We start from the raw sequence: 126,886 nt of genomic DNA on the forward strand, positions 1-126,886 counted from the left end.
AAGCTCATAGCTTAATAAAAATTTTTTGGGTCAACTTTATAACTGCTTCCGCTATGAGTGTTTTTAACCTTTTTGTACATACAAGTAGTGCATTGAATTAAGTGCGAAGGAATAACAGTTGTATTATTGATATTTGATAAATATTACGAGTTTTACGTAAAACAACTAGAATATTACATAAAGATAAATATTTATGGCAGTTTCAATATAATCAATACGCTTCGATATTTATTGAAATTATCGTAACAGTAAGTGCAGCATGTAGTATCTTTTAAAGTAGGTATAGACACTATTTCGAGATATGTGGAGTGGAGTGTAGGAAAGTTAACCTGTAGGTACATTAATTTTTGATATAACAATACTCACCTAGGGGGTGGGACACAGCTAATGTTTAAGATAAGTTTAACTTTTGGTAATAACGACGTATCTTTAAGAGTAAATTCTACACTAGGGAATGCAAATCGGTTATTTTCGGTTATTTTTTGTATGGAAATAATCGGTTATTAACCGAAACCGCGGTTATTTCCATACAAAAAATAACCGATTTGCATTCCCTATTCTACACCAATGAAAAGCTACAAGTATTGAGAAACGATATGAAAATTATATAATATCTGTATATCGTGGTAAACTATGTTGTGTCAATTTGAAAAAATGTAATTAATTTAAATAGACTGTGTGGCCAACAAATTGTCAATGATTGTGTTATTGGATATATGTATGCCGCAGTTTCCGCTATTTATAAAATTAAGGGATCTAGTAAACTTAAGTTTTCAGAAAGGTAACAAAATATAAAAAAGGATTTAATAGAATCTCTGGTTTGTCAAACCTGTATCATAGAATTCATAGACCACAATCACATCACTTACCTATAACATATATACTTTAGTCTTAGACCGGTTGAAGTAAGTATATAATCTGGCCTGCAATCTATATCATTAGTACTTACAGTTAAAACATACACAGCTTTTTTACCAAATGGCCGAAATGAATGTTTAGCATACGCTTAGAGTATCTTCTTCCGAGAGATAGTATGATTATCTCAGCAATTGTTGGTTGGCCAGAATATTGTATGGTTTTTGTAAAAAATATCAGAAGCTGATTATCAGTCGTAAGTTCTATTGGTTGTACATGTTTACGTACCTATATGATAAGAATTTTAGAATCGACACACTGCCTACACGGAGGGAATAATATATAAAATTTAAATATTGGCACGCTTAAAAATGTTGGCTAAAGTAGTCCAGAAAAGCGAAACGAAATCAAAAGTATTTTTTATTCTCCCTTACTTTTATAAAAGTTACACATTTATGTTGTATAACTGTATTGTGATTTGTGTATATAGTTGTACCAGATTTGTGAGATGTTTTAGTCCATTATTATTTATTTTTTGTACCTTTAATTTACCTTTCTAGTCTTTTATTTGTCTCAAAAAAGTATTCGGATGTCTATAAGCTCAAATGATTATAATTTATAAAAGTTATTTATTTACCAGAAAACATCTTGTCGTTGCTTCGCACAAGGGTCTAACATTACACTTTATCACTTTAAGCTACCAAAATAACACTTTTATTTAAGAAAAAAAGAGATAGAAAGGTATTAAAAATAAGTAATTGTTAAAAATAAGTGATAAAATTGCGAAAAAAAATTGATCGAATATGACCCTTAAGACCACACTTTCTTTTCTATACTTAAATATTTTTTTAAAGCATTAGGTAACCACTAACCATTATATCTGAGTATTTCTATTTATGAACTTGTGTATGTTTATAACAATGTTTTTGTTATTTGCAATCTTGATGAACGGGATCAGTAAACACACAACGCGAGAGACGTATGAAATTATGTAAAAGTACCTACATGGTTACTGTTACCTATATAATCTTTATATTTGCCATTTATTAAGTTTGTTTTGAATTGCCCGCGTCGGTAGCTGTGTATAAAGTTAGGCAGCTTATCTATTGATTACTGTACGTGCTACCATGGTCTCATGAGCCATCGGCATCTTTTGTCTAGAGTCACCCAAATGTAGCCGCCGCCATACAATTAGTTTGTAGATCTTTGCTAACTTTTAATCTATCAACTGCGAATATAAAAAATGTGTCGATTGCAGCATTTTAAATGTATAACATCCTAGAGCTATAGCTATTTACTGTAATTTAGTACCTAGTCAATAAGGCCTACCATTTAGCTCCGAAGAAGCCGGTAATGTACGAAAGGCGGTATATGTATATGTACCATTAAATTTGTGATAGGTATGTATTGTTAACTTTCGCCTTATACCTATACCACGGACGAATTTTTCGGTTAATACAGATACACAATACAATTCTGTACTAAAGAAGCTGTTCTAGAAGTAGTATGTGACCTAGACATTAAAATCCAAATCCACTGTCACATCACATTAATACTATGTTTTTCTTAAATTCTTAAAATCAACATTATCAACTAGTGTGACTAAGTTCGATAAATTAATTACTTAGTCCCAATATTCGGTATAACTTTAAGTATTAATAAACGTTAGATTATTACTAAAGGTAAAACCCGCATATCATAAGCTCAACATAATATACTCAGATTCTAATCCAAAATGGTATAAGTAGATAGTCAGATTCAATAGTACAGTCTTTAAAAAAGAGACAGTTATAAATTCTCGCCAAAATATCCAACCTGTAATAGTTTTACAAATTGAGATATATCTCTACAGTTCGCGTTTAAGAGTCACACGTAACTCGCCGCCGCCATACAATCGAAGTTATGCTCCCATTTTAAAACGACTTTCTGAAATTACACGAAATTTAACATATTGAACATTCATCTGGGCACTTACAGTTTTTATATTATTTTATTTATTTTTATTTTATATATTTGGGGCATCAACAGCAATACATAAAGTACATGACACATGCACAGTGAGCAAAAAATAAAGCCAATAACAGATGTCCACAATAATACAGTTAATATACAAACAGTTGATAAACTATACTTTTGAGTTATTTCTACTCAGAATCATGAGGCCTATGGATTCAAAAAGGCAATGAAAGAGCCCGAAAAAAATTGTCATAGGTAATTACTAATTACGCATTCTCACATATGTACATTTTGTATGGTCCGTCACAAAATTGACCCCCAAATTTTCTATGAATAACTGGGGATGCTTTTTTCTTTATTTTAATCAATAGTTCTCGTGATTCGGAGTCGAAATAACCTAAAGGTATCCGAAAAAATAACCTTCTGGTTTGGTACTAGATTTCGTTGCTAGAAATTGTATAACAAAGAAGTTAGAGCGAATATTAAGTTTTACATATGAAACTTCAACTCGCTCTATTTTCTTTGTATAACAATTTTTAGCAACGAAAACTAAGGTTCGTGCGACTCTTAAAAGTAACGAACATACTCTAATTTTATACATACATATGTAGTCTTATCTCTTTTTATGAAGTTATTTGATAGGTAGGTATTTTTGTCGCGTAGTCACATTTACAAGATTTACATTCGCTGACTCATCAGCACATCACGATACGGGTTAATGTACTTTCAAATGTTTATTTGTTGGTAATAATTATGTTTCCAAATATAAGGTCTATAGCTTTGGGTATGATTAATATCAGTACGGGTTTATAGTTTAAAATGAATGCTTATGGAACGGGAAAACAGATGATAATGTCTAAATCAGCCATAAAGGGGCCCACTGATTAACAGTCCGCCGGACGGTATCGGCCTGTCAGTTAGAACAAAATTTTGACAGTTCCGAACAACTGACAGGATACCGTCCGGCGGACTGTTAATCAGTGGGCCCCTTAAGAAAATTGAAATGAAATCATACCATACTTACGTGATTGAGATTTGAGATTCACATTATGTACCAAGCAAAATGTATTGGATGTTTTTTAATTGGTGCCTATATCTAACGTATTATTTAAAATGTATTGCATGTCTACTAATACATATGTATACTTATACCTATACATAATGCTATGTGCTTTAAAGATATCATAACAAGGATCATTATTAATTGTAAGTACCTACCAAATTCTTAAATAAGGTGACTGATATTTTATACATTTGTAGCGTCACTCAATAAAACAAATATTAAAATCCTTTACTATAACCTGTTGTTTTAATTTCTACCTTCTTTTATATGGATATTATTAACAACATAACAACTACATAATATATTAATCGTTTTAACACAGTGGCAATGCTGTAACGTTATCATTAGACCACGACCATGCTGTATACATGTGAGGCGACATGAGTATACTCAAGATATACATACCTACATCACAAGAGTAGAAAAATACGTCAACATATAGGTACACATGCCTCGGCCGAAACAGGAGTTGCTGGTCTTGTGTTTCTAAACGCCCTCTCTTCGCTCGCCCGAATATTACACTCGGCAGGCAATACCATATTTCCCGGCCTTTGTATTAACTAAACACAGCATTAACTTATGTTTCAAAACTAAAGTAAGTACTTCAACTATCTCATCATCTTACGTAGGTAAGTAATAAGTGAAGTTACTGCCTACCTACATAACTATTAGGGGGTCATCCATTAATTACGTCACACGTTTAGGGGGTGGGAGGGGGTCAAGAAAATGTGACATGTTATGACATGGGGGAGGGGGGAGTCACAAACATTGTGACGTCACTTTAACTTCACTACGAACATCATTCACTAGTAACCGTAAATTAATTTATATTTTTTTATTCGCTGTACATTTAAATAATGAGGTTTTGGAAGTAGGTAATTTTCGTTCCTAATTGGTTTTGTGTTATAAAATTACTAATATTTCTTTTACCAAAATATTTTTTTATTAAAAAAATAATGCTGAGTTAGTATTGCCGATTTCGTTGAAAACAAAATTGTCTAAAATGTGACGTCACACCAGGTGGGGAGGGATTTGCAAAATGTGACCAAGTGTGACAAGGAGGAGGGGAGGGGTCAAAAAACCTAGAAATTCGTGTGACGTAATTAATGGATGATCCCTATTAGGTTGTATGTAGGTATGTACACCTACACTAATAACCCTTATAATTATGTTGTAGACAGACATGCGAAAGTACTTATGTACATTGAAACTAGTTACAAAGGGTGCATTAAGGGTTTTTATTGACTCGCTGTCCTGACACGCAAAGGTACCCTCAAATCACCTAATTGATTCGTGGGGCCCGTCCGCGGCCCACGGGAGCTGTTCGCGATCTAGTCGCTGCCGAGCTTGTTAATTCCGTGAGGAAATGTTCCACAGCACGCGACCAAGGTACCACTTACTCAATTAAACTATGATTGTTTACGTACCTACCAAAGTGGAAATTATCTTTGAGTGACTTTAAAAGGTACAGTTACCTGTTAGGTAAAGGTAAGTGCTATTGGTAAGTATAAATCGTGGGTTCAAACCTCAGTGTTGTGTGTGCCGTATATATATAGAGTAAAAAAAAAACGGTCAGTATTACCTTTATCATACGTAGGTACACAGACGAGAGGTTGAACCTTATAACTTTATCATTACCTACTTGACGGTTTCTTTCGGGTTACTTTCGCGGACACATTTGTAGTAAAAGTACCTACTCTGTGGTAGGTTATCTACCGAATATCAATACATACTTATATGTAATAATAACCTCTGGTCACCCTCTGGTATTAGTCAAAAAATGCACGAATATAAGCTTGCTAAAACGCTGAAGTACTGATGACCCACATATGTCTAAGGGGAAAGCATTTAGAGAGGAAAGTAATAGAGTAATGAAAAGCTTTACCGACAATACGATAAGTTTCCTAGTTAAACGGTACAACTATATGAGAGGTCGGCTTTACTATCGAGATTAGATCACGATCTGTTTACGTAAGGAAATAAAGAATGGAAAGAGTAGTTCTTAAGAAGCAAGTTGGTTTTAAGCGCGCCCTGTAACCGCTATAAATCGGCCGTCCAAAATTTACGAGGGCCCTCCGCAAATCGGTTTATATTTTCGATAAATAAAATTGGCGCGGGTTTTGCGAGGTAAGCAGAGACCGTTAGGAGCGCGTCGCCGCCGCCAGCTGCCGCGCTCACATAAACCCGACTACCCTCGCGTTTTCTTGCTGACAATTTTTTCCTGCCCCGGTCATTACACAGCTGGGCCCCGAGACAAAACGGCGAATCGTTTAAGCCCTCTCCGGAACCGTCCAATTTTATTGTGTGTACCTAGTGGAAATTGATATGCCGCGTGAGTGCCTGTCGTCGTGCCGCGCCTGTGATGGACACACCGGCTCGCCGGTTCATTTGCCGCCTCGCAACTTTGTCTTAATAATTAATAAAACAAATATAAGCTTTCTACTATATAGGTACTGAGAATGTTTCACTCTTTGGTCAGCTTATTTCGGCCTATGACAACCATAGATATACCATTTAATGCCTACACAATGAAACCTCTTTCAGGCGCAGAGAGAAACTTAGGCAAATTTTCTTCTAAAGACAGTTGTTGTTACACAAATGTCAGGCGTTTGCAAACGTGTCATGCGTTACCAAAATTTCCAATAAAATTATACTTTTATTTCACAAGCATCTAGCTTAATTTGGCCAACACTTATGCCTGCGAACAACAGAGAATGGGACTGGGCTGCTATAGCGGGTGCGCTTCTGGCGTTCTCGCTGCCGCTGAGCCTGCTGGTGCCCAACTTCTCGTTGTGGACGGTGGTTCCTAAAGTGCAAGTGACTCGTTTCCACATATTAGCCCAGCACCTCACTTGGCTGCAGTTAAATACTGCCATTCTTACCCTAGTATTGCTGCTGTTTTTTATTCATCTTGAGATAAGAAAGCGAAAGTGAGTAGTATTGAAAAATATCTATTGGTAGGTTCTACTTGAATTTGTATGGGTGCTACGCCGTTCTATAGGCCAGATATTTACTCGTCTAAGTTTGTAAAGCATCAGATATTCTCACAAAACAAAGAAGTAATAGAAGTGAAACGTACGTCTATAGCGTGTGGCATGATTAAGGTTAGCTGCATTCACTTTCAGCACAGACTATTGTCAGTCGTGTGACAGTTCAGTATGGCGCTTTTGACATGTCAGATGTGAAAACGATTCCAGTAAAAATAAGAAATAATTACGAATATGCCGTGCTGCTCCACTTTGGAGTGTAAAAATTATAGCCGAATAAAAATATTAGATATGAAGGCATTTCATATAATCGGTAAGTATTATTTCAAGTAATATATCAATATTTTTTTGCATTTTCGGTTTCTGCAAGGATTTTTGGATTGTTTAGTACAAAAATCAAATTTATGTAAATGAGATAAGGTTCACATCTACTTAGCGTAAAAGTCATGTACGGGTGCGCTATTCGGGCACAGTGCAAGGGCCATAATATCAAAAATGTTATCGATGTCGATGTCCGTATAAATACACAGTTCGGTTTGTTTATGTTCATATTATGTTCTTAATAATTTATTTTTGTTTTGAAAAGGTCGTCGCTTATGCACATTTTATATTATGTACAAAATATGTTCTTACTTATTTATTGCTATGCAATGCATTATTTGATTTAAAGTTTTTCTTGTAGTATTGCATCTATGGATACATATTTGTCAATTTTCTATATTAAATACGAGTAGGTAAGGTGTCACTTTTAAGCTGTCACATAATTTTACTGCCGGGTATTTGCTGGCCGGTCTAAAGCCCGCTCCACACACTTACACAAATCTTAAAGCGGTCTTCACACTGGATGCGGGTACGCACCATGCTCCGGTAAAAACGTGCATAGTGCTATCTCGCTCGTACCTACATCAACATTCTTGTGTTAAGTTTCCAAGCAGACCCCAGGCTCCGTGCCTGACGCAGGCCGGCTCCGTGGCAAATAGCCGGAACAACGCTAGGAACAAGGAAGATGATGGTTGCGCGACATGTAGCACATAACTGAGGACGCGGACATCACGTGGGGTGTGCTAAGGAGTAACAGTTTTTATTATATCCTCGCTTACAGTTACGAGTATATGCGTGGTTGGTGGCTTGATTACTTTCAATACGAGCATTTTTTTATTGAAAAGTAAGTAAGTACCTAATCATCGCCAGAAAATATAGTAATATATACATATGTATGTAATCATTAATAAGCGTTTATCGATATCACACCGAATCATGCACATCCCTATCGCATGTGTCAACCTCATAGTTGAATATTTTATCCCATCGCATTCATTCTTGGAAAAGGCATGCAAGTGTAAAAGCGATAGAGCATAAATGTCAATTTACAAAAATAAAAATCGTAGTGTAATTTCGACATAATTTTCTTTACTGTAAAGTTCAAATTATTGTGATGGGCGAGTGCTCATAATCCCTTTCGAAATAAGAAAATATTGACAATTTTTGTGACAGCGTTTTGGCGACATAGGTTTCCATACTAATCCAGGCACATGCCGTTTCCCGTCAGAGCGCGGCGCGCTCATTCTTTCTTCCGTGGATATTCTTAAGTACCGTAAGGTAACCACTTAAATATTATTTTAGGTTGGATGAAATGGTAGAGCGGGTGATGCTGGTAAGCGAAGCAGCGGACAAGACAGTAGAAGAGGAGAGCGGTAAGCAGGCAGGGGCCATGCGCGCGTGCGTCGAGCTCCTAGACACAGCTGCCGAACAGTACGAGCACCTGGTGCTGCTGCGTCAAGAGCTAGCCCAGCGACAGCGCAAGCAGGGCCCGCCGGGCATTGACAGCTCGCAAGATATTAACGAATAGGTAAGTGACAGTGGCGTAGCTAGGAGGGGGGCGGTCCGTCCCGGGTGTCACCCATTTAGGGGTGACACCCGACCGTGAACATCAGTAGGGCCACCTATAAAAAATCGTAAAATGAAAGCGATGGAGTAAATCCTGAGCTATTTAACAAAAATTACAATTAGTCTTTTTAAATATATTTTACAATTTTGATTGAATTTTGGGGTGACACCCACAATTTCCGCACCGGGTGCCACCCATGCTAGCTACGCCACTGGTAAGTGAACCGCTGTATGCCGAAAACGTCGCCAAGAGGTTAATTGCCATCGAGAGCGCAAGCAAGGCCCGATGAGCATCGACAGCTCACAGGTTCTGGGGGGCGATTTCTGAATTTCGATCGCTCGATCTTTTCACACGAAAATCAGTGGAAAAGCGGCGAAATACTAATTTTAGAAATACGAACGATAGAAATTGGGTATCTAGTGGTGTTGACCACTCGTTTTCAATTCTATTAGTAGAATAAGTAAGTGAAAAGCTGCGATGAACGATGGTTACGAAAGGCAAGGTGAAAGTTTTCTTTATTTAGGGGTAGATAATTATAACGATGGTACCCAGTCAGCCATCAAAGTAAAAAAAATAAACAGCACACCGACTGTACATGTACCCACGTTTTACGTCGTTAAGGGTACCGCTGCGAAGAAATTCGATTTTTATTCAACGCTCTCAGCGCTAGAAGTGTTCATTAGAGTGTACTGGGCCCCGCGGGACGTTGTCGACGCGAAAAAACCAATCTGGAGCCGGCAATTATGGCAAATGACCTAATTAGACTCGGGACGGTCGCAACCACAAGATTTTTCACCGCGTCTTTGCGGTGTTTCACGCGAATTGCCTTTTAATAAGCGGTGAACGATAGCTGTTTGGTGGGTTTGGTTTAAATTAAGTCGCAAGGATAAGGTATAATGTTGTGACAAAGTAAAGGAATATGCATGTAATACTGCTCTGTCTAACCGCATAAAAAACAACGGTAAAAATAATTTGCTTTAGGTATTTTTACTTTAGAAAAAGTAGTAAATAAAAAATAATCCTATTGATAGATTGACGTATCGATACTTAAAACGTTATACATGTATGTAGTAGTGGTAGTACATATTTGAGTACCTACGCCGAAAACATTAGGTACATCTCATTAATTGTTTGTCGTATAAAAACAAAGATCACCGGGAGTTAAAATCAGTACTGAAGATGATTATAAATACACATCGGTAACTCGTGGCATTTAGGTAGCACTTAAAAAATTAGTTTTCTCAAACATGCAATGAAATATTGATGTTATGTTCCTTATAATAGGCTGCGAAGTATGACGTTTCAGGTGCGGCTAGGACAAAAGGTCGTTAATGGAATTTCATACACATCTTGCAGGCCTAGGCCGGCAAAGTCCTTTTTTTTAATTTTCATTTCACAGATATTTGTGACACAGCATCGTGGCATTCATCCATTAAAAAAAAACTAGAGGCAGTATTTGCTTTATGGTTCGTAATGACACTCTGCCACTACGCCTATAAAAAAAAAAAACAAAAAACAATGTTTGCTATAATTTGCAGTTTTATTTGTATAAAATCAACATGAACTTAATAAATAACACATTCTATAATTTTAAATTATAAATTTAACTACACAAATAAAAATTTAAAATATTTCATCTAAACGTTAGCGGTAAAAAGGTCTACTCAAACACGCGTAGTTATATTTTTTAAATTGTTATGGAGGTAAAGTTGAAAAATATTCATTCTGTTAATCTGTTTTATTGGATTTATGGTGCGTTGTTGATTTTTTGACTTTAATATGAGTTCCGACGAAATAATGAGATTAATATTAATTGTAATCGTAGGTGTTGGAATTGGCAGCGTAAGCAGAATTGATTTTAAATAACTTGCTGCCTCTGCCGCAAGGCCTGTTCACTTCCTAAGAAAGTTATGTCCCCAAACAATTGCGCATATGTGCGCCTGAAGCTTCTATGTCTGCGTTGGCCTCCAAGAAAAAGTTGCGAGCAATAAAAATAAAAACATTTTTCTACAGCAACATTGCTCCCAACTCTGATTTAAATTATCACGAATTTTATACATTATTAATCATAAAACGGGACTTAAAACGCGTAAAACTTAATTATACGCGATTCAGTTTTAAAATTCAATATTTGCTTCCAACTGTCTTTATCAACGCCCATAAAATATATGGAGGGTAGGTACGTCTACCCACCATAATAAAAAATATATTTGTTGTCAATGACTCTGTCCAACTGTTGTGGTTAAAGTTCATAACGAAAATTTTATTTATTAAATCTTTAAATAATAAATACAACGTAGCAGTACTACCACTTAAGACTGTAAGTCTGTATCTACATGGATTACAACAATGCACATAGAAAATGTGCTAAATGTGGAGCAACGGCTGTTGAAGCAGCCAGAGTGAAATTCACAGTTTTAGTGGGTTCAGAAGGAACCGAGTCATAATGCATCTGGAAAGCGTATTAATTAACCGTGAAGAAATGTATGAATACAAGTTGGATTCCTGTGTAAAATGCCGTGTGTAAAGTGTAGTGTATCTGTGTGTAAAGTGTAATAGGTAGGCATGCCTAATGTTATTTGTATTACACTGGAAACTTTGTGAATGCGCTTTATTAATGTCAATTTTTTTATTAAGTTGTCAGGGTTTAATTTTCAGTGTATATTTCTATACGTAAAACATATTTTTAATAAATAAAATTATACAATGTTATAAACATAAATATGCCTTTTATTTAAATCAATTGATAATACCACAAACAAGGGGTAATATTTGCATCTTTCATATATTTCGTGATATGAAGATAAAAAATATGTTTATCAACAGAATTACTACCTACCAATACCCGCCAGGCTAAACCGGTTGTCAACTTTAGTTCTTGGTACACAACGCGGCGCTACTAGTATAAACGTATAAACGTTTGGGGACATTTTTTTGTATGGAGTTATCGTTCTTCTCCTAGTGAGTATTATATTCTTTGGCCTGAAGCTTCTATGTGTGCGTTGGCCTCCGAGAAAAAGTTGCGAGTAATAAAAATAAAAACATTTTTCTACAGCAACATTGCTCCCAACTCTGATTTAAATTATCACGAATTTTATACATTATTAATCATAAAACGGGACTTAAAACGCTTAAAACTTAATTATACGCGATTCAGTTTTAAAATTGAATATTTGCTTCCAACTGTCTTTATCAATATCCATAAAATATATGGAGGGTAAGTACGTCTACCCACCATAATAAAAAATATATTTGTCAATGACTCTGTCCAACTGCTGTGGTTAAAGTTCATAACGAAAATTTTTTTTATTAAATCGTTAAATAATAAATACAACGTAGCGGTACTACCACTTTAGACTGTAAGTCTGTACCTACATGGATTACAGCAATGCACATAGAACATGTGCTAAATGCGGAGCAACGGCTGTTGAAGCAGCCAGAGTGAAATTCACAGTTTTAGTGGGTTCAGAAGGAACCGAGTCATAATGCATCTAGAAAGCGTATTAATTAACCGTGAAGAAATGTATGAATACAAGTTGGAAATCTGTGTAAAATGGGTGCGCCAAAGTTCATATAAAATTGCAAATTCGATTATTGAAACTCCGAAAATGTATCTCATATAATTTTACATCCTAATGATCATTGTACATTTTCATTTTAAACAATACTCATTGGAACTTCGAATTTATTATATTCATAATGTCATTCTACATAAATATCTCTATTACTAAAATTTATGCATATATTATTACTCGACATGTCGATTTTGACATATTTGATTTTATTTATAACAGAATGCACCTGTAGGTCAAGTCAGGTTAAAATCCTGCCAGAAAGGTGGGTTAGGTTAGAACTGCGACCCTCACAGAACCGAAATGCTCCCAGAAAGGTGGGTTAGGTTAGGTTAGAACTGCGACCCTCACAGAACCGAAATGCTGCCAGAAGGGTGGGTTAGGTTAGGTTAGAACTGTAACCCTCACAGAACCGAAATGCTGCCAGACAGGTGGGTTAGGTTAGGTTAGAACTGCGACCCTCACAGAACCGAAATGCTGCCAGAAAGGTGGGTTAGGTTAGGTTAGAACTGTGACCCCCACAGAACCGAAATGCTGCCAGACAGGTGGGTTAGGTTAGAACTGCGACCCTCACAGAACCGAAATGCTGCCAGAATGGTGGGTTAGGTTAGGTTAGAACTGCGACCCCCACAGAACCGAAATGCTGCCAGAAAGGTGGGTTAGGTTAGGTTAGAACTGCGACCCTCACAGAACCGAAATGCTGCCAGAATGGTGGGTTAGGTTAGGTTAGAACTGCGACCCTCACAGAACCGAAATGGTGCCGGAAAGGTGGGTTAGGTTAGGTTAGAACTGCGACCCTCACAGAACCGAAATGCCGTCAGAATGGTGGGTTAGGTTAGGTAAGAACCTCACAGAACCGAAATCCTGTGACCCTCACAGTGAGCGAGCGTAGCGAGAGCAAATGCTCGCCTTAGTCTTCGAGAAATTCTTACAAATAACATTATGGGCACAGATACATTCTCAGTGACAATATTATGAGTAAAAAAAAACGGATTATGTATCGTTATGAATAATGTAGGTAATAGCACAAAAAACTATTAAAAAAATATATGAGTAACAAGTTTCGGAGAAACGATGATTATGACTACAAAGCGGTATTATTAGAAATATTCGAATAATGAATTGTATATGAGCCAATATGGACCCGTGTAAAATGCCGTGTGTAAAGTGTAATAGGTAGGCATGCCTAATGTTATTTGTATTACACCGGAAACTTTGTGAATGCGCTTTATTAATGTCAATTTTTTTTTATTAAGTTGTCAGGGTTTAATTTTCAGTGTATATTTCTATATGTAAAACATATTTTTAATAAATAAAATTATACAATGTTATAAACATAAATATGCCTTTTATTTAAATCAATTGATAATACCACAAACAAGGGGTAATATTTGCATCTTTCATATATTTCGTGATATGAAGATAACAAATATGTTTATTAACAGAATTACTACCTATACCAATACCCGCCAGGCTAAACCGGTTGTCAACTTTAGTTCTTGGTACACAACGCGGCGCTACTAGTATAAACGTATAAACGTTTGGGGACATTTTTAGTGTTCCGTACAAAACTTTGTTTACGGAACACTTATGGGATCACTTCGGTCTTGCAAATCAGTTAAATACGTTTTTCTCAGAGACCGTTTGACATAGATACCTAAAATTTGGAACAGTTATAGCAATTACCACCACTCATATTGTAAATAAGTCAAAACTGCTTATTTCTTATTAAAGGGGGAAATTTAGGGGGTTGAGAGGGGTAGGCTGAAACTTTTTTCATTTGTAAGAATCGTGTGGGGTACCATTAGAAAGCTTGCAAAAAATTGAGTCGATGGACTGATTTTGACTTCATTTTAGACTGCAATAGTTTCTTCAAAAAATGCATTTAAAGTTGCAAGTTTTCATACAAAAATTTTCACCTCTGTCCTGGCGATTTTCGCGAAAACTATAGCTAACAGGCAGCTGACCAGTCAATACCCAACTTAAAGAAGCATGGAGACGGCGGGAAAATTATCAGCTTAACTTTATCTTTATTAGTTTTTCAACTGCAGCTTGACCTTTGGTTGCTTAGGGCTAGCTAACTGATGCTTACACTGGTCAATTCATATTAGGCGAGAAACATCCTTAGTTAAAACTTTGGCATTGAAATTTATGACTTATGTCTTTGACACAAAGTTTAATTCTGCTTGCTTATTTTTGTGGGATATTTAATTTTATCTCAATAGCCTACTATAAGTATGAGAGAGATCTACAAAATACGACCTTATTATATTGCAAATAAGTTTCAATTTCGACCGGCTTTCCAACCAATGGACTAGGCATCTCAAAAATCTGAAAAATTCAAATTAAGAATTCCGTTCTTGACTGTCGTTGTGTTTTTTTTTCCACAATAGGACACATAGAGTTAGTAAGGCGTATAGAGATAATAAAGTCATTTAATATTTATGAACAGCTTTGGCCTCATGTACCTATAGATTTTATTGAGAGTATCTGATTCGTCGAAACAATATACACAATATTCCTTTTCATTAAATACCATTACATTTCTGTATTAATTGTATAATTATAATATCTATTAATTATATTCAGTACTTATGTATATTTTTGAACGGGTCGGTGAGCAACAAGATTCAGGGCTATAACCGCGAAAATAGAAGTTCGCAAATTGCGAGCATTTTTCTCTGTCACTCTAATTACGCCTTCATTGGAGTAAAAGAGAAAGATCCCCGCAAATTGCGAATTTCGGTTTTCGCGATAGCCCCTCAGTCCTGCTACGAGAAAATAATTTTGGAAGACATTAATAGTATATGACAGTTAAATATCACAGTTTTTAGAAACAAAGGTAAAATTGACGAAATATTTAAAGTAAGCCGATCTTGTTTTTTAGTAGGGATGTACCGACTAGTCGCCGACTAGTCGGGAAAGCCGACTATCCGGCCACATTTGTAGTCGGCGATTAGTCGGCGACTAGTCGGCAAAAATGGTCGATTAGTCGGCACTTTATTAGTGAAAGAAAAACAGAAAAAAAAGAAACCAACAGTCAATATTTACCATATGTTTTATGTCTATTTTACTAAAATACCTATTCAGGGTGTGAAAACTTTTGTTCATATAATTGACCGTTTGATCGTTATCGTGTGGTAGTGGGCTGGTGTTTTCCTCAGGTCGATCTCAACTGATTCTCGTGTAATTTCATGGCCAAGTTCTATACTTAAAGGATTTTATTATAATTCAGTTCTTGTTTTTTTTAATGGTGGAGCCATGGGGAATTATTAATGTTATTGCAGAATTTAGAGACTTATAAACAGGGCACGTTGCTCGTAAAGACGCTGACCACAGGGGATAGGTTCTTAACTGGCAACTACGTACGAGAAATAGAGCCTTGGAAATACCTCCTACAAGTTGTACCTACTGACGGTGTGCTCAGGATTGCAAAATAAAAGAAAGACAGAAATTGAACGAGGATTCTTGTGATAGGTTTTTGAACCTATAGATAACACCTTTTTGCCAAGCTAATTTATGAATAGCGCAACCAAAAGAGCAAAACTATTGTTTTTCACCTGATCTTATACGAAACTAATGATCTGGCCGACTAGCCGACTAGTCGGCCGACTAATCGGCCATTCGAGCGCCGATTAGTCGGCTAGTCGGCTAGTCGGCCAAATCAATAGTCGGTACATCACTATTTTTTAGCAGTTCTAAATAATATTAAAGTCTATATATATGGCATAGAACTAGAAATAAAATCAAATAAAAAATAATAATGAGTTCTAAATTCAAATTGAAGGAGTATACATTTAAGGTATTATAGTCCAAGCGCGCACCACGATTTTAATTTTTGCGACACGATTTTAGAATCGCGCTGTAATATATCGCAGAAAATTCACTGGGCGCACTGCGATGAAAAAGTCGACGATTTGTTCATTCTCAACATGGATTTCGTACCAGTCGCTTGTCATGAAACGTGTCTTTAATATGCGATTGCTGTATGACTTTGAGCATTTATAACACAAAGGTAATCCCCGTCTATTTCCTTAATTAAATGGTCAACATTTGGTTTGTTGGAGAGCGAAATGCCGACTGAGGTCCGGCCGGGGTGCGATTTTATTATCATAGTGCGCGCGGGGCCATACAACTCCGCATGCTGCAATTCACTTTGCGACAATCGCGTCGCGAACAATCGCGGAAAAATGTGACAAATCACAATTTTAAAATCGCAGCGATTTTTTTGTCGCATATGCGCGCACTAACATATAAACACATACGTTGCATTTCTGCGACAAAATTATCGCAGGACAAAAAATCGTGGTGCGCGCTTGGCCTTACTCTAAATTATTATAATACATCAAATGACATCAAGCATTCGCGAGATGCTCGATTTCGGTATTCAAACACAAAGCAATAGTACAAGAATCTAACTAAATGCAAAGGCCGAAGGAGCGATTCGAAGATCCGAAGCGTCCGACAGACGCGCGCCTCCCGTAACTTTTCCAAGTATTTTTAAGTACAAGTGTCTAAGTCGCAAGATCCAAAGGCTGAAGTCGCATTGGGCCGAAAGCCCGAAGCATACAGGAGGTCAGTTCTAAACACAGGTAATTAATACAAGTGTCTAAATGCGAAGGCCGGAGGCCGAGCTCCGCGTAGGGCCGAAGGCCCGAAGCCTGCAAGATGTCAGTGGTTAAACACAGAACTGACAGCCTGGACGCTTCGGGCCTTCGGCCCTACGCGGAGCTCGGCCTTCGGCCTTCGCATTTAGATACTTATACTATTGTTCTGTGTTTAAGTACTAACATCCTGGACGCTTCGGGCCTTCGGCCCTACGCGGAGCTCGGCCTTCGGCTTTCGCATTTAGACACTTGTACTATTGTTCTGTGTTAAAGCACTGACATCCTGGACGCTTCGGGCCTTCGGGCTACGCGGAGGTCGGCCTTTGGCCTTCACATTTAGAAACTTGTACTATTGCGATGACATTTTGCTAAAGCTCGGCCTTCGGCCTTCGCACTTAGACACTTTGTACTATTGTTCTGTGTGTGTAGTTGAATACGGTATCCTAAAAACAGGCAAACGACCTCTGTAAAATGTAACGATGCGAGCGGTACGGCTACCATCAGTTTGGAATTGACATAAACGCTACCGTGGGCGTGAACGTAATTTACTTTCTATGCATCTCGCTCGTACTGACATATTAGTGCGAAAGAGATATACCTACTTATAGGAAGTAAATTACGTTCACGCCCATACAACCATTTCCAGTCGCCGTTACGACGCGGTGTAGACACATCTTGTGTCGACACCGTTTGTTTCGGTCACAATTCCAGTCGCAGAGTCGTCGCCGTGTCGACACAGTTACCAGAAATGGGGAAGGGTCGACACATGACACAAAGTGACATAAAGTGTGGTCGCCGTGTGCACACATTGTTACTAGTTTGCGACTACTTTATGCCAAAATCATTCGTTCATTCGTTCATTTTGTTCCTGTCAAATGGAAACTGTCAGATGGAAAAATAGTTAAATAAAAATAAGTGACATTAATACGCCATCTCTAAAACGGATTACAAGACGTAATTATATATTGTTTGCATTTATATTACAATAGGACTTAAATTATTATGGGGAATTAAACTGCTCGAGTGATTTGATAAACTAAGTGTAATATAATCAACGCGCCACCACATTGTTTTAGTTTAGCCGGAAATGAAATTGTTTACTTCTCAGTGCTTGTGTTCATAAATATATTATTTGATGCATTTTTAGTACTTCGATGCGTATACTTAGATAACAGAAATAACGCTTTACATACTACGAAACTTGTTAATTATGATGTATAAATATGGTTTAAGGCTGAGAAATATTGCAGTCACAAAGTAGTCGCAAATGTTTCGACTTTGTGTCGACTCTGTGTAGACACATGACACGCGCTGTCAAAAGTAATAACAAAGTTACTCGATTTGCAAAATGGCTCCTTGTGTTCATTTGTTTTCAGATATTCTCAAAGTGTAAAAATGACGTAGTCAGAGATGGGACTTAATAGATTAACTGTTTATTCGACTAAGGCCCACTTGCACCGTCCCACTAACCCTGGGTTAAGCGGTTAAACCGTTAACCCAGTATCAAATTGTACTGGTAACCATGGTAACTCCAGGTTTAACCAGTTAACCCCGGGTTAGTGGAATGGTGCAAGTGGCGCTAATTAATGGAATAAAAAAAGTTAATCCTCAAATTTTAATCACGATTAGGTTAGTCGACCTAACATAGATTGAATTTGAATGAATCTGAACATTAATCGAATAAATTATCGATTAAATCTCGGTTGGAAGTTGACAGGGGGCCATTTTTGTACGTAAAAATAATAGAAATGTCTTGCATGCAGATGGTAGCCAAACACTTTGTCATAAAAGTCGAGATGGGTGTCGATTTATAGGTTTTAGGGAGTGCCGATTTCGAAAATGATGACCATTTTGGATTCCAAAATGGTGGCCATGCACTATGTCATAAAAGTCGTCATGGGTGTCGTTTTATAGGTTTTAGGGGGCGCAGATTTCGAAAACGATGACCATTTTGGATTCCAAGATGGCGGCCATGCACTATGTCATAAAAGTCGTCATGGGTGTCGTTTTATAGGTTTTAGGGGGCGCAGATTTCGAAAACGATGACCATTTTGGATTCCAAGATGGCGGCCATGCACTATGTCATAAAAATCGTCATGGATGTCGTTTTATAGGTTTTAGGGGGCCCCGCTTTCGAAAATGATGACCATTTTGGAATCCAGAATGGCGGCCATGCACTATATCATGAAAGTCATCATGGGTGTCGTTTTATAGGTTTTGGGGGGCGCAGATTTCGAAAACGATAACCATTTTCGATTCCAAAATGGCGGCCATGCACTATGTCATAAAAGTCGTCATGGATATCGTTTTATAGGTTTTAGGGGGCCCCGATTTAGAAAATGATGACCATTTTGAAATCTGAAATGGCGGCCATGCACTGTCATAAAAGTTGTCATGGCTATCGTTTTATAGGTTTTGGGGGGCGCAGATTTAGTAAATGATGACCATTTTGGATTCCAAAATGGTGGCCATGCACTATGTCATAAAAGTCGTCATGGGTGTCGTTTTATAGGTTTTTGAGGGGGCGCAGATTTAGAAAACAATGACCATTTTGGATTCCAAGATGGCGGCCATGCACTATGTCATAAAAGTCGTCATGGATGTCGTTTTATAGGTTTTAGGGGACGCAGATTTCGAAAATGATGACCATTTTGGAATCCAAAATGGCGGCCATGCACTATGTTAAAAGTCGACATGGATGTCGTTTTGTTGGTCATGGTCATCATTTTCGAAATCTGCTCTTCCTAACACCTATAAATCAACATCTATGACGGCTTATATGACAAAGTGCACGGCAGACATCTTGGAATCCAAAATGGTCATCATTTTCGAATTCTGCACTCCCTAAAACCTATAAAACGATATCCATGACGACGCAAGTTATCTTTATTTTCAGATCTAACAAATTGCTACAGAATACAAAGGACAAAAAAAGAAGCGAGGAGGTAATGAAACAAGCAAAAATACAGATGATTCCTCGACGCAATGGGATGCTTCTTAAATTGTGTCCAGATTTTTTGTCATAAAAGTTTTTATTTTTCACATATTACTCTCACAAGTTCCGTGACATTTCGACCTTGTAATTTTTTAAGTAAATGTTTTTGTTTATCTGTGAGGATCTCACTAGAATAATATAATCAAGGTATGTTTATATTTGATGATTGAAATAGTAACGCAAAAAAAAATATATCTGTGTCTTATATTCCTGCCGAAGACTTTTATTTTTCCTTTTCCTTCTACACAAGTTTGGTCAAGTAATAAGAATTTAGGGCTCTCAATTTTATTTTGACTTCTACAACATTAAAGCTACGAGGCCATGTTTGGTATCGTTTTCGTATAAATTCGCAGTACCAAATTTAGTTATGGTATCACATTGACACCATTCCAAAGTAAAAACATATACTTTCTTAAAAGAAACATATTCTTTCTTTAAAAACTCCTCTTCACGCTTAAACTGCTGAACAGTTTTAATTTAAATTTAGTACACATATATATTGAGTCCCGAGACAGGACATAATAAGTTATCTCAAAAATCATCCTTTAAAGGTGTGAAATGAGGTGTAGGGGGGAATTCAGAATTGACTTCTTGAAGTTAATACTGTTTAAGTTTAGGTTTGAAGTCATGTTTTTTTTATCATTTTTAACTAAATCAAAGATGTAGACCATCCCAAATTTAATATAAATCAGTTCAGCGGTTATTGATTTCCCGTACAAATTTCCACGCCACTTTTCACACCTTCAAAAGATGATTTTGGTTATAAGATCTATCCTATGTCCTGTTCCGGGACGCAAACTATTTCTATACCAAATTTCTACGAAATCGATTCAGCGGTTAAGCGTCAAGAGGAGTTTAAAATAAACCGGCCAAGTGCGAGTCGGACTCGCGTATTAAGGGTTCCGTACATTAAGTCCGACTCGCGCTTGACTGCACATTTCTAATAGGTTTTCCTGTCATCTATAGGTAAAGAACTATTTTGTGTATTCAGACAGACAGACATACAGACGCACGAGTGATCCTATAAGGATTCCGTTTTTTGCTTTTGAGGTACGGAACCCTAAAAAGATATTTTTTTATTTTGTGGAATGGTGTCAATGTGATACCTTAAATGGATTCAGCAACCCAGATTTATACGAAAACGATACCATACACGGCCTTGCACCTTCACTGATGTAGATATATCAAGATAAAATTGAGAGCCCTAAATAAACTTTCAAGAGCGGATATCTCAAAAACTATTCAACATATCGAAAAAATTGACGGAATAAACTTGTAACAAATTAAATTAACTTGCATTTTGTATAAGTGGCCATGTCGCTAAGATGCATAGTTTCCGAGATATAATCGAAAAACCGGAAAATGGGACCTTCAAAGCCCCCTCTCTTCCCCCGCTCAAGGGCTACGGCCGGGGACTTTTGATATGTTCACCTCCTAACTTGTCCAAACCAAGTTACAGAGTCAAAAATTGTGTTCCGAGCATTTCCCTCTACAACTTTTTGGAGCATTCGTTGGCTGACCTAAGTAGCTTATTGCATTTCTTTAAAAACTTTTCTGTAAAAGGTTGACGGGTGTTGGGTGTTTATATGGTTTTGGTCGATTATTATCATTTGCATCGCCCATGATGACTTACTAGAATTACTTACGAGCACACGAGACACTAATAGTAGTTTGACAAACCTTGGTTTTCAAGAGGTATTTTATATTGACATTTGCTGTCACAAATTTGCTGTCAGATTTAGTCGCAAACCGCACGCAAAGTGCACACAAATGTGTCGACACCTTGTTACGGAAAAGTGTACACACGGCGACGACACTTTGTTTCGAAACAATTCTAGACACATTGTGTGGACTCTGTTACGACACATCTGACATTTAGTTACCACTTTGATGATTCTGCGACTGGAATGGTTATATGGGCGATATCGTTTATGTCAATGCCAAACTGATGGTAGCCGTACGGAACACTAAATGCCTCGAGCTATCTCGGACTTGGCCAAATTATTTTGTATGGAGTTATCGTTCTTCTCCTAGTGAGTATTATATTCTTTGCTCTGCCGCCAAGTCAAAGACGAAGTATGTATATGGTTGCTTTTGGCAATTTTATTATTTGAGAAACTAAGAAAAATGGCTTACAGTTTATTAGAAACAGTTTTGTGGCATATTTTAAATGAATGTAACTACAAATTCGTCAACTCTGTGGAAATTATACTTATTTACTCCATGCATAAAGCAACGATGTATGTGAAACATGATATCAACATGAAAGACTATGTAAACTTATGTGACGAAAATGACAGTCAGACGGATACAAGGCGAAAAATCAAAGATACATGAAAATATACGGGTAGTAAAAATACACGACTCGTGTAAAACATACGCGTGATAATGATATAGATACGTGTTGGTTATATTTTGGGTGTAGTTTACTTTTAGTTTTTTCTCTAAATAAAACTTGGGTTTCGTGGATTTTTTATTTTATTTATTTCATTGCATGTTTGAGAAAAGCACTATACATACCTCGGCGGGAAATGGAGTTGCCCGCGCTCAGACCTATCCGTCTATATGTCTTCGGCCGGCAACCCCTTTCGTCCCGGCCTCTGTAGTAATGTACTATTAATTAATTCCTTTTTTTAGTGGTTTCTTTTTCTCGACTCGTATAGGAATTATTAGTGTTGTTTATTAATTTTTAACTTTGTGTAATATTATTAACTAATTAACCCAAATAATAATTAAGAATAAATCTTCTAAGTGCTACCTAAATGCCACGAGTTACCGATGTGTAATTTAATTATAAATTATAATTATACATTATATGAAGGTTAAAACTGAGCATATGTTATGCGATTTCGGCGGTCTCTCCAGTTTCGCTGCCATGGTTACGTTGCTGGTCTGCTCCGACTTCAAGTACCTCGGTTCGCTGGTACAGTGCGATGGCGATATTGACCGTGATGTGAAAAACCGGATTAGCACAGGATGGATGAAATGGCGACAGGTCACGGGAACCATTTGCGACGCCCGAATGACTCTTCGATTGAAGGGTAAAATTTATAAAACCATCATAAGACCTGTCGTCATGTATGGATCAGAGTGTTGGGCCCTAAAGGTGACGGATGAAAGAGGTTGCATGTAGCGGAGATGAGAATGTTAAGATGGATGTGTGGTGTGACAAGAATGGATAGGATAAGGAATGAGTAGGTATATAAGAGGAAGCCTAAAAGTTGCACCCATAGTAGAAAAAGTAAGAGCGAATCGCCTAGCGTGGTACGGGCATGTGATGCGGAGGGATGAAAGTCATGTGACGAAAAAGGTATTAAGTACGAATGAATGTGGAGGGAAGTAATGGGAGAGGAAGACCGAGAAAAGGGTGGATGGACTGTGTGAGAGATGATATGAAGCGAACGCAAGTGAATGATGAGATGACGGGCGAGAGAGAGGTATGGAAGAAAAAGACATGCTGCGCCGACCCCAAATGAATGGGATAAGGGCAAGCGAATGATGATGACATTATATGAAAGTATAAGACTTCAGATTTCTAATACATACTAATACATACATACTAAAAGTATTAATAGTTGATCTGCATTTCGCTTGGAGCTTGTGACGGTGTTCGGTTTACGACACTCTGGTTTACGAGAGGGCATTAATTCGCGACCGAATAACCGGCGGCCCGTGCAAGTTTGTTACAAAGAGCATACTCCGCCAGTGTTAACAATTAATTTGATTTAATGCAGCAATGTGTTCCGCACTTTAATTGAAGACGTAACAAACGAAATAAGCGAGCTCTCACCCCGAATTCATTTCCGTTTTAAAGTCAGTTAAAAGTTATTTGTGTTATACGGGATTGATTGAAGCATTTTCTTACTTTGTAAATTAGGTACTTATTAAATTGGTGTATGAATAGGTGAAATCAACTAAATCATATATATATACATCGATGCTACTTAAACGCATTCAAAAATATAATGACTTCATGACTCCTACTTTTGTAATTGCTACTAGTGGAGATTGGCTATTATTAAGCTTTTAAGTAATATACTTATATCTCGTTTTTGACTAAAATAATGTGCGTAAATACTTTTCGTTCAAAAAAAGCTTTGTTCGGTGTACAGTAAACAATCTTAATTTAGCCAGATTAGTAGCGTAGAATTTTTTTCAGGTGATTCTACGTAGGTATTTATGCAACACAAGCACTCTATATTTCGAAATGAAAACTATCAATTCCTCCTAACCGAAAAACGCTCGCACGCCCACGCTCCAAACGTTCACATTGTAAGTCACAAAAAACTCAATAATATTTCATGCATTTGCAAATACCGGGTCGTTCCCATCGGAACAAGCAGTTTGTCATTTGCAATTCGCGTGCGACGCGAGGCTCGAGGCAGACGACTCGTCTGAGGAAGCCGAGCGGAACATCTTCCTCTATTTTCATTAGACGCATCCGCGGGGAGGATCAGAGTCTGGCAAAAATAAATAAAACTGTTATTGAGATAAGCATCTGCGCGGCGCGGCTTTCCGCTAAGTCCCGCTGTGTCGCGTTGAGAAATGTACCAAGATATGTCGGGATTACGCGCCCGCCTTCCGCGAGACGCTTTTCCGCTGGAGTAGTTATTGAAATATTTGTATTATAAATAAATTAAAATTGATTAGGTAAAAATGAAAATTTTATTTTAACTCATTGGTCAGAACCTGTTCTATAGATAGTGAGCCATTTAACCCCCCTTGTTCAGCCTGCGTTTTCACAGTCTGGCTGTTACTAAAGTGCAATTTTACAAGAGCTCACGCGAGTGTTGAACTAACAAAATTCTAATAAACAATCCGCTCATATAAAATCAATTGATTGGCGAAAGCTGTTCTTAAATTAATTTACAATACACAGTCAGTGAAAATAGATATAATTATTGGTATTAATTTATATGTAGAGCAATTTAATTATGCCCTGCGCTGTTAATGTAGGTAAAAAAAGGAGCGGGAACCTTTTTCTGAAAAATTGTTGATTAAAATTTTATAGATGCTGAGTTCTAGTCGGATTAATGTACTTACGCGTAGGTATAAACACGTGTTGTCATACAAATATTCTTAAAAACCTCACCGGCATAGGAAATAATGAAAACCGTAAAGCGACCCTGAAGCCCCGGGAACCCGGCGATAAAAAATCTTAAGGCGCCGTGCTGGTATTAGTCGAAGACGTATCTGGTTGGATTATACCGCGCACATAGGCTTGGGCAACACTGGTTGTCGCAAATTGGCCCACACAGCACCTGCGGCGACGGCCGGCCACCTGCCCACCCCCGGATTAATTTCTCATCATGCCGCCCGCCTTCTCGAGAAATAATGAACACGACATCCTTGGAGAAAAATGCCACTAAGCCCAGTTCTACTTGATTAATAAACTCCTTGAAGCTTTACTTCAGTCTTTACGGCTGTGTCTGGTGAAATTGAACAATAAGTTGGCATAATCAGGCTCCTGCTAGGAAAATATTGTTAGGTTCTCCTTTGATTTATAAAGTACTATAGCGACCCCCACCATGCTTTAAATTTAATACACGGATATAAAACATACCTAGAATCACAGAATAAATAACAGTACAGAAGACTCACTCTCTAACAAAACGCGTCTGTCACGATCAGCACAGATATCGCCGCTAGGTGGCGACAGCGCCACGCGCGGCTTATGGCAAACCCCAAAATTGGGGTCGAACGGATGGACTTTTAGCTACCTGTAGCAAAGCGACGAAATCGCGGAGTGAGCCACGCCTGCTATTAGAATACAAACATACATTTTATAAAGAAAAGTGCTTGCTACACTGTTAAAAATATTCAGGGAATTTTACATAAATTTAGGGCAACTTTCGTTGCCCTAACTTTTCTGTATTTTTACATAATTATGTAATTTTACAAGGCGTATGTAATTTTACATATCGACCTGATTTCATTATTATGTAATTTTACATTTATGTAATTTTACATAATCAAACAAATTGACGGTTATGTAAAATTACATTTATGTAATTTTACATAATCATACTGTCAGATATGTAAAAATCTCACTTATGTAATTTTACATAATCTGTAAAATCTCATTTATGTAATTTTACATATCCGTAAAATTTCACTTTCGTACTTTTACATTTTTTTCGGTAATATTACAGGGTAATTGTATGTTTTGTTACAAATTTCGTATGTATAAATACATAAAGTTTGTGTATTAGTAATGATTTTTATGTATGATTACATTTTATTCAGTAATATTACCGAATTATTATGTATTTTGTTACAGATTTCATGTGTAAAATTACACCAACTTAATGTATTATTAATGTTTTTTTGAGTATTTTTACTTTTTATTCGGTAACATTACACAATTATTATGTGTTTTGTTACAGATTTCGTATGTAAAAATACATTAAGTTTTTGTATTATTAATGATACTTTATGTATATTTACATTGTATTTGGTAATATCACAGAAGTAATATGTGTTTTATTACAGATTTCGTATGTGAATTTACACAAAGTACATGTATTATTAATGATTTTTTTAAGTATTTTTCCTTTTTATTCGGGAATATTACCGAATTATTATGTATTTTGTTACAGATTTCGTCTGTAAAATTACACAAACTTTATTTATTATTAATGTTTTTTTAAGTATATTTACTTTTTATTCAGTAATATTACAAAATTATTGTGTTTTATTACAGTTTGCGTATGTGATTTTACCACAAACTTTATGTATTTTTAATGATTTTTAAGTATTTTTCCATTTTATTCGGTAATATTACTGATACAATTTATGTATTTTTACATAAGAAAACTGTGATTTTAAATATGGGCAAGGTAAAATTACTTGTTGTTTGTGTATTATTACCTGTAAAATTAGGTAATATATCATGTTATTAGGGGATATTTTTCTGTAAAATTCAATACAAATTCTGTACATTTACGGTAATTCTCCGGATTTAGTTATTAACCATTCGTTAGTTTTTTTTCTTATGTATTTTAATTAATGCAGCCTGTCTGCAGACTGCATTTATTAAAATACATAAGAAAACAAATACCAACTTGCTAATAGCAAAGTCCTGAGAATTATCGATAGCATGTAAATGTACAAAATTTGTATTGAATTCTTTAGGAAATATCGCCTAATAACATGTAAAACGAACTAATTTTATCAGTCATAATATACAAACAACAAGCAATTTACAGTTTGGAGGTTATTTAATAAAAAACAAAATTACAAAGAAATAAATTTATTGATTTTCACACACTAAAATTATAGAGCACACGCGTATATACACGTCTACGTGCATATTATTATTATTTATTCTGTGACAGAGTACAAAAAGTAGAAGACATATACGACACTATAAATTATATCTTATGTACATAAGTACTTCTTATGAATTAGTCTTATAAAAGTTTCGGTTAATAAGGCCTATGTGAATCTAATGCGTGAAACCTATACCATTTCAAGTAACGAATTGTCTGAAAATGTTTGTTACTGACATTAATTATAGTTAGTTTTTTTAGCATTAGAAAGAACTTGCAAGAAGTTAAGCGATCTTGACATGTCTTTTAATAGAAAAACGCTTCTTAAAAATCAAAAACTATTACTTATGACTTCCTTCTTTAGGATTTATTTTAAAAATATACCTTTGTATAAATTCTAATGTGTTTTGACAGTCCACTGGATATTCCATATTCAAGTTGCAGTAAGCCGCCATCAATAGTTGTAACGACGTAGGCAGAATCTCAGTTTCGCTAACAATCGTTTTTTCTACCAGCAAGTAATATAATTATATTTTCATTATCTGTGGACAAAAAACATAATGGTTAAAACAGGTAATATAATAGGCCCCCAAATTTAATACTTCCTCCTCAAATAAGATAATTTATCGTATTACGTTAAGTGGCACTACTAGTGAGTAAGGGTACAAGTCTCGGGCAGCGCAGTTTTAAAAGGGTGTAAGTTCCATGCCCCTTTTACAACTAAGCTGCGCGACACTTGTACCCTTTTTCACTAGGGCCACAGGTTTATTCAATACATTTACGTTTTAACACTGTATGTTTCATTTCATATAGATTATATTATGATTAATTATAAATTATATGAAACATACAGTGTTATGCTTCGCAGGTAAGGCATTTTATCATTGTAATAATAATTAAGTCTCACCTAAAAATACAATGTTAGGCGCAGCTATTTCGGATAGCTCTGCAACTTGAACCCTGGTTAATGTTTCCTGGAAAAGAAAAAGTTAATAAGATTAGTAAATGGAACTACTATATTTAGGATGGTACCTCATCTGGAAGAAAATGGATTATGAATTCTATCTTGGGTATTGCTCTCCCTCTATGTGACGGATGATCAAAATAGCGTGGGCCTATGTTGCACCAAACCTGAGTTCCACTAGGTACAGCCAGGGTTCAGCATCAGCTCTATCTTGTCAACTTCAAGCGTCAAATTATTAAATTGACATCATACTGCAAAATAAATGTGGTTTGAGTCAGCACATTAATGCTTAACAGTAGGTATCCAATTATAGTCTATTCTACAATACACTACATTCTACAATTACACAAAAAATATTTCATTACGAAAAGTCAAATTAATTTAGATTTACTCACCTTTTTCAATGATATTTTTTAAAGTTGGGTCCATTATTGGAACAGCTTTCTTGATTGTTTGGTCTACTGACCAAATTTTAATAACGGGCATGTTTTACTGTGAAAAAATAACACAATTTATTAGTGTTGGTGACTATTTAATTAACCTACACAATCAAGCATGTACTAATATCGTTTTAAATTTAGATGTACTTAGCTAATAAATACTTACATTTTTTTAATGACATACGACGAAAGCGGCTGCTCCAAGATTTGTAGATCAGGTCTGATCCACCCTGGACGTGGACAGGACATGATATCAACTGGACTTTGTAAAGGACGCCGAGGAAACCGTTGGAAAAAAGTTGAACCGCGAACCCTTTCTGGAAGTACATAACGTTTTGAGGTCTAATGCAGATTTCACTAGATATTCGATGCAAGAAAGTAAAGGTATATCTAATACTTATATTTACCTGTTTTCTTGTATGCTATCTCCAATTTATTTACACGTTTACACAAGTACTACGTTCTACGCACAGCGAGTGAGCGAGCGCCATTTTGATGTGAACTCATGAACTGCGCAGCGGACAGCGCAGCTACAGGTTCGTGGCGGGGGGGGGGGGTGCGCCTGACTAGCGATCGCGTGATCCATGTAGCTCGCGCGCCATTGGCGCGCGTTATAATATTGATCCGTGATTGGGTGTGTGCCAGTGCCGCACAAAATTCGTCCAATCCGCGAGTGCTAACGGATATGAATTCATATTTGAAGATTTATAGTTTATTTTTCGAAATTAATAATTAGGTACACAATTTTACCAATAATTGCTGACATTGGTACATATAAATAACATCGTAAGTTTTGTCGTAAACTTTGATGCTGTAATTCACATTAAGGGGTTCCCTGGAGCCAATGAATGACCTATCTGAATCCCTTAGTTTTCTAATTTTTTTTTGTAGCTTATCATACGGTAAAGTTGAAAAGAATTTATGTACGAAATAGGTATCATTTGATATTTACCAATCGCTTTTCGGTGAAGAGGAAAACATGGTGAGGAAACCGGACTAATTCCAACAAGTTTCCTAGTTTCCCCTCTGGGTTAGAAGGTCAGATGGCAGTCGCTTCTGTAAAAACTAGTGCCTACGCCAATTCCCGGGATTAGTTGCCAAGCAGTTCCCAGGCTCCCATGAGCTGTGGCAAAAAGCTGGGATAGCGCGAGGAAGATTTATTATCATAGGGTAAAGTGCCCTATTACCAGCCACCTGCATTAATCGTTGAATAACTTTTATAATATGTCCAAAACTACACGGAATGTTTGTAAGTATACACGGTGTAACATGAGGAAACCGAATAGCTTTAACCACGCATTTCTGAGGTCAAAAGAAAGAAAAAATGTAATATGAGTTTAGGTATACTTCGCAAAAAAAAAATTTTTTGTTGTTGTTTTGTTTTTTCAATTTCTTGAATGTACATGTACATAAAAATAAATGTTATTTGATGTTTATTGGTAAACTTTTCACTTAAAATTGATTTTTACATTTTTTTTTCGTAAAACCTACTTTTTGCAAAGCGTTACTTGTCACTTTTTGACATCTATCAAGAAGGATACTTTAGACTACGTCCCATAGCAGCAACATCAAAAAGGTCTTTTACACTGTGTAACAATAAAAACTTGTTTTTTTTTTAATTAATATTATCTCTGAAACTAGGCGAATTTCAAAAAAGTTTATAGGACATTTTTGTCTCTAAATATGATCAGGAATACGCAGTTAAAATTATTCGGTTTAAAATATTTCGGTTTCCTCATGTTACACGGTGTATTTGTCCGCGATTATCTCGCGTTTAGCTGAACCGATTTTGATGTGGTTTTCAGAAAAGTGTTTGTTACATTCGGGAGAAGGTATTAGTATACATAGAGCTGAGCTGATGCTGAACCCTGGCCGTACCTAGTGGAACCAGAAAAGACAAAACTGTGGAAAAATACAATTGGACAGCGCGGCAATGCCGCCAGCCTTCTTGGCACCCTGCCCAAAGGCACAGAGCTGGAGCCAGGTTTTTATTTATAATTTTAGTTTATATTGTAGTTAGTTGTAGCTTTATGTAGTTTTTAATTACATGTAGTTAATAATTTTTTGTAACATATTTGCTGTGACTTATTTTTTTAATAAAAAGAGACGTCATGATCGATTACCTTTTTTCTCATTGGGGCATTTTACCCTATCCCATATTTACTTAAAAATTAATTGGGAGGAAAACTAACTTTTTATCCCGCCAGGTGGTGGTGGCGAAATAGCGACTTTACCTCGCTTTGACATAAAAACTGTCAAACCACATACATTTTTTGTAAGTTATTCTATTCTTGTAAAATTTTCTCAAAAACGCCTATGTCTGATATGAATATTTGACATATTTATTTTTAGAGACGTCAAAGACGAACCCAAATAAATAGGTACCTACCTAGATATGTATGTAGATTTCGTATTAAGTAACGAAGTATTTCTATCTTTACATAATATTAATGAATCTATTTATCTTTAAGTAGGTATTAGTAGTAACGGTGTGGTGTGAGCACAAACCGATTTTGCCTAAAATTAATTAGGTAAGTACAGTCACCTGCAATAATATGTTACTCTTCGAAGGCCGCAATAATATGTGACACGCTCTTATGGCTCTACAGATAAGGTCGTGTCAGATATTTTTGCGGCCTTTGAAGAGTAACATATTATTGCAGGTGACTGTACCTACTTACTAAGTAAGTACCTAAGTACCTTCTTAATTTCGAGCGCACGGGCGGCATTCTCAGCAGGTTAAAACTTGTTCACGGAATTGTAGGGTATTCCACCTGTCCAGTTTCTGTTTCTTTGTCCAATGTGTGTTTTGTCTCACATTTTGCTTGAGAGAGAGAGTGAGATGCCATGACATTGGACAAACATATCATTGGACACATTACCGCACCGCACCAAGGTCATTGCGACGCACCCATAAGTAAGACCTTGACAACAACCTTGACAATGCCCTTGGTGCGGTGTGGTAATGTGTTAGCACTGTTAGCAGCTTTATGGTAACATTCCATTTCTAACCGCAGCTGCACTACCGGTACTGAACGCGTCGCTGTCATTGTCAATTTCCATAGTAAAATTGACAGTAATGCAGCTGCGGTTAGAAATGGAATGTTACCATTAGGCATTAAGTAGTTTGTGTTCTATTCTATGTATGTAGGTAAAGGATAACTCACGCTCACGTTAGACCGGGCCGCATCCGGGCCGGAGCTTCCGGCGCTTAGGTACGTTTCTATGACATGACAGGCGAACACGTGATGCATTCCATAGAAAACGATGCGCCGGAAGCTCCGGCCCGGGCACGGCCCGGTCTAACGTGAGTCACCCTTAATGGGTACTCGTATGTTACCGGACGAACTCGCGGGCAAGAGCTAGGAATTCATAAATGTGAAAAAAACCGGACAAGTGCGAGTGGGACTCGCCCACCGAGGGTTCCGTACTTTTTAGTACTTATTCTCTTTATTTATTTTTCTTCTTAAGTTAGGTTAATTATAATATGAATATAAAAGTAAAATATAAAAACACTTACAAAATAATAAAAAAAAGTTATAAACACACAGTACTTATTAATTGTTATCACTCACACTTAATAATGAGAGAGTGAGATGCACTGACATTGGACAAAGAAATTGAATGCAAATTTGACAGGTGGAATACCACCCTAAGGGCCCCTTGCACCATTCCACTAACCCGGGGTTAACCGGTTAAATCTGGAGTTACCTTGGTTACCAGTACAATTTGACACTGGATTAACGGTTTAACCGGTTAACCTCGGATTAGTGGGACGGTGCAAGTGGCGCTAAGTTAGTTAAGTAGTAGTTTGGTATTTTTACTTTTATGCTGTTTAACTTGTTTGAAATAAAATAAATAAAAATGTAATGTTAAGACACACATTGAAATAGTAAATTTGCAGAAAATTAAGGAAATATTGGTAAATATCATAATATTGTTTGTAATATTACTGACATGTTTCGGAATATTACATAAGACTTAAGCAAATTTACATAAAAATTTATTATTCATAAAAAAAAAATTTGCTAGATTTTTATGTAAAGTACCCGTTCCAATTGTTAAAAATCAATTGTAGTATTACAGATATTTATGTAAACGGGCATTTCTTAGTGACTATTACATATTTATCGTGTAAAAAGTCACATTAGAACAGGAAGTTTACAGAAAATTTGTAAAATTAAAAAAATGTTAGGAAATTTCATAATGTTTTATGTAATTTTTATGATATTTTTCGGAATATTACATAAGAAGTAAGTAAATTGTAATAAAAATGTGTTTCTCAATAAAAAATGGTAAAACTACGAGATTTTTATGTCAAATTCCCGATTTAATTGTTAAAAACACATTAAAAAAGTATTTGTCCCAAAAATTCCATGTAATTTTACAGATTTTATGTAAACTTTTAACTCTTAGTAATTATTACATATTTATTATGTAAAAATACCATTTAAACAGTAATTTCTACAGAATATATGTAAAATTGAAGAAATGTTGGGAAACTTCATAATGTTTTTTGTGATTTTAATGACATTTTTTGGAATTTTACATAAGACGTGAGTAACTTTACACAAAAATGTAATTTTCACAAAATTAGGTAAAATTATGAGATTTTTATGTAAAATACCCATTTTAATTGATATAAACACATAAAAAAATGTATTTGTCCCAAACATTCCATGTAATTTTACAAATTTTATGTAAACTTCTATCTCTTAGTGATTATTATATATTTATTATGTAAAGCGACATATTTAAACAGTAAATTTACAGAAAATATGTAAAATTAAAGAAATTTTTGGAAATTTTATATTATTGTTTGTAATTTTCCTGACATTATTCCGAATATTACATTACACGTAAGTAAATTTACACAAATATGTAATTTAAAAAAAAAATGGTAAAATTACGAGATGTTTATGTAAAATTCTCTTTTTAATTGTTAAAAACACATAAAAAAAAGTATTTGTCCCAAACATTCCATGTAATTTTACAGATTTTATGTAAACTTACATCTCTTAGTGATTATTACATATATGTTATGTAAAAAGACCATTTAAACAGTAAATTGAACAGAATATATGTAAAATTAAAGAAATGTTGGGAAATTTCATAATGTTTTTCGTAATTTTACTGATATCTTACGGAATATTACATAAGACGTAAGTCAATTTACATAAAAATGTATTTTTCACGAAAATAGGTAAAATTGCGAGATTTCTAAGTAAAATTCCCTCTTCAATCGTAAAAAATACATGCCAAAATGTATTTATCCCGAACATTCCATGTAATTTTACAGATTTTACGTAAATAGTCATGGCTTAGTGATTATTACATAAATTTTATGTAAAACTACATAAAAAATATTGATATTACCGAAAAAATGTAAAATTTACGAGAATTACGTAAAATGTAATATTTTTCCGTAAATTTCCCAGATTTTTCGGGAATTTTACAGGATTATGTAATTTTTTTGCATGTAAAATTACATAATTTTTAACAGTGTACTGCGCGGTATGCGGATTGAGCGAAATTTGCTAAACTTTCGCAAAAGGTGGTCTGATGATGCAACCACATCGAGTTTGGCCTCGTTCGTTTTAAAGGTTCAAGTAGCAATAGTTGTGTAAAAGATATGGGGTACGGTCAGCAATAAAAGAGTAAATAAAGAAGTGTTTGTTTATAATTGTGGTTTTCTAGAGTATCTAAGTAAGTACCTCTGAGTACCTACTTTCGCAGTTAAGAGTCGGCTTAAAAAACAAAACTTCTTTGTGCTTTATCCCTGCTTTTAGTCCGATTGATAGAATAATATTTTTGTAATTACAAGGATATTGTGACGTCCTACAATGTTTTAGCTGGAACCCTAATGAGGGCGGGAATCGGTGGTAACGTGCGTACCTACTTACGCGTGCATTTACCAGTGTTCGCGACGCAGATGGCAATTTCACGGTTCACAGATCTTGTCTCGTATGCGCATGTATTGTTTTTATCATCGCAGTTAAGTGTTTTGGTATATCTGTGCTGAGCGTAAATTAGGGGAAAGTACATGTTTTTTTTATTATTTTAAGGTATTTTTCGTTAAATGACACTGACGCTACTAAGAAGGTGTAAGTACCTAGTAAACACCTCTAAAATGGTCGTGATAAAAATAATGAAATAAAATAATATCAGTTCTTAAACACTGGGGCAATATTTTACCCTAAACAAGGGTTATAGAGCTGCATAAGGGTCAATTTCTGAACACGATTTTTTTTCTGTCCGTGATGAAAATCGCGGGTTAGCATCAAATAATACTTACCATTTTTTTTTTACATATAGAAGCCACACTTTCACACCGGGTTCCATATGAATTCACTGATTAATTGGTTTTTATAGTACACTTAAAAATACCTAAAGGCTCAAATTACTACTCCCGTGCCCTGTCCGGAATCTACTTTTGAGCATAATGAAAAATCCTACGAAAAATTCTACATTAGTATCACTAATTTAGTGTCAAATACTTAAACTAGATGATATTTACTATCACTGAGCACATACACTATTAACTTCATTGTGGTAAATAACTCGTGATCGAAGTTTAAATTTTGTCCGAGCGCGCGAGTAAAATTTCGTCGGCAAAACTCAAAGGGCTCTCACAGCCGACGTCTGTATCTGAACCGCCTCGTGTCCCGCCTCACCTGTACTGGCAATATTCGGCTGATTCTCAAAGCAAGCGGATGTACGTCAAGCCGCGGCGTGTTCGAGCAAATCGCATAAGTATTTCGGAATCCGGGTGGGCGACAATTTTTTTCTAATTTCGATGCCCCTTATAAATTTTATTTCCCACATAGCTTTTCAAAAACAATTGTCATATTTAGGAGCCCTTTATGTATCTTTATGTAAGCGATAACATAACAGTTTGGTTAAACACGATTTAAATTTTTGGCGAATTTTTTTATTACGAATTCTAATTTCCGTGCCCTAATTCCCATAGAATATTTACCTAAAACAGCTGATTAAGTGGCACGGGAATTAGAAAGTATTACATTTATTGTCAACAAATTTTTAATTGGGGGCACTGTAAGTTAATTGGCAATGTTTACGTCATATTATTATTACATATATATATATTGGCATTGAATATATACTATATGTAATAATAATATGACGTATATCTTTCTATTTTACATTTAAGGAAATCTCAGAGAATGCACAAAAATCTATGAACGGTTTTTTAGTATAAGTACTATAGTACATACTTACAGGGTGGACCCGAATAACCCGGGCAATTTTAATACGTAAGGTAAGGTGGGGTAAGACGACACTAGGGTAAGACTATCACTTGTATGGAATCCTCGTACTGTTAGTCTTGCGCCACCTTACCTTATTCATTTATCATATTATAATATTAAAATATTATATAAACATAAAACTATTTTTGGAATTATTACATATTATAATACCCGTACCTAAGGTTACATGAAACAAAATGAATCAAATTTACAATGGTTTTATTTTGTAAATTTGACAGCTGACAGCGTAAGCCGTATAAAATTTAAATATCTGGGAGACCGAGCTTTGCTCGGAAAACATATACGTACCTAAAAACTCAAAAATGCGCGTTTTCTCAGAGACACCTAGCTAGATCGATTTTTCATCCCAGAAAACGCCCATATATGATCAAATTTCATCGAAATCGTTAGAGCTGTTTCCGAGATCCCCGAAATATATACAAGAATTGCTCGTTTAATAGATTAGTTGTTATAAATTAGCTTTTCTAATAGGTACAAGAAAAAATAAATATATCCTATTCTTACTATATTATAAATGCGAAAGTATCTCTGTCTGTCTGTCTGTTATCTCATCACGCTTAAGCCGCTGAAACAATATCATCTTGATAATACATATTTGGCATGGAGATAGTTTGAGGCCTGAAGAAGGACAAAGGATCTGGGGGCACGGCAGTGCCGCCGCAAAGTCGAGCAAAACAAAGTGGCACGGCCGTACCATCAAATCTCAATAACATTCTATCTAAATAACATTTAATTTGAGCATGTAGTCTAAGAATTAATACACTTTACAATCCCTTAGCTTTGTCACTGGCACAATCACTCTCAATCAATATTATTTTAAGGTACTTCTAGCATACCCACAAGTTCCAAATTTGAAACGTAATTAGGTTTTAGCTTTTTAAGCTAATAAAAATCTAATAATACTGCAATATTAGTCACGTTCTAAAGATAACTGCATAATTAAGTTTGTAATCCTATAGAAATATATGCGATAACAACGTTACCTTTTAGTTCTTACAATTAGTAGGGAAAATAAAGGTACACTACGATGGACGATGTGAGTATGAATAAAGATGTATTATGATATGTATATACATAGTATCAGTATGGTATGGGTATGTTTACCCGAAAAGAAGGACAGCCTACAAAAAGAGATGGGATCATTTCAATTCATGTAAAAAGATGCAAATCTCGCAACGCAGTTCTTCTACTCTACTACAAAAAAGTTTTGGGATGTAATGTGAAACCAAGTCGGTTATTTTAGTCAGTGCCAGGGGGTATTTTGTAAGTAAGTTTTTTTTAGGAAGATTATGATATTTTTGAGAAATTACTTAACCAACCTACGCTTTGAAGATTTTCCCGCAGGGCAGGGACACCCCGTATACCTATGTGTAAAGTAAGGCGGGGTAAGACTAACTTAGTTTATTTTGATCGGGGCAAGACTAACAGTATGAGGATTCTATACAAGTGATAGTCTTACCCCGGTGATAGTCTTACCCCACCTTACCTCATATGTGTTCAAACAATTTTTTGGGTTATTAATTTATGAAGGCAGCATATTCGATTTCTTCAGATTAACTTACACAATAACTTCTTCTCACTGTGCCCCTATTTATTTCTTAGTATCATTTCCTATAAGACCATACACCTTGTACCTATCTACATGCAGATACATAATGACACTTTTTAATGAATAGTTTTGTATGTAAAGGCGGACAAGTTTACGAAACTACTCAAAGTATTGTTTTGAAATATGTACATTTTACTAAGAAAGAGAGATTAGTTGCCATTAAAATAAAGGAAAGGATTAGTCATATACGTAGTTTTTAGTGTAACATACTTTCGTAGATTTGTCGTTCGAAACTAAAATTAAAGAAGGTAAATATGTCCGATGCCACTTCAGTATGGTTGCAGTATATTATTGTAGATTAAAATATACATAAATAATAGTTTTAAGTACCAAAATAAGTTAAGAAAACAATTCCCGTGCCGTGTTCTAATTTCCGTCCTAGTAAAATCTAATTTCCATGGGCACACTAATTCCCGTGCCCTGACCAAAATTTTAAATTTAAATAACTTTTATAGTTTTATTAATATTTTTATCCCATAAGAAAATTAATATTTATTATATTTTTTAACAAATTCTCAGCATATTTTTTTTTGTGTCATGTTGGTATTTCAAAATTCCATGGAAATTAGACAAAAATGCTCGTTTGGTGAAATTGACCCATAAGTTTGACTGTTCATCAATTTCTGTTTGATACCATTCATGCCGCCATACGTTACGGTGAAATATCAAAAATAAGAACTCAGAAAATAAAATATGAAAGAGAAGAAAATTAAGTATGGTGGACGAAAATAATTCAAATATGCGAAATTATATACATATGTACTTACATGGGAAACAAGTTCTATACAGGAAGTTCTTCAACAAGTTATGTATAGGAATGATACTTTTCATTTTCAAAATGAAATTTTTCAACTCCTTGGCAATTTGCACATCTGAAAATTGCAAGTGGCGAAAACTGCTACGAAATCAGGTAGGAATAGAAAGTACTTTTAGAGTAAAGATCTACCTATTCAGTTCCCAAAGGTTACTTTCCGCTTTGACTACGGAATCCTTTGTAGAGCTGCATAAGTTTGACTGTTCATCAATTTCTGTTTGATACAATTCATGCCGCCATACGTTACGGTAAAATATCAAAAATAAGAACTCAGAAAATAAAATATGAAAGAGAAGAAAATTAAGTATGGTGGACGAAAATAATTCAAATATGCGAAATTATATACATATGTACTTACATGGGAAACAAGTTCTATACAGGAAGTTCTTCAACAAGTTATGTATAGGAATGATACTTTTCATTTTCAAAATGAAATTTTTCAACTCCTTGGCAATTTGCACATCTGAAAATTGCAAGTGGCGAAAACTGCTACGAAATCAGGTAGGAATAGAAAGTACTTTTAGAGTAAAGATCTACCTATTCAGTTCCCAAAGGTTACTTTCCGCTTTGACTACGGAATCCTTTGTAGACGTGGCTCCGTAGTAGTTACGAAACCCTAATAAAATAAATATGACAACGCGTCTAAGTAGGTATGCAATACATGCTTTCAGACCATATTTAAACGCAAGTAGTTATTCGTAGCAGACCGCAACGAACGTCTACAAATTACGCCGTTGCTCATATGTAAGACGCTTGCACCTTTTGGTTGGTATTTCTGGTAATTTTGGAAATACTAAAATTTGATTTTAAATGGAGACATTGTGACCACAAAGTCACGAAGCCGACAGACAATGCCACGTCGGCCGCAAGATGGCCGCGAGCATCTGTCGGTTTGTCGCTCTTTCTTTTTAATGACAGTACTTCAAAACAATTATTTGCTATGAAGTATTATTGCGGTTCAAGTTCGTTCGCGTGAACACTTGTGTTGTAACCGAACGCCTGGAGATATGTAAATTGAAATAACAATCGAGAAATGTTTTTTTTTCTCCTGTAGGCATTAAAGGTAATGAACGCGTCTTGGCAATCTGTATCTTAACATTCTCCCTTTACTTTTCCTTTTGGAACAAAAAGTGATTTTAATAACAAAACTTCCGTGAGACACAGACATATTATAGTTATTTGTACAACAAGAGATCAAAGTTTGATATTTCTTCGAGTGCTTATTTTGAGTCCCGTGCAAGCGAAAGATTCTATAATAGATTCACGAGCGTAGCGAGTGAATCTAATTTAGAATCTTGAGCGTAGTAAGGGATTCAAAAGCGCACGAGATGTAAATAACTTTGATCTCGTGTAGTACACAAAATTTTTCACCCTAAGCAGTGAGAACATACCTAGAGGGACAGAGATAATAGAACCCAACTATATCGAACTTGTATTAGACCCCGCATGTTGAAATGACATTTGACTATAAAGGTCACTTGAATGACATTTTGTCTCTCTCAGTGAGCAAAATGCGATTTTGCTCACTCATTTAATATCACTCAGTGAGCAAAATGCGATTTTGGTCACTGAGTGAGTCAAAATGACTCAGTGAGCAAAATCGCATTTTGCTCACTTTAAGAAGCAAAGTACCCTTGTTCGAACTGCTGAGGTGAAAAATATATTAAAAACGGCTTCGGGAAAAACGGGAGCGTTTTTCGACTTAAAATACGTGAGTGACCCGTTTTCAAAAAGTGATTTAAGTATAAGAAAGATAAAAATTGTTAGAATTACTCTTTTATTTATATTAAGATTTATCATTAATTTGGTAATGGTAATCTATTGATGTTCGTAATAATTTAATTAGTATTTGAATTGTTATTGAGGTTCTCAGTCTCCGCCAACGCATACGTCACAGTGGCGCCATAGTTTGAGGCACCGTCCGCTGACAACGGCCGGCGGGAATTTAGAGTTTTAGAGAGAGACAGTAGACGTTGGCAGAGACAGACGCCACGCTTGTTGGTTACTAAATTATAACTCAATTTTATGTGCTGATAGCATAAATAGTCTTAAAGTAATTGTAAGTTATTACAGTAAATAAAAGATATTAAAGTTCCTGAGTTTTTTTTCCTTCTTGAAGCTCGCCGTCTTTACAAAATGGAGTAGTTTTTTTTTTGTTTCTTTCTTATTGACTTTAGGATACTTTAGTTCACTGAAAGTCCTTCATATGAGTACCCGTTAGGTACTTACCTTAGCAAGTAGGCAGCCTTTGGGTATGGTTCTTCACACAAATCATTCAATTTGAGTTTGTTGCCGGTACTTGAGACAGTAAGTTCTTTTCAAACATAAATTTGAATTGTCTTCTAGACTTTCGGTCAGAGTTATTTATGTCAGTATTTATTGTATTAACATAAATTGGACATGAGTTATTTTATTGCCCCGAATGCGCCGTGAATGCGCTGGATAAAGGTTATGATTGTAATTCGGATTTGTCATAGCTCGTAAAGGCATGATTGTTTATTTGTATTTATAACCATGAATTGGATGTTTTCCGTTGTATACCGTGTAATGGATACCAATGACATGGTATCCATGATACTACGATGATTTTGTAAATCCGTTTTCTTCTAACACTTTCCTATCTTTGGTGGTCTTGTCAACTTCTAGTCAATCATTACACCTTATGGAACAAAATCTCCGCCGCGTCCGTATGTCTGTATGTTCGCGATAAACTTAAAAACCACTGAACGAATTTTTCATGCGGTCTTCACTTATCATTTATCAAAATAGTGATTCTTGAGGAAGGTGTATAAATAATTTGTGGACCCGTACGAAGCCGGCCAGGTAGCTAGTTACTAAAGAAGAAGTGGAGGTTACTAAAGAGGAACTGGATATACACATAAGTAATTATACTTAGGTATACATATATCCAGTCTGCAAAATGCTTTACTACCTAACTGTCAACTTCTTTGGAGAACTTCTTTCTTGAAGCAACCGTTGTTTTATGGTGTAGGTGCAAGTCATCTATCACGCGTACCTATTCTGTTATTGTATACTTAAATGTGCCATCCATTACTTGGTCTATCTTGTTAGTTTGTGCATAATGGTAATTAATTCCTTGCCTTCGTTTTTTATGACAAATATGACAATACAACTTACATGACAAATAGGTACGACGTATGATTACGCTGTGCTGTTCTGTGTGTGTGCGCTGTGAGTTAAGCCCAAAATGTACCTACATTGTGTTTTAATAGACCAATATTAAATTCAAATTATGATAGCGAAGCGTCATCTATTTTCAGAAATGTCCCTAAACGCCACTTCACCCTCATTGACATTTGTTGTCGCTAACCGTTCCATCATTCGTGTCCAAACACAAACACGACGTATCACATTGATATTATCCCGGCACAAATCTGTGTAGTGGTCGAATGGAGCATATTTGTGGGTGAAGAGAATGGCCCTCGAGCGGCGGGGGTCCGGCGTTCAACGGTCCTTGTGCTTTAATTTAATAATCGCATTTTGAACATGACGCTAAACCCACATAGCTGAACGGCGCGAGTTACTGTGACAGTTTCCATGAACTTTATCCGTGTATAATAAAGTTCAAAGTCATTGATTTGCTGTGCCTTGTTTGCTTGTAGTATAGCATAGGACATCGATGCGACAGTCTATTACTGCTTTGCTTGATTGTTTATCTCGGAGTACAGAGAAGGTGTGGGATTCAGAGTGATCAAAGGTTAGGGAACTATTACAAATTTATTAGAAATCCTACATAAACTTTAATACATTCTAAATCTTGGAGACCGAGCTTTGCTCGGAAAACGCATAAAAACTCAAAAATGTGCGTTTTCACAGAGATAACACCTATATTCATTGATTTTCACCCCGAAAACCCCCATGTAGCAAATTGCATCGAAATCGTTAGAGCCTGTTCCGAGATCCCCGAAATATATGTATAAATAAATAAATATAAATATACAAGTATTACTCGTTTAATGGTATAAGATTCATAGAAATTTGGTAACTAGTAAAAAAATTAGAAAAAGATGCATTGAATGCTATTAGAATTTTATTTTATTTTTGGCTGTAAGTATATCTGTATCGATATTTTGACTGTACCTACCTACTTACAAGAGATCAAAATGATGATATATTCCAGGATGAATCCCTGATGGTAAGATCCATTACCTAGCTCTACCTGGACATGTAGTATTCTATAACTGGCCGGACTGTCCACAGCCAGGGTTGCTCTGCGCGTAATGGCGCATTGTTCGTGTTGGCGCCACGTGGATGCCATAAGTGTTTTGTAATATATCTCAGCATCATCAATGCCACAATGTTGCTTGTTACGGCAGTGCGCCCACGCTGTCATTTCTATTAGTAGGTATACGTACACTCTTTAGCACAAATCCGATCTTTACAACGTGGTTAAAAAATAGTTTTAGTGCTAACGCACCCTGGCTCCATTATGATGCGACGTGATGCGATATGACTTATTCTGTTGCGACGGGGAGAGCGCTAGTGATGAGAACATTTTAACAATGTTGAATTGGACCCATAAACATTCCATGATTATGTTACCCTGGTTCTATAAAAGTGGACGCCTAAATATGGAAAATTTATTTTACGACCTCATTTCAGAACAGTCTTTTGTTAAATTTCAAATGTTCGCATATAAAAAATCTTTGAAATGCCTTGTACTCGCCACCACACCATAAACAAAGTAAGTGGACGTTAATCATCACTAAATGTCTTTATAGTGAAGTACCCCCATTTTATTTCAAATGTTAACGATTCAGCCCCGACAGTCTCCGCATCATAAGCCTTTTCATCTGTCAAGTCTTAACAGCCATGGAATTGGGCTATAATTTACGATTTTATCTCATACGGCACCCCGCATAGGGGTACTGGTCAGTGTTGTGAAAAAAAGTTGCAGCGGGTGATACAGGGATAATGGTGCGCGGTGACCGCCCGCAATGACCACCACGCCCGCTGTTGTGACTTGCCAAAATAGAGTCGTAATAATGAGAGATGGCCCGCGTATATTGCGCGTAATTTAGAGTGATCGCCTAACGAGTAGGCTGCGGCCCGCGGCTGTTTGTCCGGCCGTGCTCCTGTTGAATTACTGCTCTGAGGGTGACTCAGTTTCACTTTTGTTGGCCACTTTATGTCCATTTTGAATTTATGACCCAGGTAGATAATAGATTAAGTTACGTTACGTCACGCCCTTTAGCGGTCAGTAGTTATGATTCTGCCCGTAACAACAAATGTCGATAGTGCTGAGACGGATGGGCAGCTGTGCGGGCCGTGAAGCGTCGTCGAGATCGCTAAGCCAACATCCCAGATTGATGCTGTGCGAGTCGCAAGTGCCTGACAAATAGTTGGTCCGGCGGAGGCGTCGCAAGGCGTCTTGCCATAAATAAGGATTACTCTCGTGACCACGCAGTCTTGCGGAGTGGACGCAGCACGAATCCTCTGACGTCTTCTGAGCCCGCTCAAGTCGTTTTGTTCTCGTGTCAAATGTCTGTGCTGTCCGCATCGTTTATAACTATCTACTTGAGCCTACCCCGTCCTATGCAAGATTAGTTGTATGTATACCATCATATAAGTACTCACGTTTGGGTGTGTTTAACGACACAACGCTTCAGCTTCAAGATTTCTTCCTTAAGTCGTGAATCTGCGTTATTTCGGCGCCTAAGCCCCGAATTACAAGTTAGGAGACGGGTATCGAGTGGAGTGCGGGATGCGTTAAGCCAGGGCCGTTTGAAATTCGGCGGCGATGTTTCAATTGCAAGTGTGGCTTAAACTCACCCCGCGAGGGAGGCGTCGAAACGTGCGTCAAACCCCATCTTACCTACGTTCTACGCTAGCTTTATCCTTTAACCTTTGACTAATATAACACTGTAATGCTGAAACACGCTGATTATTTAACAGTTTTATAATGAAGTTATTTTTCTAATGTGTTGCATTTGCATGCCACCTTTTGTTCTTTTTTATTGGCAGCTAAATAGAACAAAGTGAGGGGGAGGTGGTAACTATTCAGGCTGCTTAGTTGTTGATTGTTGCCATGTACATTTGTTAAACTGGCTGTAAATTGACACGCTCGATAGATCCGCACCAATTGGCTGAGTTTGAGAGTTTAAGTCGTCAAGATAATCTTCCTTAGACTAATTTGGGTTAGTATCAAAGTTTAATTCGTAAGGTTTACGAGTAGTTATATCTTCCCTTTCGAAGTCTTGAATTGTTTTAATGAAAAGTCGATATTTGTCGTAAGTTTGTTACTCTGTGAGTTTGTCTTGAGACGAAGATTGTATCGTATGTATCATAATTACTTAGGGGTATGGTGTTATCTTGTCAAAGTTCCAATTACGTGTAGTATATATGGGTGTGGGCAGCGGGCAGCGGGCCGGGACCGGCCGATGGCTAGTCTTCTCACGTCGTAGCGCGGACCCAATTACAACCCGCCATCATCCCAATGGCAATATAGCTTTATTAAATATACCCTAGTACGAATATATAACTATATTTTAATCCTCTTGTGGTAGTATGTACCCTGTACACCAGACTAATTCGTCAACATTCATTGCTACGACTCTGTACGTAAATAACGTTGTATCAAACGCGAACCCTTCCCTTTTTATTATACAACATGTCAGAAATTAAAGGGTTACGTTAATGTTACACCTACATATTGTGAATTCGTTACTTTTTTAAATGCCCTAATCACGGATCTACATAATAATGTGAAACGGGACTTCCCGTCCATCTGACAAGTTGATTGATGGCCGCTCCTAGATTTATTTGCTCAAAAAAGTAGCACGCTACACGTCCGCGGAGCTTTTACAGAAACAGCCGCTGTAATACCTTTGTTTCATTTTTAAATACGGGTCTTTCATAATTAGCGTAATAAATTACAAAATGATAATAATGCGAGGGCCATCTTGTGAACGCTTACTGCCGCGCGTCGGGGGGCGCCGCCGGCGACCGCGTGTCAATCACTCTCCCGAATGTGGAACAATTCTTATTTTGAAAAAGAATAAAAAAATACGTATCACATTTATTTTCCATCTTGCTCAGTCCAGTTTGCATTGCGTTTGTGCGAGGGGAACGGGGTAATAAATCGGTCTTGTGGTAACATCTGTGCTTTATAATAGACGCTTACGTAGGCTTCTTTTCGGGGATTCGATGCGAGCCCGGTGGGATCACTTTAACATGATTGATCTGTTTATTTTACATTTTAAAGGAACATTTTTACGGTTGCTTGTCAACTTAATAACAAAGTGTTTTATTTCGGGACACGTTAAGTTGAGTTTTATTGATAGGTTTCTTTTAACGTTATTATTTTATTCGTTGCGTCGGGTCGAAATCAGAATGTTCAAATATGCGCAGTATTAAAAACTTTACGTTATGGATTTGAAAGAAATGTGTGACTGTAATCATTTGGTAAGTGGCTAATGCAGATTTAATTACTCGTTGCGTATTATCATGAATGACAAAGCTGCGCTTCAAATTGCTGTAGGTAATCCGGTTTTTGACACGTTAAAATTAAGTAGACTGAATTAATCTTCCAGAAGGTAATTGGTTATTTTGTATAAACATAAATAATATAAATAAATACTAAATCAACACCTTATTTGCAATTAAATATGTATGTATACCCGTACTTATTGACCGAGCGTTAGCGCGCTGCGTTTAAGCAAAAATGCTTTCGTACGTATGTCCGGACCCGAATGTTCTCTTCTACAGGTCGCAATTCTGAATCGTGTCTCATGAAATTTTGTTAGTAGGTTTGATGATTATTATTTTTGTCGATTATGTTTTGTAAATAATTCTCAAAATGGCGGAGCTATACATTAATTCAGTTTAACGCAAGGTCTACAGCTCACAGAACCACTAGTCAAAATATTAACACTCTTTATGCGTTATAACTATAAATTCAGAATGATTAATATACCCTCAGTAAAAATATACTTCATTTCTCTCATTTTAGAATGTTTTACAGAGGTCTCATAAAAGAGACTATACAATCCTGTTCATTTCTTGCAGCCACTACTCAAGCAGAAAGCAATTAGTTAAGAGGCCGCCGAACATAAAAGCGCTACTGTCTGCCGGTCGGTGTAAACTTTGAACCGCGTGCGCACGGCGATAACGCTATCCTAAAGCTCGCCAGACTGACAGGTGCTCGAATTACTGCTGCGTACTATCTTAATTGGCCGATTGTTAAATTGTATGAGATAAGGATATGGTTTTAACTTTAACCTGATTTAGGAATAGACGTTTGATTGCTCTGTTTTTAGTTTTTATGTAGCTTTTTTGCCTATATGAATTGCACAAGCTTAAACATATAATAACAGTTACAGCCTACGTACATGAACGTAAATAGTACACATATATATAAAGTAAAATATTTACTATAGTCCATACAAAGTAAAAGTACGTAAATACTTTGTTTTCACGCCGGCATAATATCGTTCCATAACAATTTATGAATCTTCTATAAATACCGACATATTTAGTACATACCTTTGTGTATATTTATTTTTTTATTTTAAGCTTAATATCGTATAGTAAGTTAATTTCATCCACATTACTAATAAACAAGCGACTTATCTTTCTTTGCTTGTGTAATTTATAAAGAATGAGCGCAAGCGTTTAATACAGTTAGTGTTGCTCGTTAAGCGCCTGCGCCGATGCGCTGGCGCAGAAGCTATCGGAAGCAATTACACGTCGTTCACTTTATTAATTTTCATAACTACCCTCGCGACATCAAAGCGCGCCGCTGGCCCGCGCCCTCGCCCGAGGCTGTGCCGCAAGTGAACTCGACAAGCGGATTTTGTTTGTTATATTGAAAAAGTTCAATTAAGTAGCTAATAGCTCCATTTAAGAATCTTCAGTCGACTAAAAATTATACTTGAGCGTTTTTGTGAAACAAATTCAGATTCTTGAATACGATCGTACCTGCATAAGTGTAGGTAGTAAAAGTTTTTGGCAATGTTTACATTTAAGTTTGTAAGTTTTTATGGTAGAAAAAATAAATTCAAAGCTTTTTGGTTGAATTCTTATTTTCATTTGCTACAACGGAGAAAGTATCCAAAAACTGGAAAATTTCACTAGATCAAAAGAATTATCCATTTTCGAAAAGGTAAATTTCATTTCCCATACAGAAAAGTGGGAAGTTTCCATAAATTTTCTGCCTAGTAAATTTTCCGTCCATCGACACAAGATCATGGCCCCGACGGAAGACCAGCGCTAGTTCAGCCAGGATCATTCCGTAGCTTATATGTTTTTAAGTTATGTTACGTGTTGTTTCTTCTTTTATTTTGCCTCGAATAAACGCTCTTTATTCTCTATTCTATTCTAATACTTTCCGTCGGCGTACCAGTAACAGGTTTCACGTAACTTGCGCCACATGGTACTTTGTATCGGCGCTTCTGTTTGCCTCGCCGAAACCCTTGAAGACCAGCACTCGCCTGGCACCATCCCGTCCTTTGATCTCCACGCGACACTTAAATGCTTCTTCGGCTACATTTAAACACGACCGTCTATGACGAATTAAACAGACCTAATGATAGGCATAGGCTACATTTTGAGAAATTTAGTTACGGGTCAATAAAGCACGAAAAAGGAACCAACTAAGCCTTTCAGCTCATTTAATAAAATTCTGTTATAAATATTTTTAAGTACCTATTAATTACGAGTATGTATCATCAATAAAAATACATATTTTTATTCAACTTTTTACACAAAAAACACAAATGATTTCTTAATAAGACCTAAGCAAATATTGTAAATAGGCAATGGCCTAGTACTATTTACTTTTACATCATAACTACCAGTCAACCGTAGGGTCAAACACGTAAGCATTACTCTCATATGCATAATAAATGTATATCTATGTACTTTTTTAAAATAAACAAAGGTAGAACCAACGGATAACATTAATCAATAGGTATTCCCAAACAAACAAAATTTACATGCATCACGAGAGGTGAACACTGGAACACAAGAGACTTATCTCGCTAAAACGATTCCCACATAAATAAAGCTCATCGGATATGAAACCGTATTTACATAAGAAAAATATAAAGAGGCCTAAACGATAGGTCCATAAGGGCGCCGTATCGGGCGGGGCACTTGAGACCCGGCGCACGTCCGCGGGGAGCGGCTTTAATAACAATACGAAATATCAGTTCGTTCCTCCGATCGCAAATCTACGTCAATAACATATCCAATAGTAGCGCTCAATTCATTTCGACATAATCTAATATACCGGGGCACGTTTCCCGCCTAAATCTACCGCCACATGTCGCCAAGATGGCCGTCCGGGAACTCCGACTGAAGAAAAAGGAGACCACGAATCGGTAATATCTTTCGAGTCCATAAACTTAAACGTTTATTTGTAGCGATATTTTGTCCTTTTGCAGATATTGGTTACCTACGTAAGCAGCGGGCAGCGGGTAGGGCCGGGCATGCGGATAATAAGCACCTATCAAATATTTACGATTAGATAGCAGGAAGTAGGTAGGACCGGTGAATGTTTGCTGAACTGACCCCGCGATTCACTATTGATTGGTGTAATTACTTAATTTGGATTTGTACTATATACTTATTACACAGGTTTCTGATGTTGCACTATTATTATGCATAGTTTATAGTTTCAAGATCCAAACATAATTGACATTAATAATAAGTATAATTTAATTGATGAATACTTAAGTTACAATGAATAACAATGTTCTTTTCGATTTTATCTAACTGCGTTTTAGTAAAAGTCATTCAGTATATATATATGTATATTTAAGACCATGTCTTGGAGCTTTTGGGCTAGTTTGGTTGAAGAGTCTAACGGTACCTGTAAAAGGTACTTCATCGCATAAGGAACCTTATTTTAGTTTGAAAATATTATTAGAAATAATTACATGTTAATTCACATGTAATAACCTATGTTTATTATATGAAACAGATTCCAGGAGTAGGTACCCGATCTACCGATGTCTTGATACAAAAATAGTTGGGACACAAAATCAATTCCAACAAAATAATACCTTACACAAAGCTATTTCTTTACGTAATTACCTCAGTAGGTACACTTGAGGTAGCCACGTAGCTTCCTCAGCAACGATAGCTGCACTTACAATGGAAGGCAATTTGGGCCCACCGTCGCGTTCGTCAGTACAAATAAACGCACGAAATTGCCTCAATTAAGCCATCCTTTCTAATGTACTGATTGATCAATCATCGGGCACAATCGAAGTGCTGCTTTGTCTTGGGCCGCATTGTCCGCGGACGTGATGCCCCGCTCCTTCTGAAATGTTGCGAAGACTAATGAAAACGGTAGAGGAGAGATGTACGAGTATTATCTTAATTATCTATACGAATATGTACATTTTCTATATGTAGTCTTTGTTCGGGCTATCTCGGGCCTATTTTAGAGCGTTTAAAACATGACAGAACAAAAAATATGACTCATTGGCAAAATTTTCAGTAGGTAGATATATAAATAGATATATGTAGGTAAAACTTTACCTACAGTACAGCGTAGCATTTATTATCAATATTGACCTATTATTTGCAGAAGTATACCCTTTATTGGCGCCATTGCTCGTTACTATTGGGTAGGTAAAGTTTTTTGAAGATAGGCAAAGTATATTTTTTCCCGATAGTATTCATTATAGCGATCACGGAAATGCAGCTCTTTTATTTTTATATCATTTTATTGATTAAATATAATTTTTTAAATGATCGATATGACGTTTGTGAGGTGAAATGGCAGACTCGAGTAATTAATTCCTTTGCGCGCAGTAAATGGGACGAGATAGAAAAAAAATCGATGTCAACTGTCAGTGTCATTCTTGGAAAATAACTTGCAAATAATTGGAAAATAATGGTCGGACGAAACATTTGTGTTTTCTTGTAATTGGATGTCGGTGTGATTTCTAGAATAAGTATTTTTAACGTCCCTAGCACGATCAACACGGATATTTTGATAATGATAACGATTGCTTTCGACTACTTGGCACTGCTTCTTGGAGAACATTTTCATTAACGCCTTCACCACGACTCTTGGACTGCTACACGAGTCATTTTGGATCTCAGTATCAACACAATAGATGGAGACGATCCCGGAAACGTTCGAATGGAAATATAATATTACAGAGATGAACTCAAAAGTGCGTCGTACCGTCTTGTAGGAAGTACAGACGTTACTTTCCAAATTCAGCGTATTTGAGCACACCAAAGTCTTTAACAGCGATTCGGTGCCAAGCTTTGAAGATATATTGGCCAAAATGGTAACTTATACGTTTGTGAGGACTATATAAACGTGATTGTTGTATTATACATACATAATGATTAAGATTGTAATAGTCTTATAACTAGGTCGTTATTGGCTATTATATATGGGCTCGGCAAGGTGTTCACAATATCTGAACACGCACGCCCTGATAATAGAGGCGTGTTCAGATATTTATGAGCACCCTAGCTGCACCAATATATCTGATGGCGACTGTACTTTAGAAAACTTATAATATAAATCCAAAATAATATAATATAAATCCAGTAAATTTCGTTTCGTTTTATTTTATAAATCCACAAATTATTATCCTTAAGCATTAACATTACAACAGTATATAGGATCACGCTGTGTGGCGTGCCCTTGAAGAGAGTTGAGAGGTTCAAATATGGTCAATATGGATAAGTATGTCTGTAGGGTAAATGTGCTTCACGTTGGGGCCTGTTTACATATTGATTAGTGTTGATTGCGGGTTTAATACATTTGCCACTATACACAAGTAGCAAGTGTATCAACTCGCAAAAATACTACATTTTTGCTTCCATTGAGGTATACTTAGTAAGCACTATTCTCAAATTATGTGAGGAAATAAAACAAATTCAATTTAGTAAAGCGTATTTAATAGGGGTAAAGTGACGCGAATACAATTAAAAAAACAACGCATATTCTTAGTTTATATTAAATGTAGATGGCTTTTTAGTTTTCACTTGGTCACAGAAATACGCTAAAAACCACTTTCAGAGTAGGTGTTTCTTGCGTTTTGGCTGTCCTTCTTGTGTCCTTCCACAGCATGAGCATGTCGTAAGTCCTGTTGTATTTGTCCCTGGACTTAGCAGGAAGCTAGTTATTCATTATTAAGTTTGCTTCTGCTTTCAAATGAGGCGGTGTGCCGTCTATTCCAGGTCGTTTTCGTCACTTGAACTCATTTTGTTTATTACGAGTATTAAAATAACAAGCGGTAACTTATTGAGTATTGCACAACGAATAAACTTTGCCGCCTTTTATTTGCATATTTTTTAAAATTATATTACCATAGATACTAAGCATACGGTACGCGCATGCGTCAATCCGCGCGCACCGCGCAGCGCCCTTTCGCGGTGCTAAAGCGGTATCCAGACGGGACTGATCAAATCGGTCGATTTGATCAGAAATGAAATTGGCGTCAATCTCCAATTTTAGATTTATGGTGATATTAGAGCCATTTAAATTGAAAAAATGCCCCATAACGAAAATACTAGCCTCACAAATAGGTGTTCTTGTGTCCGCACCTCATTTTATCGGTCATTATCGGCGGTTGAATTCGGCGAGCCAAATTGGCGTTTGCGTCCGTACGTCCCGATTCGATCGGGCAATTTAATCAGATTGGCGAAAAATTGACTAATCTGGATACGCCTTAAGCAACATCGAGTTCACGATAATTTGACATATAATAATAATAGATTTTTAGCATAAGGGGTCATCCATTAATTACGTCACACGTTTAGGGGGGAGGGAGGGGGTCAAGAAAATGTAACATATTGTGACATGGGGGAGGGGGGAGACACAAACTTTGTGACGTCACTTTAACTTCATCAGTAACCGAAAATTTATTTAAATTATTTAGTTCGCTGTACATTTAAATAACAAGTTTTTAAAACGAAAATAGTTTTTAATCGTTTAATTTTCTTTCCTAAGCAGTTTTGGGTTATAAAATTACTAATATTTATATCGTCAAAAATATTTTGATAAAATAGTAATAATACTTAGGTACTTACTTAATTCGATTTGGCGATTTCGTAGAAAAAATGTGACGTCACACTAGGGGGGGAGGGGTTTGCCAAATGTGACCAAGTGTGACAAGGGGGGGGGGGGAGGGGTCAAAAAACCTAGAAATTGGTGTGACGTAATTAATGGATGACCCCTAAGTTGCATTTCATAAAACTTAACCCAAATCATTTGTACATTTTCAAGTCAAAGATAAAGACATATTGGTTTTAAAATTTTAATAAGTATATACCATAACATTGTCATGATCTTGTAACATTGTTAAAATAAGAGTCTCCCATTTTCATTTTATTGCATTTTTTATAAAATGTCTTTAGATTCTCGGGATATCTTGGTCCTAATTCGATTGCTCTTTTTTATGGAAATAATTATATCCTTCAGATTCACAGGATGCTCGAGGCTTAGCCGAATAACACTGCAAGGAAGTATGTCATGGCTCAATGGTTCTAATTAGCCATCAGTATAATACCGCCAATGAATGTTTACATCCACCTGAAAATAAGAACAACATTCATAGAATGAGGATAACCACACAAAACTAACAGATGGTTGAACTTGTTAGAAAAAATTAGACCGATTTCTTGTTTACGAACTTAACAGCTCATGGCAATTTAATAATAAAAATCAAAACACAAGTGAAGAAAGTTTTATGTACCTATGTATTTCACGGATACGTACTCCTGTACGGCCATTGCTCCTCTAATTCAACGGCATTGTGCTTATCACTGTTATGATAATAAATTCAAATTTGTAGAATCTGCTCGCAATCTCGCATGAACTCGCTTATTTTTCTTGCAAAACTCTGTCCAAGGGTCAGCACAGGGGCCGTCGTGTAGGGGTGGGGAAGAAAACGTTGTCCAGTAATTATGCAGTGCCAAGTTATCGAAAGTAAATTCAATCTTTGTCCAAATACGCGCAGATGTCGTGGGGAATCAGAAGTCCGTGGGTCGTGCTGAGGTCGTCGAAAATCTCAATGATAACATTAATAGCAATTCGCAAGGTAACATGAGGCTTGTCCGTTATTTTTCGGGAATGAGAGCTAAGTGACACTGACAGTTGACATCGTTTTTTTTTTTCTATCTCGTCGCGCAAAGGAATTACTCGGATCTGCCATTCCATCTCACAAACGTCATATCGATCATTTAAAAAATTATATTTAATCAATAAAATGAAATAAAAATAAAAGAGCTGCATTTCCGTAATCGCTATAATGAATACTATCGGAAAAAAATATAATTTGCCTATCTTCAAAAAACTTTACCTACCCAATTATAGGTTCTGTGTCTATAGTCCGTTTTTTTAGCATTAGAAAGAACTTCGCAGAAGTAAGCTTGTGGTTCCAAATCCGGCACTTTTAGCGGTAATAATTTGAAGTAAATTATATGTATTGACTATGCTACATTAGATAATTCAATAATTATTAACAATTAAAGAGCCTGATATAAACTGCACGCTTGCTTCTGTGGAGTTCTTTCTAATGCTAAAAAAAACGAACTATAATACCGAAAACCTACTTAAATACAACATTTCAGGATTTGAATTAAAAGTGATCTAAGTACCTCCATAGCCTGAAAATAAAGTACGATCAAGTTTCCATTTCAGCGAAATCATTTAATAAAAAAAAGTTAAATCGAAATCAGTTCATCCCTTTGGGATTTAATTTGCCACATACAGATAAACACGTTAATCTTAAACCCCCTGTGCTTACGTCAGGGGTTAAAAATACGGTTTTTCAAATACAGGGGCGCTGTTTTTACATTTCTTAGACTATGTTAGCATACACTGCCAGTTCGATTTCGATTGTACCACGGAGCGTGATTTGTTTTACTGGACTTCCGTAGTGAACTCCCAGATTTATACAATTTTTATAATTGACTCTACATACATACTAACTATTTGAGACCAATGATATAAAAAATATCTACTTGCCATTCATACGTAATGTAAGCATATACCTACCTAGGTAGTATCTTTGTGTTAGTATTTAGGTATTGGTAGTTGCTGTATTTGTTTAGATAGATAATCATCTTCATTGCATTTTGAGGGCCTACCGCGAACCACGTTCGACGTGTTGCCTCTCTGTTGCACTTGTAAATTCGTACGTAAGTGTGACAGGGAGGCACCATGTCGAACGTGGTTCGCGGTAGACCCTCTGAGTCGTGTTTAAATTAGGCACAACCTAAAATCTATGTATAGTGCCGGTGCATCTTTAATTACATCAATAATTAAAAGCGCAAGGGATATAGTTTTAGTTATTGTACTGACACTAATATATTCTCTTACTAATTTTATATTATTTTTAATATGTCTATTTGTACATACAATAAAGATTTTACTAATACTACCACTACCAATATCAAATCAGGATCATATTTTTAAAACTGAACTACGCCTCCTGTCCTCCACGCCACTAAACAAAAAGACAATACAAAACGAAATCAAAGCAAATAGACGAAATCAATCGCACCTCAATCAGTAGAAATGAAGGCGCCGAAGGTGGATGCAATTTGTCGTTGATGGGTCGGGCAGCGCACTCGCCACCGGCACGCGTCGAATTAAATGGAAATCAATAGCGATCGCGCACGTGACCGAGGACCCTTACATCTCGCCGCCGCTGGACTTGGTCTACATAGTTGCTGCACGGTTAAAGGAAGCCCATACCTTATATGCTGAATGCGAGGTTCATACCAATAATATTATTAACTTTTTTGCTTCACGGATTGAAGCAGTCTGGCAGAAGGTACATTTGGCAGAATATGTATAATACAAAATAACGGCGTAAATATTAAGTTTGTGCATGCCCATAAGTCTACATATCTATCTATGACTGCTGAGTATAGGCCTCGTACACCACTCTCCTCGGTCCTGTGCTAATCAAATCATAACGTCAAAGCAGCGGCTTACCCGTTTCAATAGCGGAGTTCAATAAATTCTTTTCAGTTTCCTTTATTCTATTACAAAACATAATGTACAGGTAGCGCCAATTTGAACTAATCAACTATATTATGTCGAAATTGACCAGTAGTGATCTTACAGAAAGTGATTGTCCTCGGTCGTCGAAACAATAGAGCGCGTGATTCTATCTCGGGGGCCTTCCGAGCATTGCCGTGCGATTACGGGGGCGATCACTGTCCGGTAAATAATACCCTCCCATGGAATCTTCAGCAGCTTTCCTAACTCTGTACAGCTACAATAATTTTACTGACTACAGAAAAGAAAAAGGGTTTCTACGCCGCAGCCAATGTTCCCCAACATTTTTTATTTCGTTCAAAAGTTCGCTAATTGAATACCGTCGTTTAGAGCGTAAAGCTTAGCTACTTGATCAATTACTTTTTAATATCTACCCTTTTTTTGGAATCGAAATTGTTTTTATACAGCCCAGTAAATTTAGAGATGGCTTACGCTGCCCAAAAATTAATTGATCGGATCTCGGTTCTCAGAGGAAACGGCGTGGAAGAGTTTTAATTAGTGAAAAAAAAGCACCAACTTCCGACGTAAAATGCGGGAGACAAGGGTGGGCGTAGCGGAATAAAAATCTCCCGCCGTAATGCGGGCAACATTTGTGTTAGGAAGACGCCTAGTAATGGAAGACAAATTTCAATATAATTTGCAATACATAAGCGTGTTACTTTAATAGCCCAGAACCACCCTTCAAATTAAACGGGGCTTAAGTTTTATTTTATTTTTTCCTCCGCTCAGCTGGATCGTGTTGCGGGCGCGTAAGCAAGTGCCGGGCGGGGTGCGGGACTCCATAAGGCGCCGGAGAAAAATATAATCCGGCCAAATTAATCGTTGCTACTGGCAATAGTGCCCCGCGATACCGCCAAATCAAATTAAGGACGCGCTGTAAAAACCAAATTAGTGCCCGTTTTAACCGTGAGAGGGTATTTAGTTACAAGACGTTAGTTCAAATCCCGCCATTTTCATTAACAATAAATATCCCCTCGCAGTCGCGGAATCCTTATTGTTTTACTTTTTACACCCTTGTGTCCCGGGCGGGATATAGCCCGGACGACGTCTTCTACTAAGGCCCGAGCTAATTTGTTCTTTTTGTTTACTTACTTACAGGGCGAAGGTAATAAAAATTTGTGTTGCGCGAATTGTATGGACGTTAAATTTTATATAGCCGGTCCAGGCGAGTTTTGCATTTAATTGGGAAAAATTTAGGGTCGCCGACGCTTCTGTGCGGAATCTTAAACTGTAATTGAACGGCCGTTACAACTTTTTTTTCAATGGTTTGGGCAATCGAAAGAAGGGGAGCGGAGATTTACAGAATTATGCGGTTCAACTCTAAATTGCATTATAGAGATACATAGTGATATTGGATACGGTATAAGTATGGCTTTAAGTAAATCTTTCAAATTGGCCTGCGTATACCGTTACGAGTAGATGTCGACCGGCCGCGCGGCGACCACAGATGCAGTTATCACGAAGGGGTGAACTTGATGTGTTTTTTTGCGGCACATTGGCCCTTAATTACAGGCGATGCACTGAATTAGAGGGCGGCGGTGATCTAAAACAATAAAGTGACTGACATTAGCCCCAGCCGTTGCAGATCATTCTCTCCATACGTAATTTGACCACATTTAGCCTCATTAGTAACTATCTATTATTCATTACATGTTCACAAATTAGATGACAATACCCTGTCATTATCCCGACGAATTTACTGGAGTTAGGTTGATATCAGAAACTTTTTTGAAACTGGGATATTAAACATAAATATCTGTAACACCTTTCGAGACCCACCACAATTATTCATAAATATAAATAAATAAAATAAATACATATTATAGGAGATTTACATTATATACCTACATTATTTACATTATTATAGGACATTTATTTATTTAGGAAATAAATATACCTACTTAATAAAATGACATGGCTAGTAGGTATTTATTTTTAAGTTATTATCAAATAGCAACTTAATTATTGTAATATTTCTACGCCGATAGAGGCAGAATATGACACACTTATTGTAATTTGACCATCATTAACTGTACTACCATATTCTAAGAAATAAACATTTGTATTTGTAGGTAATAGGTATAAAATGACATACCTAGTTATTACTAGGTATGTCATTTTATACCTATTAGGTACCTACAAATTATACTAAACGTATCGTTCGTACTAAACATAGGTATATTTACCTATACCTATGTTTCGTACTAAACATAGGTATATTTACCTATACCTATGTTTCGTACTAAACATAGGTATATTTACCTATACCTATGTTTCGTACTAAACATAGGTATATTTACCTATACCTATGTTTCGTACTAAACATAGGTATATTTACCTATACCTATGTTTCGTACTAAACATAGGTATATTTACCTATACCTATGTTTCGTACTAAACATAGGTATATTTACCTATACCTATGTTTCGTACTAAACATAGGTATATTTACCTATACCTATGTTTCGTACTAAACATAGGTATATTTTCCTATGTTTAGTACGAACGATACCTATGTAAAATTTACTGACAACTAACGTTAGTAATTCTTTATTTTGCAAGTTGCTCGTTTATTGAAACTAAAACAAAACCATTCCGCCAGAATCCATTTCACAGTCAATAAAACACCTTTGGGGTGAGATTTATCGTGATTATTACGACTGCCATTTTGACCATCTGCCTGAATCGGTCCCTATTTGTGTTGCAGTAATTAATTTAATTTTTAACGCAGAATAAAGTGCCTAGTTCCGTGGCTAACACATTAGATGGATATTTTAAGGAAATTAGAGTTATTAATTAACTATGAGCAACGAGCTCATGTCTGGTGCTTAAAAGCAGGTAGGTAAAGGTGTGCTAAACCTTTGCATTTATTATATTTGTAGGTACTTAATTGTATGAACAGCAACATTTTCGGGGCTTACAAAAACAAATTCAGCAATAAGTAATTACTTATAGTTTTTCTTACTTCTTCTTCTTACTAGATAGTTTTTCGACAGGGTTTAAACTCATTAGAAGCGTGCAAATTTTTTTAACAGGCATATTTATTAAAACTCGAATTAAAAACGGCATTTTACAAAAGGTAAAACAAAGAGAATTTTAAAATTAGGTAATATTATTAGGAGCGGATTAAAAGTAGATATATGACCTTATTAAATAGGTCGAAGTAAAGATGTCGCATTTTATTTAGGGTGACATTTGGCATTACAAAATATATCACAACAATCGGTGGATATCAAAAGCGATATGTGTTATTTATTTAAATGCCAGAGTGTTTTGTTGTCCGTCATTACAGGCTGAAAAGCCGCCGAATATCGTAATTATAATGTAACGTAGCACATTTTTCTAAATTTAAGATAAATATTTTGGGTCGATTGATAATTAAAAGAAAAATACCTCTTCTTATTTCAACGTTTTTAACGGTGTCCAAAACAAACCTCATTGATTGCATTTCTATGCATAATCTGTTGCATTCAGATGCACCTCTCGATGCTTATCTGTTGTCGGGGTTGTCATATGACTAAAAATAATTAAAACTTGAGATATTTATGTTGTCACTTCAGGAAAACTTTGTATGAAGTAAGTATGATTTATTAGATAAAAAAACAATTTTGATGTAAAACAAAACATAGAAATTACAGACTTACAAAGTGGCTCTGGAATGAAACAATATTAGATTAAATGGTAAAAATATATTTCTTAGGCTCAGGAGTGATATTGTCTAAATAATTCAGACAGAATTTTCGTGGGATTTGTGTCTTCAAGGGACTGCCACCCTATTACCTTTTGTTAGGGCTCTCAGGGACTCCATATTGGAGATCATTCGAGAATGATATGCACATTTGATTCGGGACCCCCTCTGGGGACACTCGCTCGCAAGAGCCCAATTTGTGGGAAGGCCACACTTTCGGCATGGTGGTCTGAAAGATGGAAACGGCTTGAGTCCTTCGGAAGCTCCACTGAGTGAGTAGAAATTAAATTTCGTGGTGATCGACTCCACAATGGCGCGAAACGTTGTGGGTTTGTTCTTAACCAAATTTTGGTTCTTTGCAGAGAGACTCCTGCTCGAGGGAAGGGAGCGCTCCGCCAGAAGGCTTAGCAGCTACCAGTGCGGTGAGCCAAATTTCCAATGGTTTCATCTCTTTTCTAGCGGCCATAAAGGGCGTAGGCTAATATAACCTTTTCTCGGTTTTCAGGAGCCGGGATTTACTGATTTATTCATTCATTTATTTCATTCGTTGAGTAAATTATCTCAAAAGCTTCAAAAATCCTAGAAGTCAATTTAATTTTGGAGACCTCCTGGAGCGAGGAATTTAAGCACGCCATCTGCCTCTGCCACGTCATTTTGGTACCACGTGCGCGGCCCCTGAGCTCTACGTCACCGCTCAGCATCAAGCTTCACCGGGGAAAGCAGCCTGTCATCCCGCTGCATCTGAGGAACGTTTAAATTCTGAGGTCGGTCCTTTCCATGATTTAATTTAGTAGGGCATCAGCGCCAGCTGCAAAGTTTAGAGTAAATTTAGAATTTTGAGCAACCACTAAAGTAAGATAAATACATTTGAAAATCCTGGTACATAGTATTTAGTATTAAAATAAATTAGTTCTTAAATAAGTAGAATTCTGTGTGAAGCTTTATTCTGGACCTGTTAAGCGGCCCAGCTTTCCACTGAGCTAAGTTCTAAAATTAGGTGTCGTCAAATCAAGTTAAAGGTTCACACAGATTCGCAGGTTAGGATTAAATCACAAACTTACCACTGGCAAGATCTTAGGTTTAATAAAGTTTCTATAATATAATTTGTGTTCGCTTTTTCATCTCCCAAAGTAGGTTCCTATAGCAAGCAATTTTAGACACCACATTTTTTACTGTTTTAATTTCATTTTTTTTGTGCTAACGTGCTATAGCTTTCTTTGAACAAGCCGGAGCTTTGCAATTTATTTAACCCTTATAAAATAGCATGTTTCAATAATTTATTAAAATTACCACGATGATTGCAGGAAACGAGTTATTTAACGTGGAACGATACGATCTTATCGGCGCGATCCTAATTCTCGACGTGTGGATATTATCGTTCGACCTGCCGAAATCGGACGGCTGATACAGTCCGTGTATACCTACACCAACCTGCCAGCTTTTACCATTTGTTATGGCTTTATACAGCATGTACATTTTCAGTGTTTATATGGAAAATACATTCAGTTTGAAAGTTAGGTTACGTTGTATAGTATAGTTTTGAGTTGTACTTAGCGCTTGAGATATACTCGTATGTGGTATGTGCGCTTGTGGTATATGTAGTGGTATTTACCCTAATGACAATTTTTTAATATAAAAGCAGCTTCAGGCCTAATACAGTAAATCTATTTAGCTATTCTTTGTGATAAATAAACAAGGATATCTAAATACATAGCGCACAGCAATTTGTCATTGTGATGGAGTGCGGTAGGTAAACAAGTGAAACACGATAGTCCGCGGCGGGGCACCCGCTATAAGGCGTTATTATCGAGACAAAGCGGTCTGTTTGTCTATCACGATAATCTGTGGACTGCTCATTTCAATTCCGTGTTGTGTAAACGCCCTAATGGACGCCGGTAATGTGACACGCTTGACGATTTTACTCACAAAATTGTTGTACGAAACTCTATTACAGTCTAATGACAGCCACCGTCTAATTGTAAGGTTATTACGTTTTGTTGTGCACGCGGCTTAATGATAGTGCCGGTAATTATTGGGCGAGGTGAAACCCTGAAGATGTGTCGAATTGAATCGTCGGGCGGGTAATGAAGGCTCGCGGCCGCGCGCTGCCGGATGCCCTGGCCTGGCTGCCATTCCCTTTCAGTGCGCGAGCGCAGGATAGCCGAGATCTTGAGCGATCCACTGTAACGTGACCTCTAGATCCGTAAAAACTATGCATAATTTAAGAGTACACTTTCACATTTCCGCCTGACCCATAAATCATGAAACGAACTGCTGGCAGGATCAGTATTGACTGAATCATTTTAACCGTGGCCAAGGTAGCTTTTGACTGGCCCATGCTCTGCAAGTGAACAGATCAATAAAATTAATGCATAAAAATTAATTTAACACAGTTTTTCCCGGAGGCAATACAACTTAATTTTCTTACATTTCAAGCTTGAGTTACACAATAGCTCCCGAAGCATCCATCGTAAAGATCCGCATATCTTATAATTTGACGTTTTCGTGAAAGCAACATCATTATTCAGCAGCAAAAAGTCAATATAATGCTGTCACGACTGTCATTAAAGTTGTCTGTGAAATATGGAAACGCGTGTAATTCCCCATATCGCACGATCTCGTCGAAGATTTGGAGCGACGAATAGTTTTCGTGAATAATTTACCAGACAATGGACTGTCAACTCTTCTATGCCATTATGTCGTGTTGTGGCATCGCATGACACGAGAAAGCCTGTCGGTAAATAACTTCCCATTATTTGTTTGTGCAACTCTGTGGAAATTGCTTTTCATTCACAATGCGATTGATAGCTGACATTGTTGAAATAGAGGTTGTCATGTCATGTTGGGTAACCTATCCAATATAAGTACATATGTATTGGATAGGTAAAGTAATCTGGTAATACCTACTAATGTTATGTACCAACTGAGGCCTATCCAATATTTTTTTTAGTAATAAAAATAAAAGTAGCCAAGTCTCATAGTTGTCATTGGTACACATGCAGCTGTATTTTTAATTTGTTAAAAGCTGCTATTTACAGCGCATTTACAGCACTTGAAGAATAAGGCACTGTAGTATTTCACACGCGGGCTCGAGTCGATCCAGTGTAGATATATTGTTACTAAACCGTGTGTGTAAGCGGATTTCAGTGGCGACTCCGTGGTGCTCGGAGCAAGACTCTATAGCTATCAAAATAACAGTAGGACAAAATATAAATAAATAATAATCTTAAGTAAAGTACCTATTAATGAAACTATTATGTACTTAATGGATACGGTATTCAAAAGAGAGGTTAGAAATGGCGACGATTTGTATTCTTATGTTTACCATGTATTAGGTTTTTAGCTTACCAGAAGTTAGCTGCTAGGTCCAAATAAAAATATCTTTTCATAGCGTTACTGATTGGGCAAACGCGATGACTGGTATCTAGCAGACATTTCATGTCAATCTATGAGGCATGAGGCATACCTCAAGCAATTCGCAATTAATTTGAGATTGCCTATACCTATCCATTGGCTTTAGAATTACCATTAGATGTCAATCTGTCCCCTTTTGCTTTCTTTCTGACTATTAAAAATCGAATAACATTCCAACTGACTTCCAACCTCGCCCACTGGAGTTTGTTGCACCAAGGAGCCCCAGCGACCTTTTATTTTTGCCGTCGCCTGAGACGGACGGGATTGATTTACGGGACGAAGTGCGAGATACCCGACCCGGCTTACACCTAGCTAAGCCGAAACACACGGCACACGCCGCACGTCACCGTGACGTGGGTTTCATCGGACCCCATTACGCGATCGGGCTACTTCAGTTCAAGAACAATGTTGACAAAGTAAAGAATACCTTCCATATTTTAATCATGATAATTTTCCCGTCCTAAGACGATTTCAGATTATTCCATTAGACATATGGTCTAGCTACGCTAATCCACAATTATTATTGATTATTCTTTGCCTTACACATTTGTTAATTTACACCCTCAACTAAACATATCAGGCCTAGCCAGGTTAGCCTTTTACTAAGAGGAGCTAGCCTAATAATAATTTGTTACCGTAGGTATTTATAATTGGAAAATAGCTAAGTATGTAAAAGATCTGCTCTGTCAATATCTAACCAACCAAATTATTATAATAGTTACTGTGTTACGCTACGTCTTACGTAGGCGAACAACGCGCGAACGCGGCGCGGCGCGGCGCGGCGAAATCAATCCTTTGATGCCCATAGAAGTGTCCTACGTAAGCGATCTCGTTGCGAACGCGGTGCGGCGCGATTTGCACGCGAATGTCAGGCGCCGCGCCGCGTTCGCGCGTTGTTCGCCTACGTAAGACGTAGCGTTACGAATATTCCATTCATTCCAAAATTACTGCATAAATTACAGTAAGTACATCTCATCCACGTTTCCTGCGGCCCCGGTGGCCACAGTTATTACACCTATTAAACGAAAAGTAAGAAGACACGTTCGGCCATTAAAGGAAGTCTTAAGCTGGGCGGGCTGAAGCGCGGGATATTATCGCGCCGCTTGTTGCCCGCGTAAAATAATAATGGGCGAAGTTCCGCCGCCGCCGGCCGCCGGCGCGGAAAACTCCCGCGAAAAACTCGAGAAACGCCCCCAGCTCGCACTCAACTTTGTTGACCGCTCGAATGTGACGTCACTCAATTTATAAACACCTCGAGAGTTTCTTTGACGGTTAATGACACCACTTTTTGTGGTTTCTGTAATAATGACATTGGTATTTATTCGGTAGGAGTCTTTAATGAAATAAATTTTTCGTTTAAATTATACTTAATATTTGCAATTATGATAAGTAGGTACAGTACCGGTCAAAAGTTTAAGTTCACTCTGTAAATTCGGTTAAATGAAGCTATAACACAATGTACTAATAAAAGTATTTAATAATCTTTTATTACATAATAAATTAAAGGTAATTCTCTAATTTAAAACCACAATTAAATAAAAAAGATCAGTTTTTGCCAACTTTAGACTCTTCAAAATATCCGCCTTTTGCTTTCAATGCAACACACACACACACTTTCGGCATTCGCGTAATTAGTTTTTGCAGTGGTGATGTCGAAATTTTATTCCAACAAATGTATAGGTATTCCCAAAGCTGTTCTTTATTAGTTGGCCGCATTTTTCTCACACTCCTGTCCAATTCATCCCATAACAACTCAATTGGATTGAGGTCGGGCGATTGAGGAGGCCAATCCATATATTTTAATTCTTTTTGGTTCTCTTTGGATGAAATGTAGTTTTTGCACAACTTCGACGTATGCTTGGGATCGTTGTCTTGTTGGAAAACAAAACCTCTGCCTACAATCCGTTTTCCAGATGGACAAGCGTGACGTTGCAAAATGTTATGATACATTTTCTTATCCATTATGCCATTGACTCTCACGAGATCACCAACTTTATCACCCGCAAAGCATCCCCAGACCATAACTGATCCTCCACCGTGCTTCACTGTTGGCAACACGCATTGCTTTATCATTCGTTCGCCTACTTGTCGTCGAACATATTGACGACGACTCCCTCCAAAAATTTCAAACTTCGATTCGTCAGAAAATAAAACTTTAGACCACTGTTCAACGTCCAGTTTTTGTGTTTCTGGGCCCATTTCAACCTCTTAACTTTATTCTGACTACGTAACAAGGGTTTTTTGGCAGCAATACGACCTTTTAGACCATAGTTTCGCAGACGCCGTTGCACTGTCGAAACCGATACTCGCTGTTCTCGGGTGGCGTTGAGTTCTTCGCAAATTTCTGGAGCAGTTAGAGTACGTTGGCGTTTGCTCTGCACGCAAATAAATTGGTCTTCGCTTTTAGACGTGACTTTTGGCCTACCTGACCGAGATCGACTGCAATTAAGACCGGTTTTTTGTTTTCGTTTCAAAGTACTCACGACAGCGGTTTGAGAAACCTTCATTTTTTCAGCGATTTTCCGCGTCGTGTAGCCCTCATTTGACAGAGTTACAATAACAGCACGAGTTTCGACACTAAAATCGGCTTTGCGACCCATTTTAAATGATTTCTAACTTCACGAAATCTCATAGGAAACACGGAACAAAAATATTAAATGGATCAAATTTTCCGAATAACATAAAACGATTCCTCCAAGAGGTATTTTTATTGTTATTTGGTAGTAGTGGAAACAATTAAACGTTTGAAATTCAAAACATATTCTATATTTGAACATAATTAAATATGATAACCTTATTTCGCAGAGTGAACTTAAACTTTTGACCGGTACTGTACATAGTTTTAATAATTAATTAAAATGAATTGCTAAGGAAATTCTTGTAATTTGGTTGTTTTCATCGTCATACACCGCAAAAAATAGATTAAATAAGTGTGTTCGTGCATTTGCACGTTAAGTACGCATTTGCATTAAGTACGTGAAAACTTAATGAAATATTTATTTCATTAAGTTTTTAATGAAATATTTATTTCATTAAGTTTTCACGTACTTAATTAATGTCTCTATCTACTATACCTGACCTACACGTCATTCGGTATTTTAGTTTGACATTGCAACTGCGATATATCATGTCACGCGTCGAGTCCACTTCGATAACGACAAGTGAAACTTTGACTCGGTACAAACAGTCGGAAAATCAATAACAGAAACCGCAGAGAGCCGCGGCCACTCGAATAAATACAGCCCGACTATCCAATAAAACACGTGAATCGTTTACAATTAAAGCTTTAAATCGGCAATAGGTGTTGCCATAAATTGGAGGAGAAAACAATCAGCGAGCGCGCGTCGCTCGCAATTAGCGCTACGCTGCTCGATAAATTTGCATTAATGCTCTCGAAAAATCCGAGCGGCCATAATTTTCACGTGCCATCTGTACAGTATCGACTGTAACAGTAACGTACGTGTACGTACACGTACGTGTAGTGCCGGACGCACTCTCGTACGTTTTGCTTGGCGACCGCTGCCAAACACGGCGTGTGTTTTAGGCACTCAAATTTTTATTGACTGCGCTCCGGCCTATGTCTATGTGACGGTAACGGTCGCTTGCTCGCGTGGAAATAGAATTGTTGCCCAGATATTGATGCTCTATCGATACCTACGCTACCGACACTGATAGCTATAATATAAATAATTAATATATGATTATAAAATCAGTTAAATTACAAAAAAACAAGACGGCTTGATTAGGATTTTAAGATATGTCACAATGATACGCCAATATATTGAGAATATATATAGTCTAAGTATTTAGTAACCTCATTTGTATGATTGAGTATCAAGTTCAAGCTTATCGTCATGTCCTGTAGTATCAACACAAGTAAGTACTTATAAAGTGAAATTCATCCCATTCCAGGGCTGTCGATTTGCGCCATCGTGATTAACGGATAACAGAACCACGTCACGTAAAATATAGGCACGTACTTAGTGACTTTTCATCACACTTGATTATAAAGGATGTGTTTTTTGAACCAAATGCATTAGCTGTGTACGAGATAATGAAGTCCTCCTGGCTCTAACAGACCAATTCGATCTGTTGTAATATCTCTCAGTACCAATAGTAATGTTTTTGGTTGAAGAAATGACATTTTTGGCACTGACATATGACTAATAAAACTATTTCGAATCGAATAAAAAAAATTGGCCTGTAGGTCTTATTATTATGTAGTTATTTGACATCTGAGAAATGTTACTCTTGGGAGCTACAAATTTCAGAGCTCCTGGAAGATTACTATTTTGCCTCGTCAAGTACGATCATCCCACTAAGTACATAAGTATTATACAAATATACATGTACAAAACAAAAAAGTCAGATATAAAGTAAATCGAGCTTACAATATCTAAGTTTGATTGTAACTTTTCATACTAAAAATCTAATAATAGGTAGGTATATATAAAAAGTTTTCAATTATGTCGTGTATTTGTTTGATATAACTGTGTGTAACGCGGACAATATCAACATTCTAATAAAAGTCGTAAAAACAAGCACATTTGTAGTTTTTATTCGACTTTCATTAACAATTTTGGCCATATCACCCTCATTGCGCATTGTAAAGTTACTGCTAATTAATATCAAAAACCTCATTAATATATACTATGAGAAGTATTAGAACAAATTAAATTATTTTCAGAAAATATTTTAATTTGTTTTTTTATTTCAAGTGGACACACTACTATATAATATAAACTGAAATAAATGTCATATACCAGAGCCGCCGATGCCGCGATAGCAGAGGACGCTGGTTCGATTCCAGCCTGGGGCACTGGAGGCCCACTTTTTCTTTGCAAATGACATTTATTTCAGCTCATTAATACATATTACGTAATCCCAAGTGTGATCCCAGTACTATATGGGTAAGCAATGTGAAATACCCCCATTTCAGCGCTGTCGATTTACTCCACCGTGATTTACGTAACGCCCCCCGCCTCGCTGCACTTTACACTTTTGCAGCTCCGCGCGCCCCAACGCCTATTAATTGATATTCGCTACGACACACTCGCTCTCTGATATAAAACCTGCGCCAATAAAATCACACCGCTTCGCGCTTTCGAAATGTAAAAAAAAAATCGACTTCGATTGGCACTGCCGGTAGTTAACTAATGTTGCGATAGGATAGAAATCAAGTAAGTACAGCCTGTGTCTGTCAAATTAGTTAAAATAGAGGGAATTCTTCATAGATAACAGGGCCACGCTCATGTTTTTATATTCTCAATTTCTATCATCAATATCATCATCATCATTGGACTTCTAGTCTATTACAGCAGTATTTACAGTCTATACAATCAGTGTCTGTTTGATAGGGCGATAACGTTTTTCGTGGGTTTTAAGCCAATAAGTATGGGAACGTTACTTTACTTACTATACTTACCTAAAGTACATCAAGGGTTAAGGTGCATTTTAGGCTTTGCATGATGTAAATTAGGAAATATTCCTATGTGAATACATGTGTAGTGGTCACCGGTAATTTATAAATCACATTTCCCATAAATGTAAGAAGCTTATTCGTTCACTAGGTAAATTGCTAATTTCGTCACATTGTGGTGAAGTCGTAAAACTTTTGTTAGTCAAATATTATCATCGATTCACCAAAGTCAGACAAACAGTGTCCCGTTGCGATATCTACGTTTAACGTAGGCGGTGAAAAGAATTTGGCGTGCTAACTAGTCGCCCCCCGCTGTGCAGTGTCTCAGGACCCGATTCGGATTTTGAAATAGATATCTATTAGATATCTTTTAGACATCACCAAGATACGATAACGATATGTTTAAGATCTAACCTGTCAAATTTGACATTTACGCGATTCTGGAGATACTCTTGAATGATTTCCACAGGATATGACTTAGAGATCCAATTCACATCTATTAGATATCTTACTCTATCTAACGTAAAACTGACATTGGTTGCCCGAATTGCGCTGCAAAAGAGAACTAGTTGATATCTAAACTATAACGTATCTAGAATGGATCTAGTACGTGTCGTCTCTTGTGAATATCTTGAAGTTCGAATACGGCAGTCAAGCTACATTACGGAACATCCGGAGCCATCTTGAATGGCCCCGTTTTCTTAACTACGTCTCCAACCGATAAATAGTCAATCAACGTGCCAATATAAGAATAACTCCGTAATAAAAACCGGTTAAGTGCGAGTCAGACTCGCCCACTCAGGGTTCCGTACTTTTTAGTATTTGTTGTTATAGCGGCAACTAAAATACATCATCTGTGAAAATTTCAACTGTCTAGCTATTACGGTTTCTGAGATACAGCCTGGTGACAGATAGACGGACGGTCAGATGGACAGACTGACAGAAGGACGGACGGACAGTGGAGTCTTAGTAATAGGGTCCCGTTTTTACCCTTTGGGTCCGGAACCCTAAAAACGTAGAGCTTAAACACTTCGAAAAGTTCTTCATTGCTTTTTGATGTTGTAATTATTTAAAACCGGGATTTCGTTTATAGATTTGTTTCAATTTGAAAGCCAAATAGAGCGAGGGACGCACGTGGTGTCACTCCGGGCGTCAACTGCGATACGTTGCGTTGTTTATGTCTTGGCTGTGTGTTTATGTGGGCTGATTGCTTCGGCAATGGATAAATGAACCGCTCATTTGTCTACCCAAATAGGATGTTAAGCGAACAATTATTTTGCATACATTACTTTAACTAACGACTGTATCACGAATACTGACGAATATTAGGGCATAAAACTCTTAATTGATTATATTATAGGTACCTACATTGAATAATTTCACGGTTTAGACTCAATTGTTTTTAGTCACTCGCGCGACATGTTAGTATGTCTCACAACAGTTATTTGATTATATTTATTATGCCTACTTTTAGTTGTTAAAGGACTGGTAATTGTAGTAACTAACTATTCTGTAAGTTAGTTTTATAATTAAAAGGCCTGCTACACGGTCGCCGACAAGCCTACTAACTGTCTGACCTTGGTCTGTCCTTGGTATGTGGGTCCGTCTGAGTTGTCTGGCTAGACGGTGCGTGGCAGACCACAGTGTGTTCAGAACTCGCGGACGGACAACACGTATTGCAAGCGCACAAAATGGCCCCTAACCTTTCATTTTTGGTACAAGCTTTTATCGCTGACTGTACTTTTCTTTCCACAGGCAACTAATACTCGTCGAGACAATTAGGCCTATTTCTCGTAAGAACCCCAAACACAATTAGGTCGCGTTGTTCTACCACAGGTGTGACGTATTCCTGCTCTTCTAAAGAGGTTTATTTATACTGTGTTTTATATTCATAATTTTATATTTGGATTTAGAACCCTGTCGCTTTCAACAATTAGAATTTTACGTTACCATAGCAGTCTAACAAACAGCCTCGTCTTAACAAGACCCTATTTCGTGTAATTTTCTCCTGTAAATAAATTGTGTTTCGTTTAAAAGGTGTTTCTGTATAGCGCGACCATAACATCTGGCCACCTCCTATCTCCATCATCAGATCAGCTCTATGGTACCATAATAATGCATTGTCACCCGACTTATATATGTATGCAAATTTTCAGCTCCATCGGAAACTAGAAAGTGGGTCTAATTTAACTTGCAAAATTTGACCCGTACAAACATATTTACATTAGCTATGTTACAAGTTAATAAAAAGCTTGTAAAAAAAGAAAAGGGTATACGAATGAAACGCTGGCTCAAAAAACGGCATTTGTTGAGTCATTTCAACTTAATAAATTTGCTGGACTACGCTACGTGGACATACATAACTTTCTGAAAATGAAGAGGAAAGTATTTGATGAATTATTAGAAACGCTACTGAGAACCCACGGCATGGCTATTAACCACACGAGCGTACACGGCGCGTCCTCCAAGCGAAATGGCCTAGTGCGGTCGGCGACGGGCGGCTACACGGTTCCGGACCGACCGCTCAGACCGCGGTCGCTGGCGCGCGCTCGCATGCCAAGGGCGTCCGGAGGTCAAACGAAATTTTGTTGGTAACAACCGTCTACACGGTCCGGGACAGACCAAGGCCACGCGGTTTGGGGGCTTGTCGGCGACCGTGTAGCAGGCCTTTAATACTAGCAACCCAATTAGCACGTGGCGTGGGTATCATAAAACCTTAACATTTTATATACCCAAACCTTCCTCAAAAATTACTCTATTGGGAAATATTATAGGGAAAAAGGGCATGAAAATCCGTTTAGTAGTTTTTGTGTTTATCACGAACATGACAGACATTATGTAAGTTGGTATATGTATTTGTATCAATATTATTTATATATATATATATATATTATATATATATGTATGTTTATGTTAGTGTATTTATTATGATTGTATTGTGTTCGTACAGGTACCTAATTGATCTATACTACATGTTTTTTGCATCACCTACAACTTATTGGCTTTGCCTAAAGGTTGACTGGTAGAGAATGCCTTACGGCATTAAGTTCGCCGTTTGTACAGTGTATTTCCTTATGTGCAATAAAGATTAAATAAAATAAATAAATAAAATGACGACGCGGCGGGGGACTTTCTATGTACCTACCTACATTTGATTATGATAATCATACCCCTGTCCTATTTAACTATTTTCTAAAAGTATGTATGAATTCCCTGGCATATTTCTTTATTTTTATTTCGTCTGCGATTTCAAATGTGTCTGACCTTTTTAAGGTAGATATTTACGAATTGCCTTTTCATTTAGTTACCTAAGTAGGGACTTATTAATAATTTATCATATCTTATCTTTCTCATCTTCTCCATGGCAATTATTACTTAGTTAACAAAGGCCAGCAACAATAATTCAAATTTGTAGAAACATGATATTTACAAAACGAAACATGAAAATATTCGTGGTTATGTTGACGACGAAACTAAATAACATCTCTATTCATTATAAAATGTATCATAAAATGTTATATTTGTGTGTAGAGGACAGTCAGCCGTGGAGTGTGCGGAAGACGCATAGACGCTGCAGGGGTAAGCGTATTAGGTAATATATGGGAAATATTCAATTTTATAACATTCCGGAGCGATAACATCTTCGCTTGTCGATGCGAGGTGTGGTGTGGTAAAGTAATATAATATTGAATGGGCCGGGGCCTGCTGCGCGCGCCTGCGGACATCGTAACTTAACACTTAATCATTTACATGGACACTTTAGTATCGAACGAACACCAAAACGGTGACGGTCACCAGCCTAAGAGCTGTTCGGTTTACGAGAATTCAGATTCCAACGCGAAATCAATGGTTTCATTCAAAAATATAATAGTTTAAGAACTTAATAAATATGCATCTGGCAAAGGCACAAAAGTTTTATTAAATATAATTCAGTTGCTAATATATATACATTTTTCTTGACCCTGATATATTTTAGAACCAAAAGTTCCAATTCCGATTTATTGGAAACATAACTTGCACAGCCTTCTTCAAAACTATATGTATATGTGTATATCTTTTTTTCTACGTGTTTGGATGTGGCTAAGGTCCCTCAACTCACCACCAACGAAATAGCAGCTTTCATGCCATCTCTACAGCCTTTTACGATGCTACATTACATATACATCTTCAATTCTTCATCTCTCATCACATCCCTTAACCACTTTACTGAGTTAACGGCGTCGAAGAACTTGTTCAGTAGCATGTAAAAAATGGTATTATGTCCTTAAGATCTTTTTTGACATCAAACAAGAAGTCTAATATAAGATTCCTTAAATATGTTGTTACGAGAAGACAAAACGAATACCTATAATATTTTCTTAGCAGTAGAAGTAAACATTTTAGTATCGTGCCGTGTGGTCCTCATGATTCCTAGCGAAGTCTCTGGGTTTTCTTCGTGACACGCATAATATGTTTCACTCGTAATGCAAGTAAGCTAGACCCTAACCCTCAAAGGGCACCGAGCGACATAAGTCACACCAACGGGTTGTAAATCCTAGCTCCTATCGCAACCTGAATGAACCAGGTTAAGTCGTGATCCCTGCGTGCCCTTAGTTACTATGGATGTTGAGCTCGCATTTATACTGGTTCCTTAGCAAAATAGGCAGTGGCAATATAAGTCTTTGTTTCTCGAATGGCGTATCTCGTGGGCGGAGCAGTGGACGGCGGCATGTAAAACACTGCGCTAAACTACATACATTGTTGTAGGTAGATAGTTTATTCTGAGTTATAAAAATATTAACCTCTTCTAAACCATCACACAAACTACACTAACAGGGGCTCTCTTATCGGTGGATGTGTCAGGAAAGGTCAGTTAGCAAAGTTGATGATGATGACGATGGTCACGATGGAGCTAAAAAACATTTTGTCTTTTTCAACCTTCATGTCCAATGTCCAATTGAAGCTACCCAGTTCACTCCTGTTTGGGCTGTTACGTCATTCACCGCACTGCTGGGCAAAAGCTACCTTTTCATTGTATGCGAGAGGTTTGGGCTAAAGGTCCCACACTAGCCGAATGCGGATTAAGGACTTCACACAATTGTTATTTTTCGTAGTTGTAACTATGCAAATTTCCTTACGTGTTTTCCTTTAGCGAAAATTCGGTAAACGGTTTTCTGCATTACCCAGTTACCCACACCCCTACTCGAAATATCGAGAGACTAACTGCCGTATTCGAACTTCAAGATATTGACAAGAGACGACACGTACTAGATCCATTCTATAGATACGTTATAGTTTAGATATCAACTAGTTCTCTTTTGCAGCGCAATTCGGGCAGCCAATGTCACTTTTACGTTAGATAGAGAAAGATATCTATTAGATGTGAATTGGATCTCTAAGTCATATGCTGGGGAAATCGTTCAAGAGTATCTCCAGAATTGCGCAAATGTCAAATTTGACAGGTTAGATCTTATAACATACCGTTATCGTATCTTGGTGATGTCTATAAGATATCTAAATAGATGTCTATTTCAAAATCGGAATCGGGCCCTAAGTATGGATACCTGCTACTTCCGGTGTAGAAGTCATTGCACACGGCAACCAGTTTTGTTATAAAATATTTGTCGTATGTATACAAAGCATGTAAGTACAGTCGCCATCATATATATCGGAGCGGCGAAGGTGCTCATAAATATCTGAACACGCCTCTATTGTCAAGGCGTTAGAGTGCTTGTTCAGATATTGTGAACACCTTGGCCGCTCCGATATATCTGATGGCGACTGTACACAATTAGGTATGTTTTGTAAGTACATATTTTATAACAGGAAACTCAACGACGCTGTTTTATTAATTTACAGGTATTCGACAAACAGACCCGGACCTCTCACTGCGAACGACTGCAAATAAAAAATTCGCACTATAAAGCCATCTTCGAGAATTGTATACTGCCCAAATAAAAAATAATACCGCAATAAAATAATCCGCTTATTTGTATTTTTAGCAGTTTCTGCTCATTTAGCAATAGGACGTAACTACGTAAAAATATACGATCTTGAATAAAATGATCCTAATTTATACTATTTTATGTTGCTTTTTTTTATTATGAATGGATTTATTGTGACTGTCTTAAAGCTATTACGTACAAGAATAACGAATTTGTTAATCGAAGGAGTCGTAGAATTCCAAAAATTTTTTTTAAAATGGATTATTACTAACCTACCTACGTATTTATATAACCTTATGAGATATTAACCTTTTTCTGGCCATAACTGTTATTGACAATAAATATATGCAATGCAAGTCAGCAGAAATCAGTATTTTGGATTTCATACTCGTAGTATAGAAATTAATGTATATGTGTTAAACAGCAAATATTGTGCTAATCTGTGCGTGGAGCCTTGGTCTCGTGCTGACCACCGGCACCGGCGCTCCGATGATCCTAACTTACGAGTCCGCCAACAAAAAGGCTGTTAGTTAACGCTGTCCTGCAGCTACCAGCCGGCCCATAACACAGTTCATTATTTATATTAACAGTTTAGCAGTCAGTGGCCGCGCCTGATCCCAACTTATAGCCGCGTGAATATGCGTGGGCATTATTTGTATCCTTGTTAAGCGCTGAGGATATTATAAAAATGATTCCTTTATCCGTGCTGTGACACTCGCTGGAAATTGGTCGTTTAATTTATGGCTATCATAAAAAAGGATTCGAGCTCGGGTTGGAATTTCATTCATAAGAACGCAGAGGCGTATGGGTCTTTATGGATGGATGTTTTCATTAATTTAAGGCGGAACCAGGGAATGCCACCGAGGTGTCGGGTGTCGCGGACGACAGATCGAGATACGGCTCGTGCTGCGACTACTGTTCCCGCTGCCGGCCATTTGTCACTCAGGATTAACTGACGTCATTGCAACCAGCGACACCTTATGTACAAAATGCCAAGCTAAAAGTATCCATCGAATCGCCTTGATACATCTGACGTGAATAAGTGCAAGTCGTGATCGGGGCATGTGTATTTAAATATGAAATGAATCGTCATTCCTTAAGAGTCAAGTGCGTGACTTAATTTATTGCCACGACCGATGAAGAATAATTCTAAGATATTTCAGAAGACGAATCATTAGTCACGAGGGGCTGACGGTGGCGATATATAGTGCGCGCGCGGCGGGCGCCCGCCGCCGCCGCCGCGCGGGTGCGCTGCCGATAGAAGGCTCGAGTCGCCGCTGGACCTCAGCGCAGCCATCTGATAAGCGACAACTCGCGCTCCACATAATCTCGGGGACGCATTAGTCATCGCGGTGACCCGCCGCTCACCGACATAGACGGTTCGCCTAATCCACTAAAAATATTCGGAGACGAATTTGTCGGCCCGCTCCGGGGATCGAGTGATCGATAGCGCTACTCGCCACAAAACGATAGATAAAGGCCGATAAGTCACAAGAAATATGACGCGAACAAAATCGGGAGATGTACGTAATAAGATAAAAGTCAAACAATGATTCGACCGCGGATTCGCCGCGGCATAATTTATGTGACAACGCGTGATGGACGAGCGGCGACTTTCGGTAAACTATTTACATACGGCGGCGGCGGCCACGCTGTCGGATTGGGTTCTGTTGTGACAGAGGGTGGGGCTTAGTACCGAAAACAAATGTCACTGTTATTTATTAGGTTACGGTGCCATTAAGCCTAAGACGGGAATTATGGTAGTTGGGAAGCCGTAGTTCAAATTGCGGTGGCGTAAGCCTTTTGGCAGACAAAAGAAATGATAACACATTTAATCGATTCGCGCCCTATTCCTTCTGTACTTGTACTTGTTTGTTTTTTATTTTGGTGTGTCTTCACAGAATGAACGTGTGCTTGCTAGCATGACTGTGAGATGCGCTCCCGTGGCGATGGTTGGTGGAAATTGAATCTAGACGCGGCCCTCACGGCGCGGCCGGTAATTCCCTAAGCGCGCCGACTTAGATTGCTTCCTCGAGATTGTCTTCTGCTAGCTGTTTGTGCCTACGCTGTATTAATTGATTAAATGACTTGATTGATACCTAATAATACTACAGCTCAATTTATAATAGCTGGCGTCCTTTTCATAAAAGCTTGTAGAGAAATTGTTACACTTGATTTTGATATTGTTTCTACATACATACTTATTTCACCATTGTCCATCCAGTATCCATTAATAACGAATCACCAATGATGCGTCGACATTAAGAATTAGCATAGCAGCATTTTGTTGGTTTAATGGTGATCCTGTTGTATTTTTAGGTGGCGAACGGCGAGGTAGCATGTATCGCCGAAGACAGCGTGTCGCGGGGCTGGCCGTTAGCCGCGCGACAAGCCGAAGGCCGGAGGCGCGTCGTTTTTATCTGCTCCGCGCCGCGCTCGCTCGACCGTGTAATTGGATGAGAACGGCGCGATCCCAATAGCGCGCCCTTATCTGTTCGCGGCAAATCCACCCCCGCTCGCTACCCTGCGCACCCCCGCGACGCCCGCCGACGCTCCGGCAATAAGTTTTTAGTGAGTAATTCAAGATAACCCCTTGATGTTGTTCATTTTCACACTTCCTTTCGCGAGAACAGCTCTTTATTGCGTAATATGTAACTGTCTCCTCGCCGACGGGTGTCCCGGGGGCGCAGACAAACTTCGCCCCTTTTATGATGTTAATGCGATCGCCCCCGACCCTCCTATCTGTATAATGATAATTGCTTTTTCAAAAATTATTGTTTGATGTTGTCGTTTAATGTGATTTCTGGAAGTTCCGTAAATTGCCGTCTGACTTTCTGACGTTAACAGTTAATAGATTACGGTAATCTCCTTTCGAATATCTACATCAAGAACTGTAACAGCGATTATTATTTGGTCATTAACTCGTTTCTTAATGAAGTTTATCAGATATCTGATAGCGAAGGGTTACAAGTAGGTTAATTTTCAGAGGGACATCGTCATTTCTAGTTTATGCATATATATATCACATTATCTACACCTTTCCTACATGTTGATGTCGTTATTAATTAAATCTAAATGTGGTTTAATTTGTACGCTATCAGCAAGTCTCGATTTAGCACATCCCATCTCATACCCTATCATTATGCAGGAAATGCTCCGGTTGTTAAAAAAAACAAGCCACTCTTTTATTTTTCCAGATAACACGGGTTCTTAAAAGTGCGCAATCGATAGAAAAATAAAAGATAGGATTGCGAGGGCCGGGTACAAAGCGGGATGCTGCGAATTGTCGTCGTATTAGCCGGTATCAGATGGGCGCGTTCCTGCCTCCCCACTGCCTACATGCTGCCCACTGCCCGCTGCTGCCCTTCGCTGCCCAGTTCCCGGTTATTGGCGCTAAGCCTGCTTTACAGCGAGTGTTCGTCGAGAAAATGCACGGACCCGCTTCTATTCTTAACCGTATAAAATATATCTTCTGGGTATAGCGCAGACATCTGGAAAAGTGCTTATGTAATGATATTGCTTGATCGAGTGTCCAGAATTTTTATGACTGAATAGAAATGAAACTGAAATTCATGTGTCTAAGATTTAGTTTGCGAAATGCTCTAGGTATAAATTATATAATCTTCATCAAATAAATATACATCAGAAGGTCACAATTACAAATTGTTACATACCAAATACTAAACTTTGTGTGTCTTGCTCGTGTTTTTTAATATAAATATTTAAAAAAATGTGTATGTATTATTTCTGTTTATGATTAAGTATAGGTACAGTCAAGGAATTTAAATTCCGACCCATTTCGTACTTTGTCACAGTGACAATCAATATGAAAGCCGCTAGAGACCTCATACGGTTGTCACTGTGACAAAGTACGAAATGGGTCGGAATTTAAATTCCTTGACTGTACATACATTTCATTAAAATTTTATGAATTAAGTCTTTTTGTTTTACTTGCTCTCTCTTGCCTATTAAATAGCAGTGCGAGCCCATATTATAATAGGTAGTTGTAAGAACATATTGTATATTAATTATAATATCCTGGACTATTATTGTTATACCTATTTGCCTGTTGTCGAACCAAAATAATGTAATGTCTTGTTCTGTATACTTGTTCCGAATCTCCAGGTTTGTAATAGGAACAATTATACCGCCAAAGCAAAAAAGTTGAAAATTAGAATGGATGTTACTTACTGACTGAGCTTGCGTTCGCCTCAGCGAACCATAATAATTAACTGAGGCCTCCGATACCCACAGTTATTACGAATCCCGAGTTCCATTTATACTGGGGTTCTCACAATGTTATGTGAATAGGTAGGTGCTGGTTTGCCGGGCCCTCTTATCAGGCTGTGCTCGGGCTGCAAACTGTCGTCATATTCCACTGCTATCAGATGTCCGCCTATCGCGACGCAAACTATAGGACGACTCTGCTTCACGTTTTGTGAACGTAAGTTTATCTAGCTTGCAAGCTTTTGACTATAATGGAATTTTGATTAAAACTATTACAAGTCTCGTATGCTAGCGTCTGTACTCACGACTACATAGCGACTTAATATCCTTATGTAATTGTAGTGGACAGGTCGTAGATTTTGATAAATTTTCATGAAATTAAATTTTACAATTGATTACTTACTTCATGTTAGGTTTGACTTTTTTTCACGGTGTGGCTAACCGATCATTTTATGAAATTGCCACATCACGAAATGATCAGTTCTAAGATCGGGCCATGACATATACCATAATAACCATATAACATTAGCATAATATTTTAAGGTGCACCAAAAAAGTGTCGGAAAAATAAAATAGCGCAACACCTTGAGTAGTGTTTGAGAATGCTAAATAATAAGAAACTAATACTAATTGAGATAATCAAAATTATTAATTAACTACATTTGTATGTAGTAAACAGCCGGGACATATTGTGCTCTGTTTGTATTATTCAACATAAATTAAGCGTTAATTAGGTAACACATTAGTATTTAGGCACTGATGTTACTTACTGTAATATAGAAGCTAATTAGGTTTGTTATAAAACATACATTATACAATCGGTTATCGTTTGTCATTGCTCTTCCACGAATCTTTGAATATCAATGAATTTGATATTGATTCATTTCATATTAGTTACTTGGAGAAACATATAAGAAAACACTTTGAGGTTCTTGGAACAATTTGTCGAGATCAATGGTAGCACGCTCAACTCAGGATCAATACGGAGGCTGGGACAAGTGCCGCGCGGGACTGGACACACTAGTTATTGGTTTTAAGACTTTTAAGTATAGGTAATATATATTTTGGCTTAAAATTGTGCACCTTCAAAAAGATGACGTTGATGAGTAATAGTTTTTTGCTTTACAATGGGAAATGTTGCTGTTTAACTTAATTCCTCGTACTATGATTGATTGATACCTGAACTAGCGAAAATTCAAAAACCGGGCAAGTGCGAGTCGGACTCGCGCACGAAGGGTTCCGTACCATAATGCAAAAAAAGGCAAAAAAAAACGGTCACCCATCCAAGTTCTGACCCCGCCCGACGTTGCTTAACTTCGGTCAAAAATCACGTTTGTTGTATGGGAGCCCCACTTAAATCTTTATTTTATTCTGTTTTTAGTATTTGTTGTTATAGCGGCAACTGAAATACATCATCTGTGAAAATTTCAACTGTCTAGCTATAACGGTTCGTGAGATACAGCCTGGTGACAGACGGACGGACGGACGGACAGCAGAGTCTTAGTAATAGGGTCCCGTTTTACTCTTTGGGTACGGAACCCTAAAAATTGAACCACTACCTACGTGGTATGTTCAGATTCAGAGACACGGCCCGTTGGCAGTCTCGAAAGCTCTAGTTCAAAGGCCGCCACAACTCGCTAATACATCTAGATCCCTCAGGATCTGCCGAAAACGTGTTTTTTTTATTGTGTTCATTATGTTGAGTGAAATTGCGAGAGCATTAAGTTGAGTATAGGGTGGAGGCGACGGGCCTTATTACGCGCGCGCCTTGTAATCTGCTGCTGCCGATGCCGCCTCGCCTCGCATACCTGTTCATTTGTTTCATCTAATACACTGGTGACAAATAGCCGATGAAATGATTATTAAGTGTAGGGTAAGTTTTTGCTGTTTGGTTAAAAAAAGGAGTAAAAAAATCGATATTACACCATCAGAAATTAAGTAGGTAGAGTTACACCGAGGCAGGTCTGCAACGATTTTAGTAGCACACGTAGTGCCAGTGTTATTTTAAACGTCAAAGTTCTTTGAAATTATGACGTATAAACAACACTGCGTATGCTACCAAAATCGTTGCAGACTTTTCTTCGTCTAACTCTAAGTGTATGTGTATAGGTGTAATCGTGTAATTCCCAATTAAATAACTTAACTTACGTGACAAGATTGTCGAGTTATTCCGAAAATTAAATATCAATAATTTAATATGATAAAGTTGCGTATGTTTTTCAGAATTAACCGAATTTCTGATGTGTTAACAAAATTCAATAAACACATTTTACTACCTACACATAGGTACCTATTTATTAAAAGCTACAACAAGGCAATCTAGGTGCTGAAACGGGGAATTTAACAATATGTTTTCATGTGTTTCATTCCATAGACTAATTCATTAGATAAACAAGAAGTATTTATTATTGCCACATTAACCATTTAAAATATCGATATATTTCGCTATATTTTAAAAGCCACGCCAGAATAGAAATGGCTTATTTAGCTAATTTTTATCGGATCTATAAATAACCACCTATCAAAATTTATTCGTCTCGGATATCCGTTGAAGGTTAATAGTTTATTCAAGTCAATTTTAACACTTTCGAATAATTATGAGGCTAAGTTATGGTTTAGTCCGTAGTATAGAGAAAATACGACCAGAAGGCTCACTTCTTACAAAATTAGATTGCGCAGTGTACCTAGTATAATTAGGTATGTTGATGTCTTTCATGATTACGATTTTCAGTAGGTAGGTCATAAAATGTTAAAACAAGTTGATCAAACATTATGTATATTATAGGAATTAGGAGTAGGGCAAATCGTCAATAAACGGCCACTATTTAATAACTTAACAAGCCACCTTATACTAAAATGAATTATGTGTATAGGTTAATAAAATTCATTTTCAGTATAAGATTGCCAATTATTAAACAGGGACCAGTTATTGACGAATTAGTACCCTATCTTATTTTAATAAAACTAGACAAATATAAACGCAATAAATAAGATTAGAAAAATAATGCGAAGAAAACAAATTAACCTCTGGTTTGCAAACTGTCATTAATGCCTACTCAAGTACTCATAGGTAATAAAATTTTCCAGCGTGGTTAAGCTTCCCGGCACATGAAAGTGAACCCTTTGCATCGTGTGTCTACGGGCGGGCCCGGCATCGGCAGCGCGCCGTTACTCGCACAACGCGCCATCGGCGCGCCCGCCCTGTAATCTCCTTCCTAATTTGCCCATTTTAAACCTGTGATCCAAATTTAAATTTGCATAAAAATGTTAATGAGAGTTAACGCAATATTCGATGTGTTAAAACGGCGGTAGACTATTTGTGACGTTCCACGGGAAAAGGTACCTTATGAGGGTTTCTAGTTTTGGAGATATGAAATGTTTTGTAAAGAGGTGAAAAAATGCTCAATTTTTTTTTATTGTGTGATATGAAACCTTAATGCGTAACGTTTGTTTACCTGTTTTTATTTTTGTTATAAGTTAGTTATAAGCCTAGTAATGTCGTCTCAGAGTTTAGTCGAAAAGGTACCTTATGGAAAAAAGATTGAAAATTCCCAAAAAAACTAGTCAATGCGGGAAAAGAAGTTTGGTAGAGAACTGTATTAGCATTCTGCAAAACTAATTTGATAATTTCAGTTCTGGTTGGGGCGCCTAGCAAATATTATAACCGTACATCGACCGACATTACAAATCCAAGTAGCCTGCTATTATACCAAAGTTACTCCCGTCAAGTCTTTCTTAACTAGTATAATCTTCATTTAGTTTGGTCGCATGCAATAAATCAGCCATTGGTTTGCTGAAAAATGCCAATACCCGACGCATTACCTTATGGAATATCTGAGGTCATTGAACCTCAATGCCGCTTGTCTTCAATGGCAACCAAAATATATTATTGATAAGAAATAGACGATTTATACCATCTTTACCCCAAAATATTATTAGTTTATCCTAACTGTTCCATCATCATCATGCCTCATCATGTAACTTAACCACAAGGTACCTTTTCATTACATACAAATTATTGGTCTTTTTTAAGATTATTATGACGAAGAACTAATTAAATTTGTGGCAGTTTAATGTAAATTAATATTTTCTATTCATAAAAGATAAACTTCAATGTGATTGATGTTTTGTAGTGATGTATTATTAGATTTATTTCCATAAGGTACCTTTTCGTAAATGTATGGAGCAAATACTGTAATTGTTATGTAAGTTTAACCTCTAGCGGCCCACCATACAAGGAAAATTGGCAATCGAATTTGAATCAACCGTATTAGAAAATAGAGTTGAATTTGTTTTGTTTTAAAATCGAATGAAACAAAATAAAAGCAACTCTATTGCATTTCATTAAGATTTAATTTTCATTGGAGGTAATTTGTACTAGTATTAGGACATCAAACCCCAAGAGGTTAAAGTGGCATAAGGGGTTAAATATAGTATTTAGTTGGGGTTTAAGGATTTATTTCATTTGAATGACAGAATTTCTTTCATATGTGCTCAGAAAAAATGATTGTGTGTTACATTAAAAGTAAAAATATTCAATTTTCTGATTTTATATGAAAAAGTCACAAAATACATTTTCACCTCTAAATCGGTATTGTTTTTTGCTTAAACTGTCTCTCAGTGTCGTTTTCTAATAGATACAATTGAAATCTTGAGAGCTCATTGCAATCAATCGTGAAAATGAAATAAAACTTTATTTTCAAGAGATTGGTTAGTATACACATAAATCAGTCGATATCAAAGGTTTCTATTTGCATTACAGAACAAGTCGCAACATTTTTTTAATCTCAGATACATAAGGTATTATTATTTGTAGTCAACTATGTAACTTACTTCAGGAACATAGTTTTTTAGGCGGCTAAACTTAAAACTTCTCTATCGTAAAGTTGCTCATTTCACAACATTATTTTCAAAAAATCATATCTCTGTAACTACGCAACTTAGAAGGTTGATCTTTTGTGTTATCGATAGCTTATTTATTGTAGATTACTGGGGTATGCATAACTCCATACCCGCCATAAGGTACCTTTGCCCGTGGGACGTCACATTTTGTTACAGAACACCTAAATATTAATTATGAAGGGGTCTCCATAATAATATTGTTTCTTTTTAGTGGTTAGAGAAACGAGTCGGTTAAAATGCCACATTTACGTTACGTATTTTTTGTAGTTTTAGTAAATTCGATTATCTATCAGTAGGTAAGTACCTACATTAATTAAGTATTTAAATATGTGCAACTTTCTGGTATAGGTAAGTAAATTTAATTATTTCTAATTTATTAAAATAAATATAAGCTATATGTATGAGCATACTCGTAGCATTTTTTCGATCTGCGCAATATGCTCATCAATTTATATTTAAATAGGTACCTATTGAAACAGTATGTAATCTAAAACAAAATCTACCAACACAATAAAAGCACGCTGGGTGGCAATAACTTAGTTCACCAACACTTTATTGTAGTCAAAATAATGATTACGCGCGAGAGCTGGTGGCGTGTCTCCGGGCCGAGGCCTGTAATCTGGCCATTCTGGGCCCGGCCCCCAATCATGCATTTCTCACCCAAGCGCGTTGAAAAAATAACCACCTGAGTTTGTCTATAATTTGCCGGACGCCGCCGCTCGTAACCAATATGTAACAGCTGAATCATTTCTATTCCTTTATTATTTTTATTTAGACAGTAGCTTTCTAATACACACTATAATTTTTTGTAAGTCGATACTGTGTATTATATTTAGAACGTTTCATTATAGGTGTGGTTGAAGTAATACAATTACTTTTTATATGATGGTGTGTAACTCAGACAGCGTTATAGTTGCGTTTTTATCACTTATCGCTACGATTAAAAGTTAAAACTTGCATATCTCTGTGCCATCGACGATATTCGGTGTCATGCTTCTTATCAAAGACGTTATACGTAACTCGTCCATCATATTCGTGCAGATGGCTTAGATATACTTAGACATTTTTTTTCGATTTCAAACGCATTATCCGGTAAACACCTATTCAATTATTCTATTATGCGTGTTGTTGTGACAACATCAGAAATGCCGACGTTTAGGGAAATGAACCGCGGAATTCATACACGCGAGTGATATTTTGACATTTGAGTGACAGTTACTTTCAATGACGTATTATGTGGAACCGAAGACTGACATAAAGTTGACGTAAAATTGTTATTCCCTTTATTTGTGTAACAAAGAAGATAACACCCGGGTGCGCGGACCGCGACGCAACGTGAACGTATCGGCGTCTATTGTTTGAATGATATACTCGTACTAGTAAATGTGGTAGTCAGACCGAGAAAAGTCTGCAGCGATTTCGATAGCCCACATGTCATTTTAAACGTCAAACTTCTATGATATTATGACGTATAAATAACACTTGCACTGCGTGGGCTATCAATATCGCCGTAGACTTTTCTCGGTCTAACTTTACCAGGTAAATATTATGTACTCACGTGACTAGCCAGCCAGTGCCAGTTGGACCGCAGAAAATTGAGAGCCATACCTTCATATAACCCAAAAACATGGAAACATACACGTTAATTTTGTATTAGTTAATACATTGGAAATATACGTATACATGGGTAAATACCTAATATTCATTATATTCAGAATATTCTAACTGTCTGAACCCTAAATTTAATAATTTAAAGAGACAAGTTGCTTCTCTCTTTTTAAGTTTAGTTAAAAACACGAGTGCCAAAACTGTACTATGTAATTACTGTTTCAGGGTAGGTATTTTGTTTTTGTCTTTTCACAGAAAATGTGTTCTCTAAAATAAGTTTTTATTTTTGTTAGATAAGAACAGTCTGTCCGATACGTTCGAGCGTGACTGCCATTCTTCCAAGCCCACAGCTTGCGCTGTCAAAGTACATGAAGGATTACTTTAGTCAGCCACCGTTCACCGAAAGTGTCCATTCTTATGAGAAGAAATCGTGTTATTATGCCAGAAAATCGATGTTAATCTTTTTATAATGGGAAACCGTTTTATGATACGCGTTTTTCGATACAACGGTGGAGCGTTAAAAAAAGGATATCGAAAGTGGCTGCAGGTACGATGATCGACGGACTATATTGAAATTGGAACGACAAGAGCGTGTCGTGAAAAGTTGTTGTGATTTGTGGCGCACGATACGCGTGTTATAACTAGTTTATTTTGGACCACATATGAAAAATTAAAATAATTTCAAAATTCAAGTTATTGAAGGTATGTTAGTGAACAGTCTCTGGGAGTTTATTGCAACACTTGTGAGTTTATTGCAACTGAAATCCTTACAGTTGTGATTGTGATAGTTATAATTATTGCACTTACAAACTAGGTAGAAAGCGACAGCCACGACGACAGATGATGAAACCGCGATTATCTTAAAGAAGTCGTTGTAAAGAAGCGGTACAAGAATGTACAGGGTGGCCAAAAAAGAAGTGCATTTTATTTACGATTTCGGGGTTGGCCTCATAGTAAAAGTTGCCTAAATCCTAAAACCCTAAAACCTCCTATAATCCTAAAACCTCCGTGGCAACGGGAATGTGCTAATTTTTTGGCCACCGTGTAGAGAATCATTATTATTCATTACATAGCTAAACAATAAACTAGGCTATATCATGCACTTTGGCCTTATACTCGTAGACTCTTTTGTGACCAAAGCATAAGCAAGCATTTGGAGCGTAAAACTAAAAGTCGTCCTCACAGTCAAAGAGCATCAAGCTCAAAGACTTCTGTAAGTACCTTGCTATGAATCATGTAATGGCGAGATCTTTCGGAGAAATGCGATGCAGCTAAAAATAGTCAACATGCAACAACTTCAATATCGTGTAATTTTGCAATTTTCGCATTCTCCTCTCATAAACTTGTTAAGTACACCTATTAGTAATAAGTTGTAGCAAAACTGTGGTGCGATGGCAGTGCCCGGGGCGTGAGGAAGGTACAGTCAACAGCAAATTACGTCCCTACGCCGTTTAATTCAGACATGTGAATTCAATTTTGGAAAACAGTAATTTACGTAACTGATAAAAAGTAACTGCCGGCCTAGTCAAGGCTACAATCGCTATCGTTTCGACAACGAAAAGCATTATGTTTCTCTATCACTCTTCCATATTAGTGTGACAGTGACAGTTGCGTTTCGATCGCTACGGAGCGTAAGCGGTTGGCATCTTGGCTAGGTGGCCTGATCTCTAAAACTTTATTTTATACAGGGATTAATAAGATTACGACATAGTGGCAATCACGATTATTTAACGTTTAACCGTAATTTTGTCACATCCAAAAATGTGATGTGATAATGTTCTACAGCACTTGTGCGAGCTAACGAATATAGACTTGAAAGCATGTGCGTTATTTTGACACTTGACAGAGTACATCAGTCCATGCTACGAGAACGACAACTCATGGCGTTTTCCTGGCGAGCAAAACTTAAAAAACGTATCGCGATATAATTATATTTATTTATAATATTGGCTCCGCAAATGTACTACAAAAAATATTGTGCGTATTTAAAAATAAATTAAGTAAATTAACCCAAAAACAGTATGTAAAGAGAGGAGCCTATTTCTGCCAACTAACTGTTATACAGTTTGGCGGAGGTTGTACTTACCTATGATGTAAAAAGTATGCTGTACCATGAATAAATGGTTTATTTATTTATTTTTTATTTGTCTCTCAAGTCTCAATTAAGTAGACCGCCATTTTTATCTTGTAATGGATAATTCTTATCTGAAACTCGAGAAATTATTTGCTTTCACAGATCAGTCTGACCGTGTTATACTATATCGAAACTTATGCAGCTGACTGTACTAGTAGATATAATGTTCCATTGTCCCAGTGTGGCTCGCGTGTCATATCGCTTACTGACGGATTACCGACTTTTTAGCCGCTTACTGATGCCTCTCTATTGTAGAACAGGCTTTGGTCCGAGCCGACAAGATGCTTAGACTGATGTGAACTTTGACGACAAATATTCGGTAACGGATACGTTAAAATATTTGTATAGTCATCAATATTATTCTGCCGTATTCGAACTTCAAGATATTCACAAGAGACGACACGTACTAGATCCATTCTAGATACGTTACAGTTTAGAAATGAACTAGTTCTCTTTTGCAGCGCAATTCGGGCAACCAATGTCACTTTTACGTTAGATAGAGTAAGATATCTATTAGATGTGAATTGGATCTCTAAGTCATATCCTGTGGAAATCGTTCAAGAGTATCCCTAGAATCGCGCAAATGTCAAATTTGACAGGTTTGATCTTAAACATATCGTTATCGTATCTTGGTGATGTCTAAAAGATGTCTAATAGATGTCTATTTCAAAATCCGAATCGGGCCCATTATCGTATCGCGCCTGCCCTGTTGTATATAAAACCCTTAAATCTCTACTTCTTTACTATTGCTACATTATTTATTATCTAACAGTATATGTATATCATATATGTTACAGTAAATCTAATGCACATTTATGAAATCGGTTAAAAAGGGACTTTTCTGAAATTACAGAATTTAAACGTGCAACTAACCAACGTAAGTTATGACATAATGATTTGGATCCTTTTGAAACGAAGTCACGTATCATCTAAGCTTAGATTAAGGATGTGGCTCGAATGACCCGTGCGATTAGTAGTAGCAGTCGTATTCTCAACGGTTGCTCGATACCTGCGAGTCGTATTTAGTGGAAGTTGACCTCAAGATTTTGAATTTTGTCAATTATTTGTGGGGCAAATGGAGCCTCCTTTTTGTAAAGTAATAGGTATATGAAATAAGCCAATTTAATTCTTGTTGACGCATATCAAATATATTATATAAAAAAACATATATATATCCTTAATATTTGAAACTCTACAAATCAAAGTATGTCAAGTATATGTAAGTATGTGGATATAAATACGTAATTTACCTATGTAGGTACATAGTTATCGATGCATTGACACATTTAGAGCAATAAAAATCAAAAATACAAAATTGTAGGTATATTATTGTTTTTTTTAATTACCTACTTATATAATTTATTGTTAGTAGTCATTAAAAGGAACTTTTCATTACAATTGTGTCATATGTTTTTAATTTTCATTTTTAGTTTCTTCTCATTCCATACTCGGAGGGTATTTTATATAGGTTCGCTGAGCCCTCGACTCGCCTGCACGTGGTAAGCGTTTGCATTTGCAACGTCCGTCCAGGGTAGGGTCTCAGTATTGGAACGCAAAGCTGCTAGTAATTGCGGCTTCGGCACCGGCCCCGGTAATCCCTCATTTAGCCCCGAGGATGTTTGTTAGTGATGCCCCGTGCTAGGGGAAAAATAAACTAAGTAGGTGGACTAAATTGCTTTATTCAGTTAGCGCGTTGTATGGTTATTGGTCCAAGATAAAGCATTTTTTTTAGATAGTAGAGCAATAAATTAAACTGTAGGCTGTACTCCTCAAACTGACCGACATTTGTTCAGCACTTTTGAAAATAACGCATGCTTTGATTTTTATTACACTTTAAAGTTTATTCTAAGACGCAATGTATTGCAAATTTTGTTATGTTAAAAGCGTGACAAGTAACGTCAAACACACTGATGTCAGCGTACATTGAAGGCAATATTTATTTTGTATAAAAAAGAGGAAGTCTAAAGGATTCATCATTTTTAAAAGTTGCTGAACAAATGTTGGTCAGTTTGAGGAGTACAGCCTTTTGTGTAATTTATTGCTCCTGTAACAGGAAGCACCCTGTATATTATCATTTATCATCTAGCTACTTCATAACACCCATCCTTAAAAAAATATCATGGGAATAAAATGTATGATCGCGTTTCTTACGATTATTAAAAAGCTAACTCTAACTCTGCAAAGGCAGAAAATCAAATTCCTTCTTCGTCACTTCAGTCTTTGCAGAGTTGGATTCATACAGCTGTTTGGAAGAGAATAAGTAATTGTTTTTTTTTTCAAGTTTATAATTTATTAGTTCGATGTAGTACTAATTGGGGCTATACGATGCTTATCAAAATAGTACCTTATGCACCGTAAATCATTAATCGACTAGCTTTCCTATGGAATTCTCAAGTAATGCTCAGTCATGGTCAAGGGATCAACAATGATAGAAAACAATGGCTCCTGATAAATTGCCCCGCTAACTAACTGAACAGCAGTGTTATGCCATCTTTCAGCGCCAGTCATGGTGGCGGCCGCTTGCCGGTACAAACTGCAACACAGGCAACTCACTACTCTTCGACCTTAACTCGTCGTGATAAGGTTTACGAACGGTTAGTTTATATGTCGCTGATGGCACAAAGCTGGTTGCGACCTAATCTGACATCGCATCGGCCGATCATCGATGATCATGATTTACCGACGTTCTATCGCTACAGACAACTATGGGCGGAACATTTTATTAAATTGAATACGTTCCTATCAAGTATCAATACTGAACCCACTAAAATTATTACATATTCATTTAAGCAGTAGGTACTTATTATACACTGAGGACTCAGAGGAGGATCAAACTGCGACTTACTACTCGCATAAGTAGATACTTAATGCGAGTACCTAGTAAGTTTGATACTGGCCAAGATGTTGGGCTTCTGTAAAACAATGATTTGTGTATGTAAACTTTTTGTTTGCTACTTGTAACAATTTTTTAGCTCTGAGAAAAGAAAAAAAACGATTTGTGTAATTTCGAAAAAGAAATGAACCAACCGTTGCACGCTATCCAGTTCGGTGATAGGTGATCTGACTTCTAACAATTGGTTCACGATTGTTGAACTCGCGCGCGTTAACCATCCATCTTCTTTGCCGTATTTTGGAGGTCTAGAGATAGACCCTACTCATTCTGGCGCGGTTATGATTTACCTAAATGCTCGCCTATCTTTTATTTAATTTGTTTAGTCAATTAAATGAGACTCAATAAAAGAAAGTAAAGTGAGGTGCACTATAATTAAAAGATAACAAAAAACAGCTCTACAGTATAAACATTTATAAGCAGTTTATTACTGAAAGTGACTTATGTAATAGGTCGAGATCTGAGTAATCTCAGGCCCCTGATGAATGATGATTGATGAGCTGCAGTTTGCATTGCAAAACGTAAGCATTGTTCGCTATTTGGTAAACAAGGTCAGCGGTAACATTACACGGTGTATTACGCTGAAGAGAATACGGGTTAATTACGATATCTTTAATTCCATCAGTCTATACCTGATGTGTAGGAATGATGCTGGAATATGAAAGTGGAAATATCGATCGATCACACACAACGCCGTCTCGACTCGCCTGGTTGTCTGCTGAGATCAAAACTGTTGTTTCCATCGGTCTTTCCGAACACTGGGCTCAAATTAACCAGTTTAAGAGTGTGATTTAAGGTAACATGTTGTTACGGATCTCGTGATCTAGTTTATAATGGTTTATGTAAGGCGAATACTCGGTAAGAGATGGGATTATGAGAGCAGCGCGGGCGGCCGTCACCCACCTGTCCGAGCACCATCACCTCTATTGTCAGACGCGCCCGCTCGCTGCCGGCATGCCACAAATTGAAATCTGTTTCGTTATGCCCCTACCCTGTCAAAGTATCTAGCTGACATACAAAAATGCCGCTGCTACAAGCCGATTATAAATTAGAAACAACCGATGCGCCGTCACACGAGGCCACAAACAGTTGCGTGTTACATTTTAAAATCAATCAACATGATAGTCACTCAACAATATCAAATTTCCATTAACCTGCAATATCGAAACAATCGATGCCTTAATTGATTAGAAAAACATGGTTAGGGAGCTTCGTCATTCACGAGTGTTTACTGCTGCATACGAATATTAGTCTAAATTAAAAGTAGCGACGGATACCAAATGCCGATCATTTAGCCGGGCGGCCCTAGAGACTCCATTAGGGGCAATAAAATGCCTATTATTATCGAGGACCGAAAAGCCAATGCACGCGATGCAATTACTTGATTGGCGGTGTTCTGGCCTGGTCTGGCTGAGCCGTGATTGATGGTGTACGTAATTAGAAAATACTTCAGCATGTGTCTTCATCGTACAATCTTAATTGCGGGCAGCACTTACCTCGCTGAGTCAGCCGGCGCGTGCGGCTCTCATGACCACTTGAAAAATATTCACATCTGATGCGGCTATTATTGAATGAGTACAGGAAAGTCGGCTCTGAAAGCGCCAAACGTGGTCAGATATTTGTAGATCGAGCAGTATTTCAGAATACCAGCATGTATATGTTTATAGGCACTTTGTTTAATGAAAAGTTTGAGCACTGCTAGTATTAAAGTGAATTGATCTAGTCCATATAATTCTGTCGTTCTCTCTTTCTGTCTCATCTTAGCGTTTATCTATTAACTACTACTACTACCTCTATATATCTCAACTACTGCTTTAAAGTCTCTGCTGTATACCTGTGGGTGTAGTTATATCTACTATGTCGCCACTAATATGTTTTTGTATGTGAGTCTTTGTGTACAATAATATGACTGTGTGCTGTGTGATTCATGATTTATCTCTCTGAAATGAACTCACTGTATTGGCACTGGAACAGTGTAAACCAATTGGTGTTCGATCGAGTATAAAGTACCTACTTGAGAGTGTTGGGAGTTCATAGCCACATGATGGAGCGAGCTGAAAATATCAATTTGTCTGGAAATATCTGCGATATCTGCTGCGCCATAAATCTGCGAGGTGTCGGTGCTATCGGCCGCTCACTCTCTGCCTGATGGTAAATATCATTTGCAAAGCAGCTTATGAAACGTTTTGAGTAGGTAGCCACAGCCGGACTGCATATAGGAAGCAGTTAAATTTTATTTCGTACTTCTTATACTATTAGGGTACCTATACAGAGAGGGTGAGGAACATTATATAAATCTACAGATTATTTTATCTCTATGTACGTCGTTATGACTTTGGCCATATACTCCCTTACAGTAGTATGCCAGCAATTAAATAGACATCACACATGCGTGCACCCGAAAATAACTACATAGGTAGTTAGTGTCAATAAGAATAGTACGAGGCTTATTTTATTATTAACAGACTTTATACCAAATTTTATGATTTAAAAAACATGAAGAAACGGCAAACTTTTCTTATTATTTTAGAACATTGCTTTGTTATTTCCGCAGCTAAGTTTGGATTGCGTTAGCATCTCGGTTAATCTCGTGAGAGCCGGCTAGTCTGGAGGCTCGGCGCGTCCTGCGCTGCAGCTAGCCGCCCGCAAGTAATCGACCTATTAATAAGGGGCTCAGTGCTAATACGCTTAATTAAAATTGCCATCTTGAGACGCCGCAGTTTTTGGGCACACTCCAGCCGGATTATCCGGCGTGGCGCGTATGCCGCGCACACTAACACTTACAATATTTTAACTGGGATGCACTCCTTGGGTTTTAATATTGACGATCGTTTCTACAAGTTGTAGTTATTTAGTTTTTTGACTACCGGAAAAGAGTTATGCTTTTCGAGCATATAGCTACGTCTAATTCTTTGGCGCGCTCGCTATATATATATTGGATTTTAACAAATGAGGTGTGTAGCTAGCAGCACATCAGGTGTAGCCCGTGTAGCCTCTTGCTTGATGTTAAATGTATGTATGTATGTAAATGTATAAGAATTCGATTTGTTTTACCTCTGAAAATAATTGAGCATTTTCTCAACATATTTTTCCAGGTGCGACGCCGTTACATCCATGTATTGAGCTCTTTTGGGTTAAAATAAAGCCTACCAGACAGACGAGGTCTTCGTAACCGTTCTAGAAAGGGCTCGTTTGACAGGACGTATGTACACTTACGTATAAGTATGTGAAACACATTATTCGCAAAAAAGAACTGTTTTAAAAATGTGTATGCAAATGCTATCGATTCGACTGTAACGCTCATCGCTCGTAATTTCATCCCGAGGGAAACGTTTAGAACGGCCCGTGACTGTGTTGACAGGGCTGGGAGCGCGCGGCCTCTTTGTCGGCGTCTCTTTGAAGCGCGGGCGCCGGTAGCGCAGCTTCGAGTGCCAGTTTACGAGCACTGACGCGTTTTATTGCTCATCTGCTTTAATCAATGAGCAAATGGCTATTAGGCGGTCCGCGCGGCGGTAACTGTATCGCTCAAATTTTGCACGCCCGGTCCCGAGGGCTTTCCGATTTTCCGGATTTGTTTTGGAGCTCAGTATCCTAAGGCGCCGCCGCGGTTATTGAAAACTATAAGTACAACTTGCACAATGCACAATATACCTACTAGTTAGACCCTTAGGTAAATTTTTCTCTCTCATATTTCATTCCGAATGCATCTTTAGACAGTGCTTTAGCCAGTATAGTGATATTAATTATTTATTTTCTTCCACTGCGCGCTTTCATTATCCTCAATTGTGAGTTGCGAGGAGACGTATAGGTACTCGAAAACAATGAAAACGGGTCACATTGTGTGAAAATACAAGTGACTCTTGTCAATGCTTTTGAGTAGGCATATTTAAATGTGCGATAAACGTCATACTAATAATATGGCGCGGTAAAGAAGTTTTGTTTTATGGATATAGAAAATTAAAATCAAATGAACTTACGACGGAACGAAAGTTACGGTTTCTAAGTGAGCAAGTACACGTACTTAGCTAATTGCTTCCCGCACGGCAAGCTCGACAGAAGGTGTCGCCGTGTTCGCGTCCTAGTAATTGACTCCTTGAACGTTTAAAACAATTAAGCCGGTCTCATGCGCTGTTCGGAGCGGGTTCCCGAGAGCAATATATTTAGCGTCATTAATGGGCGTACCGTTTATGCGCTATAACACCACTACCGCGAATCTGCGCACAAAAACCATGTTTCATCAACACCAACCCCGGTCGGCGAGGTAATTAGGTAGCTTCGATTGGGAATAAAAACGGCTTTATGCGAAACCGCGGCAGTCCAGTGCAATTTTTTGAATTTAACTCCATTTAAAAGTGAAACGCTTTTGAAAATGTTAGTCACTGGCTCTAGTTTCAGCACTCATCGGTATTACGATGCTAAATTTATAAGAATTGCAATATTGCATAATACTTTTGCATACAAAACCTATATATTATGTAGTTATAAAAATATTATTGCGAATGTTTGGTACGAGTCATGTTAAGTATAGCATATTATTTCTTTAGCAGTTCTAACGAGCATTATCTGGAACGAAATGTTCTTGGAAAACAGTATGTAATTGTATTATTATGTAGGTACTTCTATTAAAAACACTTCTATTTCGATATTTTTTTCTTATTTAGGTATTCTTGGTTCCATTTTGCAACTATCATTTCTTGGCAATAAAATGATATCGTTACAGCTTAAGGCTCGCTATAATAGGCGAGACCGATCGCCGCCGAATTTGCAAAAAACTTCTCAGCTCGGGAGCAGACTTCAACCAGATTGCAATATAGGGTCAGAAACAACATCGATGTTTATGGATGGCGTTTTCATGAACGTCTATCAAATCTAACAAACCGTTGATAATCGTTTGTCCATACCAATATTTGACAATCTTGCTTGTTAGAAAGAGATAAAATATAACAAAGGTTTGGAAGAGGTTGCCGAGTTTCATGAATAAGGAGGTAAGTCTTGTATCGCAATTGCGGAGCTGGACTACAGTGTAAAAAGTAACAGTGGACCGACGCCTATGATGTTTGCGTAAATGCCGAGACCGCAAGAGATCACAGTAGGCGGGTTGCAACAGACTTTTACACAGCTGCCCAAAAAACTGCACATTTCAAATAGGTAAGGCTCGCTAGCCCTGTAAGTAGTACCGAGCTACTAACAATGGCGATATATGCAGCTCGGGTGTACGCGATCCTTTCCTCGCCCCTCGCACCCCGCACGATTGCCTTGTCTTGTAGACGGCTTCGTCGAATGACTGTATTGTTTTATAGACTGAGGCTGGACTGTTCTTGTTTCGAATTCTTTTCGACTGAGTATTGGTTTAAGCTAGGGATGGCATCCTTAGATATAAACGAATAAGTATTAACGATGAAGCCAATTTACACCATGATTTATTTGGGAGTAAAACTCCCTAGAGCCGAAACGTATCACTTTCCCTACTTCATAAATAAACATTGAGCAATTTTTGTAGAACATAAAATATGAAAAAAAAACCGTTAAGAATTAATAAAAAAATCCTCAACCTACATAACTAGAATATAGTTCTTTTTTTTAACACTTTCCAATAAGTTCTGTTGATGCTTGAATTAGTAATTTAAACAAAAGCTTTCTTTGTTCATATGATTCTTAATTTGGAGATTGTTTATAGTAGGAGATCCCACATATATGGGACCTTCACCAATCTGTCTGACGGATGAAACTATGAAAATATGAAAGAAAATATGTCCCAGAACATAAATAAGTAGGGTTGCCTAAAAAAATATGGTCAAGGCTATTTTTAATAAATTTAAAAAAATAAAAATTTTTTCGGCAAATTTCACCGATTTGTCTGACGAACGAAATAAGTTTCAATGCAAAGTATAAAACTTGTACAACATAAATCATCTACATAGGTTGCCTATCTTTTTCCGGTCCCTATTATGTGGTTGCCGTGTTTAAAGAGGTGATTTTATATCGATAATTGCACTCATCTGTCTGACGCTTGAATTATACATCAAAATGATGGTAATTTTATTGCAAATACAATGGTATAAAGTTGCCTGCGAAAATCAGGTCACAAATAAGGGTTGCCAGGCTTTTAATTAAAATAAGAAGGGAAGACTTTTAGCGATAACTCATAAACGGCTTAACTGATCAAGTTTGTTTTAATTTTATTTGATTGAGTTTTATAAGCACTATTTTCAAGATTTTTTTCATATTTTTTGGACAAATGGTTCAAAAGTTAGAAGGAAAAACCTTTTTTTTTTCTTCCTAAACGATTATTTCCGAAATGATTCACTTTATCAAGAAATGTTGTTTAAAGACCCCTATTTATTTTGAAAGGCCTAACCAATGACACCCCACACTATAAGGTTGAAACGATAAAAAAATTGTCACACACATTTTGTTTCTTTTAAAGCGATTATTTCCGAAAATATTCACTTTATCAAAAAATGTTCTTGTACCCGTATTCATTTTGAAAGACCTTTCCAACAACATCCCTAACCATAGGGCTGACACGAAAAAAAAATCCTCACATACATTTTGTTTCCTTCGAGGCGATTATTTCCTAAAATAATCACTTTATCAAAAAATGTTGTTAAACCTGGAGTTACCATGGTTATCCATACAATCTGACACTAGGTTAACGGTTTAATCGCTTAACCTCGGGTTTGTAGGATGGTGCAAGCGAGCCTAAGTGGTGTTTTTGCCGACGGTAGTGTGAGAGCGGCGGGTACAAAGAACCACTACGGGTAGGTAGTACAGGGTGCTTAAATCGCGATCAAACATAATCGGGCCGAGTTCATCGCTGCCCTGTTTTCCATCTCACATGATCAACTACATACTACCGGTTATATTATAAGACGCTTTTTCACATCAGGTATTAACTTATATTTTCTAGCTGGTGAATGGCGATATTCGTAAATCAGCATGGTCAATTTATTTGGTAAAGGTAAAAAAATTATTACAATATATAATACGTATGCAATATCTAATATCTAATTTAAACAGCTATTTAATAAGCCTGTTATATTCATTTACATTGACCATTTACATTACTTAAGTTTTTTTACTAATCAATTAAAAAATGTTCTTTAATTTTTTTCTTACATACCTATATTACCTATGTACGTACATATTTGCTAAGTTTCGCCGGCGGAAAAATATTTTAGTAAAACCAATAGGCAATGACTGTAATACGTAAAGATAAATTCAGCAAAATACTTAGTGTAATTAGACTAAATAAAATTGAATCGTAGATCATTAGAGTGGACATCAAAATATTGCGATTTCGCTGAAATCTCACAGTGTCAGTGATGTGGATGTGACAAACCGATTATGTAATGTCGAATTGCGTCCTTTTAACTCTCTTATTTTTTACCTCTCTATTTGAACATTTTGAACTTGAATGCAGGCGTTCGATATGAGGCGGTACTTAGTTTAAATTCTGTAATTCGAGTTTTCAGAGAGCGTTTTGTGTTTCAGAAGCCGTAATCTCTGGAGATTAACACGAGCATCCCCGTAACTAACACTTAGTGTTGTAAAACGCCGACAGGCGCGGTGTCGGGTGACTGGCGCCACATCTCTTAGCCACCAGCTCCTGGACATTATCTTAATGTCTGAAGCCGCCGTCCATAACCCTCGATGAGACGAGAATAGATTGTAAGTGCTTGTAGAAAAACTGCAGAGTGCATGAGGCCTAATAGGAAGCTTGTGGTTCACTGAATGCCACTTACATGCACGTTGCAGTGCTAAAAATACACTTTAGTCAATAAGGTGACCTGATATAGATCACAGAACGAAATATGTAATGTTATTTGGATTACCTAGCTTTAATGGTTATACCTATACGCGCACGCGCTGCTCAACTCCCTGCTCGAGGCACAGCCGCAGTGTGATTTATTTGTGAGTGCGATGGGGCGAGTGACGATGGAATGCAAGAGGATGTTAGAAAGAGAGATGCCTAAGAGTACCATACAATAATGAATACATGTGTCTTAGCTGTATATTGTATTGTTATAAATAATGTTAAAAATGCTTTATGTTGTTAATGTGTTCCAATTTGTGCCGCTTTGGCATTAGCTGTAAGGTGCAATTTGTTATTTGAAATAATAAATACATAAATAAATAAATACCTACCTAACCTTTATCCGTGGAAAGAATTTAGAAAATATAATTAACAAACTAGTATTTTATTATTCAAAGACTTTTGTTGAATGTAAGTGTATGAAAAATAACTAGATTTGTTATTTTGTATGCTTCGGATTGAATCAATAAATAGGTAGGTAAATTGAGTAAAGTAGACCTACCATGGTAATTTAAATTTAAATAACAATAATACACAAAGTCCATTAATAAGGGTTTCACTATATACCACTTAAAATACACAACGAAATAATTTACAACAAAGCAGCAACAGCACACGAAGAAACAGTCATTATCAACACATCTGTTGTGTGGAAACATCTCTCTTCACCCGGACGGTGGGTGATCACAATTGTCACCAATTAACAGTGTGGGCGCGCGCAAAAAAGACCACCATCGTGGAAAACACCTTGGCTAATGTGTCAGATGACAAACCAAGGGCTTCGGGCAAGAATGCGAGCCACGGGGTGCGCGCCCTAATAGGGTGAAGTGTCCAAACATGGACCACGGACCACGTGGCGCTAGCAATATAATCTATCATTTTTTGCAAACACATGAGTTCATTTTTTGTGGCTAGTTTCAAAGAAGTTAAGTTTGGTCATTGGTTATTTTGGATTAGGTGTTGATCGAGATTATTGGTTTGCTTTGTTTTTGGTTATTGGTATTTCCATCGAGAAAACATTATAGTGACATACCTAAAGGGTTTCTCCGTTATGAGACCATACCCTTATATACCTGTAGGTATTTTATATAGGTAAGCACAGTCTTATCGATGTACTGATAAACATGCACAAGTTTATGATAATCTTTACTGAATAAACCTTTAAAGTTGTTTTATCTTACATTAATTTACAATTACAACTTAAATAATAAAAATAATACGAATGACCGAAAATAAACATGTCGTTTGAATTACCAGAATTTATATAAAAACTAACAATACCAAGACCACACCAAGCGAAACTATAAATTAAAGTGATGTGATGGTTAGTGGCCAATCACTCGGTTTTAATACTTCATTACAACAAGGGATCAAGTGAAAACGTCTCCATAGAGTTACAATAGTCGCGGGCGTGAAGCGTGCTCCGAAAAGCCCAGGGGGTAAGCTAATGTCTAACGTATGACTGTGCTATGTAGGTATGGTGTGGCTTTAATATAAAATAAAGTTTTTGTACGTACTCGATTTTCATAAATTGGCAGGCAATTGACATTTAAATTATATTAAAATTTACTGCAATGCAAATTAATATTAAGTACCTACATAATATTGTATTTCTGGAAATTACACAAAATTTTAACAACTAAGTACACGAATTTTTCGATGTCAATTCAATGTGATGTAAATTACTCTAACCGACACCTAGTATCCGAGGATCGTCATCCTCGGATAATAGGTAAACGGTTAATGCAGCGGTTATGAATTCACACAATTTCAATCCAATTCCAATAAGTGATCAGTGCATTTGAGAATAAACCAGGTGCTGCTTACTACTACATAATATTATAATAATGTCATTTGACAATTAGGTACTTGTTTGCTGTATGAGTTGATATTGCTCATCGATAGTAGAAGACTGACAAGTGTATTCACGACCGATTAAAAAAAAATAAACACTTTTTAGACAGTAAACCTACTCTAGATTATTTGTAACTTAATAAATTTTAATGTTTACTAATGCAATATTTTTCGTAAACAAAAGGAAAGACAGCAATAATTATTGTACCTAATATGTATTTATTGATAAAAAGTGTCGTTAAATACGGTTTTAACATTACAGTAAGTAGCCGTAAACATATGTCATCTCCAGAACAACTGGTTAAAGTCACACGATAATTATCCGTCGGTGGAAAAGCAAAATAGGTACTTACTTAAATAATGTTCTACTGTCATAAATGTTACCTTTTTATTCCTTTACACTGTAAACTTTCACACAATTATTTAAATATCGCAATTAATCAAAAGTCGTCGTCGAAACTCAAATAACATTGGCCTAACGACTGTGGCTTACATATATTATTATTTTAAATTAAATGTATCCTATTATCCAATGTAAGGATGTATCCATAAGATGATGGGACGTCTAAGCGGAAATTTTAAATCTAATCAATAACTTTTATATCAGGGTAAGAAGCGCAATTGTCACAAAATATTGTGACAACATCATTTAAAACCATTCATTCAACAATAGTGCAAGGTATTGAAGATGAATGGAGTGTACGGAGAGAAAGCACAAACAATGCGAAACAATGGCCCTCCACTCGAAGCTGGCGATACATCTGGTTCTAAAGAATAGCGCAGTGTGGTTTAAAATAGGTAATTGTGTGAAATCAATCGGTCAAAACGTTACAAATAAATAGAAACTTTTTTTTTTAAGTTACATGCCCGATTGTTTATATACCTACTCTATTAAACTATCATGATTTATTTTTTTATATTTTATTTAATTAAGTAAATTGGTTAAATATTCTATTTATTTATAAATGTACTACATACTACTTACCATTATTTCTACTGGCAGGTACAATAGGAGCATTCCACGGGCTGTCCCGTACAAACGCATTGTATTTCCTATGTTGCGACTTTTTTCTCGGCATTTAAAGCAGGCGATTATTTTTCTGTGCATATTTTTGACCATTTGTCATAGAAAAGGAAACTCTTATACCTTTAAATCTTCAGAAACTTCGCGTTTGTACGGGACAGCGGTAGACAATTTCATGGAATGCTCCAATACGTTCTTAATATAGGGTATCTACTTAATTTGAATGATAAACTACTAAATAAGTAGGTACTTACAACACACTAGTAGGTAGGTAAGTAGTTTAGTAGTACAGTCAGGGCTTAATCGTGGCCACCCTGCGGTCTGATAAGCAGGTACCTACACTAATCATAAAATATTTATGGCACCATACATTACGACAATTTTATTCAGATTTATGTTGCGAAAGATGGACACTTAAATAAAATTATCGAACGCGCGATGCAAAGACATCTAAAATAATATCACATCTATGCATTAGGTACATTTTTTTAAGAGTTTGTAAGGTTTATTCGGGTAATTCCGAATGTCGAAAACTGTCGGATAATTCCGAAAAGAGACTTTTATTATGATGGAATTAAGGGTGATTTTCATCTGAATTTCGGAATTATCCGATATTCGGTATTACCCGAATACACTTAATGTTTTTGTTTTACTTATAGACGTTTTTAAGTGCTCCATCAGCAGGGTCGGTAAATAGTTTTGTTGGAGTTATTAGGAATAAAATGGGTTAGCACAGAGGTCTTAATATTGTAAAGTCACTGTCTAAAATATTACTATATTCGGCAAGGCAACTTACGATATATTTTACGTACCAGTTGACAGAGTCCACACACGTAGCATACCACATACATACAATAAATTTAGGTATCTTTGTCATTTGTGGTGCTTAGCTAAATTTTTTTGGTATCTTACGGTATATCAATACATATGGTAGCTAGCTACGTCTATGACGGGCTTAATAAAGGTAAATTAACTTTTATTCTTATAAATTTCTACTCGATCCAAATAACGCTAAGTCTTCTTATTTTAATGAAGTTTCCCAAACTAAGCCACCTCCTGTTAAATTATATTTTTAATGAAAAAAATATTTAATAAACAAATATGTCAAAAAAATTCTGTGATGATTTTAGGCAAGGTGCACTTTATGTCTGTAGTAGACATGTGACATGGTCAGTATTTATCATCTAAGGCATAATAAGTTCAGTTGGAATGCGCGTCGTGTGGAGTGAAGGCAGCTCTGGCCGAGATAGATATGTCTTCGTCAAAATTTACATAAATGATGTATGTGATCCGCCTAATGCCATCGGTTGGTCATTTATTAAGCAGTTAGAGCGAGGCTGTGCTCATGCGCATAGCGCGCGTGCCGGAGTGCGCGCCGACAGCGCCGCCGACGCCGGACCACACTGAAACACCTCGCGCTCGCGGCTCGGCCAGGTCAAACCTGTTGACGTCCGTGAGCCAGCCTTATCTATAACATCACAAGCATTTACAAAATTGATGGACGTGCGATCCATTCAACGTTTCGAAAAAAGATAATGTTTGTCTAAAGTTTTTGCAATGTCAATAAAAAACTTTGGGCACCGTCCACGTGTGAAGCGCGCACGCCCTCGGGCTGGTGCTCGGGCGCCGAGCCCGGCGCGGGTGGTCTGCGCGCGTCGCCCGCAGGAGGCGTCAGCTTCACACGTCTACACACCACACATTTCTACTACCGCTCACCACTACAGTATAGAGCCTATAACAATCTACATAAGGCACCAATTCTACTTTACCCACAAAACAATCTTCTCGAAATATCAAGCCGATACGAGCAACTCATTACGCATGATAGTAGGTCTACCGAAAGTAAAGGTTTGGATGTAATAACAGATGGGTGTTAATTGCTATCATGAGGCGTCAATAATTGTTTTTTTAGCCACTAATGGCAATGGAAGTTCCGGGTTATGAAAGTTTTTGTAGGGTATAATCAAGTCGTAATCAGTGGGTCGCTGCTAGAGCGTGTGAGCTACTCTCCGCGGACTCACTTCACCGCGAGGAAATTATTAGTTTGGTGAATTTACCCGACACTAGTTTCGTGTTGAAGCGCTTGTGAGTATCGTATGAAGACATTAGAGGGATCTTTATGAGCCGTTGCGTGTGGTTCCTCGGTAATTCATGGTGCAATCACATATCTCATGTCCCTGCAATTTACGACTACGAACAGCGGGTAGGTAACGCTATGAAATCGGAGATAAATTAGCTTTTTGTTACGCGCTATCACTGAACGGACGTTTAGCAATATATACCTACCGTGATTTATTTATTTTTTAAACATCATTGAAGGCCCCTTATTAATATATAAATTAGTACAAACTTACCATAAAAAATACAATTTGTATATCTAATATTTGACCTTTGTTAATAAATCAGGCGTGGGTTTCTTACGAGTCTTCAGAAAAAGTGCATTGGTGAAATATTTTAAAACTCATCTGTCAGTTCTGGAACAGTTTTTGTATAATTTGTGGATGCAGTTTTAGTGAAAAGGAAGGCGGCGTGAGTGCTAATGAGACGAATTTGGGAGAGGAAACGTTAGTTTTGAACTGTAAAAAATTAGCCTGGTAAATTAATAAGTGTTGTAACGAGGCGTGAATCCAACAAGGTAAATATCGCAGTGTTGCGAGTTCGTGACCTCAGGGCCACCCACGCCGGGCAGCGCTCGCGAGTCCACGCCGCGTCACTCGCCGTCGCTCTTCATCTGACACCAACATTAATAACACCGCGCCGCTCTTCAGCTGTTTATGGATAACATTTTCATCACGAATTTTGTACCTGAGTAACAGCCATTAGAATTAATATATTCTGGTTCGGGCTTTAAAAGAGTACTTATTTATTTAGATGAAAACCATCTCTCTAATAGATCAGCTCAGTAATAGACAAATGCGTCCGTAAGCATAATTCCCAAATTGTTTTCTCGGAGAATGTTTTGATAAACATGATTGCGGCGCGAATAAACCTTGTAGGGACAATCAAAACAGGAAAAAGATCTTGCGAATAAATGTGAGCGTACAACTACTTACAGAAAACGCGATCCGACAGATCCTATCGGAAAACCCACTATTTTCCATCAGCGTCAGCCATATTTTTGTCAATTTTTCGTCTGACATATCCTATTTCCTATTCAGAAAAACACGGAGCAGACGTGAAGTTGGAAAACAAGGGAATAGAAAAAAGAGGTTCTCGGTCGAAACGACAGATAATCGTGTTAGCCGGCCGCAGCGGCGAATAACTGATGCGGCCGCCCGCTGCACCGAACCCAATGAGATTGCGGTGTTTTTTCCGGCGACGCTCCGCGGAGACAAACAAGGAATGCAAATTCGTGTTGACACCGCGATCCATCTTGTTCGCCTCTCCGGAGACCAGTTCCTGGGCAAATGGCGCCGTGATTGAAACGTCTACGAGCTTTATTTGTGCAAGGTTTCTCATGTTTTTGTTTCTGCGTGCCACCTGGTTGGGGTTATAGGTGGGTTCTTGATTCAATCAATTTAAATATTCCGTGGCATTTGCAGCTAGGGGCGCAAACTAGATTTTTAATATGATTTTAAATAAATGTAAATATTTTTTTCTTTTTTATTGTGGGATATTACCATATTAAAAATTAAATAGGTAAGTATTTTTAATATTTATTTGTTTTAGTCGATACCTATGAAGACAAAATGGGTCAGTAAACGACGGAAACGGGTAGTTAGTTTCGCTTAATCTTAAAAACAAAACAGTCGCTGTATCGTAAAACAGGAGCAGTGGCGGCGGCGGGCAGGACAAACTGTGACCTTACTCGCATGATGGACGGTCTACGCTCGGCTGCACCCCGCCGCTGGCTCCACTGGCGACTGCTGAAATATTCGCAACTAAATTTTTACAGTCGAAATAAGTGCACACAGCAAACTTTCAGTATTCAAGCGCATACAAAATTTAACCTGGCCTGAAATACTATATGACTTGGTAGGGACAATAAATTATAAATTATAGGACACACGTCTTTAAATCCTATTGAGTTTGTATCGATCATCATTTTGATTCTGATCGTCAACTAGATTCATAAATGATCATTATTTATAACAATTGATTTTACATATGAATTACTCGTAAATTCGTTTTAACATTCACCAATCATTTAAGAATTTCAATGTAAGTACTTATAAATATATCAATCAGTATTCAGTAGGCATCATAATAATTCTGAGTCGCCAGTGTATCATTGATTACAAATGAGTAATTTGTGTATACATATTATACATGTATATCTATTCAACTATAGAAAATGTATTTTTTATTGTCCAATTGGATTTTGTACATGTACATGTAAATAGATCCGTATAGGTATAAAAATCCGTATACCGATGCGTGATGTAACATGAGCAAAAAATTAAAGTAGGTATACATGGTAGAAACGTAATTATGTGCAATAAAAAATATTTTTCCTGATTTGAATCAATGGACATTTACTGTTATTCTTTAGACACTAATTACACGTCGCTGGTGCGCTGGTGGCCTAGCGGTAAGAGCGTGCGACTTGCAATCCGGAGGTCGCGGGTTCAAACCCCGGCTCGTACCAATGAGTTTTTCGGAACTTATGTACGAAATATCATTTGATATTTACCAGTCGCTTTTCGGTGAAGGAAAACATCGTGAGGAAACCTGCATACATCTGCGAAGAAATTCTAAGGTGTATGTGAAGTCCCCAATCCGCATTGGGCTAGCGTGGGGACTATAGCCCAAGCCCTCTCGCGCTCGAGAGGAGGCCTGTGCCCAGCAGTGGGACGTATATAGGCTGAGATGATGATGATGATGATGAATTACACGTCAGAAATAGTACCTGTGCATGCTTATAGGAACCATCATTCTATCCAGAAATTTGAAATGTTCCCCCGCCTCGATACTGTTAAAAATGAACAAATCGGCGATTTCTTACGTCACTATTGTCTCCCGCTGCAGTGCAGTGGCAACGAAGGTGTTGTGAATAGATGCGCCGGGGCTCCGCTGTCCAATAAATATATTGTTTGGAGCGCGCCAGCACAGATAAAGCAAGCTCGCGCCTCGTTCTGCCTCGCTGCCCTGGGTGGACCCACTGCTGGCGGATTAAAGTAAGATTCAAGTATTGGTGAAATGACATTACCAATTTTATTTTATAGTAGGTAACAGCTTCCGCGTCCCCGGACCAAGCTATAGGAGTCAGAATAAAGGATGAGCCCCGTTTAGACCGGGCCGTGTCCAGGTCGGACGTTCCGGCGCATCGTTTTCTATGGAAAGTATCACGTGGTCGCTTGTCATGTCATAGAAAAGTAAGCGCCGGAAGTTCCAAATGTTCCAATGCACGGCCCGGTCTAATGTGAGTCATCCTTAAACCGATTTATGATGGTCCAGAAAAGTTCTTGAAAAGCGACTGCGAGTCATAGTTAGAAGACGTAACTTGACGTAAGGTCAAATAAGGTGGATGGAGGACAAGATTACAAGCAACCGATTCATGGGGTTAGTGCGGTTCGACTGGTTGTGTGCGGTTGATTTGAACAAACCTCATTTTACTTTTCTCAAATGTTAGCTCTTTTGGTCCCAGCAATAAAACATATGATGATGATGATGATGGTATCCTGTTATCCCTCATCAGGGACATAGGACTCTTAGAAGGGTTCTCCACTGTTATCGATCCTGCGCTGTCTTCTCGAGTTTCTTCCAGTAAAACATATATAGGTAATGAATTATATGGGCAATTAATCTTCCGGTACGGTAAGTACCTACATTTAAAGAATAAAAGTTTAGTTCATACTAAAACGTGATGATCCGGAAAAGCCAATTTGTGACATAATTACTATCTGAATAGAAAACATTAACGATTCTGCATAAGACGCAACCAAAAAAATAAATTTCATTTATTTTTAAACAAATAATTGTAAATCGCTCAGCTAGCAGTGGCAGCGCCGCAGCTGGCCGGTGTCAGCCAAACGCGGAGAGCTTGGCGTTTGCACATTATGACTTTGTGGACGCTGTGCGGATTATTTATCGGCTCGAATGTTTTTCAGCTGAAGACAAAGGATTAAGAGTTTTGGCAAAATATAGAATTGGATTAGAACTTAGTTTATTAAATACTAGCGAAGCGACCCGCGCCAGCTTCGCTTGAAATGTTACATTGCACAATATGCACCTAAACCTTCAAGAATCACTCTTTTGATTGGTGAAAACCGCATGAAAATCCGTTCAGTAGTTTTTGAGTTTATCGCGAACATACAAACACACAAACAGACAGACGCCATGGGGACTTTGTTTTATGAGGATGATGTTATATTTACTTTTAAAAAACCTGCCTAAAATTGTGTAATGAATTTATAAAATGTGTAAAGCCAATTATACTGATTTTTTTTAACCTTCCGGCTTTTACTAAATATTAAGCTTACTTCCTGATTAACTGCGACGAGTACCTATAGGATAAGTGTGCCAATTTCTTTTTATTGTGATATTTATGATTGGTAAGTAAATAAATGTTAAACATTTTAATATTTATGTTATAACGTAAACTACTATGGAATTCCCGCAAAAATAAATGTTATAGAATTTATGGGTCATCCGTGGCTGGTTCTAATTAACTAGCATTAAGTAAGTGTTGCTATAGCAGTTAAGATGATAGTGGTAGTGGTGGTCCCCATTTATGCTGTCTGGAAATTGTATAATTAAATTACATATATACCTAAATTTATTCTATATAAAGTTTTTTGTTTGACTTTGTTTTTAACAGCTCTTAATTCTATTCTAGTCCGTTATGCTGTTGAACGACTTTGTTTGTTCTTGCAAGTTATGTTCTAGGGCCGCATGCTACATTTTTTTAATAATGTAAAATAACTAAATTTAAATAATAATAAATAATCCTACATCCTGTAAAATTACAGCAAATTGAAACGAAATACCTAACTATTTACCGTATACACGAAAACTTTGCGTTCACCGTTCTGCATTGAAAAAACACCTAAATAAACAAATTATAGGAAACCAATACGATTTAGAGCGTCCCTTGAGACAGGCCCGTTCCGCTTGTCCGCCGCTACGGGGAGCGCATTGTCACCCTACATGCCGAGATGTAGGTAAACATAATGCTTTATTCGAAAAGATATCGCAAGGAGCTCTAGATTTTTCTTTAAAATTGTATTTTATTTCAAATAAAATAATCGTCTATTTCATTTTATAATTTATAAGTTTAGTAGTGTTTACTCAAATTTAAATAACACATATCAACATATTTTTGTCATTTTTAAATATTGTTAAAATGAAGTGGATTTATATCATGTGATTTATCGCTACATATCAATAAAATAATTAGGAAAAATTCTACTATGAATTTATGATTTATGTAGGTAGGTGTAAAACTAGATGTAAAACTACCTACTGCCATTAACAGTTCATTAGTAAACACCACGGGCTTAGAAAACGGCAGAAAGGTTCTTAATCACGATAAAAGTAGTAGTCGTATGTGTCGCACATTAATTAAGATCGGACCGTCCTAATTTATTCAGGTGACGTGGGGCCACCGCCGCGCGACGTTTGTTCGGGGGCTTGGGTGTGTTTGTCTCAAGTTGCCACGTCTAATACTGGACTTAGGAGTCCTGTGTCTCTAAATATATTATGTATAAGTGATGGTTACTATGTTGCTAAGTTCTATCTATGCAGTTATTTATAAGTAATTGGAATTTACAATTCCAAGTTAGATAAATAGAGAGGTAAGTAGGTAAAATTGAAGTACCTACGTAAAATTGAATTCGTCGCAAAATTATATTTATACATTTATATTCAGCCCATTTAAAATAGTATTTTCTACTCAACGTTTTGCGAGTTGTATGAGTGAGGGGTCTGTCTGTGTCTTTGTTTGCCTGATTCGAACTTTAAGATACGTCAAATAATAGATCTAGAAACGATATGGATTAGATGTGTCAGAGTGACGTTTTTGTTTGAAGAAACGTCACATTTGACACTGACATATCTAACCTATATCGTTTCTAGATTTATTAATTGACGTATCTTAAAGTTCGAATCGCGCCGTTAGTCATTTAATATGTTTGCTCTCTTACAGATTTCAAATGATGAACGTTGGTACAATGTGAAAACGCTCTTATGGTAACATTCCATTTCTAACCGCAGCTGCACTCCCGGTACTGAACGCGTCGCTGTCGTTGTCAATTTCCATAGTAAAATGAACAGTAGTGCAGCTGTCGTTGGAAATGGACTGTCACCTTTACCGTCTACGGTGTCCGTCGCGCCGATATCCTATGCTAAGTATGCTGGGTCAATAAGTTCTGTGCTAGTCGATATGTGCCATGTTTTGCTTTAGATTCATCCTCTGCTGTGTGGATGAGAAACTGCAAGCAATTAAGCTGTAGCTTAATGTATAGTAATTGTGCTTCGACATGACATGAGTTGCGAGTTGCGACTTGCGCCGGTAAAGTAAATTCTGCTACAAATCTGTCTTCAATAAAACGTAATTAAACACTTATTTACCTAATTCATAAATGCGCTACAAGTTCAAACCTCAATTAGCTAATAATCGTTTGTTCTTATCCGTCATTTTGACTTATGTATTTGTAAGAAAGGGATAAAACATAATTTAACTAAATCAGTTCCGTAAAGTTTTATGAACAAGAAGGTTAATCTATTTGTTTAAGCTTATTAAGTTCTAAAATAGAAAATCTGTGAGAAATATTATAACCGTATATTTTGGTTAAGTCAGTATGACTCACGAGCTCACGACAGATTAAATTAGATAATATTTTTTGGGTTTACAGAGAATTTTCATAAACTAAGGGCACTTAGATAGATATATACCTTCTATACGTCAGTAGGTTTGTATGTATATCGGCGTAGAGACTCTAGACCAGCGGTGGAACAAAAATGGGTTTTGATAACATTAAAGTTTTTTCTTTTTTGATATGTTATTGTAAGCATGTTAAATAACGTTCATGTAAAAAGTTAGAAAATTTTAGGTGGAGCGTTCGGCCATATTTAAATATTTCAATTTTTGCTAAATAACTATGTAAATATAAAATTAAAGTTACAAAAAACTTTAACATATTCAATAACACTTTAATTTATTCACAATATTCGGTTTTTAGAAATCTGGAACAGCTGCTTTCTGGTGAACGTAAAAACACGAATTATTATGTAAATACAGAATTAGAGTAGCTGATATTGCAAAATTACGATATTACCTATCAACTTAGTATACATGTAAAAAGTTAGAAATGTAGACAATGTGCTTGTCTAGATATTGATTTCTGGTTAAGCAGTATAGCCAATATTGAATTAAAGTCTGTAGAGTTAATATTACACGGTCATAATAAAGATCTTACTTCTCACACAAAAGATTAGAAATATAAAATCACGGCGACACTAAATACTGATACGTAAGTATGCATTCCGAGCTTATATTTCAAACGCGCGGCGTTTTCGCGCGCCGCGCTGTGCGCCGGGGCAGGAGGCAGCGATCGACGGTCGCGGGCTAGCGGTTAGCGCGGTGACCTTAAAATACGCAAAGCGTTTATAAAATTATTATCAATGGTAAATAGTTATTTTACACAGTACACTAATGGAAACTTACCTTCCCTTATTTATTTCTATATGTACTAGGGATTGCCCGCGGTTTCGTTTACGTAGAATTCGTTATCGTGTTAAGTATAGAAATAATAGATACATTTGAAAATTATTTTAGGTGCATTGTCATACAGATAACTACCCTTGTTAAAGTATTCTTCAAATTCAATACACAGGTGTCATTTCAATATAATTTTGCGTAATTTGGCGCTTTTAGGTTATAAATGACTAGCGACATATATTTTTTAAGATATCATAAAATCAATTTCAAACTAACGTTATTCAATATTTATAATTTTAAAGTCAATATTACCAACCAACTGATCCAATTTACCTACGGAAACAACTCAAAATTTGCATCAAATTAAATGCCACTTTTCTTATCCGTTTCGAAAAATCAAGAGGGCCTTTACGAGCTGATGTGATGAAAATTTTATTTAACCTTCGTCCCTCGAAACCTTCACTACGCTCAAGGTTCAATTTTACGAAGCACTCGCTACGCTCGTGCTTCAATTTTAGAATGTTTGAATTTGTGAATGTACTTCCTGCCTCGCACAGCCAAACTGTGGAATGAACTGTCCGATACGACCTTCAAACCTTAAAAGACCCCCATCTTAAAGGTCGGCAACGCGCTTGCAACCCTTCTGGTGTTGCGGGTGTCCATGGGCGGCGGTAATCGCTAACCACCAGGTGATCCGTCTGCTCGTTTGCCTCCTATTTGATAAAAAAAATGTTTCGCTTGTTTGGGTATCAATATTAGCACGAGCGGTTAATCAACAACTTTTCCCCTTGTAAAACAAATAAGGTAGGTGAAGTGCAGGCATATCAGGCCCGGCGGGTAACAAGGCCCAGCATTCAAAAATAACAGTTGCTCCCTATTATTCCCAATTATTCTGAATTTGTACTTGTTGCTAAGAAGGCCCACTGTCAGTGCAGGTAAAAAGGTCCAGTCCCGGGCCTTATTGAACATATGAGATGAAATATTAGATTAAAATATTTTAAGATAATTTTGAATATTTTTAATCTCTTATTAATAAGGTCGATTTGAAGAAACTTCTATAAAATTATGACTTATAAATAACACTTGCACTGCGTGGGCTGTCAAAATTGCTGCAGACTTTTCTTGGTCTAACTCTAATCATTTATCACTTGCTTTATTGACCTAAAGACGTTTATAGATCAAAAAGTCTAATAACATTGCGGCACTTATACTTTTTAAAGGCAGTAACTATTTACAAGTGACTTTTTTTGTTAATACATAGGTAGGTATTTACGATAGAAGTGCGAAAAATAGATATTTTGCAACGAGTGACAAATTTTAACACACGGCCAAAGGGAGTGTTTTAATGTGCTTATTATAGCACCGGTGTCGTAATGTAGCACCAGATGTACTGTCAAAATTATGTTAATATAATACTTATTTGTTACGAATAAATATTTATACTGTAAAAAATTATCCCACCAAACACATTTTCATGTAAATTGTTGCTAAGACGAAACCATAAGACTCGCACTGTCAAAAAGTTGTCAGATCTCTTGTCGACCCAAGCTTCAAACTCTACAAGCCCTAACTTCACTAACTCTACACCTTAGTCAAAATATGTGGCTTGGCTGTTTCGCTACCGCCACATGGGCATAAGGTGAAAAATTTATTAAATTCATTATTTTTAGGGTTCCGTACCTCAAAAGGAAAAATACTGAACCCTTATAGGATCACTCGTGTGTCTGGCTGTCTGTCTGTCACAGCCTATTTGCTCCGTAACTACTGCACCAATAAGTTGAAATTTGGTATACACATGTAAGTCTATAACCCAAGAACATACAGTACCGGTCAAAAGTTTAAGTTCACTCTGTAAATTCGGTTAAATGAAGCTATAACACAATGTACTAATAAAAGTATTTAATAATCTTTTATTACATAATAAATTAAAGGTAATTCTCTAATTTAAAACCACAATTAAATAAAAAAGATCAGTTTTTGCCAACTTTAGACTCTTCAAAATATCCGCCTTTTGCTTTCAATGCAACACACACACACACTTTCGGCATTCGCGTAATTAGTTTTTGCAGTGGTGATGTCGAAATTTTATTCCAACAAATGTATAGGTATTCCCAAAGCTGTTCTTTATTAGTTGGCCGCATTTTTCTCACACTCCTGTCCAATTCATCCCATAACAACTCAATTGGATTGAGGTCGGGCGATTGAGGAGGCCAATCCATATATTTTAATTCTTTTTGGTTCTCTTTGGATGAAATGTAGTTTTTGCACAACTTCGACGTATGCTTGGGATCGTTGTCTTGTTGGAAAACAAAACCTCTGCCTACAATCCGTTTTCCAGATGGACAAGCGTGACGTTGCAAAATGTTATGATACATTTTCTTATCCATTATGCCATTGACTCTCACGAGATCACCAACTTTATCACCCGCAAAGCATCCCCAGACCATAACTGATCCTCCACCGTGCTTCACTGTTGGCAACACGCATTGCTTTATCATTCGTTCGCCTACTTGTCGTCGAACATATTGACGACGACTCCCTCCAAAAATTTCAAACTTCGATTCGTCAGAAAATAAAACTTTAGACCACTGTTCAACGTCCAGTTTTTGTGTTTCTGGGCCCATTTCAACCTCTTAACTTTATTCTGACTACGTAACAAGGGTTTTTTGGCAGCAATACGACCTTTTAGACCATAGTTTCGCAGACGCCGTTGCACTGTCGAAACCGATACTCGCTGTTCTCGGGTGGCGTTGAGTTCTTCGCAAATTTCTGGAGCAGTTAGAGTACGTTGGCGTTTGCTCTGCACGCAAATAAATTGGTCTTCGCTTTTAGACGTGACTTTTGGCCTACCTGACCGAGATCGACTGCAATTAAGACCGGTTTTTTGTTTTCGTTTCAAAGTACTCACGACAGCGGTTTGAGAAACCTTCATTTTTTCAGCGATTTTCCGCGTCGTGTAGCCCTCATTTGACAGAGTTACAATAACAGCACGAGTTTCGACACTAAAATCGGCTTTGCGACCCATTTTAAATGATTTCTAACTTCACGAAATCTCATAGGAAACACGGAACAAAAATATTAAATGGATCAAATTTTCCGAATAACATAAAACGATTCCTCCAAGAGGTATTTTTATTGTTATTTGGTAGTAGTGGAAACAATTAAACGTTTGAAATTCAAAACATATTCTATATTTGAACATAATTAAATATGATAACCTTATTTCGCAGAGTGAACTTAAACTTTTGACCGGTACTGTACATGTAAAGTAAATAATAGAAATTCAAATGTGACGTTCCACGGGAAAAGGTACCTTATGAGGGTTTCTAGTTTCGGAGTTATGAAATGTTTTGTAAAGAGGTGAAAATATGCTCAATTTTTTTTTATTGTGTGATCTCAAACCTTAATGCGTAACGTTTGTTTACCTGTTTTTATTTTTGTTATAAGTTAGTTATAAGCCTAGTAACGTCGTCTCAGAGTTTAGTAAAAAGGTACCTTATGGAAAAAAGGTTGAAAATTTCCAAAAAAACTAGTCAATACGGGAAAAGAAGTTTGGTAGAGAACTGTATTAGCATTCTGCAAAACTAATTTGATAATTTCAGTTCTGGTTGGGGCGCCTAGCAAATATTATAACCGTACATCGACCGACATTATAAATCCAAGTAGCCTGCTATTATACTAAAGTTACTCTCGTCAAGTCTTTCTTAACTAGAATAATCTTCATTTGGTTTGGTCGCATGCAATAAATCAGCCATTGGTTTGCTGAAAAATGCCAATACCCGACGCATTACCTTATGGAATATCTAAGGTCATTGAACCTCAATGCCGCTTGTCTTCAATGGCAACCAAAATATATTATTGATAAGAAATAGACGATTTATAATATCTTTACCCCAAAATATTATTAGTTTATCCTAACTGTTCCATCATCATCATGCCTCATCATGTAACTTAACCACAAGGTACCTTTTCATTACATACAAATTATTGGTCTTTTTTAAGATTATTATGACGAAGAACCAATTAAATTTGTGGCAGTTTAATGTAAATTAATATTTTCTATTCATAAAAGATAAAAGCTTCAATGTGATTGATGTTTTGTAGTGATGTATTATTAGATTTATTTCCATAAGGTACCTTTTCGTAAATGTATGGAGCAAATACTGTTATTGTTATGTAAGTTTAAAGTGGCATAAGGGGTTAAATATAGTATTTAGTTGGGGTTTTAGGATTTATTTCATTTGAATGACAGAATTTCTTTCATATTATGTGCTCAGAAAAATTGATTGTGTGTTACATTAAAAGTAAAAATATTCAATTATCTGATTTTATATGAAAAAGTCAGAAAATACATTTTCACCTCTAAATCGGTATTGTTTTTTGCTTAAACTGTCTCTCAGTGTCGTTTTCTAATAGATAAAATTTAAATCTAGAGAGCTCATTGCAATAAATCGTGAAAATGTAATAAAACTTTATTTTCAAGAGACTGGTTAGTATACACATAAATCAGTCGATATCAAAGGTTTCTATTTGCATTACAGAACAAGTCGCAACATTTTTTAAATCTCAGATATATAAGGTATTATTATTTGTAGTCAACTATGTAACTTACTTCAGGAACATAGTTTTTTAGGCAGCTAAACTTAAAACTTCTGTATCGTAAAGTTGCTCATTTCACAACATTATTTTCAAAAAATCATATCTCTTTTGTATTATCGATAGCTTATTTATTGTAGATTACTGGGGTATGCATAACTCCATACCCACCATAAGGTACCTTTGACCGTGGGACGTCACAAATAAAGGGGTCACTTTTGAGATGAATGATAAATAGAAGAAAAAAACACTATATCTTGTTATATATCAAATTAAGGGGCTCATTGTGAGAACCTCAGATATATTTTTTCATAATTTTAAAATAAATAGTTTAGAAGTTATTTAAGAAAATACGCAAAAAATGACCATTCCCCGCCCCCCCCTTATCTCCGAAACTACTGGGTCTACAATTATGAAAAAAATACACATATTAGCTCTTTTCCTATAGATGCCAGAAAAACCTATTAGAAATGTGCAGTCAAGCGTGAGTCGGACTTAAGTACCTAGTTTTCCGATCCCTACGGGTTTTTTAAAGACATTTTACTCACTTTTCTCTAAAAAAAATATATATTGTTAAAATTGTGTAATGTACGGAACCCTTGGAACGCGAGTCCGATTCGCATTTGGGCGGTTTTTGTATTATACTTACAGTAGTTCTTGTAGAAATGAAACGGCCAAGCCACATACTTTTGGTGTAGGGCTAGTAAAGTTTAGAGGGCTTGTAGAGTTAGAAGCTTGGCAAGAGATCTGATAACTTTTTGACAGTGCGAGCCTTATGGTTTCGTTTGGGCAACATTTTACATCAAAATGTTTTTGGTGGGATTTCACTTCTTTTTGTAAGTTGCTTATGACAATCTTCCATGCCCTAATTTAAAGGGTTGGGGGTGATTTACTATTAAAAATCCTGAAATAAGTATCTGGGGGCATCTGTTACACAATGTACTTCTTACTGATTCCCCATATAAACCCTTCACCCCGTAAGGGTAAACTTTGGAGTTAAAATCTGCCTTCACCCCGTAAGGGTAAACTTTGAGGTTGAAATCTATTCTATATCCTTCCCCATAACAATACCTATCTACATACCAAATTTCAACTAAATCGGTTCAGCGATTATTGATTCCCCATACAAAATTAAACCCCATCTTCATCCCCTTAGGGATAAAATTTTTTTGAATTTATTTGTTGTTTGTGTACTAAAACTATCTTACATACCAAATTTCAGCTTCTTAGAGGACTTCAGGAAGTACCCGGTATTGATGATCATCAAGTGAGTGAGTCAGTGACGAAATCGAAGTTTTTAGATATGAATAAAATCTAAAGTATAAGAGCTATGCAATTGATATGCTTAATAAGTCCGAGAACTTTGTTTATCTGGTATAATCCAACCCCAAGTTATGAGGGTTCCAAAAAACGACGAAGCGCTTCGAGAAAAGGTAGATAGTGCCCTTGCGCTTTGCTCGTCTTGGCAGGGGCACTGCCGTGCCCCCAGATGTTAAAAGATGATACTACTATAACTAATAAAGATTTATGTTTAGTTACCTACTATTTTCGCGTAAACTAGACAATTTTTATATCTTTAGTTATTAAGGCCCAAAATAATTATTTTCACTTATTATAAATAAATCCTCCTGTTATGAAGTATCAAATATTGTTATTTGTATATGTATAACTCTTAAGTTAAAAACAATAAAATCTGTTATTACCTACTGTCAAAATGATTATTTTTTGCGGGATTAAGTAATACACTGCTAGTGTTCAATAAGGCCCATAATAGGACTTTTAAGGTATATTAAGAGTATCGTAATATTTTTATAACTATTTTGGTATAATGAAGAAACTTAAATAAATGAGAAACCTATTTGAGTGAGTTTTTCATACTTCATATCCTGTTTATTAAAAAAAACCATTTTAATTTAAGGTGGGCTGTATATAGGCATATACGGCCCACACGGAATATACAATAAGGTAAGTGGCCTCACTTACCTTATTGTATATTCAGGATGTATACCGTGTAATATTGAGCAGTTGGTTTATAATATACATATTATGATATTGACCTTGAATAGGACAGGACATGACAATAGGAACCAGAAATAGGTATAGTTGGTCAAACCATTTGTCAGTAAATAAAAACAAAAAACTATATTCATCCTTTTCTTTTGGGTGCTAGTACTAGTGTAAGTCAAAGATAGTATGATGATTCTCTCTGTCTATGTTTGAAATGAGACTTTGTTTTTACAAACTATGTATAGTAAAAAATAGTTGTGAATATCTTGTACATTTTTATTACAATATTAGTCAAGATAATGAAATATAGCTGGTCAAGCAAATCTTGTCACTAAAAAAAGGCGCGAAACACAAATTTTCTATGGGACGATATCCCTTCGCGCCTACATTTTTCAAATTTGCCGCCTCTTTCTACTGCCAAGATCTGATTGACCAGCTGTAGGTATTTTTACGTAATAAGATATTTTAATTTCACGTAATGTCCGCATCTAATTTATACATGTGCACGGTAAACAAACAAATGAATGATAAGAAAAGACAGACAGTGTTACTGAGCGGGAGGTGGGGCGAGGGGCGAAGTATAGGTAGGCTATGATAGGCTCTCGAGCGCCGCGCCGGCGACTGACGGACCAGCGCGGCGTATGTATGAATTTCGCGCCTTTTTAACTAGATTTTACTATTACAATGCAAGCTACACGCAGAAATTTCTTACTTTCCATAATATGGCTGCGTATATTATTTTATAGTAATAGACTTATTTTTACAGACTCTAATTCAATATTAGATCTTATAGGACAAAAAACGCATATTAATTCTAGAGCATATATCTTATTCTTCTAGCTTTTTAGCTTGCCTATTAACTTAAAAAATGAGATATGTTGTTGTGGATTTATTAAACTTTAATTCAATATCGACTAAATAATAAGCTAATTGTAGTTTGATAAAGAAGCACGTTAAAAAAAATTCTAATAATTTTACATTATAAAGCGTCATACATATTATAAACAATGGAACTTAAACATTGCACTTTAATTCAATATTAAAAAATCATTACTAAAAATATATAAATACCTAATTTATATCTAACGCTCGTTCTAACTTTTCATCATATATTGCAAATATGCTTAAAAATATGTCCCATATCAGATAAGTATCACTTTTTCAACTTTAGAATTATCAAAACTTATAGTGCAAAAATCCGGTCCCACTATTGAGCTACTCTGTTCGTTGTGTCTTCATAATTTGAAACTGTTGTATTATAATGACATATTGGGGTAGTTATGTATACCTAAGTGCTGTCTACTTAATGGTAACATTCCATTTTTAACTGCAGCTGCACTACGGGTACTAAACGCGTCGCTGTCGTTGTCAATTTCCATAGTAAAATGAACAGTAAGTAGTGCAGCTGTCGTTGGAAATGGACTGTCACCTTAAACTGTATACCAAGCCAAGTTTCGACTCTAGTAATAAAATTAAGTAATCCCATAGTGCCCAGGATTGTAGTGGGGAAGGAAATGCGAGTCGCATACCTATGATTTAGTTGTTTTAATATCGAGCTCCTACTAAAATTTTATCACCTACTACGAATTTCATCTGAAACTATATTAGATTTGGTGTATAGGTAGGTAAATTCAAATATATCTTAGGTAGGTTCTAGTTATGGATACTTGCCATATAAGTAATGGTAAGTGTAGAATAAAAAAATAAATAAAATTGATACTTAAGGCACCAAGTTTTTTTATTTATAAGTTTGTATAGTTTTAGTTTTATCTTATCCCTTTTTTAATTGTATGTAGTTGTACTGTTTGTTAGTTTTGAATATATTTATTAGCTGAGTAAGTTAGTATTATAAGAGATGAGATGATGAGATGAGAATTTTAACAGTTCGGTGCAAATCTCTTGCCAACTCTATTTTATTTTAGATAAGTACTAGGAAGTATTAGACATAACATATGTATCAGTGGCGTAGCTAGAGGATATGGCGCCCGGGGCAGGCACCAAATTTGCGCCCCCCCCCCCCCCAAACGAAATGAACTAACGAAAGGGTTACTTTTTTACTTATTAAAGTTTACTTTTCATTGAAACAAATAAGTGTTTGTTTTAGTACATCGGTGGCTAACAAAGTTACGACCTTACGACCCACCTGATGGTAAGCGGTCACCGCATCCTATGGACGTCTACACTCCAGAGGCGTTACATGCGCGTTGCTGACCATTCTAAAACTTATACACCTATTTTTTGGAGATCTCCTTAGACTTAAAGGTTCAATATCGCTTGTGAGTTTGGGATCGTAGACTATTCAAAGGTACAGCGCGCCTTTGGACTGATTTGAAGGGTCCAAGGTGGCATCCAGATGCTCCTGCCCAAAGGTGACAGCAGTACTCAATAAATGGGATCTGTCTACCCCAGAATAAAGTATCGCCTCCCTTTATTGAGCACACCGAGTTTTTTTGGATACGAGCGCAGCCTACCCAGCAAGGTGGCTACGAAATTATTGGATGTCACTGATGGAGATGTCAACACCGAGGCTCCCAATACTCCCTGACATGGCAAGGGTTGTGCCTTGAAAAATGAGGTTACCTTAGCGCTAAACGCGCAAAATTGAGTCTTGGTGGGATTGAATTGGACTAAATTGTCCCGATCCCACACCGAAACTCTGGATAGAATGCTCTTAATACCTGACACAGGTTTTTCACGACATTTAGTATCACAGAACGAGCGATGTTAGCACGGCATGTCTTGTTTATACAGGCTGGTCTAAACCTTGACGTCCAAAAAATTTTTAAATTCCTCACGCTGTGGGCTATCAGAATATGTATCTTAGCCGACGACGTTTCGTAATAGTTTTCGAATTATGATTTTTATTACTTTTAACTTTTGTAATAAATTCCGGGGTGAAGATTTAATTTATAAAAAAAAAACTATTGAACTTTATTGAATGTTTCTTTTTGTAACATAATCCTTGACAAACGGCGCAGTTGCTAAAAAAACATCCAACAACAGCATCCTCACTTGGCTGATTTGGGAAAAAAACAGACTTTTACGTTCAAGCATGTCAAGCTTAATGTTGCCCTTACCTAAATAAATAAAAAATACAAGCGATTTCAAGGACTTTTTGTTATTATAGAAACTGCTGGACCCTAAGTTTTTTTAAAAGGTAAAAAAAGTGATACTTAATATAGTCCTAACTTTTCAGAGTCGCCGGTCAAAGGAACTGAGGTGGAAAGCTTCCAAATTAGTAATTCATTAAAAAAAGTCCTCTTTTGTTATTTTTATTATTTTATGGGGTCACTTCCCCATCGCTATTTCATGTTATCAGTGCAAATACCACGAACAATTATTAGAAGACATAAAAGCAAAGCAAAGCTTCACCCCGGAATTTCTTAACAAAAGTTAAACTCGTAAACTACGAAAAATCGGCTAACATGGGGTATATTCTGATAGCCCACGACATCGATTCTAAAAAAATTATTTGGACGTCAAGGTTTGACCATCCTGTATACAGGGTGGCTAAAAAATAACTGCATTTCCGTTGCCAGGGAGGTTTTGGTATTATACTGAGCAAGTCGCGAAAATAGAATTTGGCTGTGTCCTACATTTTGGCTGGTCCATTTTCTATGGGAGGTATTTTGCCCATTTTGGCGCCCCCCCTTGGACGGCGCCCGGGGCACGTGCCCCCTCCAACCCCCCCCCTAGTTACGCCACTGATATGTATTATAAACTCACAGAATTAATATCAATTAAACATTAATTAATTTCTGCTCTTTTAACTAAAGAAATAAACAACGAGTCCAATCAAACAAAAACTTAATTGATTCGTGACAAAAACTCGAGAATGTGTTGCAAAACGGCGGATTCCATAATGAAAGGCGAAAAAATCCCGATCGCCACACGGGCTTGAAAGCTACTTAGCGGACCCCTCGCTCATACCAGCGACTTGCATTAAATGCATCTAAATAACTGTCTTTATATTGAACCTTATGCATTAATACTTACAGTTTAGTTCACCTTGCGTTGTCAGTGTCCCGCCTACTTGGGGCGTCGCCCCCCCTCCGTGGGCGCAGTGAGAGCGTTCACACGACAAGCTCGCTTTAAATTTTTAATGAGAAGTACAATTGTAGTTGATTTTGACAAAAGTGAAATGGACAGTGTCATTGCGCAGTACTGAAGTTTCAAAGATAATTATGACGATGATGCCGAATCCATAGGAGAATTTATTTATTAAGTAGGTATGGTTATTTATTATTAGTTATTTGTTCAAGTCATCATCATCATAAATATTTCAGAGTAAGACTCTTGTCGGTGGAGCAATTTCCATGTTTGGCGGTCCTCTATCTGCCTTCTCTTTGACAGCCTGATACTACACGACGTTGAGTTTTTCCTTTATTTGTATGTATGTATGTATATATATACCCAGTGTTGGCATCAATCTGAACTAAATCAATCCGGATTGATCAATCGAATTGACGCGTCAATCCGAATTGATCAATCCGGATTGATCAATTCGAATTGAATCAATTCTGATTGACGCGGCAATCCGATTGAATCAATTTGAATTAACGCATCAATCCTCAATTCGGATTAAATCAATTCTCAATCTAGATTAACCATAGTCCCTAAGATTACTTTTCAAAGGTGTAAGTTTTTGGGACTTACTTACTGGACTTAAATTCGATATCTGAGGTTCCCAGAGGTTCGAAAACATGTTCCTGATGTCAGTATTGACTGATGTCCCTTTTTGGGACATTTTTCGAAATTGGCCGATTAAGTTCATATTCGTAATCGATGTCGACCATAGGTCCCTAAAAGTTTTTGGGACTTACTTACTGGACTTAAATTCGATATCTGAGGTTCCCAGAGGTTCGAAAACATGTTCCTGATGTCAGTATTGACTGACGACCTATAATTTTATTATTACAGGACCGGGAGTACTTATTTTATTTATTTTATATATTATTTATTTAATGTATCTTATTTATTTTATTTATATATATATGTATATATATATATATATATGTATATATATTTACTTGATTATGTATATTTATTTACTTGATTTACTTGATTAATTTTATTTATTTTATTTATTTTATTTATCTTATTTATCTTATTTATCTTATTTATCTTATTTATCTTATTTATCTTATTTATCTTATTTATCTTATTTATCTTATTTATCTTATTTATCTTATTTATCTTATTTATCTTATTTATCTTATTTATCTTATTTATCTTATTTATCTTATTTATCTTATTTATCTTATTTATCTTATTTATCTTATTTATCTTATTTATCTTATTTATCTTATTTATCTTATTTATCTTATTTATCTTATTTATCTTATTTATCTTATTTATCTTATTTATCTTATTTATCTTATTTATCTTATTTATCTTATTTATCTTATTTATCTTATTTATCTTATTTATCTTATTTATCTTATTTATCTTATTTATCTTATTTATCTTATTTATCTTATTTATCTTATTTATCTTATTTATCTTATTTATCTTATTTATCTTATTTATCTTATTTATCTTATTTATCTTATTTATCTTATTTATCTTATTTATCTTATTTATCTTATTTATCTTATTTATCTTATTTATCTTATTTATCTTATTTATCTTATTTATCTTATTTATCTTATTTATCTTATTTATCTTATTTATCTTATTTATCTTATTTATCTTATTTATCTTATTTATCTTATTTATCTTATTTATCTTATTTATCTTATTTATTTTATTTATTTTATTTATTTTATTTATTTTATTTATTTTATTTATTTTATTTATTTTATTTATTTTATTTATTTTATTTATTTTATTTATTTTATTTATTTTATTTATTTTATTTATTTTATTTATTTTATTTATTTTATTTATTTTATTTATTTTATTTATTTTATTTATTTTATTTATTTTATTTATTTTATTTATTTTATTTATTTTATTTATTTTATTTATTTTATTTATTTTATTTATTTTATTTATTTTATTTATTTTATTTATTTTATTTATTTTATTTATTTTATTTATTTTATTTATTTTATTTATTTTATTTATTTTATTTATTTTATTTATTTTATTTATTTTATTTATTTTATTTATTTTATTTATTTTATTTATTTTATTTATTTTATTTATTTTATTTATTTTATTTATTTTATTTATTTTATTTATTTTATTTATTTTATTTATTTTGTAATTTATTTATATTATTTATTGTATTTAATTACTTTTATTTACATTATTTATTTCTTTTACTTTATTTCTTTTATTTATAATATAATAAGATTTATAATAAGAACACACCACACAGGTAGATATAAAGATAAACAGAGGAACGGCAAAAAAACTTGTTTATGCTGGAGGCTTCATAGATCGCTCATGCCAACCTCGGTTATTCAATAACAACTTGAATTTAAGTGTGCATAAAGATTACAATCGTTTGAACTGGTCAAAAACTTTATAATGAGGTAACTGAATAGACTGGGTTTTTATTTCGGTTACCGGTAACAGAGGTTAACCGTATCTGATACGGTTACCGAATCAAAGTGTTACCTTATCAGACGGTTACCGTTATGGTAGGTGTTTTTACAACCGCTTCTAAAATAACCCTATGAAAAACCCAGGTTAAGGTAACCGGTTCCTGTCCCTGGTAGAATCTAAATATTGCCGTTGAAACCATGTTTTGCACCTTAGATATCGATTTTGAATGCAAGCAGTCACTTTCAAAAAATGTCACTTAAGTCCCGAAACAGGACACCTTTCAATATTGCAGTCGAAAAGATGTTTAGAAACCTCTGGCTACCTCAGATATCGATTTTAAACGCAATCGGGTAATTTCTAGAAATGTCCCAAAAAAGGGCATCTCTCAATATTTCCCTCGGAAACAAGTTTCGAAACCTTTGGGCACCTCAGATATCGATTTTGAACGCTATCGGTTAATTTTAAGGAAAATCCCGAAAATGTTCCATAAAGGACATCCTTCATAATGCCGTCAGAAACATGTTTCGGAACCTTTGGTAAACTCGGACACCGCTTCGGAACGCATTTGGTCAGTTTCAAAAAATGGCCTAAATAAAAAGGACATTAATTTAGGTGTACATACAAAGTAATCGTCAATCCGAATTGACGATTGAGGATTGAGGATTGACGGGTCAGTTCGAATTAACGATTAGTAATCGTCAATCTTCAATCAGTAGATTTAGAATTAATTTCGTCAATCGTCAATCGCCAATTCGAATTGATCGGTCAATCCTCAATCGTCAATCGTCAATTCGAATTGATATTTTGCCAACACTGTATATACCTATACTTTATTGTACACAGAAATAAAAACATGATAAACATAGTTACAGAGTGAATTAAATACAACAAAGGCGAACTTATCCCTGTTGTTATTTGAATCATGTACGCTCTCCTTGCTCTTCCCTTCTTTCCCTTTGCTTCAAGTGTCCCTTCTACGATGTTTTTCATAAATTCGTCGTGTCGTATCAGGTGCCTAAGCATCAGATGCTTAGACAAGGAAACATTCTTTCCTCTTCTATTATCTATTAGTTCTTAACAAAATTTCCTCTCTCCTATACGTAAAACCTCTTCGTTGGTTTTGTTTTCAGTCCAACTGATCTTTGTCATACGACGCCAGCACCACATCTGAAAAACCTCCACATGTGCACTTTTATTAGCCTTATGCGTATATCGCCTGATATCTGGATCGGCACTTCTTTGTGTTATTAAAAGCATTTTTAGCCATCGCTATTTAAGTCATAGTTCCAAAATTAAATGAAACATGCCGTACTCGTACCTGCATGATAACTGCCTACTTACCTACTTTTATTTGGGTTAAATCCGAAATTGTCCAGAAAACAACGAAACTTATGTTATTGGGTATTCCTCATAGAATGTGGGGTGATGAATGTACATTTGTACAATGTACAAAGTTTTTCATGCTCTGAAAATGGGTCATTATCTATGAAGCAATAAGGTGATAGCACCAGGCTTGAAAATTTGAAATACTTATCCCACGAGATATTTTCCCATCTGGAATATTTAGAAACAGCTCTATTTCTAATCTTCTTCCCGCAATGGATTTATTTCATGTATAAACAAATGATGTACCTAAGTAGATAGTTGCAATAAATTACACATAGGTATTGTAAATAAATGTAATATGTAATGTAAGATGAAAATAGCTTACCTACATCACTCGTTAAATTGTTATTTGATATTCAATTAAAAAGTAACAATCTCGTTGATTCTTATTTTAATAAACAATTCTTTTTATATTTTTACTTCTGATTGCTAAATTACGTGTGAAATTATCATAAATAAATGCAAATAAGTAAGTATGTACTTATATGTGGTTTTCGCTTTGGGTTATACATACATGCAGTCCACAATTGCAAGTGCTAATGAAAAATGGTCGTGATGGCTTTTGGTCTGGGGATACAATTACCTATTTATTTGTATAACAAATATGAAAAGTAATATTACAGAAATTTACAAACTTAAAAACTAAATCCAAAAATTAAGGATAGGTACTAATAATAGACTAGGGTCGATAGATACCACGGTAAATGTGCCTAGCACGCTGCTTGGTCTTAGTATAATATTGTGATTATTTATTAAAGAATGTACCTACTTAGAATATGTCTTTTGATAGGTACTTAAGTACTTACACGATCGAACGTGTCCTTTCCATTCGTCCAGAATTTTGTCTCTCGTGATAATAAAGAAGTAGGCAACGATATACCGCATATTTGAATAAAAATGTATCTAAACTATGAGATGATTAGACACATGTTCATTCAATATTCAATGGCTGACTTTGGAAATTTATGTCTTTTTATTTAATTATAATTATATATAATTTAATATATATTATAATTTTGAGTTTTCTAAGAAACTGCTTCACTACTTAGTTACTAAGAAACTAAATAAAGACCTAAACCCTAACTAGTGATGACATCATGACATTAATAACTAAATTGTTAGTTTATTTATTTTACTTGATACACATGGACTATTAATATTTTTTTGCAAATACATGGAAACGTTAACTTTATCATAACGCTGAGAAACTTTATTTTCAGGTAGGGTGATGCGATTTTAGGGGTCTGTTAGGGCATTTTAGAATTCAATATCAATTTATTATGAGTTTTAGGACACACATTAGGGATTTGGCTAATATAGATATAAGCTGTAGGTAGTGTAGTCACGGTGCAATGTTTGCTTTTTGGTCGTATAACCGATACTATTTTTAGCACAATATCACTAGGAAAAGGATCAAAACATCTAGAACAGAACTCTAAAATTTGGTACTGTATATTAATAAAAAGACCTGTTTTCATGTCCATATCATCTGACGTTTGGCCACCTCAAGGAACCACATCGCCATCTTGGAATATGTGTTTTATCCTTTTATTTTTGTATTGCCTGTTATAGTGTCCCACTGCTGGGCAAAGGCTCTCCTCAACTTGCTCATTAAAAATATCGTATTGCAACGAATGGTAAGAATTTAATATTACGGCCACAACATAATATTTTTAAAACATTAAATAGTATGTATACCGGGTGTGGCCTGTAATACATATGAGCAAAAAAATTAACTGTAGGCTGTATTCCTCATACTGATCAACATTTGTTCAGCGACTTTTAAAAATAACTTGTAGTTTGATTTTTAATACACTTTAAAAGTTATTCAAAGACGCAATGTATTGCGAATTTTGTTATGTTTAAGGCTTGACAAGCAACGTCAATTACAATGGCGATGGCGTCCATTGAAGATAATATTTATTTTGTATGAAAAATAGGGAGTCTAAATACTTAATCATTTTTAACAGTTGTTGAACAAAAGGGTCACCGTTTGAGGAGTACAATCTATGTTTTGACTATTTGCTCGTGTTACAGGCCACACCCCGTATTATGAGTAAAATGTTGTCATATAAGTGAAACTTTTTGATAACCTCTATTATTTTGATAATATATAAAAATCTATACTTGCCTACAGGTAAAAATCCCTACTTAGGCGACCCCTATTTAGGTACCGTGAAGAGAAAATCAATTGCCAGTCTCGTGGCTTTGATACACTCGGCACTCTCGGCAGACTATAACTAATATTCCGGCCTCTGTAGAAGTGTATCTACCTACTATTGTTTTATTTTATCCGTCATTTGACAGCAATGTTTATATTTAAACTAGTAATTAAGAGCGGCGTGAAACTAACTTGCATGCAGTTGTAAACGCAGCAACAGGTAGAGCGGGTCACGCTTGTTTGTTATTTTGTTATAGGTAGGTAATATTTATTGGTAGGGTATATTATTATGGGACAGTAAAACGTTAATTATATGCGACAGTTAGGAAGATGATACACATAAGAGTAAATTTATATAATAATACTAAATAACTCTAATTCTTTAGTAGGTATGTAAATAAATAATTTGTTCAGTAATATAA

General features: G+C 36.5%; 1 protein-coding gene and 2 long non-coding RNA genes across 7 annotated transcripts; 1 reads left to right on the top strand and 2 right to left on the bottom strand.

Moving 5' to 3' along the window:
* The first annotated feature begins 6,461 nt into the window (after window positions 1-6,461).
* Window positions 6,462-97,219, top strand: LOC134663905 (uncharacterized). Of its 4 annotated transcripts, XR_010098185.1 has the most exons (4): window positions 6,462-6,804; window positions 8,485-8,710; window positions 76,083-76,334; window positions 76,961-77,309. XR_010098185.1 is itself a non-coding variant. In XM_063520447.1 (3 exons), exons 1-2 carry the CDS (start codon window positions 6,569-6,571, stop codon window positions 8,708-8,710), a joined length of 462 nt encoding a protein of 153 aa, XP_063376517.1. In that variant the 5' UTR covers window positions 6,462-6,568; the 3' UTR covers window positions 97,019-97,219. The 4 variants fall into 4 exon arrangements, 3 of the variants coding, with proteins under 3 accessions (XP_063376517.1, XP_063376516.1, XP_063376519.1); XM_063520447.1 differs by lacking the exons at window positions 76,083-76,334; window positions 76,961-77,309 and adding an exon at window positions 97,019-97,219; XM_063520446.1 differs by lacking the exon at window positions 76,083-76,334 and having other exon boundaries at window positions 76,961-77,288.
* Window positions 27,160-29,113, bottom strand: LOC134664151 (uncharacterized). Of its 2 annotated transcripts, XR_010098217.1 has the most exons (5): window positions 29,006-29,113; window positions 28,765-28,915; window positions 28,554-28,650; window positions 28,102-28,409; window positions 27,160-27,736 (listed from the first exon to the last, which is right to left on the bottom strand). It is a non-coding gene; the product is annotated as an uncharacterized LOC134664151 (long non-coding RNA). The 2 variants fall into 2 exon arrangements; XR_010098216.1 differs by having other exon boundaries at window positions 28,102-28,650.
* Window positions 97,220-106,062: 8,843 nt separating the features above from the next.
* On the bottom strand, window positions 106,063-120,613 carry LOC134663907 (uncharacterized). The gene is made up of 3 exons (XR_010098186.1): window positions 120,419-120,613; window positions 108,471-108,590; window positions 106,063-106,268 (listed from the first exon to the last, which is right to left on the bottom strand). It is a non-coding gene; the product is annotated as an uncharacterized LOC134663907 (long non-coding RNA).
* Window positions 120,614-126,886: the final 6,273 nt, after the last annotated feature.

Source organism: Cydia fagiglandana, chromosome 4, assembly GCF_963556715.1.
Source record: "Cydia fagiglandana chromosome 4, ilCydFagi1.1, whole genome shotgun sequence".
NCBI classification, from domain to species: Eukaryota; Metazoa; Arthropoda; class Insecta; order Lepidoptera; family Tortricidae; genus Cydia; species Cydia fagiglandana.

Excerpts from the sequence above, each read along its gene's own strand:
- LOC134663905 (XM_063520447.1), top strand. The coding sequence starts at position 6,569 with ATGCCTGCGAACAACAGAGAATGGGACTGGGCTGCTATAGCGGGTGCG. Across the intron at positions 6,805-8,484 it reads CTTGAGATAAGAAAGCGAAA|GTTGGATGAAATGGTAGAGC; the intron begins GTGAGTAGTATT and ends ATATTATTTTAG.